The following is a 131,232-nucleotide window of genomic DNA, read 5'->3' as shown; positions in this document are numbered from 1 at the left end:
TGAAGAGCTGTGTTGAAATGTTTTTTTCTTTTTTGTTTTATTCCTTCCCTGAATTCCCGGCCTCTCTCACAGCTGAGGTGGGAGACGCAGGATTATGTCAACTTCATGTCATGGGAAAAGTGTGGAAGTTTGCTGACAGCCATGTTTGCTGCGGTCATGTATGCACGTTTGCACAAAGGTGTGTGAGTTAGGACATTGTTGCCAATGTTGTAGCCCAAGTGTTGCTGAATGTATATGTACAGTATGTCATCTACATGCTGATGTGTTGCTATGTGGTGTGGCACCAGCACATTCACTGTGTGCAAGCCTTTAGTTATCACTGAGGCCTACAGAGCATTAAATTAAATGAAAATGTACAGAATGTGTTCAGGTATGTTACTTACAGTACAGGCTTTATAATTGTGGATAAAAGAATAATTGGATAGTTATAGTGAAAGTTAGTAATGTTTGATGCACCTTTGGATTGTGAAGGTAACTTAAACTTTAGATTTTAAGAATGGCTTTCACACACCTGCTCACCACAAACACCCAAACTTAAAAAAGGGTTTAAAGTGTTCAGGTTGACTGGGAAACTGTGTTGGTCTCTTAGTTGCCAGATTATTATTATTATTATTATTATTATTATTATTATTAGGTCAAACAAGCTGAAACTAATGTCGATACTGATGGAACTGTCCTGCAATAAATCCTCCCGCCATGAAGGTTGTACTGTTCAGTTTTTGTTGAAAATGTTTTAGATGTTCAATTGTATTGTGAAAAGCGGTTTATAAACTTTGTCATTCCCCTCTTTGAAGGCAAATATCCATGCCTCTCCAATTATAATGAAATGCCTCTTTAAAAAAGGAAACGTGCATGAAGGGGATTTCCATGAAAATTCTATAATTACAAAAATGCTAAATAAAGCCTGCAGGCATTAGGTTATTGCTAAGCAAGTGCAAGCTCTTGCATGATTAGCACTATAAAATCTGCCCGGATACAGGTAACCTAGCGGAAAATGGTTAGGTTTCATAATCCTAAAAATAACCCTAAATCAGAAGAAAAGAAAAGATAGCAAAAATGTTTAAAAAGGGCCAAAAGACCAGAGTTTTTAGCTGAATTTTCTAAATGGAGGTCCCCATTAAGTTGATGAAGGACCAGAACGCCCTGAGAGTTTAGCGCTCCACCTCTCTTAAACTCAAAAGAAAGGCTGTTGTCACTCTCTGATTGACCGAGAGCTGAAATGCACCAAGCTGCTATTCTCAATTTTCAATTAGGAGCCGGTAACCTCAACAGGTGATCTGAATAAATCCAATCAACTCTGAAAGAGAAGGAGGGACTGCTGCAATGGGACTGGGCTGTAATGTTTTCAGGCATAAAATACGGTTCTCTCCTCGTCTTCAATCACATTCACTGTGAACCCAAGAGCAAGACCGTCATATTCACTCCATCATGACTGGATTCACCCACTGGTGTGTGTCTATATGTGAATAAGTGCAACATTTTCAGGTTTCACATGTATGTAGGCTACAGCGTCCACATGGATACAGGTGTTTTTGTAAACTGCATTTTTGTTATCCTTTGTTCTAAAAAAAAAGATCCCACACAAGCACTGTTTTTAAAAACAAAGATTCAGTTTTCTCTTAGTTTTGTAGTTTCTGAATAACTTCACCCTGACCAGAGTTTAATAAAAGTTCAGTTTTCAGTGACCTAAATCGCTGTTTGGGTGTGGACTGCAGGCCAAAAAGCTAAATTTACGAGGCCTAATGCGGCAGCTGAGTTCTAGATTAAAAGCCTTTGCAGAACTGTGTATTGGCCCTCTCTTTCTCTTACATGCTCACACATTGTAATATAATGTATTGCTCTGCACATCTGCAGAGTATTCAGGGTCTGTCAATTTCTGGAAGCAAGTATGAGGTTGCAGTGCTGTAACACTTTTTTATCACGTGCATAAGCGATGCACAAGTCTTTCTGGTCTCTGAGGAGAGAACACAATGCTGGAATTTCAGGCATGCTGATATCGACTTCCTGTGTTCTCAGTCAATCGCTAGGTACAACTTCCTGTCCGATGAGGCAGAGGAGCAGTTTGACACGCACCGACTGAGTCATGATGCCCGCGAAGTCGATCACCCGCTCATCCGCTCCTCTGTTTGGCCTTGAGCGTGGTTGTGGAAGGCGAATTGATGTGTTTTCCCAGCATTCCAGGCTTTTTTCAGATGCTCAGCCCCAAAAAACAGTCACATTCCTCACAGTCTCCGTCAGTCCGCTATTGTTCCCTGGAAGGAGAGGGTGAGTGAACAAGTGAAGGATTCATATTGATCTGAATCAGTGAAAAGAAAAGAAAAGAAAGGACAACGGTGTGTGTTTATGGAAAGACGGGGTAGTTGTGTGGTCATCTGTGTACAGCATGTCCCTGTCCTTTGTCGTACATAAAAACAGGAAAATAAAAGCTGGAAGGTGTAGGGAGTGCGTGGCTCTGCACGGATGCTTGTGTAACCTCCTGTTCAAAGGCCTCCTGTTTCCTACTGAACATCAGGGAATCCAGGTCATAGCAAAACACAGACAGTTATGTCTTTAAAGGAAGTCAGTCAGGTCACTGTACTGTTGTTGTTGTTGTTGAAATACATTTACCACTTGTTTCTGCTCTAAAAGTCTGAAATCATCAACCTTAGCATTCTTATAATCCTATAAACTCACATGCTCTGTAACACAAGTAGAGGTTTAAAGGAATTGTGATTAATGACCTTTTCACTATTTACTCGGCCTAAACAGCCCTTTTTTTATGATGAAAAGAGGCAGTGGTTTATGGAAATAACAGCGATGCTTTCTTATTGATGTTTGAAAATGCGCAGTTTGACATTTAAAAAAATTTAGTGAGTCCACCGCCCTCCGATCAACAAGAAAGGAGAAAAGAAGAAGAATAGAACCTAAACAGGCTTTTAGTTAAATAACAATTGAAGCTGCTCCTGTTCTGAATGGATGCACACTCCCAGAGGCCCGCCACATGTTTCAATGCCTGATTTCACACACACAAACTCATTTCTACCACTTAGGAGGACCTTGTATTCATTAATTCTCTCGAGACTTACTCTGACCTTAACCATACCCACTTCCCCTTCACACAAAACCTTATTCTAACCTTAACCAAACTTTAAACTAACTATTTGGGGACAGTGGGCTGAGTCCCCACAATACATATGTCCCCACGACGTCAGTTAAACCACCAACGATGCTCCACCAATGAATCCCAACACAGATAACATTATGCAACCGGCTTTGACTGGGACAAACTAATGATAATGGTCGGGTCATGGTTTGTAAGCAGGTTGGTCTTCCTTAAATAGTTTGTACGGTCCTGGTCTTGATGGGTCATTATATTGTTCCAGTGGTTGTTTGCTGGTTCGGTAAAAGTGTTGTTTAGGCCCAACAAGCCATATCGTCCTTTAAGGTCAATCAGTGAGCTATGAACCATCTTGTGTCTTTAGTCACGGTCTCTGGTCCCTCAGAGACCCTCCCACACTGTCATGGTGGTTGACCCCTGTGTGTGTTTGTCACAGCCAACAAGCCTCCACGCACTTCTCTCTCCCACTCTTGTTTGAAGTCCATGGGGGAGGTGGGGAGCTGCTGGGACACCTGCGGAAACACAGGCATCCCACCTCCATGCTGAATTTGGAGATAGTCTGCTGTTTAGAAGTAGTACGTCTGTGTGAGATTGACAGTGGGTCAACGGGAAGCAACTCATGAATACCAGAATACACACTGGATTCGCGCACAGAGCGTTAAGGGGGAGACTGATGGTCGCCACCTTCTGCAAAATTGTCATTTGGTAGACACATCAAACCCAGTGACAAATGCACATAATATCAAGTGAGACGTGGTTATTTGAGTACTAAATGAGTGAAGACCATAATTACATACATACATTACATACATTACATAAGTAAATCCCCTTTACTCTAAAGATGGTTTAAATATGAGGACATTTATTGGGAAAGCCATTCCTCGTATAATTTCATTTAGACAGCGGAACAGATGACTTCTTGACTGAACAGACAAACTGTGCAGCTGGCTGCTGAGTTCGGGAGTTTTTGCAGCCAAGAGTCAAGTGAATGGTAAATGTGAAAAACCAACCACAAAGAGAACGTGTGCCAGAGTTCACCTACAGTACATTAACCCCCACCCTTTCTTTTCTCCTCTCTCCTTTGTGAGATTGAACAAACCTCATCGCACGTCACTGGGACTCACGCTCAATACAAGGCAGTGCTGAACTCTGAATTTAAGGAGCCAATAATGACTCTGGGGGCTTCAGATTCACTGTGTAGACACAACAGGCTGACGAAATAAATCAGCCTGGGTTTACGAGGTGGTAGGAAAGTCAGAGAGTTCATGGTGTCATAAAAAGGTTGTATTCTTCCTTCAAGAGTTTGGAGTTTTTTCTGCTTTGGTTCAGACTAAAGTACCAAAGTAATTGGATAGAGTGCCATGAAATTTGAATCGGACGTCCATGCTGTTTAGAGGGAGAATCCAACTGCAGTTGGTGATCCCCTTACTTTAGCTCTAGCACCACGATGAGCTTGTCATTTTCGGACTTTAAATAAAAGCCTTGACAACTATTAGATGGGTTTCCATTAATGTGCCACAAAAGGATGAATTTCAATGACTTTGGTGATACCTTCACTTCCTCTCGTACAATTATCAGGTCAACATTTGAATTCGTCCAAATCTGGCAACAAGTTTGGCAAAACTAATAACATTCCCATCAGCCTCAGCTGTACATGGTGTTTGTGTCGTAATAATGAGCAAATGTTAGCATGCTAACGTGCAAAACTTAGATGCAAAGCATGGTAAAAATCATACCTGCTTAGCATTAGCATATTAGCATGTTGACGTTAGCATTTATCTTGAAGCGTCTCTGTGCATAAGTACAACCTCGCAGAGCAGCTAGCATGACTATGCACTATTAAAATAACTTAATAAGCTTTGTTGTAATTTGTCTGTTGCTCATCACGTGTTGATATTCGTGACCCAGTGAGAGTTTCTCTAAATATGTATATATATTTCATAGCAAAACTTTGGTATTCGGAAGCTAATTCATGGATATAGAAGAGAGTCAACGGGTGAAAAAAGAATAAAAACACAAAACAAAGTAGATTTAAGCACATTAGCTTCTTATACCCATATGAAAATAGCATTAATTATTGCAAACATTTTGTTTTTTGCCATAATAAAACAGAAAAAAACAGTAACAGTTGTAAGTTGGCATAAAGCACGTGCGGGTCATGTTTTCAATAACTTAAGGTGTTTGGCCGATTACGGATTATTGGACACAAATAGCATCACCAGCATGTTTCCACATGTTGTTACTAATGGAAATATAAAGGACACAAAAACAATATCTAGATTTGCAATGTTTATCTTTTCTGTCCTCTTAAGTGACTCTTGGTTTTCTTGTTTTGACCCTTCTCATTTCCTGTAGTTGAAATGTCAAAAACAATGTGTTGTGGATTAATAAAACAAATGCAGTGGGGGCACGTGAAGGAAAATGTGGAGGGAGGGGTTTCTTTTCCCTCCTCCCAGAGTTTAAAAGGAATATGATTATTTCAGTGGAAGAGAGACATGTCTTTATCAAAGAGAGACAAACATATTAATGCTTCTCCATGAGCGTTGAGATGCAGTGTCGGTGTGGGCCCCAGCCCTTACACACACACACACACACAAACACACACAACACCACACTCTTAGTCATACAGAACAAACACTTTTTTGACATAGAAGTTAAACACTGCATGATCCTGGGAGGACACAGAAGTGTTTGATCTCTTTCTGTTTGAGCCACCCAGCCATAACAAACCACATCTTGTTTGTAGTATGTTGTATAAAAAAAAGTTAATCCAAAGAAAATGGCAGAGATAAATAAATAAGAAACATAGCGCGACGTCAGGTCACAGGTGTAATGCTATCACCTCGTATTTAGATAGCACCTTATTCTTCACATCTGTGATGAGATTTTGAAATGCAACAATTTTTGATTTTGCTCTCTTGTCACATCTGTGTAATTCCAGTGTTTGCAATGAGTTAAATATAATTAAATACGGTTAATGAGAGACCATCGCTGTTTTACGGAGCTAATGAATGATATCAGGCCATGGTACGGTAAATCTACACATCTTTATCTTCCCGACACTGAGCCCCTCAGTGTGTGGAGATACTGCTCAATTTAGTAAACATCACTTTTTGTTGCAGATGATTGTTTCTAAGATTATCTGATTAAAATAAAACAGAATCTTCAATGACACAAAATAGTAATGTTCATTTGTACGTCCATTTTTCCACCAAATGCCCTTCGTCGTCCGTCTGGTTCGAAGGCGTCTTTCAGCAACAGACTTTGTCATTTGAACCCCATATAGACTCGGTTCTGTCAAGATTTAAGTGCAGTTTTTCTTTGTTGATATCAAAACAAGGTTTCAAGAAGAGTTTTGAAATTGCACTATTGTCCACAGTTCTACAGCGATGCAGTTTCAGTCCCCCACAGGTTCAGTGGTTGAACACAATTTGTCCGTCTTCATACCAGCAACTGTCGCTGTAGAGGCAAAGCAAGTTTTCTTGACAAGGTCCACTTTTTATGTATATTCCATTTTCTTCTTACCCTCGTCTTACTCCACACGGGTGTAGTTACAGGTTCACCAGACGGTCATTAGTAGTGTTACGGAGGAGATCTCACAGGACGAGCAGGTTACTGACAAGTGAGTAAGTACTTATATGAAGGGAGTCACTCTGCTTCACCTCTGGATCCACGAGAAGCACCAAGTTCACTTGGTGTCCTGAAGGGGGGAAACATAGGAAGATGTACTTTAAACTGCATAATCAGAAAATAAAAATATTACATTCAGTCATTTTGATCTAAATGATTTATAAATGATTTTTTTTATTATTTAAATATTGAGTAAACTCACTTGGCTTTATTTTAGCTCTACATTAGCATAGCTCTCATAGCGGCCTTGCTGATTCGTTTGCGATTCTTCCTCATCCTTTTCCTTGGACGGGCTGGGGGTCTGGGGCCTGGTGGAGCGGATGGCCGCCGTGTGGTAGTCGTAGATGTCGTCGCTGTTAAAATAGGATTTACATGTTATAAATATGACTTTTTCCTCTTGTGACTGTGTTATTGTGAACATACTTGGGTTAAAAATGTACAATAGAACAACTGAGAAAACAACCAAGAAAACAACTCATAACTTGTTACTAAATGCTAGTATTTTCATTTGCGTTCTTTTTATTAACACAAAGTATTGAATAATGTCTCGTACCTGGATTCTGTGTTGTAGTTTGCAGATGATGACGATGTTTATGCGGGTGATGTTGGCTATCCGTTTCCTTTCCTCTCTGCCTTTCCTCCTCTTCTTGCTTCATCTGATGCTGCCTCAGTATCTCCTTCTCTTGGTCCAGCCTCTTGTGGAGAAGTAGAAGCTCTTTTCTCTCCTGCTCCACTTTTTCTTCCTCAGTCTGTAATATCCTCACCTCCTGAGGAGTGTCATTGTCTCTCTGTCTCACCGGTTCTCGAGGCTCTGGGTTTGGCTCTTTGGTCGCTCGTAACCTGCTCCCAACTCTCTCACTGGGCGCCTCGGTTGGACCGAACTCGGCTTCGGGATTCTGATTCCCAGAGTGAGAAGATCCACTCGTGTGGCTCTTTGAAAGTTTGGATGTGTTGTCTTGCCATAATGGACTGTGTGTTTGCGTGCCTTCTTCCCTGCTGCCGTTTCCCTCGTTAACTGTCCCTTCAGTGCGGGGAGGCAGCAACCCCTCCCCGCCTTCTACCAACTCGTTCTTTACCTCCACGCCAACATTATCCACTGAGGAAACAGTCTTGTTGCCATCGGAGATCCTTCCATTTTTCCTCTCCACATCCTCCAGATTATCCGTTTGGTCTTTAGTCTCAAGGAGCCTGGTGGCATTATGCGCCCAATGTGGAGCAAAAAGAACAGCCTCTCCAGGTGTGTCTTTCCCAGCCAGGCTGTACCCGTCTCCAGGCTGAGTGAAGGTGTCTCCTCGGGGGCTCCAGTGCTCCAGGAGGTCCTTCAGGTTGGCCCTCTGGTTCTGCTTCAGATCGTCCCACTGATGGAGTTCATCCTTGGAGTGCACCTTGGCCTTTTTACAACAAAATTAAACAATATACAATTCAGCAAAATCTCAATGTAGTTCATTAATCCTACACATTCAACATACCAGTCAAGTGAGTAGATAGAAAATATAAATGATGTGTTCTCGACATTTTAATGATTTTTCAATATATTCATTAGCCAACGGTAAAATGTAAATCAAATCTATACTTTTAAACTCCCTTGGGTTTATTACTACATTAAACAAGAATAAAGCCTTGCAAACCATGTACACTCAGCTCTTCTGGTAGGTGTTGGACATAGAAGGTTATCCACAAAGATTGTTGTGAAGCAGGTGCAAGAAGTGCAGAGGTATCAAAACAGTTTGCACATGCTTAGAATAGTTGGGTTTTAACTAAGGTTAGAGTTTGGTCTATATATACACCTTTACATATACACAAATATTACTTCTAAAGCATTCGACCAGCAGCAGATTGGCATGCAAAATAGCATTCATAATGTACCTGTCCGTGTCCTTGGCTGAGTGTGTGGTTTCGGTGCTGGTGGTTGTGTTGTCTGCGTGATGATTTTTTCTTAGGCGCAGGAGGCCGTGGCGCCGGCTGACATCGGCACTCCACATGATCGACAACCGACACCACAGCTTTAGCGTAAATGGGTCTTTTGTTGATGTACTCGATCTTCATGACCTGGAGAGGTTGGTAATAGTGGATAATTCAGTACAACACAAATATAGCTCAGCCTTACATGTGTGTGTTTAGACTTTTGTGTATATGTATTTCATATCTTTGTTTCTGTGCGTTTATGGTTGTCTACCTGCAAGTATCTGGTGTGTGTGACGACAGGGACGCACTGCAGGCTCTTGGTGTTGCAGCACCCGGAGCAGCGCTGCACCTCGACGCAGGGCGGCCATAGCATGAAGTTAGCGTTGCTGCGGTCCAACATCGCCCGGGTGATCTCAACCACCTCTGTACGAACTTTGCAAAGGGCCTGCTGAGCCGGCTGGGCATCTGCGGGACGAGATATGACTGAGTGTGAGCATGGAGGGATTAAGAAACAATGGGCTTCGGAGCACAGACACAAAGTAATTTCGCATCTGTTTTCAGCATTTTGCTTCTCTTTATGGTAATTCTGCATCTCTTTGTGGCCGTGTTCTGTCTCTGTCTGTATGTGGTCACTAATGTGTCTCTTCATAGTTGTTTTGCTGGTCTTTTGGTCATCTTGCATCTCTTTGTAGTCGCTCTGTGTGTCTTTGTGGTCATTTGGCGTCTCTTTCTGTGACATTTTGCAGGCAAAACTCAGGGGGCCCCTGACCCCTTGGCCCCTGGGCCTCTGCCCCGTAGGCCTGTTCAGTAATCCATTCATGAGTGTGAGTATGACTGTTTGAACTTGTGTTTGCAGTATTATCCAGCATTGTTAAAATTATAATTTGAATCTATTTGACTAGACAACTAAGCATGGACTTTAGCAAACCCCCTGCCTTCATGTAGGTGTTTGTTTAACCGATAAGTAAAAGATCTAAATGCACAAGGGACTCCTCATGATTTGCTACAGAAATCTAAACCCTCCCAAGTTGCTAGGAGTTGAGCTCGAGGCAAATATGAGCGGCCTAATTACTTACAATCCCTTTGTGCTGACTCATCTGTAGTGACTCACCTTAGCTTGCTTGCATGTGTATTTATAAGATGACTTATTTCTAGCATGTGAAAATTAAACTCATGCTTTTAAAATGAGCATATTTCTTCTAATCAGACTTTATGCAAATATTGCATTTTACTGGTCTGTGATGCAGATACATGAGGGGATTTCATGCCACAATGGTTCACTGTTCAATGACACTGTTCTGTCACATACAAGGCCACTTAAAATAGATATTTGGCATAGTTTAAGGCAATGATTAATGTGGGGCCATTAGTATCTCCTCATGCTCAAGGGAATCCAACAAAGTCACCCAGACTGTTGTAGATTGGCGTCCAGTAATTCAGACATCTGCTTTATCACGATAGCAAAAAAAAAAGGTTAATGGGAGGAATTTTACCGTGTCACTAAAGCCATACTTGTCACATTAATCAACTCACAGGAAGGCAGGCAGGACACACTAATGAGGATGGAGTACTTTTACATTCATGAGGAAAATCAGGAATCCTCCACATCAGCACGTCAACCTTCTATTAACCCATCAGTACGTATACGAAGACACACAGATGTATCCTCGCAAAGTGTCCGTGTACCGTGGGAGTGATCATCGTGAGATCCAAAAGAAGAGTAATAGCAGCGCTGTCTCCGTCTTTTATGGCGTAAAATAAATTGACACCTTGATCACAACAAGAAATGACACTGCGGGGGAAAAGCAAGGAAGGAAACAGCGGGGGTCAGCTCACCGAGGCTCCGTGGTAGTCTCTGACCTCCATTGACCGCAGAGGTACTGTCCTCCTCGTCTGAGATAAAAACAATAAACAAACACAGCATTTGACTTATGTAAACACGGCAAGTGATTTATGAATGGTCTGTTTTCGGCATGTGGTGTATGTTTTATTCTAAGGCCCTCTAGCGCCCTCTGCATGTTCTGAGATAAAACAGTCTGTGCATGTGGACAAGGGAGGGAGAGACAAAGAGAGAGAGAGAGAGAAAGAGAGAGAGAGAGAGAGAGAGAGAGAGAGAGAGAGAGACTTGGACCGAAGTCATTGTTGCCATTGTTGTTATAATTCTTACTGTTTATTTTCATGTATTCTCTCTGCTCCTTGTTATAATTCCATTTGTTTGTCTGAGTTAGTTTAATCACTTCATGTTTAATTATCACAATTAGGGTAGAAATGTAGCCACTTATTATTGTATCTTGTTAGTTTTTACTACATTGCATGTATTATTTGGTGAACTCTTGATTCATTTTTTTCCCGGCATTAAAATATCATCTCAAACTATAAATTGCAACGTCTGCATTTATGAGAAAACTATGTGACAGAAGTCAGTATATTGATTTTGTTATCTGTGCATCATTCATCGTTATTGCATTTTGCTCTTTATTTTGAAAGGATACTCATAAGCACAAAGGCTGCACAACGCTCTCATACACTTATACAGAAACATATAATCTTCAGTAATAACACATAATGATAACTCAAAATGCACTGCATGTGTTTCTCATGAAATTGTTGCCTACGTATCTGATACTTTCTGCCTTAGTCTTTAACATGCTAAACAATGTTGCCAAAATTGTATTTGTATAATACATAAAATTCAGATGTTCTGTTATGGATAAACCGTGGCATCGGTCTGCCAAACTGTACAGTTGAGTTTAGGCAGAAGGTTCAAAATGGTTTAGAAAAGATGAAGTGAGGTCATGTATTTTAAATAGTTCTAATAAGATGTGAACACATCGTAACCGTGTTAGGATCCATAACAACAGCCCCAATACCGAGTCTGGTTCCAGTGTATTGTCGACAGTAATATCAGAATGCGCTGGTCTTTACCTACGGAGTCAGTGAGCAGCAGCAGCTGGAGGTCCTCTATGGACGAGATGGGGCTGTTTCTAACCAGCTCCACCAGGGCTGCAGGCAGAGGCTCCCGCTGAAACACACAAGAATATACAAATTCATAAAGAGAGGCCATAGATACAAGATGCATGGCTCTGGACTGCTTCAGAACTTTTCTTTTCCAGAAGTGCACGTGACTTTAAGAATAGCGACTTTCCCACCCTGTATTCATCCTGCAATAGACATTACAGAGTTTTCCAAACAATTCCTCTGAGGAAATGGAGCAACACTGCAGCACGTCGGCAACATCCACCTCACAAGTGTTTCAGTGTGTGTGTGTGTGTGTGTGTGTGTGTGTGTGTGTGTGTGCTCGGCTGAGGCACAATAGCTCTCAAATTGACAGGTCTTTGAATACAAAGACTAATATAGATTTAGTTTGTAGCGCTCTCTGGGGCCGTGACGTGTGTTTACGTCAGTGAATTCTGACTGAGAGAAACAAAAAACATGTTTTATTTTATGTGAGTACACTTCAAATTGTATTGGTCCAAAATGACCAATTGTGCCTTTAAACAGCGTCCACGCAGACTTGCTATTTTTATGGAAAATGTGCAGCGGTATGGCTCTTTTATGTGTTTTTAATAGTTGTTGGAAGACAATAGGGAGTTATAGCATGGAGGCTTTTAAACAATATCAGGAAGTTCTTTATTTCTGGTTTAGTTTTTCTTTCTCTCTTTAACAAAAGGATAAGATAACACGAGCCTCGTACTTAAGCATCACGCGTTTGATTACATATTTCCATACCACCACAGCAGAAACCAAGCAACAGCTCCACATTGTGATTCTACGGACTGACTGTGGGTTTAACCCCCCCGGTCATTACTGGGCAAGAGAGCTGAAGGGTGAGGGGGTATTAACCAAAGCAGACACACAATGGTCACTAAGAGCAGGGTGAATGACTATTGGCGTTGTGTCTTCTCATCTGCTAACATTTAGGGGTCAAAGGAGCCAGGAAGGAGTCAGGAAGTGGGGGAAGGAGTGATATGGAGAGGAGGAGAGCAGGGAGGTGCATCTGAAGAAGGGATAATAGATGAATAAAACACGGGTTAACGCGGACAAGGATCAGACGTGGATCGGGACACTTCCTCAGGTTTAAATGCTGTGGATGTGCTTCCTTTGCCACCCCACGGTGAGATGACAGTGATGATGATGATGATGATGATGATGATGATGATGAGCAAATGTGGTGAAAACAATGTTTGACGTTATAATGCAAGTCCAGTCGGGTAAACTGTGTGTGCACCGCCATTCAGGGTCTGGAGGATATAATGAATCCCTATGGGAAGCCGGTCTGAGCCAAAGGAAGCAGCCATCCAATGCGTGGACGTATATTCTCATCCTGTCCGTACTTTACGCCATTGACTCTCCCCATTGTTGGCTTTTCAGAGTCGAGTCACCCAGCGGGGGAAATGCCTGCTGTATTACACCTCCACGTCTGCTGCAGAGCTGCCGATGCCCCCAAGGAGTCGTAATGATGATGATTTCTTCCCTAGCCAAACGGCTAATTGTGTGTGATGTTAATTATAGGATGTGTGCTTTTGTTCACAGCGGTGCCGGCTGTCATGACGATTTGTGTCTAAGCAGGAAATACTAAATAAACACTTTGTCTCCAATAAACAAAACAGATGGAAACTGATTTTTAAAAAGCCAAAATTTAAACTAAGGATGGGGCAATGTGCAATAAAGAAAAAACACTGAAATTGAATTTAACTATCGGGATAATTGTGAATATCCTCAAGAGGTACTTGAAAAAGCTTTCTAGCTCTCTAGAACATTAGAGAAGTAACAATTCAGACATTATCATGTAAGAAACAACATATTGACAGTGTTTTAAATGAAGGACGGCCTATTTAAGACATTAAAGATGTTTGTTTTTCACAAAAAATCATGTACTATTTGTGATGCAATAAAATATGTATTTCTTAGATCACAGGGTTATGTCATGCCATTATGTTTAGTGCTTTGAAGAGCTTGAAGCATATTTTGATGATAATCTGGATTTTTTGATTTGGCCAGGATAACCATCATTGTCACATTCTAAACGTCATCACAGAACCAAGATGGTCGAACCATAACGTTCCTCTTTCATCATCCGGTTGTCTTGGGTACTCTTTGCCATCTTATGGTTCATAAAACTCATTTCTGACGTAACCCAGCAGGTCTCCCGGACACATTGAGCAATGCCAGGTACCGGCGGAGCGGGGAGGAGAGGGAGCGTCTAATCGTACATAATTAGGGGGTCGGGTTGGCTGCTGGCACACGTGCGAAGTTTCGCATAGTCGTCACAAAAACGGCGCCTGCACGTGCACAATACTGGAATGCGTTTGTGACTTTAATTAATTCCTTTGTCATCATTTAAAAGGCGCCTGATGCAATTAAAGATAATGATGATGTTGTGTTAGAAGAGTGAATGTCTGGAGGCCTCACTGGTGGTCCACAGTATGCACTTCATATATCGGAAAATGTTTTAATTATCACTCACTCTCAAGACCAAATGTCTCTTCATTCCCTTACGATAATGCTCTTTTTTTTATATAAGGGATGTGATTGAACCTTGCATACAGACTCCATCATTTCACAGCTGCCATGCCATAACTTTAAAATTAGACATGGGGAATTCCTGGCTGTATACCTCAAAGCCTTTTGTAACGTTCTCCCTCTAAAACACTTGTCCTGTCACATGTGAGTTCTCTTTTACATGTGGTGCCTTCAGAGGCCCTAAATGAAAGGACGGGTTGATGACAGGAATTTTAAGTCCGACATCATAGTTGTGTTTCACCCTAAATCTGCCTGTATGTGAAGCAGTCACGGTGATGGTAGATTACATGCAAACGTAGAGGTTTAGTGAATGAAAAAGAGGAATGAAAGCACATAAGACACCAGTTCACATTCTGCAGAAAAAAACCTGCTTGCTTTTCCCTTCTTTTATATCATTTTTCAATAAAAGCTAACTGTTTCCAACATGTGCAGAAGTTACTCAGTCATGGGTGAAATATCCAATACCAAACCCCTCCTTCTGTCTGGATGAAAAAAGGCAAACTCCGTTGGACCCTCTTGTTTGACTTGTTTCAATGTCCACTTCCCATGACTGACTGGTTAACTGTGTGTGTTTTGACCCCATTTAGTTTCACAAGTGGCTGACACTGGGGCTTCACCGTCCAGATGAATCTCCCGGGTTTGCAAACACAGATGGATTCTGAGCGGAGGCAGAAAAACAGATACATTCACAACCTTTTTCTAAACCTATTCATTGAGGCAAAAGAGGCAAAGATGTTTTTTTTATTGACATAATGTCACTTAAGCCTCACTTGACCTCGACAGGACCCTCAGTTAAAGTTTGTCTTCCTGTTTGACCTCAGCAGACGGTCAGCCCATCTATCCTGCGGCCTGATGTCACTCGCTATAATTTAGAGGCTGAAAGCGTGATGGGTTCTGCATTCGTTTCAATGCTCATATTAACGTAATGTGTTTTTAGACGCCAGTGATATACAAATATCTCACACCACAACATATCATTTTGTCGTATTCCACTGTGGGTGTCAAAGTCAGAGGAACAAAAACTAAATCTGTGTGTCACTGCAGCTGCGTTCTCTCTTGGTTGTCTAACCAACATCTGGCCTCCGTGTCAGTGCGATGCTGCTCACTTGACTAATTGATGGGACTCAACATCTGGAACAGCATCCATGAATGCACCCCTTCACCACGTGGGGCATCCAGCTGTAAGAGAGCCCACCGTGGCTAACGAGGCCCGTCGCCCACAGGAGGAGGACGACCTCTGCGTGTGCGCGTTGCCTTAAAGCCTCCATTCATAAGGGCAATTAATGGGAGGAATAAGAGTTATGTGTACCAAAAAGAAGCAATGAGGGAAAGATGGGTTTTATTATAAGACCAGACTGAAGCAGGTGCACTAACTCCAAAGTTATATATATTTATTTATTTAAAAAAAAAGAAACTCCTGGTTTTGACTGTCATGTTGGACTGTGTGTCTGACGGACTATATGTACTCTTATTTAGCTCCAAAGGAGAATAAAATAGCCAACAATATACATATATGTGATAAAAGAGCAAGCATATATGACAGCATTTGACTTAATTATTATATATTTCTTATGACATAGTTGCTACACTCTAACATAAATTAGGGCTTTTAACAGCAGGCCATGTATGTTTTTATTTGCCTGCTATATCCTGTCACTGCTCGTGCAACAGTCTCCAATAAAACTCCCGTGGTGCTTCACGTTATTGTACTAGTTGGTGCGGTATAACAGAAGGACTTGGCCGCTTCTAGCATCTCTCAAACGGCGCAAACTGCGGACTCACCTCGGCCACGCCGACCCGCAGACACGCCGCCAGCAGCGCGAGCAGCAGCTGCACCCACGAGCTCATCTTGCTGCCCAGCCTCGAGCCTCCTCGACGGACCGGGCATTTATGGAAGCGCGAGAGTCCCTCTCTCCTCAGCACTGCGTGCGCGAGGCGGGGACCAGCGGCTCGCCCTAAGGAACTGCGCGCGCGTCCAGGCGGTCCGTCCACACTGTGAGTTTCTCCAGTCGAGGTATACCGGGGACGAGGGAGACGAAAGCGCTCGTGATCGGTCAGCGGCACGCGACTTTACGTCCCCGTAAAAGAAAGAAGAAGAAGAAGAAGAAGAAGAAGTAGACAAAAAAAGTGTCTCTCTCCACTGTGCTGGATGATGAACCTCCAAGTTTCAATGCAGGCGCTTTGTCTTCAACGGGATGCCCATGTCTTCTCTGTTTAGTCCACCTTGCGTTTTACGGACAAAAGCGCAATAGTTCACATTACATTACCAAAAGACATGCAAGGACATTTCCAAGTCACACAACTTCCCGAGACAAAAACTCTATCCAGGACTCTCAGAAAGTGTGTAAAGTTTCAATTATTCCAAGGATGTCCAGCTTTATTTAAAATATATCCAATTGACTTCTCTCGTCAAATGTCTCTTTAACCGTGACGCGTCAAACAAAAAAAAAGAAGCGTCCTGAAACAACGTCGCAGGTCAGCTCTGTAGTTGGCGGTCCTCTTCTTCCAAGGAGTCTTATCACTGAGCAAAGCCCCGTGTGGCTCGGTGCCCCTCAGCCCTGGACCTGGCTGATTACGCAGCGCTGCTGGTGGTGGTGGTGGAGCACGCGCCTCTCTACCGCCCCCTGCCGGAGGGACGAGGGATCACCTGCGCACAAAGCAGCGACATCAGTCCTCACGCCGCACAGCAGCGCCTCTAAGACATATCATGTGCAGACCAAGCCTTGTGGTCTGTTGAACTGAATTGTGTTTCTGCCAAATGATCTGGTTTAACATGTTAGTATTATTATTAACTCTGAGGGTGTACACATATCAACCTATAGTGCCAGTGCAGTGGTCCTAAAGTACTACTTCCGTGGTCTCTCTGCTTTTACGTGCATTTACGTAGTTTGATATATATAATATTTCCACGTGTTGTTACTTTATCTACTCCACTATAGCCTTTACATTTCAGTCTAGCCAACAATAACTTGACAAACTACAGTCGTAAAATGCTATTACATGTTCCTATGTATTAATAATGCAATATTGTGTGATAATTTAAGACGCAGTCATTTGTCGCCAACTACTTTATTTATACTAAGTACATTTATATACTTTCACCGCAGAAAGACTTTGAGTGGCAGCACTTGAACTTTGAAAGGAGTACATTCCCATTGTGCTATTATTACTAAAGCTGAAGTAAAGGATCTGAATACTTCCTCCACCATGGTTTATGAGTGCTCAAATCCCATGTTATCATTTTATTCCAGCGTTTTTAACAGATAGCACGTTGATAAATGATTTAAAAAAAATCCACAATGGGTAACTTTAAATAACTGTCTCAAAATAATCGTCCATGTCTAATCTCATTCATGGACACTGAGACTTTGCCATGTTGACCCTTTATGTGACTTCACTTCAAAGATAAAGATGCATGAGCCACTTTTGTAATTCATAAATGAGTGTATAGAAAAGATGCTTTAGGCAGAGTCGACACTTATGAATAACCCATCACCCTAAATTCAGCCTATTGCATAGCGGACCTTTATGCAGCTACTATTGCGGGAGAGGTCACGGGGATAGTTGCCATGCCGACTGACTCCTCTTGTTACCTCAGCATCACGCCTAGCTGGGCTATCGGGAGGCAAAAAGGTGTTTCTAAATATCACGGGGGTTTATTCTCAGAGTCCTGACCTTTGACGGTCACCCATGTTTAGGGAACATTTTTGGACAATGCCCGCCGGTGACTCTGCACGTTTAGACTCAGCCGACCCAGCCCCAAAAATACTTTATCAGCCTGCCAACCTTGTGGACCTGTAACACGTGACGAGGGGGGGAAAGAGCAAGACGCTTTTTTTAATCACTAGACACAAACATTTGAAAAGGTGAAGCGCGGTTGAGAACACAACTGTAAGTTCGGACATTGTTTCTGCTTTTAAAAGCTTTTAAAGCGGATTCTCAGACACACTGTGCTGCAGCTATGAATAAAGTCCTCACGAGTCTTTTCTTCCAGTTCAATCACGGCCCGGTGAATAATAGGATGCCATTGTTTTTCTAGCAAGAGTCGATGGAGGAAACAGCATGAGCTATGGAGCTAAATTTACACTCTGTTTCATATTCGTACGTTTGGCCAAGGCCACCGCCAGTATGGGTAACAATTGTTATTTAGAATACGGGTCCAATGCAGCTCTGAGGTGGTGATGTAAAGTGAAACGGTCAAATTGTACGACAAATCTTATTTTTGTTTGTACAGTCCAAAGTTCAAAAGATATTTACAATTTTTGAAAATGAAAATACTCTTTTACTAATGTACTTTTGTTCATGGTGAGTGAAATATGGACTTAATATAATAACGTATACCAGGGGCTGAGTTTAACTCGTGAGAAAGACAGCTAATTAAGGGGTTTTGGTGGTTTTGGTGATGTTCTTCCTCTTACCGACACCGCCAGAGTTTTACGACCCTGTGCACCTCAAAACGCATTTTATAGTGAGCCACCACATGAGTGTGGGGTGTGTTGGGTTTCTGAGAAGAAACGAGGAGGAGGAAGAGGAGGAGGAGGAGCAGGTTCTTGACTAGAGGTAGGGATTTTCCCACCGGGACCTTCATTCGTCCCACACCATGGAGGACTCGCTCTCACAGACACACACACGCACACACCTGTGGCTGTAACATCTCAGCACAATCCCAAACAGATAAGGCCATCCATCATCTTCTACAGAGGCAACGACTTCACAAGAAACACTGTACATGCACCCGTACTTTAAGCTCAGTAGGGCGTGTGTGTGTGTGTGTGTGTGTGTGTGTGTGTGTGTGTATGTGTGTGCACATCTTAGGAAAGTAACATGCATTCTTGCAAATACACTCTTGCATGTGCACACACATACACACAGAAATGTCACATGAAAAGCATTCACACATATTAAAGCACTGTTGTGTGGAACAGATCACACACACCCTCAAATATTGGCTCACACACACACACACACACAAACACACGCTCAGTGTCCCGAGCTGGCGACCGACTTCAGGAGGACAGAGGGCTCTCTGTGCTTAACAATCGAGTGAGAAATGACAGTACTCGCTCAAATATTTAAGAGCTTTTCAGAAGATCCGGAGAGGGTCACAGCACCCTGCGCTAATCTCCTGTCGAACAATGATGCCATTTGATTTCATGCCTTCTTTCCGTCGTTGGCTCAGAAGCTCCAGCGGTTAATTTGACGCAGTAATCGCATAGTTGGGTCTTCTCCCACCCCCACTTCTCCAGATGAAAAAAAAAACATGAATGTACTGTATTTGTGTTGCACAAAAGCGCCATGGGTTTGAAGCACGTGTGTCCGCAGAGGTGCACCGCCGTCACGTGCATCAGAGTGCCGATGGGAGACAATTGACCCTCGATTAGTCGCGGGGATAGACTCTCTCCGGCGCGTGCGACTCAGAGATAATAGAGGATCATGTCCACCAAATGGGCTAATGGGAAGTCATTAGTTGGCCCCTCGAGCCTCCAGTACGACCGCTCACCCCGGCTCTCAGGTTTCCCAATGCCAGGAAGCAGGAATGTGACCGAATCAGATCAAAAGACAAAACAGCGGTAGATTCAGGTGCAGAGAGCCGTGTTTGGTTTATTCACGTTTTAGCAACAGCATATTCACACAAAATAACATCATCTGTGAATAGTCACATCCGAATAATAATCCGTCTGAGATGTGGGACTTTTTTTGATGATGATTGACCTCTGATCAGTTTAAAGCAGTTAAAGCAGCTGAAGGCCTCCGTGTGTCAGCAGGGATCTGTCACCAGCTTCTAACGAATGGGTCTGAATGAGGGAGACTGACAGGGAGGAATTGTTGGAATGCACTCTGAGACAAGGACGGAGAGAGGGGACGGCATGCAGAAAAGACAGACAGACAGACACACTGAGATATGCAAACTGGCAGAATAGATTGGAAACCAGGAAAGACAAAAAAGCTGCTCTATCTGAGAATCAGTCAGTTTGTGAGTCTGCACGAGAGCTAACAGCAGTCCATCAGGCTGCATCCTTTACAGGCTGTGCTCTTCATGCATCGACCCCACATAACTGCACCATCGTGTTCTCAGTGGATCAAACGAGATACCTAAACTTCAGGAACTCATTTATACACATGTATGTGTAGCACTGACTGAGTCAAAATGGCATTTGTCAGAACATGTATTTCTGGCTGGGTTGATCAAAGAAAAAAAGGCTTTGGGGAGATTTTTTCCACACACACACACACACACACTATATCTATATATATGATGGATTTCCCCAATGGCAGGGTTATGGGCAAAGCTTTCTTCAAGCTTTGCCAAATTTGGGAATATGTCAACATCTCTCTTCTAAATGAGGTTTTATTTCTGTTGGATAAACACAGTGCTGATGCTAACAGATAACAGTGAGGATGGACCACGCCACGCCGCGCAGCATAAACACCTCCATGAGGAATGCCTGGTTTTGTTCAGCTCCAAGAGGCTGTATACAGCAGCATTCCTCTGCCAGCCTCCCCTCCCTGTCCTGGTTCACAGGGGACTTCCCTGCTCTCCACTGTACTGGAACGACTCTAATGAATTCCATGTAGACCTATATGATAATAATATCTTTGTCACTAATATGGCCATGTTCAGGGTCCTGATGTCTGATCCGTTATTCTCAAACGTTCTGTGCATGTGCCAACGTGTCGACCATAAGACACATGTATTAGCACTCAGACCACGTATTGGCTAGTCCGTCTATTCCAGGCCACATGGCGGTAACAAGCAAAAGGTGTTTTAAATATTTAACGATTGAATGGATTAGCATCACATGTCATACAGGCATTCGTGGTCTCATCAGCATTCATTGTAAAAACGTGGGCAATCCCACAACTTGTCATCGAGCTCATCAGCTCCAAAAAACTTTAACAATGTGGTTTTGAGTCCTAATTGGTAAAACGTAAACATACAAATTTGCTCAACAAAGATGGTGACCATGTTAAACAGAATGCCTGCTAAAACGCAGCTGGGCTGGTTCAACCATGAGAGCAACAGGGCAGTAGTCCGGGGGCCTCAACACCTCCCAAGGGCCCAGCACACAAGCAAGATAAAGCTAAGAAAAGCTGGGAGCGCCAAACCAAAATAGAAAGAGGGTTGAGGACATTAAGGATATTGTGCATCAGTTTGTATATTAAAAGTAAAAAACAGAAAGAGGCCAGTGGTAGTGAATCAAGCATAACTTTAGAAGAAAATGTCACTTAAACATACTCCTACAATCTGTCTCTCATTACTTAAAAGTTGTTCATGTTGCCGGACTTATGCCGATGTGTTTTCATATATAATGTGATGTGTGAATATGCTTGCACACCATGAGAAGCAACAGAGGTCTGGTACACCAGAAGAAAATGAAAAAAGGGGGGAAAATATATATATATGTATATATCTCCTTTTTCCCCTTTTTTCATTTTCTTCTGGTGTACCAGACCTCAGTTGCTTCTCAAAGTACCTGACATGCCTTGACCATTACAAACTGAGTGTGTACTTGTATCTTGATGGTACTATTCAGTTGTTTTCTTTAGGGAAAAAAAAAAAAAAGGTGTATTCTATAATATTTAGGCTTCACAGCACGGACAGCCTTGAGCACAAAGGGAGTAGAGAGGTGAAGGTGTGAGGGAGTGAAGGGGGCCGGCGTGTCAGACAGACAAAACAACACGGCGGCCCGGGATTCATCCCATAACAAAAATAGAGCGGGAAACAAAACCACGGATGGAGGAGGGGGAGATGGGATTACAGGTGTATTTGTAACGGTCGATCTAAAAATGCCTCCGTGGACTTTGTCTCTCTCCGTTTCTTCTGCTGAGTTGCTGAGCCTCCTCCCAGTTGTTCCTGTTTACAAGGTTGCTTCCTGATGACGCTGTGCTGAGTGTGTCATGGTCCGTCATCTGGTATTCCTCTCAGAGAGCAGCACTGTGTGTGTGTGTGTGTGTGTGTGTGTGTGTGTGTGTTTACTTGATTGATTGATCCATGGCCTTATTGATCCTGAGCTTTGGACATATAGATTGCAGATAGATTCCACTCTTTCCTTCCTCCGATTAAGGATTCCTAACATCAATCCCTTGCTGACATGATCCCTTTTCTAAACCTGCGGGCCTCGGCTGAGCTGTTTGTAGCTTACACATCCTGGAACAGAGGACATGACATTGTTCTCCGACTCTACCAAATGACAAATTTGAAATTGTTGATCTAGCTGTCATAACCTGACCCCCGGGGGCCAAAACAAAAATGGGAAGTGGACGTGGAAATGCCAGCAAATTTTTAAAGTTTCTATTTTGATAAAGGAAATAGACCAAAAAAGGACATTTAGTTGAAGTGCACTCGTTGCAAGAGAAGTGCTTTGGCATGTGTTGAATCCGTGTGACGTGTGGGTGTGGAGGTTTTGTTTAAAAAGACACCTTTAATGGAGTAAAGTAACGACTAGACTAGAGCAGAATAATTAGTAAAGTAATGCAATCACTCTTTCTGGTAAACTAAATTAAACGTAATTAAAATTGGTATTGCACCATATAAAAACAGAAGAATGGTATTCGAGTAATTGATTTATCGCCTCCACTTGTTTTGCTTGGTTCATTTTTTTTATTATTTATCGACAGATGTTTGTTTGTTGAGTTTGCCTTAATTTGATCAGTAGACATCATTGTATCATTACACAGTAGACACAGCTATTCTCTTTTTAGGACACATAGAAAGTTGGTTTTAACCTGCAGTTTTACAGTCTACAAAAACCTACTCATTAGTATCTATTAATCAATAATTATGCATCTGTGTCAAGTCTCTTTAATGCAAAGTAAAGACTCTAAAGATCCACTGAAAAAAAGAGATCAGGAGGCGGCAGGTAATTAATGAGACACACCCACGCTTGACACATTTGTAATTTTCTAGCACATCTCTTTGTTGCGTTGCCATGCAGCTGCTTCACCGAAAGTTGAACATCCTTACAGCGCCATAAATTACACAGGTGTCAATTCCTCCGCAGAGATTCTTGGAAGGCTTGTACACGGTGAGTGCGTGCACACACCTGCATTCACAGCCACATGCATCATGTGCAGCACGAACATGCATGCACACACACACACACCTCGTCACCACTGCTGTCCACACACACTACAATAGACGCAATCTCTGCACTCCGGCCTTCTACAGTAGCTCACACATACGCTTTAATACTTTGGCTGAGCCGAGGAGCCTGTAATCAAAGCCAACAATCAGACAGGTCTGGGCGCGCTGAATACCCAACTGCATCCGAAAATGCCTTAAATATCTCTGTTGTACCTGCTTATTACATTATGAAGGTAATTACTTATCCAATGGATTTGGCGGTGTCGAAGGGAGAAGCAAGATAGCCACTTTCTATCTGGGTGAGTGGAGGTAGAACAGCGGGTATTCTGGGTAATCCCAGATAAAGAGAGTAGGGACGATATAATCTCACATGAGCATACATTTATGTATGAAAACGTGTCTGATTCCACGACTTTAAAACTAAAGCTGGGGATATTTTCACACGAATGCAGTGATGTGGAGATTTTAGTGAGATAGAATTGGTCTAATGAGAAATGTGCTGCTGGAGGTATCCGACATATGGAGCCACGAAGACGGGTTGAGAGCAGGTAGGCACATAGCAGGGAGGGGGGCGCTTTTGAATAAAAGGACATAATGGTTTAACAGGGGAGGAGAGGAAATGAGAGGAGTGGTGCTAAATGAGAGGGTGAGAGCGAGGCGTTAGTTGTTAAAGAGCTGGGGAGAGTGGAAACGGGGAAATCCAGGCTTTACCTCCCAGAAGTCAGTGGCTGGGAGCTGCAGCCGTCTCTCCAATGGCAATGAGGGTCGTCGAGTACACAAGCGCTTGGCGTCGACTGCAGCAGCGATCTCCGTCCCCTCCTACTCCAGATACAATGAAAATTGTGTCTGGAAACAATGCCATCTGCAGAGACAGAGTGGGAAGAAACTTTGGAGTGGCCCAGTTCAGCTGCATGGCAGCCAGGGAACTGTGTCAAGGATGTGATGTCTGGACAACAGAGCAGAGCCTCTGTGCGCCTCGTTTCTCAGGAAGGGAGCTCTCTGCTGTGCGTCTGTGTTACTTTGTGCCAGTCCGTCTGATTTGTTGTTGTTTTGTTTAATAAAGTGAACAAAAATCATTTGTATCATTGTTTTTATCTTGTTTAGTATTGCTTGTGTCCTGCAACAAACCTGCATTCTCAAAAGGAGGAGCAGAAAGGAGTCAGCATGCTTCTCCCTCAAGTTCCCAAGTGTTCATTCCTGAACCAGCGACTTCCATCCCTGTTTGACTGCAACATATGAATGTCTTCCAGGAGAGAACATGTGAGCCAGTACCCCCATATTTTCAACCATTATTGCTTCTCGCCCATCTCTGAGTTTTAAACTCTTTTGCCTCTAAACGTGGCGTGAGAACCCGTTCTTTTTCAGCATACCTTCATCTTAAAGACACACACACACACACACACGCTGAGGTCCTCCACTTTCTGAAACAGTGGCTGTAGACAGCTGGTTGTGGGATGACTGAATTGAGTCCACTTCATGTTCAGGTAATGTTAGCTAGTTAGCTGTCTGTCTTGCCTGTACGGTACAGTACACTATATTCAGTACTTTGACTTCCTATGTGCTATATACATTAGAGCAAAAGTGCACCATTCGCATATTTGCTTTCTGGTCGAGAGTTGCCGTCAAAGATTGATACCAGTCTCATGTTCGTCCGTTAAATATAAGGCTACAGCCAGCAGCCAGTTAGCTTAGCATTAAGCAGTGGTTCTCAAACTCTTCATCACCAGGAAGAAAATCACCTCTTTAATAATAAACAAGTCTTTTATAATGAAACATGTATAATTGGGGTTTCAATAAACACTCATTCAGAAAAAAACACAAAAGCAAAGAAGTCTCAACAGGGCCCTTAAGATCAGACTTCCTGGCTGCGTCTTCTAAAGTGAGGTCTGCATTAAGTCGCGTAAGGACCAGCACACCCTGAGGGTTTAGTTCTCCCCCTCTCTTAAACCCTAAAAAAAATGGCTGTCCTCACACTCTGATTGGCCAAGAGCTGAAATGCACCAAGCTGCTCTCAATTGTTACCTAGGAGCCGGTGACCTCAACAGGTGATCTGAATAACCCTCCAATCAACTCAGGGGAGTTGTGACGGTCGTCTAAAATGAATTATGAAAGGAGACCGAGTACCAAAAAAGTATAGACTGTTACAATGTGACTGGGCTGCATTGTTTCTAAGTGTCTTCTTTATTTGTTAGGTCTCATAATGCCAGTTATTTCCAGACATAAAACACATACTGTTGTTTCATTGTACTACTGCACTAGTCCCTCACAAACCAACTTCTTCTCCAGCAGCTCAATCTCAATGATGCTTCACCGACGTAATAAACCGGAACTCTCTCTTCCTGGACTCCACATGGCTTCAACGGCAGCTTCTCTCTCTCTCTCTCTCTCTCTCTCTTTCTGTTTAATTCCCCTCCTCATCCTGCCTCTCCTCTCCCTCTTCTTCCTCTTCCCTTCTCTGGGTTTGTTTGTTCTCCCTCAGCTCCCAGGTGTCTTCCTGCACGGCTCCAGGTTCCGCTGAGCAGAGGCTCCTCTTCCGCTCTGACTCAGGTACCGATGGCTTCCCCTTTACTGCGAAATACAACACACCGATCAATGTACACACACACGGGACACACCCGGTGCCATGAAGACAAAGACATAAATCACACACACATGCTGTAGTGGGCAACACACACACACACACACACTTATTCCAGCTCCCTCCCTCTTTCTCCCTCATCCAACAATAACACAACAAACCTTGCTTCCTGTGCGTGGGGAACAATAGTGGGATAGCTTTGATAGTTTGTGGTAGATACTCCCTTATCGGCCCCAACATCAGCGGATCAGCCATAGATCCTGTCAGCATCCGACTTTTATCGTTTCACCAGCGTCCGGATGTCAGGATGTATGGACGACGTGCCGCTGTATTAACAGACAGCACCTACAAAATGGCTCGCTGGTGCAAGTGTTTTTCTCCTGTGTGCTTCAGGTGACTTCAAGAGTGCATTATTATGAATAGGCCCATACTGGCCAGTTATATTTGTGCAACAGATTGTTGTAGTTCTATAGTTTTTACTTCCTATCGTTTACGGTTCACTTCCTCCTTAACAGCAGATTATTTGTGTGACATCATCGTCTGATTTCAAAGCATTATGTTTGTTAAAAGAGGTACTGGCTACACTTTACAAATGATCTTTTGTAATGTAATTGAAGATGTACTAATACTTATTTTTGATATTAACAGTTGATCAAATTACTATGAGGCGATAGGGTTGGCATAGTGATGGACAAACAAAGAGAATTGGCATCCAACTGATTCCCACAGCATTAGGAAGCATTTTAGCACTTTTCAGATATTTATGAGGCGGGGGGGTTTAGTTTCATATCTTTCCAGCAGCAGACAGCTGTTTTAGCAAAGAGCGACTAATTGGTGAACACAGGGGAGCGCTTAGCACCTAAAGAGCAACTTATATCCATCAGGAGTTGGTTGAGACCAAAACAGAGCAAAAGGGATGCTAATAATTAGACAACTGTTAAAAGTACTATCAACTACTTTTGTGCCGGTGTTGTGTTTACAGCTTCACAGTTTCTCCTAATATCTGTTGTGAAAATAAAATAGTGTTACCGTTTTCTTTAAAGGACATAACTCATATAGTTCTGTATTACATGCATTTAATCGCTGAGTTAATAAATGCACTACACTGGCCCATAATTTTTCCACGGACACTAATAACACACACACGCACACACACACACACACACACACACACACACACACACACACACACACACACACACACACACACACACACACTCGCACCATACAGGGCTTTGAGTTTCAGTATTTAGGTAAAATCAATAAAGGAAAGCATACATACTCTGCAACTATCTCTCTCACACACACACACACACACACACACACACACACACACACACACACACACACAGTCCTTCCTTCATTTCTTTCCTCTGTTGTCTCACTCTCTCCATATGTATCAATACTGCCATTGATTCAATAAGCCACGGGCGTTACTGGGGTCAGAGCTGTGTTGGGATATCAGTTGCCCCGGGCAACATCTCCATCGGCCCGCCCCCACATCCCACATGAAGCCCGCGTCCCTTTTGTCCGTGCGCTGCACTGTATACCCAATGATGCACCGTGTGTTTGTGTATGTGTGCGTATCACTATGGAGCTCCGGCCGACAGCAGCTGTGGACGGCTGTTTCAGTGTGTGTGTGTGTGTGTGTGTGTGTGTGTGTGTGTGTGTGTGTGTGTGTGTGTGTGTGTGTGTGTGTGTGAGAGTGAGTGAGAGAATGACTGCGTGGGAGAAAGGAGGCAATGAGTCACAGCACACATACCAGCAGGACACAACAGCTCCCCCTGTTGCCAGGGCAGGGGAAGCCCCGAAGGTGTGGGTGTATTGTCCGGGAGAACAGAGCTGACCGTGACATCATAGGACGTCCCGCTCCCACACCAGTCGGTGGAGAAGTTCTGGGAGGAGGAAGAGGAGGAGGAGGAGGGAAACAGGTGGAGGCGGTGGTTCTTACTTTTTTTTTCTTTCTTAACGTGAGGGACAGACTGGTGAGAGCAGAAGCTGTCACTCATTCCTGAGTTGTACTAATACTTTGATAACTGCAGCTTTCATCAGCTTTTAACTTTTATGAATGAGCCTCACTGTTGAGAGTCTGGTTTGGGTTTTTTCAGGAGGTTTTAGCGAAAGCATTGATGGAGAAGTGATGTCGAAGGAAGAAAATGATTATTATATTACCGTTGGATCTTGGTGCTTTTCTCTGCACTTATGTTCGAATTGACATATCTGTGAGATCATATCCATTCATCAAATGAGGATAGAATGTGTATGCATTAATAAAACAATTTGTTGAATTTGTCGTTGTTTTTTTTGCTGGAGTTTTGTTGACAAGTGTGAATGTTGACAAAACAAATATACCTACATCATTAGTACTACTAAAGTAGCACAAACACATATACAACAAAATATATTTAATTAAAAAGGCACATGCCATGCTGCCACATTTGGATTCAAATATTGAATCCAAAGTTAATCAGCAACCCTGTGTGTGTGTGTGTGTGTGTGTGTGTGTGTGTGTGTGTGTGTGTGTGTGTGTGTGTGTGTGTGTGTGTGTGTGTGTGTGAGAGAGGGGGGGTCCAGCAAGTGTGAAACAGCATGTATCACTCTTCAAGCCTCTGTACTTTGTTGTACGCCGACCCAGTTTACTAAAACACAAGCACACAAACACACACACACACACACACACACACACACACACACACACACACACACACACACATTTAAACACAAGGACAGGGCCCTCTCACGAGCATCAACTCATACGCTCACATGCGCGTGTGCGCACACGCAGCAGGGAGAGGAAACTGCAGCACAATGATAAGGTCTGGGAACACAATGGGCCCAGCAGTGCACAGACAGAAGCCAGGACCAGTTTAGCTCCGAAAGGTCAACAAGCCTCTCCAAGCTTTCATTCAGTTCCCCCAGTTATTATTGTTCCAACATTATAATGATTACTCTGATGGCCTTTATTTTGCAAATGTGGGAGCCATCCGGAAATACCAATGAAATATGAAAATGCTGGCCGGACCATGCGAGGAGAAAAAAAGGTTACATACGTTGAAGGGTGAACTTCTTTGACGTGAAGTTTCCCATGGCCCGGCCCGGCCCGGCCTTGGATTGCACTTCAGGTTCATGTGAGATCTCCAGCCAATGAAAAACATCTGCTTTTATCCACACAACAATAACTGCTGTCCCGGCAGTGAAGGGACTATTGGCTGAATGTGTTAAAGCTTCTGTTGTCAGTTACTCTGGCTGATGAGACCTCTGCTCGGGCTTTGAAATCCTCATCGACCAATAAGAATGATCAAGGTGTCACTCTGTTGGTCTATAGACGTCCACACAGTGTGGGGAAGAGGTTTAATCGGCCAGACTAACTTAAAATACCTGATAAATTGTGAACACGTGTTAAATATACTTCAACGATGCACTTTGAGACTTTGTGCACCTTCAAACAGTGAAAATAACTTAATTGTGTGTTTTTCGTCCACTACACGTATAAGATAATAATGTATTCATCAACAAATATCCCCAATTTTGTCATCACCTTTCTTATTTTCCTTCAACCTAAAAACTGTACAATTATGTCTCCATATTGGCAGTAAATGTTTAAAAAATAAAAACATGCTTCCTGTATGTGCGGTGAAATCTGCTCATTTCTGCTCCATTAGACAAAAAACAGAATCATAGTTGTCTCATAATTTATTCAACAAAAAAGTCAATAAGTGACAGCCTAGTTGTGATGTCACAAAGTCTTTAACTAAGATTTAAGGTGAGCACAGACCAACTTTACACCTTTAGAGGTGTACACGGCCTTCTAGTGACGCTGAAAACATTCAAGCAAAGCCACAAAGCCCCTCCTGGAGTGGAGGACGACTCAAAGCTTCATCCGGTGACATCTTGGGTGCCGCGCGGCGTGGATAGTGACGTCTTTGTCGCCGTGCAGCGCACAGAGGGAGCCTGTGACGAGCCTTTCTGCTGGAACTGCTGATGCTGCATCAAGACATCAATGCAGCCCACGAGTGGCGCCGAACTCTGAGCAAACGTCTGACTGATCCTCAAAGCAATGAAGGAGCAGAGCAGGTCACAGCCCACTCCAAAATGTCATGGCCATTACATAATCCCTGCCTGCATGTACTTTCTGTCGGGGGCGCAGCAGCTATACCCCTCTGCCCGCTCTGAAGTCCTCCAACAAGACAAAAAGGTCAGGACGTTAGAGAGGACGTTATGGCCCGCCCATAGCACCATGCAGAAGGTTAGCATGCAGAGGGGGGATTTGGACAATTAGAGAGTGACCTTGACACCCTCCTCTCTGACCTTGATGCTGACTTATTGATCATGTCACAGTTATTGTGGGTAAGTGACCCATGACGCGGCGCATTCAAGTCTGGCTTTGTTAAGCCGGTGTGGTGAGACATCTGAAGGCCTCAGAGGCTCAGATCAGTCACACAACGTGACGGATCTATCAGTTTAGTCCGATTATATCAGCCGCCATTAATGGTAAAGCTCACAAATCATGGATTCTGTAGTTTACTTTTTTATGTCACCAGTCAAATACCATGGAATGCGATGAAAAAAATGTAAAAAAAGTATTTTGTTTCTAATTTATTTTCCATGCCAATAAACCTGACCTCTGCCCAATCCTTTTTTTTTCTCTGGAAAATGTTTACCAACGCTACAAAGAAACGCAAACCTCTGGGGTAAAACAAAGCTTCAGATATTGCTGCCAACATCTAAAAGCAGCACGATCACAAACAGAAAGCCCGGGTGATGGCACACATTTCTACTGAGCCAGTAGTTTCTCACCATTTAAAAAAAAATGTCTGAAGCCCAAATATAGTTCTGCAGCAGAGGGTTGCATGTGAATATCCTCTCCAAGCTGGATGGCAATCTGTAATTGAAGGCGGTTGTTTTTGTTGCCATGAGAGTGATACTTTCTACCGTATGAAGATCTATTTTTCCACGCGTTCAAAAGCAGTAATCTCAGCAAAGACACAGACGATCGGAGCCTCGTAAGTGCTAATGACTGTTTGCTGATGTTTCAGGCAAACAGCAGCCTGCGGCTTTTTTCAGGTGAGACAAAAAAATCTTTCCCGTTTCTCGTGCGTGTCAACACAGAAAGTGTTAAGGCCGAAAGAACCATCTGAATAGTAATGGGAATGTACCATATTATACTGGTTCTGCACGTTTCAGCTCATTGGTTCACATTACTTTTCCAAAGCAAACCATGCGTTTCACATTGATTTTCTACCCTCTCGAAAATGCAAGGTTGCCCAGAAGCTAAAAATCTATCAGAACAAATCTATGCTGTGCCTTGAACAAATGCCAGAACATTACAACAGGGTACAGTAAAGGTAACCTCAGAAATCTACCTCACAGTTTTCACTTTAATCTTGTCAGGAGGTCTGACAGGCTTCAGCAGGTGTTCGCTTCGGTGTCGTTTCCACACAGCTGTAGGCTAACTATCATCAACAAATATACCCTTCAGAAGACGTTTCTATTATATTATATCTTCCTGCACATCGCAACCTGTCATTCTTGCACCTCATTTCCATATGAATAATCAAATGAGCCGGGACTTCCAGTCGCTGGAAGGCGGATTTCGTTACCTCTGGACAGAGTCCAGGCAGGCCGTTTCCTGTTTCCGTGCTAAGCTAAGCTAACGGGCTGCTGGTTGTAACGTCATATTTATCGTAAGGATAGGAGAGTTGTACTGATCTTCTCATCTACCTTTCTGTAAGAGAGTGAATCAGCTTATTTCCTAAAATGTTTATTTGATGTTTGTGTATTGCTGGGTGTCTCTTGATACAGATCATTGTGAACATGCACGGCCTTCTGGGCCTGAATGTTGATCTCAAAAAACAAAACACTACATGTATGAGGAAACATTGGCGGGAGAAAGACTGGGCACCGTGCGTGTGTGTGTGCGTGTGCATGTGCATGTGTGCATGTGAATAAATGTCCAGTGGCTCTACATCAGTGCACATGTAAGTGGGAGGGGAGCCATACGCTTCATTGTCCATGTGCTTCTCGCTCGCTCGTTGAAAGCTCATTCCCCCCGCCCCGCCCCTCCTGCCCTCCACCATCTCCCCTCCCCAACACCGCCCCCCTCCCTCTTCCCCTGGCTCGCTGTCTTGTGCGATCAACAATAGTCTATTCTGTGCTGTCCCGTGCGAGTGGAGACACACCCAAAGCCAAGGCCACGGTGCGAGGGGAGATTGTTGGGTGGAGGCCAACCGAGCGGGACACTGGCTCAATTCTCGTCTGGGAGCGTGGATCCTGCCTCGAAAGAGGGAAGAGGTGGTCTGTTTGGTAAATTTAGTGGTCGTTTACTGCAGTGACGGGTCCACTGCAGCGTGCTACCACGGGTACAGGGAAAGATTGGGGAGTAACTGAATACATTTGAAAAAAAAAATATATATATATATATATATATATATTATGGCTTCTTATATATATATATATATATATATATATATATATATATATATATATATATATATATATATATATATATATATATATATATATATATATCCATGTGTCGTGTCAGATGTAAGACCTGAACACCACCATGTGTTCAGAGCAGATGAAAAAATGTTGGGCAAGCGAGCAGAGCAGTCTCAACAGTTAGCTCAAAGTAATGGATGCATTGTTAAACTAGATCAAGTAATAGATAAACAGATCAATTAATGGATAGACAGATCAATTAATGGATAGACAGATCAAGTTGGTCGCTAAATAAAACGGGATAATGATGACAGCTGAAGGGATGGAGAAATGGTTGAAATTAGCAAAATTAGCTGGAAAGAAAAAATAATTAAAGTAGACAGCTGAGAATAATAATTAGAAACTGTCAAAATAGATTCAGCAATGGATAAACAGTTAATTAGCTCAAAGTAGTGGATACCAGTAGAAAAGGCTAAAGGGAGTGGACAACAGGTTGGAATGGCAACGGGTAAATTGCAAAAAAAATTGCTGAATTAGCTAGTTAGCTTAAAAAAAATTAAAGTAATGGATACAAATTTGAAATGTCCAGCATCCCCACTCAGATGGTAGTAGTGGCCTTCAAGTTCTATGAAAAATTATTGTGACAATATCCACTTTTCTACATTTAGCCGTGTTAAGTAACATCCAGCAGCATGCCATCCATTCAGTTTAGTCTTCTATGTCTGGTTGTCGGACCCCAAAAGTCCCCACCTCTTCACATACCCCAGGATCCAACACACACACACACACACACACACACACACGCACACAATACGGGCCCTGATCTCGGCCGGGCCACATGTTGGAGGTCGTTCTATCGACCCGTTCTTCTCCGTCGTGACAATCCGCTCCTAAGTGCCACAGCTGGAGCCCCCCACACACTCTGCTGCCTCCTCTGATAAGACCAGACTCTCTTCATTGTCTGATAACATAAATATGACACACCAACACACCATCTGAGGGTCCCTGTCTGCACCAGCCAGCCTAATTATATAATTATCCCTTGTCTGATTGTGCCTGTGCAGCTGAGACGAGGGAGGGCCTTTGTGTGGCGCTGGAGGAATGCGGTGCGCTTGGCATTTTTCAGCGAAAGGGCAGCTTTCTGGATGCCGCTGCCAGAGGAGAGTAGAGGAGGGTGAGATCACGGCTGCTGGTGCCCACTCTTCTTTATTCTCTCTCTCTTCTGACTCTATCACTATGTCGATCTTTCTCTTTGCCTCTCTATATCAGCCTCTACATCTAGCTCGCTCACTTCTGGACAATCCCATATCTCTTCTGTACCTGCCCCTCCGTCCTCTTCATCTCATAACACTTAGCTCCTCTCCAAACCTTCCCGCTTGGCAGATCTGTCTTGCGGGTGAAGTGGCCGGTTTTTTCGAGAGGGAATGCCCAGGATTTGGCCGACAGACTGAGGCCCGAGCGGCGATGTTCGATAGCGAATATGGAGGCGACCGCTCCGCCGCATCGATAGGAAGGCCTTTGCTATTGTTCCTGGTGCAGAGCTGTTGAGAGGATAAGAGGGACGAGAGCGCGAGCAGGTGTTGGGAGAGATTACAGAATAGGCCGAGAAAGCGTGCGCCTCTTTTCTTGAATCCAAGTCAAAAGCAACAAGGCGGGCGTCACATAAACCGTGTTCTCTCACACAACAATAGAGGATCCAGACCTTTTTCTGACATTTACATCAAGGGCCTCCCAGTCATTGCACATCGCAACAGGTGATTTTATGAGTCGTATGACTTTGTCAGACGCCTTTTATACCCACTAATGAAAACAGCAGGCCTGAGAGTATTTTGGCGCCAACGCTTTCCCTCTGAATTCCTCTGCACGATCGGCTGGATAATTCAAGAACATATGGTCATTTCAGATTGCATAACATAGATTGCAAATATCAGAAGTGAGCTTCAACGGGCTCAAACGCTTGTATTCAAGGCGGGACAAACCAAGACCTCTCAGCTTTTCGTCCCGGGCGCACGTCTGCATTTTGAAGTGAATGCGGGCGACCTGAAGTTCACGTTGCCGATCGGCTGCAGTAAACTAGTTCATCAGAGACCCTGAGAAATGCTTTGTTTCACCACACACGTAAGGAGCAAACCTGCATGCCGTCTGCAGCAGAAACACTGGTAACCAACAACACTTGAGAAATTCCCATAGAATTCCGAGCTGTCCGTCTGATCCCTGTGCCCGCTCGCCAAAGCCCCCCTCTGGTGATCACACAGCGCGGAGTATGTGAAAGAATGCTGTCGGGACGCAGCAGGACACTGGAGGCCCAGTATTCCCAGCACAGGCTTCCCTACATGCCCCCAGTGATTTCTATTTTCTAATGACATCAATAAAAAGATACAAATAAAAGTGAAGACATTTGAGCACGAAGTACGAGCGGAGGCCGTGCCAACGAGACAATATGTGTAAAATAAACAGAGAAGTTGGATGAGAGACATAGTTTGAGTGCCGGAGCCAAGAGGAGGACCTGTCCCACTATCTGCACGGCTGAGAGCGCCATTGTTTTGCCCATCTCAAATAGCCCTGACCAATTGTGCTGAATGTCTAACCTCTGTCTAAACTAGAGGCATCTTCCAAAAGACATGCTGGCACGGCGCCAGAGCTCTATTTTCCCATCAAGATTAATGATCACCAGCCAGCATCGCTCCACAGCGCCCCTGCTGGCCGGTGCGGTTACTGTGAAGGCAACTTCAATGATTTGAAAAAAATGTTTTATTATGGACTAACATGCATTTTGATTAGTATTGCAGAGCTATGATGAGAATCTTTTGCAAAGCCCTTCAAAATAAAAGCTTAAATGTGTAAAATAATGAGTTACAGTTCTCATTATGTCATAAGGAAAACATTTTTTGTCTCAAGCAAAACCTTTCCTGCATAACTCCATCCTCCGTTTCTATTCCCCGTCCTCTATTGTGTTACATCCAGCTGGCAGGTGGAGAGCGAGGGGGGAAAAGACCAGACTCTTCCTGGTATTCTCTGTCTATGAAATAATAAGAGACATTGTTACAGAGTATGAAATACAGAGCTGAGAAAGGGAAGATGAGGTAATTAGGGAATAAATATTAGAGATAACGATATATATGTATGAGTGAATGATCTGTGGATAAATGTATGAGATATAAATTACCTTAAAAGGGGGATTATTAAATAGACATCAAAGCACTGTGCAGATTGAATGACAGTTGAATGGTGCCACCATGTGTTAGTGTACCTTTATTGCAGTTTAACTTCTGTAGACTGAGTCAAACAATTAATCATCAGATTTTCATTTTAAAGAAATAGAAAGATAATGTTGTCAAACACTTGAGAGACAGCATGAGATAAAAAGATTCAAATAACACTTTTATTAAAAGATTCAAATATACAGCTATCAAACCTGATATAATCGACTCTTTCAAAAATAGCAAATATAAAAATATATTACACAGTGTAGTGTTTCAGATACAGAACAAGTCATGCAACATGAAAGTCAAGATGTGAACTGCAGGTAGGATTGTTGTTTTTGAGCCACAGGCACTGGCGTTGTTCAGCTAAGTGCATTTGTGACATAAGGATTGATCTCTACTGAGGCGGCGCTGCGGTCGTTCCCGGGAGCTGCTTTCTGCACAGTGAGGTGGTGGCCGTCGATGTGTCTGAACTCGGCTACAAAAAGGCCAAATAGGCAGAAGAACAACATGACCAAGGCCCATTCACACACGGCAGCCCCAGAGGGAGAGCCTGTGTTGGCGAGAACGATCACTGGAGGGAACGAGCGGTCAAGGAGTGGAGCAGCAAATAAACACAAATCAAATGGTTGGTAAAAAATTTGATTTTGCCTCAGTGTGTGTGTGTGTGTGTGTGTGTGTGTATTTGAATTATCAGCCCTTTCCTCTTGTGCCTCTCTGTCTGCAGTTTCCTGTCTTGGTTTGTGGTCGCAAACGATTTTAATAGTAAATTGTGGCAATAACGTATTACACCCTAACCCACTATAGTCTAGAGCAGTGATTCCCAATGAGGGGTCTAAGGTGATGGATAAACGTTTATACAGTTAAATTATGAACAATAGCAACAGTTGAAATAGTTATAGTGTCATAAGTTGTGGATAAATGATCTAAATAGTTAACATGTGGCTGGTTAATAGTTGGCTAAAAGTTGTGGATAATTGTTGAAATAAATAACTAATCATTAAGGATAAATTGTTGAAATGTAAGATAATTAGTTATGTGAAATACCATCCCAAAAAAACCCACTATTGTCTAATAGCTGTGCATTACAACTGTGGTTGCAACAATAAGCACCCTTTTTATAATCATTGTATTCCTAATAATTTCTCACAAGGACAATTTAGCTTGTGTCTTATATTCACTGGAATATGTTTTTCCCTGAGTGCATACGTCTGGAAGGATACTGGCGATGACCAGGACGGTACAGAGGATGCAGCAGGTGGCCCGGACCGGGCCGACCCAGCATCGGTCCTGAGACGGCTGAGCTCTGTAGGTTAGAAACAGCTGCACCCAGAAGTAGGCCAGGCCCAGGAAGAAAGCCAGGAACGCTCCCAAGAGGTGAATATCCTGTAAAACGGATTGCTAGACAGAGAGGGAAGAGATTAGTGAGCACTGAATGGTTCTTAAGGGGGAGAGACAGGGAAATAAAAGTCCTATATGATTCTATGCATTGCCTTTTGAACGTTTGTACCTGGAAGTTGCCAACGATGGAGATTCCCGCGGAGGAGATGAATCCCAAAACGATGCTGGCTACATTGGCCTTCCCGTGGTTACCACAGTCTCTTACCTGCTGGAAGCGGATCACCACAATCCACAGGGCTGAGAGACGAGGGCAGAAGACCGAGAAGGCACTTCAGAAGAATTGATTAAAAGGAACACAGAAAAATGGAGTCAACTTAAAATAGAACTCCCCCTGGCCCTCAGTGGTGATGATAAGACAATTAAGGCTTCCCTACTACAGCCCTGATCCATGGGAAATCAATTTGAGAGACGGGATCATATGATGGACAGCACCAATGATGTTAGAATATATCCTGTCATTACCTAAAACAGAGCAGATGCTGCAGATCTGGGAGAAGAGGCAGCTCTGAGGGGGGTACGTGCCACACTCACTACACCGGGCGGATGAGAACACAATAATTATTCATCATGAAGTTATTCACAACCGGATTTGGCTCGGCTGCATCGCTTTCACTGCTGAAATGATTCCTCGTGCTCTCTCAGAGGAATCAAACCCACCTGATGAACGGGACTCCTGCTGTGAGGTTGACTGATCCATTCGACACAGCGACAGCAAACCTGACGAGAAGAAAACCACCACTGGTTTAGTTTATAGTAATTATTTGATAATGTTTTTAAAGTGTAACGTATTGCTAGGTCCCTCCTTAATACACATTTGTTACACTCGTACGTCCTCTTTTCTACCAACTAGTAGGGAAGTACGAACATTTTACAACTTTAAATTTGCAGGCAGTAATCTGAAGCATTACCATATGGATTACATAATATAAATACATAGTCGTTTTGCTCCCTTGTCTTTTCCCAGCGCTCTTGGTCCCAGAAGGTGCAGATGTTCACATGTAGATGTGTGGTGCCTTTTATTGCAGCTTGACGTAGAGGATTTCAATCACTATATTAAGAAAGCAGTATTTTTATGAAAGACTCTCTTAAGTAAACGGCCTTGTAATGGTTCTGACCCACGGAGTCTTAATGTGCTTTAGCCAAGTCGTAAATGCTCTTTGTTGTGGACAAATCCCCATTATGTTACACTCTGGACAGAAGTGATCTCAATAAAGATCACTTCCAAGACTCTATAAAACAGCAGCATTAACATGTCAACAAGAGGAGCAAGCTGAATACTCACACAGTCCAAATGCCCACAGTGCCAAAGAGCGCCAGGCAGACGGGGAGCAAAGCCCACAGCCACATGTCGGGACGGCTGCTGCTGGGGGGGAACCTTCAGCACCACCTCTCACACACAACTAAGTGGTCATAGGTTAGGCGCACACACACACGGTGGGAGTTTTGGATACTGCTGCACTTTGTCCTTTTGTCACACAGTTCAGTCAACTTTGTGTTTCACCATCAATATGATCGCAATGTTTCCGTTTACTGCTGGAGGATGGGTGTACATTGAGCATGGGGAAAGAAAAAAAAATATATATATATTTCAATAAATTGAGATTCTTAATAACAAAGCAAAAAGCAGCTCACTTTATTCTCCGCTCTGAGTTATCGCTACGGTAACCGCCGCTCTGTAAGGGTTGTGCTGGACTTTGAGCCAGGTTTTCTTTTTTGATTTACAACCTCTTGTACGAGTTCCCTCCCATTCTAACAGAGCGTTTCCTCTCCTCCACGTTTGACCTTTTCCTTTCGTTAGTCTGAAAACTCATCAGTCTCATTAGACATTCAGGCTCTGGTGCTGAGGAATGATCATTAAGAAATAAAGTAGAGGATTAATAATTAACTTCAGTTTTTAAATAGCTTTTTCTTTTCTTTTTTTTGTAATGAAACCGCAGGTTGCAAAAGCCCTTGCAGTACATATAACCTTGTGGTTTCTGTCAGTAAAGATAATAGGGACATTACTCTATTTATGACCCCATTATCATTAATCACTGTCTGTTTAAGTTGTATTTCAAAAGTGTATAATTTTGAATAGGTCACATCTTATTCAACTATTTGAATGCAGCAGGCAGAAATGAAAACACTACGATCGAGACCATTCATTCAGTGATTGTTCTTTATTGAGGGGAAGCGATCAGCATGGTCACACACCATGATGAGGTCTCCTTTTCTGGCTTGTGTGAGTCATTGTATCAGTGCGTGTGTGTTTATGTGTATGAAGGCGCGTCAGAGCTCAAGCTCGATCTTGACATCCATCTTAGCCCTGTAAGGCTCCAGCAGGGGGCGTACTTCTTCAGACAGGAACCTGGTCACCTGGACGAGAGGACATAATACACCTCATTAGTATACAGGTACTCCTGTGATGCCAGAGGAGCGGTCAGGATGGCAGCTGGAATGAAGACGAGGGGCGGCTCACGTCGTACCTGCTGGGGAGCGCGGCCGATGAAGGTCTTGGGGTCCAGGATGGCGTCCAACTGCCCCAGGACGGGGGCGAAGTAGGAGTCTCGCTGGACTCTGGCCAGCAGGTCGTTATCTCCACCCTCCTGTTTGACCACGGCTGCCGCCTCCTGGGAGAGAACACGGATCTTCTCGTGGCAGTCCTGAAGGATGGAGACAGATGTTATTTTAAGCGCTGAAGTTGATTCAAAACTTACTTGTAGCAACAACAAAAAAACGAAACAAATACCTGTCTGTTTCCTCCGGCCTTCACCATGGCCATAATGATGTTCTCTGTGGCCATGAAAGGCAACTCGTGGCGGATGTGTCTCTCAATGACTTTGGGGTAGACCACCAGTCCTTCTGTGATGTTCTGCAGGGTGCTGAGGATGATGTCAGCGGTCAGGAAGGACTCGGGCAGGGAGATCCTCCTGCACACGAGCGAGGGGGTGAAATGAGTAAATATGTGGAGGAAGCAAGAGAGCGAAGCCTCTGCATGATCCAGGAGCTAATCCGAGCCCAGACAGCTGATTCAGTAACACTGCTGGTTGCATATTGAGTAAATCTCACACATGCAACGCTTAATTGTGTCGACCTGTTGGCGCTGTCGTCCAGCGTCCTCTCCAGCCACTGGACCGAGGCGGTCTGCAGCGGGTCGGCCAGCAGCGCCACCAGATGTCGGGCCAGGCTGCAGCAACGCTCGGCGCGCATGGGGTTCCTCTTGTAGGGCATGGCGCTGGAGCCTGGAGGAAGGAGACAATGTTCATGCTGACTGACACCTGCACTACAGGACAATGCGTCAGAAGGTGATCCGTGTAAGAAGTAGTGAGCGACTGTACCGATCTGCTCTTTCTCGAAAGGCTCCTCGAGCTCCTTCAGGTTGGCGAGCAGGCGGATGTCTGTACAGATCTGCAGCCGACAGACGGAGAGAGGATGAGTTCAAACTATTTTAAATAGGTAAGATAATATTGGTCAGATACGGATTCAAATCTGGATCAGCTGTTGGTGACAAAGGGTCAATCTGGTATCAGACACCATTCATTTAATAGAAGAACAATTCAAGTCAAGCCTGATGTTGCCTTACACATCAAAAGATTGATCCCAATCACTTCCACACAGCTTTTTGATTAAACACTGGGATCATATCTCTGTATCGGCCGATACCCAAAGCCCAGGTATCGGTATCGGGACTGAAAAAGTCATCTAGGTGCGTCCCTTGTGTCCAATTTATACTTTAAAAGTCAGGTAAAAAGAGCACGTCTATCGGAGTGCATGTACAGTTCCATCTAGCAACACTAGATGGCGACGTTTCTCCACGTGTCTCCGCCTCCTGCAGCTCACCTTGTGAACAGTGGCTCCCAGACTGGCCAGGCTGGACAGACAGTCTACGTCCACCTTGCGGCTGTAAGTCTGTCCCGTCACCAGATAGGCCCTGTGGAGCAACACGTCAGGGCTTATGACGCATAACAGCAAGCGTATTGTGGCCGTGGCATTTAACACTTTACGCAACAACTCTATATCATCTCCATGTCTGCTTGTCTCCAGTCATAATAAATAAATAAATGACTCTTATTTTACTGCACACACTTACTTTTTGAAGCCAGCCATCTCTGTCACCATTCTGTCAAGATCTTCAACCTGATGAAGGAAAATATTACATCATAATAAAAATGTGTCTGAATTATAAAATCGCCATCGGCGTCCACGTGCCATTGAGTGACGATGAGTACCTTGTCATGGTCCCCCTGAAAGAGCTGCAGGAAGCTGGCCTGGGTGCCAGTGGTCCCCTTGACTCCCCGGAAACGCAGGTCGTCGTGCGCTCGCTGCAGGTTCCGCATGTCCATGGCCAAGTCCTGCAGCCAGAGACACGCTCGCTTTCCCACCGTGGTCAACTGGGCAGGCCTGCAGGAGGAGGAAGAGGAGGAAGGGGAGGAAGGGAATATGTAAACGCTGCATGCTCTTGGTTCAGAGAAATCAAGCCACGGGAACACTGCAAACGGGAAGCATCTGAAGAGACGACCAACCGCAGCGAGGTGCAGCTGTGTTCGGACTCACTGGTAGTGTGTGAAGCCAAGCGTGGGGAGGTCAGCGTATTGCTCTGCAAAGTTTGCCAGTCTGTCAATGACTCTGGCCAGCTGTGTAAAAGAACAAAGGGTTTTAGTACAGAGTTGTTGCATAACACACCGATGTTACTCGGGCCCACACAACCCCTCGCATGAGAAGCTTATTTGTGCGTTCCATGTAACAAAAACACTGCAATGGAATAACTACTGCGGTGATTACTTCTACACCGTTGACTCGTTACTGAACAGCTGAGGCTTGCAAAGAAAAAAAAATCATGTAACAATTACATGCACAATTGAATGGTGTTTGTTTTCTGGCAAACAGCTGAGCCTCACCTTTGGCAAGAGAATGTCAAATCCATCACGCAGCATAATCAGATCCTGAGGAGGAAACACAGAACCATTTAAGAACTACGCGCTTAATCCCAATGCAGTGCTATGTTTTCTAGATGGGAAGTGTTTTTTTCTTCTTCCAAGGGCATGCTTGTTGAAGTTGTGTCATCATTAAAAAAATATGTAGGGGAGAAACTATGAGACCTTTTGTCACGCAATCAACAGAAAAGTAGTTCATCGTAATTACAGTGTTGTCTCCCACGTAGCAGGAGGTGGCACCGAGGTGGATGATGGGCGCAGCAGAGGGACAGCAGTGTGCGAAGGTGTGGACATGAGCCATGACGTCGTGCCGGAGCTTACGCTCCTCCTCGGCCGCCATGGCGAAGTCAATGTCCTTTTCGTGGCTCTCCATCTCCAGAATCTGAGCGTCCGTGATGGAAAGACCCAAAGCCTGAGGAGGAGAATGATAGAGGCAGGGTTAAAAAAGAAGAAAAAGGGAGCACTTTGCTGCTGGTAGTGTAGAGTAAATCCATTTAGAGAATGGATCATATGAACCCTAACAGGAGACAGACTTTCTGATTAGGTTTTTCCTCATGAGATCCTGATTAGATTTTGTTTTTTTTCTATTGGGAATGAGCAGTCATGTGATGGGAGTACAGAATGGGTTCATTAAAAAATTAAGCACAACCCCTGAAAGTACATCTTTCCCTCTGTTACAACTTCAAACCCTGCCAGGTCAAAGGTCAGACTGTTTCCAAGCAAATAGGACCCAACATAAGAAATGACAAAAACACTACAAAGGCTGCGGCGGGTTGGCGTATTAACACGCAGCCTCTCAGGGAGGCGGTCTCCTGTTACTGTGACATTCACTGAAAGCTATTTTCACTCACGAGCCACACAGAGGCAGCCACAGGCCTCGCCAACTGTAGCAAAGCTAAACGCCCTGAAGAGAGTCTCAAAAGCACTGGAAATGTAGAAAAGATGGACTCTGATCAGTCCTGATTAGTGTGTGGTCATGTGAGGTGGTGCATGTGAGCGAGGGTCTGTCACCAGTTCATTAGCCCCCTCACCCCATCTGCCCTTCTTGATTTGATAAACGCAGAATTCACACTGAGGAATTATAAGCTTGGCAGAATTAGTGTTTAAGTATTTGTGATGCCCACATAATAATGTTAATGTGTGTTTTAGGTAAATTTACCTTTTTTTTAATAAACCTTGAACATCTTCTAAACATGAGCCGAGGGACCTTAAAGGGATTATCTGGCTGTTTGGGTCGGGAGTTAAATGTCAAGATGTTTCGGAGGATATATAATAAGTGCAACCAAGCATTGTTCAAACCCACGTTCAGAGTATTGGATTTGACTAAACAAATATACTGATTCAGAGTTCAGGCTTGATACTGTCCGACAGCGAGGGCTTTCTGTCTTTGGTTATCAAAGTGAAGAACACAGGCTCGGTGTTTGGTGTCTAAATACCGGACAAACAGTCCATGGTAGTATTGAGTATCCTAGAATACCAATGTATGTCTGCAGCTGTACCTGACCTTTCTGCTGTAATTACGAACATCCATTTTCATTCATTAAAATGTGATGAAACAATATTTACACATGGTGTCTGTAAATTAAACCTGACCACAATTGAAATACTTAAATTATGATGAATGATCTTTTGTTATTCTGCTTATTGTATGATACATGGGGTTCACACAACTCAGCTCAGGACCTGACAACCACGCAGGAAGCTCCTTAAAGGAGGTTCCCCTTAAAACTATATTTAGGGCAGGGAACTTGATAGGGCTCTCTGGAGGTCGCAGACTTAAGTTCATAAGACTCCTAAACGCATTAACAAAGAGTGCATTTACACCCAAACACTCGCAGGGACACAGGTAGCGGCTGCTACTGCGCAGCTACAACGCGTCAAACCTTCTCAGCCTTGGCCAGGTAGATCCACAGCTTTCTCCAGGTCGTGAACTTCTTCCTGTCACTGAAGTTGTAGGCCATTTCCTTGCTGGCGTACCTCGACACCAGCGGGGAGCGGTACTTCATGGACTCGTCAGCTGCCTCCATGTTTGTAAGACGAGGTGGTGTCCGTTAAAACACAAACGTCTGCCCTGTAACCGCAACCACACCGACACCAACACGCACAGTAGCCTCTCGAGTAGCAGCGCCGACTTCGGCAGCGTCACATGGGAGAGGAGAGCGTTTTTTTTTTTTTTTTTACGACACTACAAGTCGACGTACGGCGTGAGGTCTGCACGACCTTTGTCACGCGGACGGACGCTCGCTCGCTCGACTTTGCTCTTCAATTGTTTTGGTCGAAACAGCTGCGACGCAACAGAGTAAAACAACAAGTAACGTCACGTCAGCAGACGTTACAAATAAATGTGTCAATGTGTTTATCATTTTCCTAAAAATACATACAACAATTATGTTTTTATTTTTTATTTTAACCGGCTTTTCTATATGATTTGGCTCGGGTCCGTGAATGTATCTGGCCATGTCGCGTGCATAATGAAGCTGTGAGCTCATTAATTTATATTTTCCAGAACACGCTTCAGATATCACTCGAATTCAATGCAATTAGATAACAGTTTTACAGTCATGTGCTTTTTATGGAAGCTTGGATGTATTATGTAAGCGGAGGTTGCATGTCTTATATCTCTGCTTTCTGACGGATATGATCTCGAACGTAAGAGACAAAATCCCACGGTGAAAAACATAATTTTGCATAATGGAAGCTGTGATTTTGTGAAACAAGAGTCTGAAGTTCTGAAGCGAGACTTTATTGACGTGTTAAACACAGTCAGCTGTCAATGCCGAGGTGTTTATCAGTGGCCCTCTTCCCCCAGCCAGGAGAGGAGAGGACAGATTCAGCCGGCTGTTTGAACTGAACAGATGGCTGTCAACTGCATGTACTGACCATCCAGTACATTTTATCATTTTTTTGTACCTTTTCTGGGAGCACATACATCTTTTTAAGGCAGATGGAATTTGCCTGAACTAGTCAGGGGTAAAACTGTTTACCTCTAACCAAGTTTTCTTCCTGCATCACCCGTCTGTTCCCACTAACAAGGACAGGAGTCTAAACAAGAGATAACCTCACAGCATCGCCTTGGAGACCTCATGGGAAGGATGCCTCAGGAGAGCCAAGAGGAGGAGTCTCCATCCTCATCATCAGTGATTGATACCCCCCACCGAGAGTTTTTACTCTCCTCACCAGCACCTACTCCATCCAGGTCCCCCTCCTCTCTATTCGACGGTCTCTGTCAGGAAAAAACATTTGTAATCAATGATTTCATTTTGAACAGAGCAGCTGTTCTTATTGAATCAACACCTCCCAACTTCAGTTTCATGAGTGAAACAAGAGCGCATAAGAAAGGAGGTGGAGTTGCTATTTTATTTAATGAGTCTCTTCAATGCAAGCAGCATGTATTTTGGTCATTTTACTTCCTTTGAAGATGCGGCTCTGAATTCCACTCAAGTTGTTTTCCTCAATATTTACAGACCACCTAAATACTGTGCAACTTTCTATGATGAATTTACTGAACTGCTGTCTATAATCTGTATTGATTTTGATTGTGTTGTCATTGTTGGTGATTTTAATATCCATGTTGATAATCCCCAGGACGGAGCTCGGTGGTGTCCTTGATAACTATGATCTGACTCAGCATGTAACAGGTCCCACCCACAACAAGGGGAACACTCTGATCATTTCTGTGTTTTCTTTGAGAGTGCAATCTCCCTACACACAAATGTCTTTTCAAGGTTGTGAGAAAGTGTTACATCACTGAAAACACCAGTTAACTATTTCTTCAGAATACATGCAATCAATTTGCCTCCTTTTTTGCTGACAAAATTCAGAAAATTAGACAAGTAGTCGGTGGCTCCACACCAACCACAGGATATGTGTTGTCCCCATCTTTAAATAACATCCATTCAAATATCATGACACAATTTCATTCAACCAAAGAAGCCTAGAAGGCATTATACAACATCTGAACACATCCTCCTGCTGCTTGGATATTCTACCAACACACTTTTTCAAAAATATTTCACACTGCATGACCACTGATCTTTTACAAATTGTAAACACATCCCTTCTCTCAGGTGTCTTCCCACAAGCCCTAAACACTGCAGTTATTAAACCACTCCTAAAGAAGGCTAGTTTAGACCCCGAAATAATGAAAAACTATAGACCAATATCAAACCTCCCATTTCTCAGTTAAATAATGGTAAAAGTGGTTTTTCAACAGCTGAACAACTTCTTGGTCGAAAATAACTGTTTTGATGTCTTCCAGTCCGGCTTTCGTCAGTCTTAGTATTACTGGATCTCAGTGCTGCATTCGACACGGTTGATCATGACATACTACTAGACAGACTGAAAGTCTGGGTAGGATTCTCTGGCGCAGCACTTAACTGGTTTGAATCCTACTTGAAGGACCGACAATACTTTGTGTCGGTAGCTAATTACACATCAGAGCTGACTAGGATGACATGTGGTGTTCCCCAAGGTTCAATACTGGGGCCTCTTCTGTTCAACATCTACATGCTTCCACTGGCTCAGATTAGGAAAAACAACAAAGTGTGTTATCATAATTATGCAGATGACACACAAATCTACATAACTATATCACCAGAGGACTATAGTCCCATACAAGGGCTGGCTAAATGCATTGAAGAAATTAACAACTGGAGGTGCCATACTTTTCTTCAATTAAATCAAGATAAAACAGAAGTAATTGTTTTTGGTCCCAAGGACGAACAATTGAAAGTCAGCGCTCAGCTTCAATCACTAATGTTAAAAACTACAAACCAAGCCAAAAATCTAGGTGTAGTTATGGATTCAGACCTCAACCTGAAAAGCCATATCAAGACAATTGCAAAATCAGCCAACACTACTGCATTTTATTTCTTTAACTGCATTTAACCTTTATTCATTTTTTGCTTTTTTTTGCTTTTTTTAGTTTTTTCTTACATGTTTTAAAATAAATGTTCTTAATTAAATCTGATTCAAATCTTGTTTTCTTCTGCATTATGTTTTGATGATTTTAGTGGTTTTATGTGAAGCACTTTGAATCGCATTGTTGTTGAAATGTGTTCTACAAATAAACTTGCCTTGGCTTATACATCTATATTTAAATGTATTCATGCAGCATACATCCCCCTTGCCTTTCTATGTCTGCAGGCATCATATAAATAGTTGTGTTTGTGCATGATGCAGCAGCTGGGGAATACATCCAGCTGTAAACAGAGAACAGAGTGCTCTCTCTCTCTCTCTCTCTCTCTCTCTTTATTCCACTCTCTACCCCTCCCCTCTCTCTCTTTTTCTCTGTCTATCCATCTTGCTATCTGTCCTCCTGACTGCAGTCTGCATACAGTGCCACGCTGGTGCTGCTGCTGCTGCTGCTGCGTGATACAAGCAAGTGGGAGGAACAGCTTCCTCTGTTTTTGCCTGAGAACAAAAATGACGAGACATCTTTCTGGAGCTGCTGCTGCAGGGGAGGATTTGGCTTCCAGTCTCCTGCATTGCACAATCCGTCCCCTCTGCTCGGGCAGATAAATAAGACAAGAGACGGAGCCGGGAGAGAAGCTACAGAGGGAAGGACGGTAAAGAGCCATAGTGGAGTGTGGGGGTGTGGAGGGATAATAGATTTAAAAAAAAAAAAAAAGAGGGGGAGAGGTTGAATGGCAGCGGATGTATGAGAAGAGAAAGGGAGGCAGGGGGTAGACACGGGGAACAGAGGGTAGAGTGAGCTACACTGCAGTAGAATGAGGGTGAGAGTGAAAGGGAGAGCAAAGAAGCATTCGAGCTGCCAGCCTTCCGCACGCCACTCAGGACCCGCCACTTTCTGAAGAGGCAAGAAGAGGAATCCACCGTGGAGGCGAGAAGGAGAAGGAGGAGGGGGGCTGAGGAAGAGGAAGCCAGAGGTTCTACACACAAGATGGCTGCTGTGTCCTCTGCCTCTGACACTGGTAAGTGGGCTTTCATCCTTTGCTGCACACCTCGCTGCAGGTCCTCCCCCTCCCCACCCCCATTCATTCAGCCACAGCATCCGGGGTAAAAACCGTCTGAGCCGTTTCACGTTCGGAAACAAAACATACTCGGAAACTGTTGCTTGTGTCAACTTCCTGTGTTTAGCAGCCTCACATGGAAAGTGTCAGCAGTGGTGAATAAATAAACCTCCCTCTCCTCCTATGTTCTCCCCTCTCGTCAGACAGAGCAGGCCTCCTTCCTGTTGCCATCCTCCGAATGTTCATGTTCTTCTGTGGTGTCGTTTATCGAAGCATTTATCCTCTTTATTCAACTTTCCCTGAATCCCGTTCACTCCACACGCCATTCTCTCTGGAAGGAGTCCAAGGTTCCTCGGCTCCGACCCAATTTCTTTCCAAAGGCTAAGGACAGAGGAAAGCAGAGAGGAGGAATGCTGGGAGGGAGGTTAGGGTGGACGAGGACAAGAATGAAAGAGAAGGAATAAGATAACAAAGAGCTCAGATAAGAGGGGCACAGAGGAAATGAAAGGAGCGAGGACAGAAATGAGTGCAGTAGTAGGAGAGGGATAAGGCTACATGTTGGTGTGGAAACAATGCAGACGCTTCATCATCTCCAAAAAGCACTTTGTGGCTGAACCGTACTTTAGAGATACAACAAGAGATTGAAACAAAATAAAGAATACAGGTCATTAGGAAATACAAATGAACAACCCCCTTCTCGGGAGGAACCTCCAATCTAATCCTTCTGTGTTTCAACAGGGGACCCCAGGGGCCGACACCCCCCAGAGCGCAGACTGCTGATCCTGGGGGGCCCACAGTCTGGTAAGACCTCCACCGCCAACAGCATCCTGGGGGATGAGGTCTTCGACATCGGGACAGAGACCACTCACAGCAACGTTGGCCAGACGGAGATCTACGGCCGAAGGGTCACCGTGGTGGACACCCCGCCATGGGCCATCCCCGGTGACCCGGAGGACACCCCCGAAGCGGACGACAACACCGACAACACCGACAACGCCGGCGCGGAGTCGGACAACCCGACGCGGCCCCCGCCGAGCCTGGACAGCGAGGGCCCGTGCATGGGGGCCATCCTCTGCCCTCCCGGACCCCACGCCATCCTGCTGGTGGTGTCGATCGCCCAGCCTTTCACCGACACGGAGCGGAGGGCCGCGGAGGAGCAGCTGGGGGCCCTGGGTGGAGGGACCTGGAGGTACTCCATGGTGGTCTTCACCGGGGTGGACAAGCTGCCCAAAGGGGTCTTCATTGAGGAGCACATAGAGAACACCGGAGAGGCCCTGCAGTGGCTAGTGGAGAGATGTGGAAGCAGGTACAGTGTTTCTCTTTGCTTCTCTTCTCTCTGTGAGTTCACAAACAATCGATTTCTGTCTGTGTCAAGTCTTTGTTAGTGCAAGCAAAACAATCACAAATGATTACAGTATCTTGTGGTTAAAGAGGCAGCTTAAAGGGAAACAGTATGCACAGTAAACTACTACTGCATTTGTGAAAAGGGTTGTAGAAAGCCTTCTGCGGCTCCACAGGTTAATCTAATCTGGGGGTGTGGAGCAACATTAGCCGCTACAAGCACAACATACCCAAATCTCCCACTGAACAGTCAAGTTGCATTGTGGGTATTGTAGGTAAAGTACTCTTTTCAAGGACTGACTTCTGCTTCTGTACACATCAGATTTTTTTTAATCCATCAAATTGATTAAATGGGCACTCCAGTGATTTGTTATTGAAATTTTCAGGGATTCAAAAAGAACAATGCGGCAGAGGCCGAGATATCCTTATTAACCCCGATGACATCACTATGACATCGCTAGTGTTATTTTTTATTATGCAACTGTTTTCACAAGCTGAAGTAGGACTCCTTCAGTGCCCCTTTAAAAAATGTGTTTTTCCGTCCACCTGCAGGTACCACGCCTTCGATAACACTCGGAAAGACACAGAGGACAACACACAGGTACCCGAGCTGATGGAAAAGGTGGAGGAAATGATCACTGACAATCAAGGTTTGTTTTTCACATCACGCAACAGTAATATGAAGTACTATTTTTGCATTATTAATGAATGCACTGATTAAAAAACCATGGATTACTTTTTGTTGCTCTCCCGCAGGCTGGTACTTTGAGGTGAACGAGTTGATTTTACTGGAGGAAGAGCAGGCCAGGAGAGCTCTGGAGGAGGAGAGGATGAGGATGGAGGAGCACGCTCGACAGAGGGAGCAGATGATCGGAGGACCTCCCAGAGGTACAGGGGGGGTCTGTGTGTCAGTGTGTATTAGTGTGTGGAAGTGAGAGTGGGTCATAAGGTACAGGAGAGAGATGAGTGTCGTAATGCTTCTCCAGACAACACAAAACTTCATGATTGATGTTCTATGAAAAAGCTTACTCATTCTAGTCAATCGTCTTTGACCAAAACGATGATTCATCAACTAAATAGATCTTAGTCATCTAAGACCTAAACGATGATTCATCAACTAAAGAGATCTTAGTCGACTAAGACCTAAACAATGATTCATCAACGAAAGAGATCTTAGTCATCTAAGACCTAAACAATGATTCATCAACTAAAGAGATCTTAGTCGTCTAAGACCTAAACATTGATTGTTCAACTAAAGAGGTTTTTAGTTGAGACCCAAAGGATGACTAATCAACTAAGACCGGCCATCCATATTCCAAATGTTTTTTCATTCTCTCCCACTGTTTCTCTCACCATCTTCCTCTCCACATCTCACTCTGTCTGGGTTTAGAGTTGAGACTGCTCTTGTTAGGCTGGAAGGGGGTTGGAAAGAGCTCGGTGGGGAACACCATTCTGGGCCGCCGGTACTTTGAGTCGGGCCAGGAGACGGAGCTGTGCCTCCGGAGGCAGGCGCTCGTGTCCGGCCGGCGGATCACGATCGTCGACACCCCGGGCTGGGATTGGTTCTCGGTGAGGCGAACCCCGAAGCGCATCCGCCAAGAGTCCCAGCGTGGCGCCGCCCTCCTTCGACCTGGACCCCACACCCTGCTGCTGGTCCTCCCCGTCGTCTCGTCCCTCACCGCCAGGAAGAGGCGGACGCTCCTGGCTCACATAGAGACTCTGTTTGGCGACAGTGCGTGCCTCCACACCATGGTGCTGTTCAGCTGTGGTGATTGGCTGGGCCGCACGCCCATCGAGGAGCACATTCTCAGAGGCGGGAGGGAGCTGCAAAGACTACTGGAATTCTGCGGGAACTATTACCACGTCCTGGACAGTAAGATCCCTGGCAAGGACAGGAGCGTGTCAGTCCTGCTGGATAAGATGGAGGAGATGATCAGAGAGAACGGGGACAAGGCCTTCCTGCCCATACAGACCGAGTGGTGTAAGTCACGCAAGCTTGTTTGCATTACATTCATAATCACGTACATGTCATATTATACATCTGTCTAACATACCTGTGTTGCGTTTGACAGTGAGCGAGGAGAGCTCTTACTCCTCTGACAACACCGAGCCTGAGGACGACTGTCGGGGATGCCAGCTACAGTGACACGATCACACTTGGAGGAAAGTGGTCCTGTTTTCTGTTCCTGTTCTTTGTCTTCAACAGGCCCAAACACCACCTCACGTAACTCAAACCTCATCTAGATACCCCCGCTCCGACTCCAAAGAGCTTCTAGGGAAAACAAATGACTTGGATCGTGGGGGGAATCCCGTCACGAGTCGCTCTGTTAGAACCGAACCGACCACTGAGCAAAAGCTCGACCCGGACTGGACTGAAAGCGCAAACTCTCCTCCAAACCCCGAGAGGAGGAGAAAAATTCTGCTTCCGCTTCAAGGGGGCCGGAGCTCGATCCCCTGTCCATGAGCATGTACACAGATATCAACTGCTGCTAAAGAGACCCTGTTTCAACACTGCAGAGTAAAGCATTGCTCGTCATTGTAACTATGTCTTGCACTGATACAAGTTGAGAGCATAAAATCGAAGCCAAAAGAAGCCAATGTTATCGTGACCGGTCCGATTTGTTAGTTCGTCACTCTTGGTCGTTGGAGGACCAAGAGTGATGACTCGTGTCGTGCACTCGGACTTCACAACGCAGTCATCCCCCTTCTGCATCAAGTGCCATTTCTGTCATCCGCTTGGAATTAGTTTGAATCAAAAAGGGATTCAAAGGAAATGGTTTGAGTGAAAGCGACCGAGTAGCAAACCGAAACATAAACAGTGCGGCAAACAATAATCATCTGTGCGCACAAATGTCAAAGAAACAACAACAGAAAAAGAGAGAGGAGTTTGTTTGTGCACCTCAGTCTCGTAAAAGTACACATTGAGACACAGGTGATAGCTAAAATCTCGGCATTAACATGTGATTAGTTTCTGCTCAGGGAGTCAGGGTTGAATCACTTCCTCCAGGGCAAAATCTGGTACATTTACAGAAACGCTGATTAATGCTGATTGCTAAACTGCAGACGTAAGTCACATATTAATTCAGAGTGGAGCTGTCCCGTGAGTAGTTGCTCTAGTTTGCTGGAAGTAGAAGAAAGAAGCCTGTGTTTGCACTTTTTCGGCTGTAATTGGTTCCTTTGGATCTGGCGTGCTGAACAAAAAAAAATATTGAATCCATCCACAGAAGTAAATCCAGTCGTTCTGAGCCCACTTCTGTGCGGCGGTCATTCATGCGCACGAGGAGCTCGGGACAGTTGCAGAAAATTGGCTGTATTGAAACTGTGTGCGGCCTCAGATCCCCGTGGAGCCGCTCGGGCCGACTCTGGTCCGCGGTCACGCATCCCGGTGCATTTATTGACAAGGTAGATTCAGCTACGTGCCTCAGCCTCAGCATCAGAGCGTGAGAGTGGGAGTGCTGTGCAGCCCTGCGGCAGGGCAGTATCCTATAGGCTACATCAAGCTTACGCATGCTACTGAAACAACATAACCTCATGAACCATTCGAGCTCACATAGGGCTTTTACTACCTTTTTCTACATCAGTGAGACATCTGTTCCTGGCATTAATAGCGATGTTTTGAAGAAGAAAAAATAATATATATATATATATATATATATATATATATATATATATATATATATATATATATATATATATATATATATATTCAGCTCTCAGAGGCATGTTAAGATGATGCATGCAGATTGAGATTGAGTGCCTATGGAGTTGAAGGCAACCTCACTTCGTATTCCTCTGACTCTTGCTTGAGCAAGTCCATGTGGATTTCTGGTATGACATCACACTTTTACGATGGCAAAAAAAAGAAAAGAAAAAAATGGACAAAAGACAAATTCACACCTTGAAAGGTACAAATAAAAAGCATATATAATATGTGACCGATACCACTGCCATGCTGTAAAACCTTATTTTCTACAAATGATGTAGCCTATAAAAGAAACCCTGACACTGCTTCCCTACACTTTACTGACTCAGTGCTCCATCTAGTGATGTAGGCTACCGCAGCACTTTATGTGTCAAGCATGACTTTACAGTTTGATATGAGAATGTTAAAACATTCATTTGGAGTCTTAGAGTCCCACCCCAGCTGTGAATATATTGTATAAGCCGTGTATATTTACAGTGTAAAACATGTCACGTCGTATGCTTTTAGCGAAGCGTTTTGCACTGTGCAACTTCTCCCACTTTTCTGTGGCCTAAGTGATGTTGCCTCCCGTGTGGTCTTTCCTCAGTGGTGATTGCGTCATCGGTACTTTGCTCATCCTCAGACAACAATAAAAGATATGGATATATTATCGTGTATTCGTGGTGTTCATCTTATTATTTTAATACTGTTTTTTTTCCCTTTTCTTTTAAACTACACTCAAGTAGTGGCTGTGTGATATCGCCACTAGGTTTCACTGTAGCAAGCAGATCATACCCACAAAGTAGAATAATGAGAATATTTACACTGATATGTGATATAGTGCATCTTGAGTATTATCTTTTTATGCAATAGCAGACAAAAAAAACTTCTTAAACGTAGTCTCAGGCAGTACAAAGTAACTCACACCAGTAAAATAACCTTTTAATGTTATTTGAAGGTTCCTTTGCCAAATAAACGTTATACAGTAGGTACACTGTGCTGTGCCTCATACTGTCTTAACCAACTCAAACTGGGCTTTTGAGAATATGCTATATTAATATATGAATCTTTATTCTGCCATGTTGTATCTTAATATAGCCCTCTGGTTTACTATCACTCTTAAAATGAGGGCATTTGCAGAGGTGGGATCTACACAGGAACTGTTTGTCCTATTGGAAGTAGCTCTGCACCATCTTGACTTTGGCGTGCCTCCAGATAAAGATCGTCCCTAAGCTATCTGGACGAAAGCCTGGACCAATTACAGCGCGCTCAGCCAGGGACAGTTGTAGGCTCAACGCACGCATTTCTGTTAGTAATATTATTCAAGCTGTGCCGAGGTCAGCACTCTCTTTATCCTTCTCTCACATGGTCTGCTATTCACCCACAGACTCCTATCACAAATACATAAAGTATCTTATACACACTGTACTCTTCAGCAAGTGTCTTAATTCCGTGATGAGCAGACAGACCAAAATCACGAGAAGTCAGTTTTAAGACAGATTTTAAAAACAAAACCAAAGATTAAGCCCTTTTTACCTTCACATGACTGCGAGTTGATTGGATACGTGTGTGTAGCACACTGCCGGTCAGGCGGCTCCATTATCCTCTCCCCAGTTTGTTTGTGTGAAAGAGGCGCCAGTCAGACGGACATCCACAGGCTCATTGTAAAGTATTATGAGGCCGGGAACAAAGCCTCTTTGTGAGGGACAGTTACATTCCGACCTGACGGAAAACCCTCAAAACCGGGCATGGACTTATGCTTTACTGATGTAAACATGCAATATGATCAGTAGGGTCCATATGCCTCATGAACTATCATTTATGAAGCTGAATGACTATGTGCCCAGTAACCTCTTTAACAGTCCGATGATGCTCATGTGTCAAGTGATGCTAATAATATACATTACTGATGCCCCAGAAGGACTCACACTAAATGACTCATTCCATTTTAAGACTCTTTATTAAGAGATTCATAATACAGATGGTCCAGTTATACTAGAATACATCATTCTTAAAATACATCCTACTGGCAGGTTACTGAGGTCCAGAGATGGGAAACATTTACATACATTGGAAAAAAATACAAGTTTATATACTGAATGGAAAATACTTGTTTCCATATAACCACTCTAAACATGACAAACATATTCTATATTTAATACCAGTGTTTAAAATATAAAAAAGGAGGTATTCTGAAAAACATCAGTTTCACTGGATTGTGGATCCAAGACTTGCTGTGTGGACAGAACACATACTTTACTGATACTTGTTTGCGTTAAATAAATACAATCTGCTGAGCCTACTTTCTTTTGCTTACACACAAGTCCGACCACTAGGGGTCAGCACCGAGACCTTTGCTGGTCCTGGCCTGACACACCTCTGCCATCAGCTCTTTCAGGTACTCGATCTCCCTGGCCAAGGAGTCAGCCTTCTCATTTAGCTCCAGGTTCTTCCTCTCCAGCAGACCATGCTCGTCAAGAAGTGTATCCTGCTCGACTTTCTTCTTCTGCCTGTAACGCGTGGCAGCCGTCTTGTTCTGCGCCATCTTCTTCAGTTTCTTGGCCTTCGGCGCCTTCAAAGTAGACCTCGCTTCTCCATCTGGATCCCGGGGGGACTCCACATTGACAGTGGTGGTACTGGGAGATGGTGGAGTAGCTTTGCATGTGGGCTCGGGGTACGGTCTGCTTCTGGAGGACTGTGGCGGGGGGGAATGAACGACATGTGACGTGGTGGTTACAGTGGTGGTGGTGACCCCGATTTCATCTTTGGGAGCCAGCACAAAGACGATTCTGGTAGGTGAGAGGGACAGTACAAGCCTCGGGACTTGGGAGACGACAGAAGCTACCAATGGCTTCATCTCACTCTCCGTGACGTCCACTTCACTGCCCAGGTCCAGGGTGTAGGTTGGGGAGGAGGGAGAATCAACCAAGGGGGAAGCGGGGCCTGGAGAAGCGGGCTCAGATTTGATTTCCAGCTCCTGTTGCGGCTCAGGGACACACAGGGGAAAGCCGTTACCATCCTCTACCTCAATGTAGGATTCAGGCTCATCCACTGTTATGACAGAAGGATCTGAGCAGACCATGGGAGTGGGAGGTATACTTAGAAGAGAAGCAGAGGGGAAAATCGAGAGAGCAGGAGTTAAGAGAGAGGGCATTGGGAGGGAGTCGAGCTCCATGGGGCAACCCAGGGAGGCTATGAGGTCTTCTGGACAGCTGGGGCACTCCTCAGTGGGACTGCAGGAGCCAATCAGAGAGTCCAGATCAAACTCAGATAGATCAACCCTCTCAGCCATCCAGTCCAGGTCACCAAACATATCCTCTGTGTAGGAAAATGAGGCAGTTATTAATGAGCCGTCTGTTTTCCTGTTACACTGGTTGTCTACACTAAAAACTGGTGCTCATGTTTCAAATGTGTTAATAGGGGTGCTTCAAAGATTGCTGTTAGATTAGTATTTTACACGGTCATTACCTTTGCTGTCATCTGAGACGGCCTGTCTCAGCTGAGCAGGGTGGCCCAGCCAGGGGAGGGAGAGCAGGTCAGACTCCATCCCAGCTTTGTCCCCCTGGAGGACGGCCGGCGGCGAGGGAGGCGGAGAGTAGAAGGGAGGAGGCGAGGAGGAAGAGGACAGTGATGAGGAGGTGAGGGGCGACGCAGGGGAAGCGTCGCCCGCCAATGAGGTTCCTCCTCCTTTCTGTTGTTCTTCTTGGTCAGGGCGTGCAGTTAGGAAGCTCATGGCGTCAGCCATGGGAGAGGAAGGTCCCCAAAGAAGGGCCTCCATGTCTTCCAGGCCAAACTGTGAGTTTGTCATTATCGTGGTCATAGTGGCTGTTGTTGGTCACAAACAGCGTGTGCGAAGAGGATAGGACAGTTTCAAACTCGTTTATGCTGTTAAATGCAGCAGCAGTGAGGGTTTCCAGGAAGGACCTGAGGATAGGGAAGAAATTAGAAAGTTGTGGTGAAACTCTAAACATTAATAAAGCCTATAAATATATTGATGGTGTAGCCTTTAATTAGCAATTCATACATAATAACTTGAGGATAAGTATAGTATAGCGCTACAACAATTAAATAATTGGGTTGCCACAATTAAATAAATTGGCCACATCTTGATAATAGTTTGAGCCAGTCAGTCAAGATTCCAGCTAAATTAACATGTGCTGGTTTCTTCCCTCCTCTTTGACATTAAACTGAATACATTCAAGTAGTAGACAAAACACGTTTGAGGGGGTAATTCTGACGTTTTATTGACCACACAACTAATCAATTTATTCAGAAAACAATGGACAGATTGATCCATAATGACGAGTTACTCGGCAGTAATATAATGTCAGTGTGAAAATAGTGATTCCGATCTGAAAAAAGGCAGAGCACATTTTTTGGCGCAACACTGCCCCCATCACTGCAGTGCACCTGCCAGACGTCACGTGTCTCCACCCAGCTCCAAGACTTGTGACTCTGACGTGAGTCTGCGTTCAGACCGGGTCACAGCCCACGTGACGCAGCCGTCCTCCCTCAGGAGTAACAAACACGCGTTCTGTTCTGCGCCGACACGAAGCCGCCATTTTGACACAAAGGAGGAAACGAACCATTTTCTGGCTGCCACGCAGGCACTCGTGATACCAACACTGACGGTTTATACAGACGTAGAAACGTGGTCTTTAACAACGAGATTGTCTTCAATGGTCTCGGCACATTGACTCGAATACAAAATGTCATATTTCGTATTAGCGGCAACGTTTTACGTCTAACCCTGAATTATAAGACAACCACACGTCATTATATCAAACTAGACGACGTTTCAGAATGAGTCATAATAATAATAATAATAATAATAATAATAATATGTAAAAGTTAAACTAAAATGTAATACGATACAGCTCCGTGCTGTCGGCTGAGGCGCGCGCGCCACGGTAGGCCGCGCGCTGTCATCGACAGCTGTTATCAGCAAAATATGATAAAAGAAATAATACTTACGACATGTTTCTGATTTGGAAGTGACTGAGTGCACTGGCTGGATGCACTGTTTTGTTGGCGGCTGGGTCGCGGCGCACTTTTACACTGCCATGTTGGCCAATAGTGCGATGTTCGTCAATGATGTTACTTCGTTTGTTGTTTCTCGGAAAAGAAGATGGCGCATGTTGTGGCACGGTCTTGATATAGTACAAGCAAGGACCGGAGGTATCCTTCCGCACTGCCCACAATATCACTCCGCCATTGTTTGTGTTCCGCATTCAGGTCACGCTCTACTGTCGTTATAGAAAGTAATCCCTGGCACGAGCACTTATTTGAATGAAGAGATATTTCCATTAATCCATTTATCACAGGCATGAACGTTAGTAGAACTAAAATCTTGATCTTTCTTTAAATAGTAGATATTGTAAGTAGTCACACATTACTCCAAATATAAAAATATATATCATAATATAAAATGTTTATTCAAATAAAAGTAGTAAATAAGGCATCTATTCTCCAGTCTCTTTCTCTCGCTCACACACACAAAGCAACAAAAAGTTATTTGTTCTCTTCTTTTCAACCAAACATTTCCCACATATGATTCAGGTGATTCAGTTCTTCCTGCAGATCTTTCGCCAGCAGGCGAACTCGACCCGAAAACTTGCTTTTAGTCGACTTCTTCAGCTTCTGGTCATCCTTCTCCTTAAAATACAGATCCATTTCCTTCACAAAAGCCAGAAGCAGTCTCTCTGACGACATCCCACGTGTGTGCGCAAGAGAAGTCCCCTTGTTCTTGTTTATGTTATTCTGAAACACAAACTGTGACAGGTGAGCCGTCTTCACTGAATCCAGCTGGGCTCCGGCCCTCTGTAACCTGGCAATGTCGTGCCTTTGAAGTTCATTCATCCCATCGAGGATAAAGCCCAGGGAGTGTTCCAGATCGACAACGTTTGCCTTGTAATCGTATACAAGTTTCTCAACTGTCATTCTATTCACAAGCTTCTTGCTGATGTTGGCAGTGTGGGCGCCCATGCCCCCAGCGGACGCCACCATACCAGCACCGATCACTGTTGCAATCAGCGAGGCGCCCAAGGTCACCGGAGCAAAGGCGATACCAAGGACTGCAGTCATCCCTCCGACAGCACCTGTGGTGCCCCCAGCAATGTGCATGTTTTTGCCCTTCTTCTTCATCTTGTCCAGGTTGTCGGAGATGGAGGTCAACTCCGTGATGAAGTTTCGCAGGCTTTCATTGCGTTTCATCATGAGGAGGTTGTAGAGACGCAGGGCCTTTCTCACGTGCATCGCCCTCTCGCTGAACATTCTGCAAAGGTGACGACAAAAACAGGTTCTTTATCGAGCTCATTCAGTTGAGTTAGTTCAGCCAATTAATGAAATTCAGGTTTCCGTTCAACAGAAAACTGTAGCTACCGGTATTTTTTTTTTTTCCTACAAGAAAAATTGTCACAGATCTAACGGCACCAAAATTACACAGTTTGTGCGCATGAATGAATTATTTATATGATAGTTTCTGTGAGGTTACCTGATTTCCTCCTCTATGCTGAGGCCATACACCATTAAAGCCATGCAATCCGATTCTGTTGGAGGGACAGCACAGAGATGGATTAGCTGAAGGACACTTTGACCCTCTTTGTTATTTGGGATGCTCCCTTTTTGCATGGTGACTGATTTATTTATTTATTGCACATTTATTTTCAAATCAGTGAGTACAAATTATTGGCAGTCAATTTTTATGCTTCTTTAGACTTCAAGAAAAATACACAATATCTATCGAGAAAACAAAATGCCGCACTTACTTGATACTTTTTTCAACCATCTCAACATCCCATTGATGTCCTGAGGAAAACAGGACATCAGAAATCCGTCTCATCCGTTTATTTTTATCCATTTACTTTTATTCTTATTTTTTATAATTTTTTTTTATTTTCATTGCTTTATTTTGTTCTGTTGTTTAGACAATGTACTCTTCTGTGAAGATTTGTAATATGCAACACCGATTGTTTATCATAAATGTATGATTATAATTGTTATACTTCGTATGGCCTCTAGTGGGGAGTTTTCGTCGTAGAGAGACAAAACATTTAATTCATGCAACTTCCTCAAACTTAGTACAAAACTGATAAAAAGCTGTACCTCTGCATCCCCACTGGTCTGTGGCTGAGGAGAGTAGTACTCCGTCTGGTAGCGAACTGTCGGCTTCCCGAGCGACTGCGAGTGTTACACAGACACACATTAATGGATCGGAATTGAATTAGAGCATACCATTGTCTGTGCCGTGATGGACATCTCACCATCTTATCTACGTCCTCTGGCAGGACGTCCAGGTAGGGACGTACTGCTGTAGGGATACTGTACACTGAATCCAACAGTTCCTCTGGTGAAGGAGGGGGAGGCGGGGTGAAGGATGGTGGTGGAGGCCTGGTCTGTAATAAAGAAAGAAAATAACGTTGTTCATCAACTCTACTGCACAAAGATACAAAACACAGCGTTTCACTAGAGTATACCATTGATACATAAATGGTTTTGTGTCTTCTCCACACTTACAAGAACAAGATTTTTCACGTGGTTTGACTGGGAAAGAGGCAGATTTCTCTTGACTTCTCAAGATTAGATGTACATTTTGGATCGTGAATGAAATAATGGAGGGAGTTAAGTAAGTAATATTCCACCTAACATGTTAAATGTGTATTGTTAACTGGTGTGCACCTCCCGCCAGGACAAATTCCTTGTATGTGGATAATCACAGTATTTGATTTAAAGGTCTTGGAGACTTTTCAACCAATCGTCTCAGCTTATAGGTAAAATCACTTGTTTTTGACTCAACTTGGTGCACCAAAGGTGGATGTCACTTTCTATTAGCACACCTAATGAAATCTGCATTTCAGGCTGACCGACTGAACAGTGTAAAATGCAACAAAACATGGTGAAGCCCTTTGTGAGAGTCATATGTTCTATGACAGCATAACATAAGCACAATTGTCTCAAGCCTTTTGTGTCTGTTTTTTGGCCCCTGCACTGGCTCTCATACCTGTGTAGGCGAGGTTCCAGACAAAGAGGCAGAGCCGCAGAGGGAGGACTGCCCGGGTCGAGGCGGGACAGCAGGTCTCTCTGTGCCGTCTGCGGCCTGAAAACCAGAGTCGGTCACACGCTGGTTACACAATGCAGTTGAACAGGACCAAAGCGTTGCACACATTCCAACACGGTTGCTGAGTTTTCATACTGTTGATTGTAGATTGTGAATATTTATATTTACTCACTACCCCAAATCACAGAAAACACTGAGTCCATAATGCATAACCTTTAGCCTGCAATTTACCATTTTACTACTAGACCCGCAGAGGTTCATCTCTTCTTTAGAGAGAGCTGGTGAGACCGGAGATTGGGGCACCGAGCTGAAGTAGGAACAACTGGATAGCTCACTCTCCTCAGTGGAGCTCTATCCAAGATATTAACAAGACAGAAAAAACCCACAATTGAACACAGCAGGTGATAAATACCACATCATATCACATATATGTATAGCTTATATGAGGCGAATGTCAATCCCATTCAGATGTGTCTCAAAAGAAGTTGTGATAAAGTGAAACACGTCAGCCCTTACCTCAGATTTGAGCCTCATGGTAGGGCTTCTACTGTAAGAAATGGAGGAAGGAGGGGGGTGTTCGGGCCGCGGCGGTAGAGGAGCCTGTGTTGTCTCAGGAGGACTCTAGCAGAGAAATTAAGAAGGAGCACGTAAAGCTGCATCTCTAGTTGCACTTGTATCACTTGAGCAAAGATTGGTGATATTTCTCGTAATAACACACACGCAGAAGTCTTTTAAGGAATACAAAGAAGCTTGTTATTTAGTTTCAAATGTGCCCTCACAGTTGCAAGAGAAGTTGAAGTCGTGTAGAGATTGCCTGCGTCGATTGTGGGTTTCCCGGAGATCATAGTTTTGGCTAGTGGTGGTCTGGGAGGCCGAGGCTTCTTATCGTTTGACGAAGGTTTTGCGAGTTTGGCGCTCTGATGACAGAGAGGAATGAAAACAAGTAATACGTGCTAATTAATATGCACTATCATGACTTAATCTTTGTGACAATATCCCCACTCACCACCACATTGGCTGTACTGAGAGTTGTGTCTGCATCGTAAACAGTGTTGTTGTTGGCGTTACACTGGGACTTTGGTTTTAATTTCGACCTGGGAAGAGGCACAGGCTTCTTTTCAACCTCTGGCGGGCCTTCATCTGTGACAGCCGGCTGAAGAAAAGAAAAAAAAACATCAGGGAAGCATCATTTCTAGTAGTGCATGAGAACATAGCTGAATGACCGCAATAGAGAGCTCAAAGGGAAATCATCAAGTATACGCCAAGAAGTTCAAGCTTAAGGATTTCATTTTTTCTCATGAAAAGGACAAACCAAGCACCATACATCGAGTAATGCATTCAGAGGAACCGCTTAGAACAGGAAGTGGTGTTTACCACTGGTTCCTCCGGGTCTTTGTCAAAGGAGCTGCTGATAGCGGACTGCATTGGGCCCTTTGTCCTGGGGGGTTCGGGCAGCTATATGGGGTTTAATAGTGGTAGAAATTAATTGTCTGATAGTACAACTGTACAATAGAAAAGGCTGCCAGACATTCAATCATTGGTTTAAGATTGCTATGCTGTGATGTCCTTCTCTTTGTACATGATTACTTTTAAAAGAAAATACACTGTATATTTGCTCTTCAGCGACTCAAACCCCTCAACACATTTAGGTGATTGATTACGACATATATCCCTCATTTAATTTATGGTTATTGAATTCTGTAACAATGAAGAATTAGATTCTGACGCTGGCGCTCTCTCCGAGACACAGAACAGACCTAAAGGCTTCTTTAATGTCAGTTGATGTTGTTATTTAGTGCTACGTATTCCCTCATTTTTGAAGATTTCTTGTTTAGGATTTCAGACACATAAAATAAAAGCATAATATATATATACATGGAATTACACCTTTTAAGGAAGTAATCATATTTACGGTGACTTATTGTAAATACTTTTTTTTCTGATAGACTTTTGGCAGACAAGTTAAGGAGTACTGTGTAATTATTTGATGAGATCCAAGCTCTGTCTACAAACAACAGAAAGAAATATGTTTGCAATGCATTGTAAAAAGAAAACCCGCTGAGTTGAAATCTGGATTGTCAACACGGTAACTCCACCATTGTAATTGTTGCTTCTCATTGTTGACCCATACACATTTCAATAGACACAAATTCTATTTGAAATATGTGGGCTTTTCTGACTAAAAGTGTCTTATTAGTACGACTGTTGGACAGTTGTTTGAGCAGCAGGACTGCAGCGCTGCTGTAATCATGTATTTATAAATTCATACCATTCAGTCATTTAATGTCACTGGATTACAATTTGCCGTTTATTATTGTAACAATCTATTGTATCAATAGAAACATAATTAATGTGTCATTAATGTTGCAGCTGGTAAATATGCAGCTCATTTCAACTACTTAATCCTTAAAAATACATCAGAATTGATAAGTGGATTTATATTATAAAAATACATTATACCTCAAAGTTGTACTTAGTTACATTCCACCACTGCATGCATCTCACATGCGAGGCATTACTTATTTAGATGTTTCTGAATCTCCCTACTGAATGAATCCTCCTAAGATAGAGTCTGTATCCTTTTGTCACAACCCTTTTATAAAAGATATATTTGACGATTCATACACAACAGAAAGAGCTGATTCTTACCATCATGTTTATCAGTTACCGGGCCTCTTTACTTCACTGTTGCGTTTGACCTCTAGCTACGGATCCCCGAAGAAATGGCCAAACGATGGCTCTGTGCCTGTACATGCCTTTACTCTCTTCAAGTTGTCTCTGTCATCCCGTCTAAAGCTGTGATTTTCCTGCAGTGTCACAGCAGAGAAAAGAGAAAAGAATGTGTGGGTGGACCCTCTTTTTTTGCAAAAACGTCTCTACGGACACAAACTCGTCAGATGTGAGGATATGCTTAGACTTACAGCCACTTATATATTACCACTACATGCCATGCTACTACCACCGCCACTGCAACACCACCCGTAACTCAAAGATGACCCTGAAATTGAATGGTTTACCTTCTGGGGAACCTGCTTTTCTGAACAACTCAAAGTCTGGTTGATGATGATAGACGGTGTCTGTTGATTAGTTGTGCGTATGCCAGTCTTAATGTCAAAGTGTTTCTGTTTTCTCTGTTGGGAATTTTCAAACTTGTTCAACAGGCAAAGGGAGTGTCTGTTTTGTGATCTGCTCTGCGAATGCTTGCAGGTTTTGTCATGAGCCTCCGTCAGACAGGGCAGCGTGTTGAGTGGTGCCGTGGATGACTCATCTTGAATCGGTATTTGCTGTTGTTTGGATCATCATTGCATGTTACAGAGTGACATATTTAGTTTGATCTTAAATAAAGACATTTTAAACGGCACCGTGGGAATTTTTCTTTTTTGCAGAGGGTTAGATGAGGAGATTGATACCACTCTCGTGGCTGCACGGTACATGTGCAGCCAGCGGAGGGTTAGCTTAGCTTAGCATAAAGAAGGGGAATAAAGCCCCTTTCACATATGCACTGCAACTGAACTTATGTTTACATTACCCAGAGGAGGAGCTGTAAAAGTAGACAACCCCCTGCAAAACTAGGAATTGACATTTTTAAACTGTTTTTGTACGGGTTATACAAAGAAGATATAACATGTTCATTTGTGAGCTTTACATGTGCTAATGGCGCAGCTCTGCTGTTTCCTGCTGTTTCCAGTCTTCATGCTGTGCTAAGCTAGCCAGCTGCAAGCACGAGAATCAGTTATCAATCTTCTCATGTGACTCTCAGCAAGTGCACTTTCCAAAATGTTCCTTTAAGGCAGTGTTTTTCAACCTTTTTTGAGCCGTGGCACATTTTCTACAATAAAAAAATCCTGCGGCACACCAACAACCCAAAAAGTTACAAAATGTCACATTGTAGCATAATACAGCATATATGGTAGGTAATTATTATTAATGTCCCATTGTAACATAATACAGCATATTGTAGGTAATTATTGCACTACCTACTGGCATGGAAGAGTATTCAGTGTTTCAAGTAAACCAGATCAACAAAGTTATGCAAAAAAAAACTAATATTTAGTTACTACTAAATAGCGTATTGTGGAAAACAATAAGCTATTTTTTTTGCAAAACAGAATGAGTGCAGATGTGTGAGCATCACGTTGTATCAGTATTAGTGGCTGCAATGAGGTAATTTCCTCTACAACTCTTTTATAAACGAGGTTGTAGATTTGATATGGACACTCTCAATTCATGCTCCATGTTGAGAGACACAACAGCAGAAAGCCGACTTCACGGAGATCTCATAAAGATCGGCTTGTGGCGAAATGACAAGAATCGGCGACTCGCGCATGCGCAAGCGTAACCTATTAACGGCGGACGGTGAACATTTAAAATCAGCATTTCCTCTTGCGCCCCACTTGTAATAAATACCTCCCCAGTTTGATAAATACTGACTTAAAGGAAATATGGTGTTCATTTATTTCAATGACAACCACAAAGTGTGCAGGCTTTGTTACTGCTATGTGTTTTTCGGGCTTTTGAAGGATATTTCCAGAGCCTCTCGATATGCAAAGTCAGAAACGTCATTTATGGAGCTCCAGGCTGTTGGATGTTTGTCTTGACCTGCAAACACATGAACTGTTGGGCTTTAAAAGTGAGAGCTCATAGCTTAAAATAGTGAAAGCTGCAGCAGCAAATCCCATTATGAAAAGCACGCTCGCTGCTCTCTCTCGCTCTCTGTGTGCAGCGCATGCACGACACAGAGCAGAGAAGAGTTGTAGACGCGACCCAGAAATGATTTGAAGGAGTACAACTCTCCCTGGAAGTTTAGTCTGTTATTCTATTTAAAACCTTTTGTTGTTGTTGCAGTGTTACCTTTATTGTGTTAGCTTAAAGTAGACCATCAATAAGGAGGAAAGAGAGGATTATGACATGCAGCAATGATCCACTGCCAGACTTGAACCATGCAGGGACAATTATATCATGGTAAGCATCTTCAAGACAAAGGCAGCCAGGCCTTAAACTGTAATGTCGTTAGTTTAACCTCAGTTTAAGTTTGGAGACAACTTATTTTAAAAGAATACTACAATTGGGAAACTTGCAAGAGACATATATGGAAAATATTTACTAGAATTGAAGCAGCACAGATGGACATAAATTGACTTTAGCCCATAGGGCTCAAACTCCAAAAACAGTGTTTTTCAAACTGTGGACATGGAGATTGTCTAACAAGATGATATGCTATTAGGTTGCATTTTGGGAAGTGTAGGATCTGTTAGTTTTTTGTATGCTTTTCCCATGTTAGACACTACAAGTGTAAACCACAATTGTATAATCCGTTTCTCCCAAGGCCCACGTGCAATGGAATTGCAACCTAAACCACTGCAGTGCCTCTTTCATTATTTAATTAAATTAGCAGCGGTGGTCATTCATTAGGCTTCCCAAACCCAAGAAATCCTTCACCAGAAGAACAGGGGCCAACAGCATACTTACTTCCTTACTTGTCCGTATAGGATTTAGTCTGTGGGGTGAGAGGTTATCGATTCTGTGGAAAGGTGTTCAGTGAACTGTTAAAATAACCTTTTCTGTTACATTTCCTCAGCTGCAGTTTCAAACACAATGTGCCAGTATGTGCCCTATCAGTCTTTTCACCGTCAACTCGTGACCCCTCGAGCCCCAGCAGGCCCGTTTGTAATACCGCATGATGGCCATCTTCTTCCGCCAATAGGAGCGCCTCGCTGATTATTTTCCTCCAATCACTGCGCCACATAACGGAGGTGGGCGGGGCCTAGTAAACGCGGACGTTGCCAGAGGCTGCAGCGCGTTCACCGAGCGGCCCGCCTCAGCGGTCTGAGTTTGTGCGCTCGATAGTTTGAGAAACGTTACAAAAAGTTCGCAATATTCCTCCGAGGACAGAGATGACACGGCTGAAGATATTAAGTATCATCGGGGCGCTGCTGATAGCACACAGCGCCGCCATATTCAGGTAAATACTTCTTAATCAGCAACAATTAACTTGTTAAGTGCAGCTAATATTAACGTTACATTACAGCCTGTACATTTCCATAGCGACAGACAGGTGGTCCTTGTTGAATGCGAGTGAATGTGTCCGCGCGCGCGATAACTTCCTTGTTTTGCCCAATGTGTTTCCAGTTAGCGTTATGTTCCGAATATTTCTGCGACAATGAGCTCCAGGTGTAATTACGTAAAAACGACGTCGGCTCCCCAAATTTAAATAGTTACAAACTTCGCATGAAAGTAAACGCGCGCGCGCTCTAGCAGGAAGCAGTCTTTTGAGCCGCGCGTGATGCCACTTAATTCAATAACTAGATACGTTATTTTGCTGCAGAGTGCCGCTTTACAGGACCAGAAGCCTGCGCCGCCTGATGAGCGACAACGGGATGTCCGTGGAGGAGCTGCGGGCTTTAGCGAGGAGCTCCGGGGCGCTGGACAGCTCCCCGTCCGCCGAAGTGCCCGTGGAGAGGCTGACCAACTTTATGGATGTATGCATAACACTTCACAGTTAAAGCCCGAAAGAAAAGCCACCTTCTCCCGCTGATGTCAGCAGGAACTCCCCGAGGTTGATAGTGAGGAGGGGGAATGATGACGTAGAGTTGGACATCTAGCTGTCATAGATTGTTGTGTTGCCTCTGAAAATAACAGAGTGGACAACACAGATCAAATACTTTTATATTGTAGTCACACCTGTGCACTTAATCTGTCTTCTGATGCTGATGTAGTGGTGCATGTTCTCACTGCAGATCTGTGTCCACCCAGGCCCAGTACTACGGGAGGATCAGCATCGGCACCCCTCCACAGGACTTCACGGTGCTGTTTGACACCGGCTCCTCCAACCTCTGGGTGCCCTCCATCCACTGCTCCTTCTTTGACGTGGCCTGCTGTGAGTGATTCGTCTATATGCGTATCGGTTGGCCACTTCCTTGGAGCCGCTTTTCCGTATTTACCAAGCGGTAGTGACTAAAATGTCCCACTTATTCTTTTTATTCCTTTTTAGAATTTGCTTTTTACATCTGAAGTTTGCATGCAACAATGTAGCTGTACGTTTCCATGACCTTTTAACGGTTATCCTCAGGAATGTACAACTAACTTAACTCTACCCCTATAAATGTGGTCTCGGTACAATACAGTGTACAACATTATAAAGTACAGTCTATTACTAGCTCACAAACATCACACAAGGAGTTCCCCTGGGAAAAAAAAAGGATGTAAAACCAAACCTTGACCTTTTGAACGAAATGTCTTTTAACAATATGAAAGAAAAGACTTGCGTGACAATTTTTAATTTTAATTTTTAATTTACCATCAGCTCTGTTCAGGGGTATAGAGAAACTTTTGAAGGGGGGGCACAGATTCAACGAAGGGGACACATCAAGGAAGTGAGTCAAAATTGTTGAGACTCTACTAATTATAATGAACTGCATAGTTTATAGCTAAATTGATTATTCGGTGTAATAAATGGATGTCAAATAAACAACTTTATACACTCTAATATTGGTAAATCGCTGTAACCCCAAATACAAGTAAAAGGCCCCCACCCCTCCTCCCAAGACCCCTAAAGAGACTCAAAACTCTTTTAGTAGTTGTATGTGTCTTTGTAGTAGTTTTGCATCTCCTTTTGGTTCCTCTTTCTGATACTAACAAGCAAACTACCTGGCACCGTTTCACTGGGGGAGGCCGGTGTCGCCCCTCTGGCTCTCCTTTCGAACTGTTAACGGCGTACTATCACTAACTTTATGTTTAGTGAATCCATAAACGCTATAACATATTATTTTGATCGGTTGTCCTCTCTCATTAGGGCTCCATCGTCGCTACAACTCGAAGAAGTCGAGCACATTCGTGAAGAACGGCACGGCATTCTCCATCCGGTACGGCCGAGGCAGCTTGTCTGGCTACATCAGCGGAGACACTGTCTCCGTGAGTTAGAAAGACACATGAGCTCGTTTAACTGCATTCCTCCATTTTGGTGGTCACGCCATTCCTATCATTTCATTAAAAGACACTTTTTTTTTCTTCTTCTTCTTCTCTATTCACATTGGCCGTGCAGGTTGCAGGACTGCCGGTTGCTGGCCAGCAGTTTGGGGAAGCGGTGAAGCAGCCTGGCATCACGTTTGCAGTGGCCCGGTTCGACGGGGTCCTGGGCATGGCCTACCCCTCCATATCAGTAGCGAACGTCACCCCGGTGTTTGACACGGCCATGGCTGCCAAGCTGCTGCCCCAGAACATCTTCTCTTTCTACATAAGCAGGTTGGTGTCTTGACTTGAAGCAGCATGGAAGAACCGACATGAATTATATTCATAATAATATTATTCTAATCAGTCTGCCTTCTGTTTTTGGTTGAACTGTTGGTCAGAGGGACTGTTGAGTTATGTTTGTGTTATGGGACTGTTGGGAGAGTTATGTCTGTCCACCGTCTCTTAAGAGACCCGACAGCAGCAGTAGGAGGAGAGCTGATGCTGGGTGGGACCGACCCTCAGTACTACACCGGAGACCTGCACTATGTCAATGTGACACGAAAGGCCTACTGGCAGATCAAGATGAGCGGGTGAGAAAGAACCCTGTGTGGCTATTATTATTATTATTATTATTATTATTATTATTAGAGGGAACTGGAATAAAGAAGTCGAGGTCAGCTCACTTCCTGTTCTGTGCTGGTCATTGACGCAGTTCTCATTTTGGTATACCTTGTAACTGAAATGGTTTTCTAACTGGGAGCCTCCTTACATAAAGCATGACAAGTGTAAATGACTGAGGCCTCTTACCAAACCATGCCAGGGCACATATCATACATTCCTTAATGTTTTAATACTTTTCTCCCGCAGTCATGAAGCAGGGGCATGCATGAGTGTGTTCATTTATCAATAAAACTAAATTGCATCTTTTCGGGTGGCGTCAAATCCTAATCTAGTTCAAACGAGTCCTAAAAGCTGCACGTCAGCATATTTCTTCGCAGGTGTCGTACATAACTGAAACCTCTTGTCTCCTCTGCCCCGCCCTGCAGAGTTGATGTTGGCAGCCAGCTGACTCTCTGCAAAGCCGGTTGCCAGGCTATTGTCGACACGGGAACATCCTTAATTGTAGGGCCCGTGGAGGAAGTCAGGGCGCTGCACAAAGCCATCGGCGCGCTGCCCCTGCTGATGGGAGAGGTAGAGCTGAGACGCATGTGATAACAAAGATATTTGCCGGAGCACGTGGTGCCCTGAAGGTGCACTCTGCTATCCCAGATGTAACTTTTAAAACCTTCACCGGAGCACTCGCTCACTTTGGGTCTGTCCCTTTTGGTCTCCTCTCCCTCTGCTCTAGTACTGGATCGACTGCAAGAAGATCCCATCCCTCCCCGCCATCTCCTTCCACATTGGAGGGAAGATGTTCAACCTGACTGGAGAGGATTATATCATGAAGGTAGAGTCACACATAGATGGCATTTTACTTTTTTTTTTCTTTCTTCAGGGTTAATAAACACACACATGAGGGTCTTATAATGATAATATATCCAGAATATAATACAATCCAATTCCAACGTCAGGCAATAAATAGTGCCTTCCCTTTTGTATGGGATAAGTCTGAATATTTAATATTTATATTCTTGTCAACAAATCCCATGAGCGTACCAAAGCCAACAATATATTCATTGATCCTTTATTTTACAACAAGCAAAAGCCTGGCGCTTATTCTTCTGTGCCCTTGACCACCTCTGTTAGTGTATTATAAAACACATCGATGAGTCACAGCATGGCACGGTGTTCCTTACGTGGTGAACATGTGCGTTGGAGTTCATTGCGAGTCAATTCAACAGACGCCGTCCTGGCCGTGTTGATGCTAGCGCACAAATCTGGAGCTAAAATGAGTGTTTTAAGGCATGGGCTTGATGTATTGGTCTGCATTTGATTATATCGACAGGTTTTTAATATTAAATCTCCTCGGTGTATTGAGATAATTGGACAAAACCTCACATTAGATCATTGTACAAGTGTACCTATGTAACTGGAGTTTGTCTTGACTAGGTTGGCATCTAAATCCTAACGAGAATTCTCGTTTGTCCATATGAATATTGAAAAAAGAAATCTTCCGACTACATACTGAAGACATCCCTTAGTGTTAGTTCCACATGGCCAGTGTGGAGAGGAGCAACACCTCTCAATGCACATGTGAACATGAGAGTATTGTATTCAGACTTGGGTTAAATGTGGCCCAATGTTTTTTTAAAGTATTTTTGCAAACCTGAAACCCAACTTGCTTTTTTTCTCCTTTCTGAAAATGACTCCCTCTCCTATTTGATGCAGGAGTCTCAGAAGGGCGTATCAATCTGCCTGTCGGGCTTCATGGCCATGGATATCCCGCCTCCGGCCGGGCCCCTGTGGATCCTGGGAGATGTATTCATCGGGAAGTACTACACCGTGTTTGACAGGACCGCCGACCGCGTGGGGTTCGCCCCGTCCAAGTAGTGAACTGAGCGCCGTGTGAAATGTCGCACCTCTCACTTCTAGCGGTATTTGCTTTTTCCGAGGTCGCAACCAAGCAAAGCTAAATTTCATCATAGATGTCGCGTTATTTTCATTTGCAGCAAGAAAAAGCATTGAGTGGCTGTTGTGTGTCACCGCAGGACCTGGCTTACCACGTAAATATCTTACAGCTGCTGGGAATAATGCTCCATTATTATCCATCTGCACACATTTAGCGAGAAGGCTGGATGTTTTGTCCCACTGAACACTGACTGCTTAGCTCCGTTTCTTGCACTCTGTCTGTGAAGCTGCTTTACAATATGGCAGGATTTAATCAGACCGATTCATTTTGACGCATTTGTGCCGTTTACTTTTTGTAATGTAGATGCTTTAGGAACAAATGCAACTAAAGCTTTGGGGTGGAATTTAGTTTAATTCCCAACATTCCCAGTTGTCTAACGATGGATGCTATAACTGTACACTGACGTTATCTCAGCTGTGTGAATTGTATACCAAATCTGACTGAATAAAACTTGAAGTGTTTTGTCAAATTTTAAATTGTTTCGTCTACTCATTCAGTCTTTCACACTCAATCTGTAGAAGAAAAACAAGCACAGATAAACCTACAGAATGTAACTTTTAACATTTAATGAAGTATACAAAGTGCTGCAAGGTTCAACTCCAGAGCTGAATTAAAAAAAAAGCTGGGGGGAAATACATAGCATGCAACAAATAATATGGCTAGTCTGAACTCCACAAGGTAGAGGTAGTGATCTACTTTGGGTTTTTGTTTTACAATAATAGTACAAATGTGGCACAGTCGATCTCCATTCAGCCACAGCAGTGATTTGTAGCATAAACAAAGACCTACTGTGGCTTCACTTTAAATCATTACATCCAGAACAAAGCACTTAATGAATCATAGGAAGTGAAGCTTTACACGTAGAATTGATGCAAATAAATAGTCGGCTCTTATTTTTGGTTACAAATGTACAATTAATACAAAAATAGTCAACAGTTTCTCCGTTATTATCTGGATGATTATTGTTTACTGAATGCACGATGGGACTATAAACGACCCAGAACCCTCCGTATCGTAACTGGGGACCGGGTGGGGACACACTTGCTCCATATCACTGCATTTCATTTTTCATTCTAAGGCTAAAAGTGAGAACAAAAAGCAACCATGTGGTTATAGCTTGGACATGTTTCAGGGCATTCATTTTAACAGACAAACTGACCCAGCGTCAGAAACCTCGGCCATCAAAGCTGCTTTGATGTAGCCGAGGATCTGAGAGTCGATCCCTCTCAATCAGATCATGATCGCTGAGAGGGTTAGCACCTGTAATCTACTAATTATACACTTCGACCTGCTGGTCGTGATCTTCACCACAGCTCATTCTGTTGGTGCCAAACACTTCCTGTCCAGGGTCACAACTGAGCAGTAGCATGTCCCGTGTGTCATGGCCTCGCTTACTGCTCTGATCCAGGTCTGGCTACCTACTCCAGACAGACTGGGCACCTATACATTAAATCATTAAAATGTGAACGGCGACACAGATATAACACTACCGGGTACCGAGCTCCGTCCTCTCACTGCAAAAGTGAGGATGCGAACTAAAATTTAAATTAAAGCAAAAACTGACAGAAGCACTTTTAGAATGTCCTACGGAGATATTTTTGACCAACGTACTAACATTCGACAGTGCAATACAACCTGTGATGGAGGTCGTAAAAGTTATTTTTCTTAAATTAGATAAAGCATATTAGTCCCGTGCACCAACATGTGAGACTGAAGAAACCTTCTTTTCATAAACAAAGAGCAGCTCTGTATTAGACTGACAGTCACACAAAAACCTTTTCTGTTCTCGACAAAAGTGAGCGAGAGTACGATGCCGCTGTGATGCTCAAATTTCCTGACTACCGACCCATCAGACGTTTGACATTTCCATAAATGGTGGTACGTTCCAAACTTTTCATCCGATTCATAGTTGAATGATGCGAAATGGTACAAATAGACAACATATAGCTCATCGTATATTCACTGGTTTGAGTTCTAGATTAGGTAGATAACACATGCAAGCCGCACACGATCCAATCAAAGGTCCCTGGAAACATGGAAAGCACACATTTTGAACACAGCCACTGTATTAATGAAGTTATTCAAACACCTTGATTTCAAACCGAACTCCATCAGACCACGAGCAGTGTTAGAAATTATGTGTGGCAACAAAAAGGAGCATGAAAAGACGGTGTACTTCTCTCTTTGGGCTTCAATTTATTAGCTTTTTGGGTTGGCAAAAAAAAAAAAAAAAAAAACACACAATCAACGTCACACTCTAACCCTCGACACAGTGGCTTCGACCCATCTCAAAACGGCGTAAACGACATTTAACTGCATTGGACACGTCTGTCCTTCTGACCCTCTCCAACGCGTACATTTTGATATGGACCAACCAATGCAGCGTGCCATACCTCCATCCCAATTTATTAGAACCCGACCGCATGTCTACTCTTAACTTCATTAACACAACGGCTTTAGTGAGAGCCATGAACTCCAATGGGCCTTCACTTTCAAAAAGATTAAAATAGTATTTGCATGATCACCCCCCCAAGGCTCACACGGATCTCAAGACTAAGTAACTGCTACGCTGTGTCACACTTTCTCACTGATGGCATTTAAGACTGAAGAGACCAAGGATGAGCCCATGCTGTTGCTGTTTTTTTTCTCCCCAGGAACCTTATTATGGCTCGAGGCCACCACTGCCCACAAACCAGTGGTTGACATGTCGAGGCCGCGTTGCTGTGTCGTGACGTTCTTGTACGAGGCCGTCAGGGATGAGCCGGCTGGGCCACAGCAGTTCTCAGCAGCTCCTCGGGTTCCGAGAGGGCGCTGTAGAGCGTATAGCCCAGCTCGTCCACTTCCGGTTCAGTCAGCTCACAGAACAAGTTAACTTTAGGGCTGAGGGCACACGGCAGCCTCCCTGCCTCTAGATGTCCCACTAGTGCTCGCTGTAGCTGCAGGAACCGGTCGGCCAGTGCCTCGTGGGTCCAGTCGCCTTCTTTTTCGCAAAGCAACAAGATGGAGTTGGTGAGCTGGCTGGCGTTGAGTCGGTTTAGGGCAGGGTTGAGCTTGCACACGGCCTTCGCCAGCTTCAGGCAGGTGCATCGGCAGCCTCCGTCCTCCTGGTCCAGGGCCCTGAGTCGTGCCGTCTCAGCCACGCGGAAGCTCTGCCGCCACAGGTTTTCGTGCCGCTCTGCGGCAAGCCGGTGTGGTTTAGCGATCAGCGAGGTTCCGTCCTCCATCACAAGCAGTGGTAGGAAGTCCACGTACAGTTTCCGGTCCGTCTCGTACTGCACCTCCAGGGTCAGTGTTTCTGAGGGAACCACAGGACGAATGATGTAGTCGAGGACACTCCCGATAGCTGGCCAGTTGATAGAGCCAGCCACGAGCTTGTCAAAGACCTCGAGGACTGATTTAGGGGAGAGGTAGCCTCCGACCATGCAGCGGTCCCAGTAGCTGCTGTTTCGTGGGAAATACTCCAAATTCTCCCTGCGGATGAGCCAGAAACCTGGAACGTTCATGATGGTGTCCTCCCCGGGGATGGACGACCACAGGTTCTTCTCCAAGATAAGAGGCACCATGAGCTGGGCGTGGTCCGCTGTCACCACCTAAAAGATAGAAAAAGGGGATAAAACAGAGAAAAGCACGGCAGGCTGAAGACCATCACAAACCAAATACTTTCTCAAATTGACGCAACAATCAAATTGACGCAACAATCAAATTGACGCAACAATCAAATTGACGCTGATGGACGCAAGACGAAAAGTAAAATTCCAGCTTGGAATTCAAATTAAGACTTCTTTGTTTAAAAGTAGGTACAATGTAATCAACCTCTTACCTGCAGGTCATCATACAGACTGCCACTCAGGTACATCTCTCGGAGAGGCATGTCAGGCAGTTTGGCATGAAGGAACACTCTGAGTTCGGCACAGATGTCCAACGCTGCCCTCCTTGCCACAGCCTGCTCCGCAGAAGGGATGTTTACATTATTTTGGTAGAACTCCCACAGATGTTCCTGCAGGGACAGACGCATTCGGGCCCGCTGCAGGTCTGACTGAGAAGCGCCACTGCCTCCCACTGCAGCTCGACCCACGGCCCTACGCAAACAGTCTGAGGAGAATAGAATTGAAAGTAAAAAAAGAGGTCGAGGGGAAAGACACGAGAGGCATGGGTTCAAATTATGAATCTACGAATACTACATTTTACTTCTACAGTATCTGAGAAAGTATAACATTAAACTACATCTGATCAAACTAACATAAAACAGCTGGCTGACTAACAACTGCACTACAGGGAGCCAACACCCACTGTAAAGGAAGAGCAAAAATCCTCCAGATAGGCTGTCTGTCAACAAATAAAATGACAGCTGGCTGAAAGCCTAAACCACAAAATAAGCAGATCAATACTGCATATTACAACATGGAAAGAAAGAAAAGTTCTGTACCTGGTTCAAAAGCATGTGAGGAAGTAGGCAGAGTCTGTAGAGACCTGCTAACTGTGGACTTCATGTCGTGGTTCAGTACCCGTGGGGACGAACCCATCCAAGCGGGCTCCTCCCAGCTTCTCTTTCCTGTCGGCTCAATATTGGTGGGGCTGGTGGGAGCACTTATGGCGCGGTCGTACATCTGCACAACAGAGAGTTATGAGCACGCCGTTCACGTTAGTATGGATGCTGACGTGAGAGCATTGTATGTCCTTCAGACACGCCAGTGGAAGAAACAATAAAAAGTTGGGTACAAATCGCCTCTAACTTACTCTTTTGACAGCAAGCGTTGCAATGCCGAGCACAGCTGCTCCTCCCACTCCCAGCACAAGCTTGGCATTGGAAAGCATGAAGTCAATGGCTGTGCCAATCCCATTGTCATCTTTTTTCCCTTTACGGTCTCCATTCACCCCCGCCATCCTACCACTGAAAGCAGAGGAGACAAAGACGGAGAGTGAGAAGGAATGGCTTTTTACTCATGACCTGTGATCTTTGTCCTATCCTACAAAACAAATGTCTAAATATTAACAATGTCACTGCTCCCATAAAGAGTATTTTCTTATTTGGAAACCCACCTGGGCGATGCACCTCCAGATGACCTTAAACCCACCTGCCGATGACCCCCCACCCTTTCCCCACTACATAAGCCCACCCAATCGGCTGTTGAGGAAGAACTGGCCCCTCCTCAGTGCGTCCTCCTTGTCTTCGGATATCGTCAGGCCTTGGGAGCGGCGAAACTCGCGAGCCACGGCACGCCGGTAGTAATTGCGGTCAGTGTGCTGAAGTTGACGCCCTGCGCGGAGCAGCGCCCGGTACAGCTCCAGCACGGCACTGCGAGACCAGCCGCCCATTAGAGACTACACCCTGGCTCCTGGGGAGAGGGGAGAGGGGAGCAGAAGTTATGGATGGAGGAAAGCAACGTTTCAATAGGATGATGCAGCAACCTTATCTACAAGGTTACAAAAGGTCATATGGGCCACAACTTCTGGTCATCTTGCTGAAAACATGATCATCAAAGGGTGTCCCTGGTAGGACGTGAACGTGAAGTCACAGAAGTGTTAAAGAGAGAACAAGAGTTTGCTGCTGGAGAGATTCATTAATCTGGACTGTTTACGCATTGCACTTTTTGAAAGACTCGGGTTAACTTTCACTCTGTTCTTTATATTAGTATTTAAAGAGACAAAAAGCAAAACATTATCCCAAAGTTAATTCATGACTAATGCAGCAAATATGTTGTTCACTCCGTCTCTGCCTTGGAGGAAGTAGATAATATATGAATATACATTCAGGAGCAAGCCCCCTCTTAACCAAAGGGTCAACACCACCTGTGTCTAGCTGGTCTGTTGGACACAGGGTCGGCTGTGACGCTGGGTCGCGTAAGCAAACATCCAAATGTGATCGCGTAGCTTCACACCGTGGATCTCTGTCTCACGTATTACCCACGACTGTTACGCGACCATGCGCTCTGCCCACCGTGACACGGCGGCGTGTGTAATCTCCCGAGGTTACTGTGTCTTCAGAAAATGGCTGTCTGGACGGAGAGTCACACATTTGGCTCACTCTTGATTCGCATGCTAGCTTAACAGGCTAACTAGCCGTCAGGCTAGGAAGCCGCTGACCTTACCGTCAGCCCGCCTGAGACACGAGACAGGCTCACGTGACACGTGCGGACGATGAAGAGGGACGCAGTAACACGAAGCACACGAAGCATTACACACTCACGTTTCAGAAATGAGAGCTAAGATGATGTCTTCAGCTTCAGACAGAGGTAGAGCTCATCTCAAGCCGGGGGTCAGATTCGACAGTGACAACCGGAAACACTAGTCTACTATTCATGTACTACATCCGGGTTGTTTTAATGCGTTACTATACATTTTAGAAGGTTATATAATTAATGTAGTATTACTATATTCTTGATTAATTAATTAGATTGTTTGCTAAATCTGATAGATTTTACATAAAGCATTCAATAATTAGGAATAAAAAAAAAAATCATGGCTGTGTGTCGCCATGTATCGTTGACTTTTTATGACATAATAATTACTTCTGATTGATGCTACGATCAATTTATAGAAAGTGAGACTGAGATATAGACAGAGTGTTCAGAAAACAAAAAATACTTGTTATCATGGTTCACCGGAAATATCTACAAATGTTCTTTTTTTTGTTTGCTCCTTTGTCTTTCTATTTTTTTGTTTTGTTCTGTTTGTCTCTGCCCTATGTAAAGTGTCTTTGAGTAAAGCGCTATATAGAATTAAAGTATTATTATTATATCATAATGGAAAGCAAATTAATTACAACAGATTAACGCTCTATAACAGATAAGGAGCTACACGACTGAGCATCTTGCACAGTTTTTCTAACCACACAAATGTTGCCAGATGGTGTGACTGTTCAGATGTCATATTAGGTGGTTTCTACTATGCCAACGATGTAAATGGTTTACAGTACAAAATGTGTTTATATAAAAGTAAATATGACCCTTAAGGATGGAGATGTTTAATACACCTAAATATTTCATGGTAGCGTACTGCATTTCAGTGAATAGTCATCATAGCAATCAAACTCATTTGCCGGGTTAGCCCTTATAGTGTTCATTTTATATCAGACGGCCACATGCAAATCACATGCCAGAGAGGTTCTAACCTGTAGTGCACATACTGTTGGACTTGCTATGTTGACTTTTTTTTCAAAAACATTGATACATGATGGAATAGTGGGAACCAACCAACCTTATGCAAAAGATTAATTTCAGGTTCAATGGAAGCCTTTGCAACGAGACCTTGAAGAGGCATGATGTGTTTTGGAAGAGCGGCATCTTCAGAGCTTCTTCATGAGGTTAAAGGACCAATGCTGTTGAGCCATTTTCTGTACTTCACTGATCATGTTTTGAGGAAATATCAATATTAATTTTATTGTTAGCATTTCTCATCCTTCAATATTGTGTTGCTTTTTCAAAATATTGTGTCACTTTTGACCAGAAACCAGCTTTACTGGTTATTTGTGTTAATATTGGTGTGTGAGCAAAATTGTGTGTGCAAAAATGTAGAAGAGGCTTACATTTCTATGCAAACATCGTACAGTTTATAAAGCAAAAATCCAAATGGTCATCTTTTAAGTTGCATCAAAAGCTATTTCGGATCTGAACATACTGTAACATCACTGTCGTGACACTGGTGACCCAAATTTGCAGATTAATGCAGAGTTCTACCAGTTTCAGTTTATTGTTCAAGCATGCAACAGTGACGCACTTATACGTTGTTGTAGAATAATATTGACCAATTAGAGCTGTAGTCATTTTACTTAACATTAGACTGAAATGCAGTGTTTCACTGCTTTTTCTGATTGAAAATTGCAATTGTTTCATCTCTGACCAGACCAGCATCACTTAGTTTGGGTGTAGTCAGATGTGTCCTTGGATTAGTATAGGAATAACTTGTTGTCTTTGAAATCTGGTGTCAAGAAACAATTATAAATGTCTTTAGAAATGTCACACTATGCTGTCATTCATTATCATCAAATTAAAGTGGTATATTTACTCTCACACACACATCTTTTAGCTTTGTGATATTTCTCCCTGTGCACATCTATGGCTGTCTGAGACCACCATGGTTAGAGAACAGGTCCTATTGACAGTGTCAGTAACACATACAGATGGTGGCTGACAGCTGCAAAAGTCATCATTAAAAAGAGGAATGAAACATGATCCATATGACTTTCACATAAATCCTTTATATACCAAGACTGTTATAAATCAATACGAATAATTGGATTGCATTAATGATAGTACCCCATTTAAGGACTGAAACAAAACATGTCTTTTATTTTATCGGTATATAGTAAAAAAAAAGTATTGTCCATACACTTTGTTGTACTTAAACTTTTTGTGCATTATCCATTTTCAGTTGTATCAATACAAAAGCTTTATCACTATGAAATGAAACCAACTCTTCAATGTTAACATTTAAGAAACAAGTGCTTATTTACTTACTATAACCTCAAATTCAACTCCTCTGATACATCCATTTTTAGAAACATTTTACGTTGAAGGATTCAAAGTTTAGATAGGATGAAGGACTGTGGGAAGTTTTCCTAAGGAATGGACAACACAAGAAAAATCACTGGTGATGATTATAAGACACTCAAAGCTGGATCAAAGTGTATCACATCCTAGGGCCTGTAGACTTTTACTTTGCCAGAGTACTTTTGGTCAGGGCATGTACTTCATTCCTTTCATCCTAGGAATGATATGTAGATCTCTGACGTCATCATGCTGAAGCAGCCAACACAAGTAGCGCTCCGTCCCCATGCCCCATCCACTGGTGTGAAGTGGTTTCACTTGCCGCATGTCAATGTACCATTTGTAGGACTGCTCTGGCACTGCATGGTGCCCGAGGGCCTCCTTTACCATGTCAGGGGTGGCATGACGTTCACCGAGACCCAAAGTCTCACCGAGCCCCAGGAGAAGGTCGGCGGCTTTGGCTTTGCACCGCCCATTGCCCTCCACATAGGCCTGGTAGAAGGGCACCCCTAGATGGTCCATCTCAGTCAGCCAAACAGCACCACCATATTTCTCTATCAAGACCCGCTCTCCTCTGCGTGTCAGCTTTCTGCCAAACTGTGGCTGGCCATCTTGTACCCACTCCAAGCAGTCAGCAGAGGGCATCATGGGAATTGCCTGATCTAAAGGGACTCTCGGGAGAGGAGTTTTTCCATCCAGCTTACTCAGCATGGCTTTGACATGTGTAAGGGTCCCGGCAGTGTTGAGGATCATGTCAGAGTGTTTCTTCAACATGGACTTGGTGAGATGAGCCAAGTATCCTTCTGCTATAGCAATGGCTTTGTCCATGTCACCCAACAGTTCACACTCCACATGGTAGAACTGGTTCAAGTGAGAGGCATCAGGATCTTCCCCTCGAAAGCTGGGAGATATGTAATACGTCCCCGGGAGGTTCTCCTGGAAGCGAAGGAAGTATTCAAGTACAAATTGCATTGAGTCAGCCAGGTAGGTGTCCTGGCCCATCAGGTCAACAGAAACTGGTTCTGAGTCCGATCCCAAGCCCATTGGCGAGGAGATGCAGTCTGTGGTGAGAGGGGTTAGAGCGTAGGAGTACTGGCAGGAAGAGTGGAAATATTCCACTGTGCTGTGGAAAAGAGTGTTTTGAATCTGGAACAGGTTGCGATACCACTGGCTCTTGATGGCAAGTGTGGGGTGAGACTGAGGGTCTTGCCATGAGTGAGAAGGCCTGCAGTGGGTGATTTTTGAGTGGATACCATTGAGGGCCTCAGGGTCAGCAGCTGGGCCATCCAGTGATGACACATATCCAGGGTAGCTTTGGAAGAACTCTGCTTGCAGATCAGCAGGCTTTGTGGCATCTGGTGAGGGTAACAGAGGAATTAACTTGGCATGAGCATAATCAATCTCAAGGCCCTCAAAGATCAGTGCAACTCCTCGAGCTCTCATCCTGCCTTCCAGTAGTCTGGCAACTTTATAAGTGGCCAAGATCAGTGCTTTGTAGTCAGCTTCTTCTAGTTTGAAGATGTCACTGGACAGATGTTTGCGTGGCACCACAACGGTTAGTCCAGGAGTGTTTGGGTACGGTGTCAGGAAGGCAACATGCTCACTGTCCTCCCACACTCTCCACTGTTGCTGCTCTCCACGTACAATACGACAGAACAGGCCATCATTGGAAGGGTCTCCATGGAAGTCAAAGCAAGAAGGTGCATTTGGTGTTGGCAGTCCACTTCTAATCTTTGCCTGAAGCTGGGCCAGTGCCTCATCATCCCAGCGGGGGCCACTTTTTGAAGTGCAGTAGCCAGGATCATGAGTGTGGAATTCCTCTTCATTTGCAAGATGGTGCTGCCAGTTTGGCTCTAGCCCATGAAGAGGAAGCAGTCGGATTTGTGCTGGCTGATCAGGGGTTGGATTGAAAACTAAGGCACAGCGCTGCACTTCCAATCTCTCACAAAGCAAGCTTGACACAACTCTTGCTCCTTGTAGCAAAGCCACACAATCAGGTGTTGCCAACTGGAAGATGCTTCTTGCCCCACTAAGAGTTTTTCTAGTCAGAATGGTTGACCCAGGAATCCAGGGTTTGGGATCCAGGTAGGCAACCAGCTCATCTGTTTCCCAGATCACATGAGATAAGCTCTTTAGGGGCCTGAGGACCTCTACACGAGAAATGCCTTCTCTCATTGAGGCCACCAACATCACTCCAGAATGAATTTCAATGATGGCATCACCTTTACTGTCCACAGCAATGATCCCAGCACATATCCCATCTAGATGTTCAGCAATCACTTCTCTACATGCCTGTCTGAGGCTATATTCAGTGTGATGGTAGAGACTGGCTATTTTCTGTGCAACTGTGTGCCTCAGAAATACATCTCCATCTCCAGAGCAGGCAATAGCCAACTTGTCATCAGCATATACTCCTGCCCCAACTACTGCTGTATCCCCAACTCGTCCTTTCAGCTTTCCGACCGTGCCACCTGTGGAAGATGCAGCAGCCAACCCACTCCAGCGATCCAAGGCCACAGCTCCAACTGTCTGAGGGTGATTGTTTTGTGAGGCATTTCCAGCCATTTGCTTTTCAGTTAACTGTCTGTGACGCATATCAGTGTAGAAATACTCGGCCCCAACAGGCTTCTCTTTCTCCTTCAACCCTTGCAGAAACTCTTCAGCCCCATCTCCCACAATGAGTGAATGTGAGCATTTCTCCATGACACATCTGGCTGCTTTTATGGGGTTCTTCACACATTGCAAACAAGCAACAGATCCCGACCTCATTGCATTGCCATCCACAATGGTTGCTTCCATTTCAATGTTTCCATCTTTGTTGAATACTGAGCCTTTACCTGCATTGAACAAGAAGCAGTCTTCAAGAGCTTCTACTGACTTCTGAACTGCGTCCAGACTCCTTCCACCTTGTTGAAGCACTTTAGATCCAAGGGTTAAAGCTGTCTGAAGCGCAAACTCAACAACCCCAATCACGTCGGTGCTCAGCATCCTCGCTTCTCCAGCACCAGCATGGATCACCAGAGTGTAGTCTGTGCTCATGTCAGAGGTGGAGTCATCACAGGTTTTGCCCTGGTCTTGGCCCTCTGGGCAGTGGTTTGACTCTCCATTCATATTCTCAGTTGGAGTCACTGGATGCTCCATGGCTCCCATTTGATATGCAATGGCGCATCTAACCGCTAGAAGCATCACTAACTTCAGATTTATTTTCAGGCTTTCTTGAAGCTTCTCCAATGCCAAAGCAAAACTCCCTTTTCCATTAAGCACAATGCGAACCTTGTCTCTTTGCCCAAGGTAGGTTACAGCCAGCTGATCTTGGGCATAAACATTCCCTACTGCACACTCTACACCCTCCATCAGATCTGTACCTGTGAGGTACACAGATGGACATCCAAAGGGGTCCAGGTACTTCTTCAGTGGGTTGTCAGATGGCAATGATCGACGCAAGGCAGCTAGGTGGGGACCAACTCCTTTACCACTTTTGGTGCTTTTGATGAGGCTCTTATGCTCCAGAAATGCAACATGGAACAATTTTAAGAGTGCAGGTGTGTATTGGATTGTGTTATCTGAGCCAATGCAAGATGCCAATGCACCAACTAACTTGTGGGAATGCTTGGTGATGGAGTACGTGGGATCACAACGGCCATGGTTGTAGTGACGCATATGGGTAGGTGTGACAAGCATGAGATTGGCAGCACAGTCTCCAAATGTCTCTCTCAGGGAAAGCTGCAAAGAGAAGTTGATCCAAGCATCATAGAGGCCTCTCTGCCCTCTGAGAGTAGAAAAGACATCAGGATAGGCAGACACATCAAAAGTGAGAACTGGGTGTGTTGCTTTTAAGTCAGGACTCATCTTGGGTGTATTTACTCCTTGCAAGGGGAATGGGAGGGAAGTTGGAATAACATAGTTTATATTGTTCACCATGACAGACCCAGTCACATTTTCTTTGTCCTTATGGACAAGGTTTAAGTCAGCAGTCTCAGACAGATTATACACATGCTCAGTTACAAGCCCTGCCACCATCCCGTCCACAGCACTGTGCTCAAACACCATCCCAGCTGTGCCGTCATTGAATACCACCAGGTTCACCACCTGTCAAAAATATAGAAATAAAGATTGATTGACTGCTTTAGTCTATTGAAAACCATTGAGCACTATAACCTCTCACCACATTTTGTTCTATCGTTGAATTCATATATTTATTTACTTCAACATTTTTGTATCAAAGCATTTTACTAGCTTAGCTTGTTAATGTTAACTTTTGTGAATGAATATCCAAGTGGCAGATATGCTGACCTGTATACACTTTTGATGAGCTGCAAAGAAAAAAAATCCGGTTGTAAATTGAATGAACTGAGCATTTCTCAGAAAGTGTGAGAGAAGTACTTTGAATAAAGTTGTAATAGATGGCAGTGTATAAGTGAACCCTGGTATAAATCATGTGATAATGTTTGTATACTGCCTAATTTGATCACATAACTAAAAAAGTAGCTGCAAGGGAAAAAAATGTAAATACACATTGAACAAAAATTTGACAAACAAGACCATATTTCATCTTTTCAGTAAAGGCAATGAAAACATTTATTTCTGCTATGAAATACAATTCCCAAGTACTGCCACTGTGGGGCTTTTTTATAAAATGCAAAGTTCAATAGTATAAGAGAGTGTGAAAGATATGACAAATTAAATCTGAGCCTGGTCAAAAATTGTTATCAAGATACAATCAATACCTTATCATAGTATCTCAGACATGGGCGGTTGTCTCCTCCTCCTCCCAGCCTCACTGCATTGAGGATATCAGCCAGCTCAGAGGGTGCATTACAGTCTTCCAGACAGAGCGTCAGCACGGCGCTCTCCATCAGCCCCAGTGATGCCGCTGCATCCCCTCCTTGCTCCAGGATCTCTTCCCTGGTTTCTGCCCAGACTTTGCGCTGCAGTGCCGAGAGGCTGCAAATGATGGAGGGATCATTCCGTTTTCCTGCACTGGGTTGCGCCATCACCTGAACAAGCTGGTCATAGATGTCAATGAACTGTCGAGCAGAAACCGGCCCACCACTGGCGGAACGCACCAGTATGTCAACAGGGAACACTCCCCCAACACAGGTGACGATGGCGTGGAGGCTATCTGGGAAGACCTGGAGATAACAATACTTCAGATTAGAAATAGAGCAGACCTGGCCTATTTATAATGAATAGCCTTTTCATTTTGTTTAAATCTTCCCAGTTAGCTCACCAGTAATCTTACCTTAATCTCATCTTGACTGCTTCCAGGAATCCGGCTGGCTGCGAATACCTCAGACTGCTGTGTGCGCTCCATGGGCACATTGCCCTCCAGTAACATGGGCTCACTGTACAGCTTTGCAGCCGCCCAAAGGAGAGCGGCTGCCCTCCCCAGCTGCGTACATTCCTTTGCTTTTGAAGGCAGAAGAACCACAGGGAGGGCAGTGGAGGTGGGCAGGGGTTCAACACAAGACAGCAGACCTCTTTTGAACTGCTCAGTCACCCAATTCTCTTGGCCTGAAGCAACAGTTGACCATTTTTCCTGGACCACTTGAAGGAGCTCCCTCTGCTGTTCCAGCGTAACTTTGAACTCTGGGTAAAGGTCAGGACCTAAAGTGAGCTGCAGCACACGGCTCAGTTCTTCCAAGGTGACATCCAACTCTGGAACAGGGTAGTTGAGAAGGGTCATCCTGTTGATATGGTGGAGGCTTAATAGAGAAGGAGAAAAATAGAGAAATAATTAATGGCGCATGTTAATTGTATAACATATAGTGCTGCAGGGATGATGTATTTTTGGAGGCCAGGAATTTAGCAAGAAACCCCGCGAAGTCCGTGAGGGTTTAGGGCTGTGCCATTGTCACATCGTCGAGTGCTTGAAGGCTCTCTGGCAGACATTTTGAGCCCTTTATGAACCCTTTCCATAAGTCAGCATTAGATGCCGACTTTGCTCAAAGGAATTATCTACTAATTACATAATAATGTGGCGTTAAGCACGCAGTTCCCAATGGAAGAATGGAGACGTAAAAAGGTAAACAAAGAGGCACGTGGGCGTTTAGCCCGATAACATACCTTGACACTACAACATTACGGATTAAAGATGGAACATGAAAACACATGAAATCAGAGGGTTTCAAAATTATATTTATAATATTTATTTACATTCATCAAACATTTCGTTTTGACAAAACAAGTAAATAGATCATTTAAAATGACTACTCCTCTCGTGAGGAAGACTTTAGAATCAATGAATAAAAAGTATTAAAAAAAATACACAATTGTACACAATATTTTTTTATGTAGTCAGGTGATATGTTGCAGCAAAGTGCTGTTCCATTCATATTTACACCAGTTCAAGCCCTCACAGACTGTCACACTCAACCACTTAGCAGCTGACGTCAGTGAGTCCCTGAGGGTTCAGGGTTTGAGGGTTTAGGGTGGAGATTGGGATTGGGCCAATCATTCGGCCTGGTGGGCGGTCCACTGGGGACTGGAGTCCTAAAGACTTTGGTGACGCCCTGATATTTCCTCTAGCGCCACTGTGAGGTTGACTTCAGGATACTGCCATGGAATGGTTAAGTGAAGGCACTCCACTTTTAATATTTAAAATTAGCATAAATGATCCTTTCAAAAATAGTTTTGTAATGAATATTCAATAAAATATAAGTGTAAGTTCATAAACTGAATTTTATATATTCTATATTAAATCAGACACTGATGGCACAGCACTATGTATTACATCTTTTTTCCAACCCAAAATGTTTTGTGCTGATTAGGGGGTACTTGGCTGAAAAAATTCCACAGTGGGTACATCACTGAAAAAGGTTGAGAACCACTGGCTTAGAGCACCACTGTGCCTACAGAGCCGCTAGCATGGCTGTAGTGAAGCTAGATTCAGGTTTACTGATATACAGTAGACACACACACACACACACACACACACACACACACACACACACACACACACACACAGGCACGTGTGTTGTCATTTCCCTTTTCATTTCCTTCACATGATGTCCAACCTTTTCCACATTAGTGGAACCTGTAATTAAATAATCAGATTTTTGGTAAGGGCCAGCTGAGTCTAACAGAGGTCTCTTTGTGTGTTAATGTTGTAAACAGGAACTGTATCTATCCAGATTTTACTTCTGTGAGAGACAATACCCCCTGGACGCAGTAGCTATAAGGACCCAAGCATCTGCTCTCTCGTGAAAGCACTTACTCCCTTTTCGACAGCATTTTGGGTTGCTGGTGGTCAAGGGAATGCATCCCTTGACAAAGTATGACTGTTAGAAAATTAGATTTCTCCTGATTTGACTCATCAGTTCATGTCCTCACACAATGCTGGCTGTCTGTGTTCTCTCTGAGGGTGGATTCAGGTTCTGCAAGGTCACAGGTCTCGTGATTCCAATAGCTCATTTACTGAATACAAGTACGACCAGTACTGCTACTCCCATGTATTTCATAATATATTTGTTCAATGTAACACTAATGAACATTTGACATATATTTCATAAATTATCAGATTTTATGGACATAAAAATGGGGTTCATTCATTCTTTCAAACTAGGCAAAATGAACAAAGCACAGAAAATGTATTTAGAAATGTGAAACTTTTCTCTTCATTTCCAATTCTCTTTTTTTAAAGGGCCAGTTCACCTAAGTTTCATGAGCTGATTTCTTAATTTAACATCAGATAGTTTCTATTTTATCTGCAATAATAACTGTTACGGACGTTTCTGTCATTGTACAATCTAGGTACAGTAAATGGAATTTATTTTCTGCTGCTCAAAGCACTAAAATAAAAATAAAGAGCCTCTACAACAACATGTCTTTCCTGAAACAACAACCCAATCACTCGGGATAAGCCAAAAAAACAGTCAACTGTCAACAGTTTACATTTAAGAAATGAAAATTCTACCAAGGAAATAGTCCCAATGAAAACCGTTTCCTCTCATCTGCGTAGATTATCAAGTCATAGTTTCTGGAAAGACATTGTACTCGCATTGTACAAAATGTCAATATGCTATATTAATACATCAGGTCTCATTCTGGTCTCCTTTGTATCTCAATCTTAAAGAAACAGGTTATTTGTGTTGTGACTTTCTGTGTTTGAGGACTTATTCATTCTTCCACTTTAAAACGATTCTAAAGACAAGAATTACCCCCAAAAGATATACAAGTGACAGATGATTACTTGTGTTTTTGTTCTTTAATTTAGTAACATATCCCAAGAAGGTATTTCTTTAGTTTAAAAAAAAAACTTTGTACACCTTCTGTGCAAAAGCAAGACTGATACACATACTTCACGCGTGAGTATATCATTATCTATTTTTTATACATTATTTACATGTTTTTTGAAGTGTGAGTGAAAATCAGCTTACCTAAATTTCTCCAAGGTCTGGCCAGCTGGTAGGGTGGAGAAACAGTCAGGGGGGAACTTGGTTGCACTACAAAAACAAGGGGTTGTCTCTAATATAGAAGCAGTGACTCCAATTAGTGACTCCTCTCTCTCTCTATCTCTCTCTCTCTCTCTCCATCTCACACTCTCACACACACACACACACACACACACACACACACACACACACACACACACACACACACACACACCTACACAAGCTAACTATAACACAGCACCATTATCATATTTAAGGCAACATGATTGGTCATGATCGTCTGCGCTCGTGAACGGACGAATGATACGTCACTTTAAATGTTAAATGCAAGGAATTGTGGGTCGGCATTATCTACTTTCCTTTCGCAAAGGCAGGTACAGTGGTTCCTATGCTAAAGGAGCTAAGTTAAGAAGTATTGAAGCTCCTTTCCTTTGCGTTTGGACAATTCATGGCGGCCCCTTAGGTACTTCCGGGTCATTTCACCCATTTAGGAAGGTTCCTAACCAAAATGGATTATTCGACCGCAGCCTTTATGACCACATGAACACATGACGTGTTTGTGTTTCTCCTGCTTGTCTAAAGGTCTCCAGAGGTCCTGCTGGGGGCTCCCTTTGACGAGGTGATCGACGTGTGGTCTCTTGGCTGCGTCGCTGCAGAGATGTTAACGGGCATCCCACTGTTCCCTAGCACCGACGAGCATGATGTGGTCAGTATTACACTTAAAACCCACACGGCACTGTCAACTTCAGCCATACTGTCTTTGTATTTATGGAAGTCGCACATTGTTTCAGCAATTTTCGAGTGAAACCATAAAAAATGTACCTTGGAGTATAACTCAACATTGTGTTGTGCCCACAGGTCAGACACATTTCACACACAGTGGGGAAACCACCAGACCATCTTCTCGGTGCCGGAATGCGTACAGCACAGTATTTCAGTACATCATGCACACACACATCTCGCCCACACACACATCATCTACCTGTGAATATATGCCCTGCTGTTCATTTAAAAACTAAATCCAAGTACCACGCTCTCACATCGAAGGTTATATGTTTACATGTGTGACATATTGAATATTTTCAGTAGTAAGTATGTAGCCTCTGACCATATAAATGAGTATAACATCACAGAAAGTTGACTAAAATTGAAGCTAAAAGAAAAGCAAATGAGCAAAAGTGCTGCTGCTTACAGGGGAAAAAATAATGAAAACCTGACGAGCAGAAACTGAAAGAAACATGCAGTCAAAAAAATGCATTGCCACAAAAGTGAGGAAAAATGTTTTCTTATCAGGTATATATTGTAAAGGAAAAAAATAGCTGGAGGCAGGAGGGAGGTGGTCATGTGTTGAAGCTGTCCCTCAGAGGTATACAGCCACAAGTTTAATATAATCTAAATCAGTGGCGGGTGGTGGATTTGGCATTTACGCCTACGCTGTCTGTTTAGTTTAACAGCTGATCACATTATTATTATTAGTATTGCCGTGCTGCAGGCTGAAGTATGCAGGCAGCAGAGAAGGCGTAGCAGGCCCTTACGGCCCGCCACTGGTCTAAATACATAAATTCATAAAAGGCAGACACTTTTGCTTCTTCCTATTGTTTTCATTGAAGCAATATTGCATTTTGTGAATATGCATCACATAAGAGACCATCAAGAAAAAGATAAAGATGAGACATATCTTGAAAATGTCCTATTTCTTTGCTGACATCATTGAAGGCCTTTGCTGAAAGTACATTAATTTGACTAGCTAGTCAAATACAATGGAGGCGAGCAATTTAATGGAGAAAACCATATGATTAGAATATATTTAACAGTATTCTAATGCCAGTTGTAGACACGGTGTGTAACGGTTACTAGTACAGGAACTATGATGAGATAGGCAAACGATACCAGAGCTCCGAAGCTTGTGTCGGTAATGAACCGCCTTGTGTTGGCGCAAAGTGTCGGAGCTTGTATCAAATGACAACTGTCACGTGACCGGTGACGTTCGAAGCTGGTGCTTCACGAAGCGTTTCATTAGTTTGATACGTTTGACAGCTTGAACGTGTTGGCGCCTAACTGCTACATATGATGCCTCAGTGTCAATCAACAATGTGGGTTAAAAATTCAATGTTGCACAAAACACTGCCACTTTCCCCATGCCCATAAGGAATTTCCACTGCCACTTCTATGAAATCCTACATCACTAATATAAGCTATAAAGGACAAATACTATTTATAAATCTGTTGGCATAAAAAAATATACAAAAACGTGATGTATTTTAAATGGCTCTTTATAGTTTAGTGGGTTACACACATGCAAATTAACCTTTTCTGTTCTGTGTGGAGGGGATCGAATCCCATAATAAACACGTCGTTTCATATGATTGACCTGCATTTAGTTTTATTGCAATGTAAAAAACGACAGAAGCAACATCGTTAATGGTTGTATGTAACATCAAATCCGTGAATGAACACGCAGCTTTAATTGACTTGTACTGCAGAAATGTGAGATTGAAACATTGAGGTGTTGTAGTGCTTCGGTCACACTGTTAACCGGCTGCTTTAATTCCAGTCTGCCACCAGATGTGGCTGTTCTTCAAAATGAAGCCCCAAAGCTTTGAATCCTTTTCGGTACAAATAGAAGGAAAGCCTCAACGAAGGCTTCATCCGCCCATCCCTAGCGCAGGTTCGACACCGAGAGAGGAGCGATCATAATCAGGCACAATGCTGGCGCAGTCAGCTGTAACACACAAGCAAATCTGCCCGGGAAGATGTGGAAGTGGATGGGTTTAAATAGTGAGGTACTGATGAGGGCATGTGCTGCAGGTGAGATGGGCGTGGAGCACCAGGTGAGGGGAATGAGAGCTGATGCAGAGTGGGAGGAGCTGCAATGACAGGAGAGTTATAAGACAGGCAGGTGGGGGTGAAAACAGGCACTGATGTAGTGAACTGCATCATACAGTGGAAAGTGCTTGCTGAGACTACACAGGGTGTGGTAGAAGAGCAGGGGGCCGACTAACGGGTAAGAACAACTAAAGATCACATGATTGAGGTCAATTAAAGGTTTTTGTCTCAGTTTGACTTTTCTTCATTAAGTGTGTGTAATGCTGAAATGTGATATTGCACGACAAAGGAACAACAGCCTGAAGGAGGAAAAAAGATACACTGAGCTTGATAGGTGAATGACGGGTCAAATATTGTTTGAGTGACATTATTTAAAGGTGTGACTTCACTGCCTGAGGAAAAGAATTGGGGAAATGCAGGGACTTCCCTTGAGTCGGTGATTGACGTGTGTGTGTGTGTGTGTTGCCATCAAGTCTTGGATATGTAGCCTATAAAGGCTTGGGAATATATTAGAGACACAAGGCAGTCATTTTGAATTTGTTAAAGCAGCTTTTCATTTCAGTGTACAACAAAAACTAAACGGTAATTTGGAATATCTCTTCCAAAGAATGCAAACACAAAGTAAATACCATAGCATAATTATACAATGTCTGACTAGACATTCAGTTTGGTTAATTAATTATAGTTATTATAATCTATCTGCCCTTTCTCTCTCCAACTTTGTAAGACTCATAGCAGAGAGTTCTCTTTTTTAAAGAAAAGACATGCAATATCTAACTTGATGGCCGTTCCTAGCATTTCATTCACAAGACTCCTGTATTCCCAGGTGGTGTCGCAGCTTTTGGAGATTCGTCTTCTGATCATACGACACAAAGTAAGTAATTAAGTGCAAAATGTATCGTTTAAGTCCAGCTTTGCTTATTTGAACCAGACAATTACTCGACCAACAGCAACCAGGCAGCGCTTGTGACTGGCTCTACATTGTTCTTGTGCTGCTGGCATAATGTTTTAATACTTGCAATCAGACTAAATTGATTTTGTAATGCTAATGTGCAACTCATTCAAAACAAACCACGATTTACTGAGTCAGGAATCAAGTGCGGATCTCCACTAACTCATTTACTGACCACTTGCCCCGCCTACCTGCTAAACTAGCCCTGTTGTGATAAAAGCATCTCAGAGTTGTTAAATGCTGTACATAGTCAAACCTCCCATCTTTATTTGGTAAAGTCTATTGCGTAGCACTTTCAGTACATTCAAACCCAGGTAATACAAGTGGATACCTCTCACTTGCAGGATGACTCTTCTCAACTACCCTGTTCCAGAGTTGGATGTCACCTTGGAAGAACTGAGCCGTGTGCTGCAGCTCACTTTAGGTCCTGACCTTTACCCAGAGTTCAAAGCTACGCTGGGGCAGCAGAGGGAGCTCCTTCAAGAGGCCCAAGAAAAATTGTCAACTGTTGCTTCAGGCCAAGAGAATTGGGTGACTGAGCAGTTCAAAAGAGGTCTGCTGTCTTGCGCTGAACCCCTGCCCACCTCCACGGCCCTCCCTGTGGTTCTTCTGCCTTCAAAAGCAAAGGAATGTACCCAGCTGGGGAGGGCAGCCGCTCTCCTTTGGGCGGCTGCAAAGCTGTACAGTGAGCCCAAGTTACTGGAGGGCAATGTGCCCATGGAGCGCACACAGCAGTCTGAGGTATTCGCTGCCAGCCGGATTCCTGGAAGCGGTCAAGATGAGATTAAGGTAAGATTACTGGTGAGCTAACTGGGAAGATATAAACACAATGAAAAGGTTATCAATTATATATAAATAGGCCAGGTCTGCTCTCTTTCTAATCTGAAGCCTTGTTATCTCCAGGTCTACCCAGATAGCCTCCACGCCATCGTCACCTGTGTTGGGGGAGTGTTCCCTGTTGACATACTGGTGCGTTCCGGCAGTGGTGGGCCGGTTTCTGCTCGACAGTTCATTGACATCTATGACCAGCTGGTTCAGGTGATGGCGCAACCCAGTGCAGGAAAACGGAATGATCCCTCCATCATTTGCAGCCTCTCGGCTCTGCAGCGCAAAGTCTGGGCAGCCACCAGGGAAGAGATCCTGGAGCAAGGAGGGGATGCAGCGGCATCACTGGGGCTGATGGAGAGCGCCGTGCTGACGCTCTGTCTGGAAGACTGTAACGCACCCTCTGAGCTGGCTGATATCCTTAATGCAGTGAGGCTGGGGGGAGGAGGAGACCGCCCATGTCTGAGATACTATGATAAGGTATTTGATAGATCTTAAAACTGTGTACACCATTACCTTTTAATTTCCGCTTTTAATGTTGTATGTAGAGCTCTCATTTGTCTTCACAGATAGCAATACCGTGCAAACTTAGAAAAATTAACTAAATTTACCAGCAATAGCTAATATAATTTCACTTAAACATGTTATTTCAGAACAGATAAAACAATGAAAGAAACCTCAAAAGAAAGTCATCACACCAGCCAATTAAGACTCAAAGCAGGATGTAAACTATCTGAGACCGTACAATATTCCATATGTGTAAAATCTCAAGTGAAGACAAAGGAAAATCCATTTAGTGATCGCTAAAGATCATTGAGCACTATCAAATGAAACTCTTTTTTTCGAACAGATGGTGAACCTGGTGGTGTTCAAGGACGGCACAGCTGGGATGGTGTTTGAGCACAGTGTTGTGGACGGGATGGTTGCAGGGCTTGTAACTGGGTATCTGTACAATCTGTCTGAGACTGCTGACTTGAACATGGTCTGGACTGACACAAATATGAATGGGTCCATCACTGTAAACAATGTAAATTCTGTTGGTCCAACTTCCCTAACATTCCCATTGGAAGTATATAGCCCCAAGTTAAGCATTTCTTTGCAAGCAACTCCTTCAGTTATCACATTTGACGTGTCTGCCTATCCGGATATCTTTTCTACTCTCAGAGGGCAGAGAGGCCTCTATGATGCTTGGATCAACTTTTCTTTGCAACTTTCCCTGAGACAGACTTTTGGAGACTGTGCTGCCAATCTCATGCTTGTCACACCTACCCATGTCCGTCACTACAACCATGGCCGTTGTGATCCCACGTACCCCATAACCAAGCATTCCCACAAGTTAGTAGGTGAATTGGCATCTTGCATTGGCTCAGATAACACAATCCAATACACGGATGAACTTGTGCGATTGTTCAATGTTGCCTTTTTGGTGCATAAGAGCCTCATCAAAAGCACCAAAAGTGGTAAAGGAGTTGGTCCACATGTAGCAGTCCTGCGTCGATCGTTACCATCTGACAACCCGCTGAAGAAGTACCTGGACCCCTTTGGATGTCCATCTGTGTACCTCACAGGTACAGATCTGATGGAGGGTGTAGAGTGTGCAGTAGGGAATGTTTATGCCCAAGATCAGCTGGCTGTAACCTACCTTGGGAGAAGAGACAATGTTCGCATTGTGCTTAATGGAAAAGGGAGTTTTGCTTTGGCATTGGAGAAGCTTCAAGAGAGCCTGAAGATAAACCTGAAGTTAGTGATGCTTCTAGCGGTTAGATGCGCCATTGCATATCAAATGGGAGCCATGGAGCATCCAGTGACTCCAACTGAGAATATGAATGGAGAGTCAAACCACTGGCCAGAGAGCCAAGACAAGGGCAAAACCTGTGATGACTCCACCTCTGGCATGAGCACAGACTACACTCTGGTGATCCATGGTGGTGCTGGAGAGATGATGATGCTGAGCACCGACGTGATTGGGGTTGTTGAGTTTGCTCTTCAGACAGCATTAACTCTTGGCTCTAAAGTGCTTCAACAAGGTGGAAGGAGTCTGGATGCAGTTCAGAAGTCAGTAGAAGCTCTTGAAGACTGCTTCTTGTTCAATGCAGGTAAAGGCTCAGTATTCAACAAAGATGGAAACATTGAAATGGAAGCAACCATTGTGGATGGCGATGCAATGAGGTCGGGATCTGTTGCTTGTGTGCAATGTGTGAAGAACCCCATAAAAGCAGCCAGATGTGTCATGGAGAAATGCTCACATTCACTCATTGTGGGAGATGGGGCTGAAGAGTTTCTGCAAGGGTTGGAGGAGAAAGAGAAGCCTGTTGGGGCCGAGTATTTCTACACTGATATGCGTCACAGACAGTTAATTGCAAAGCAAATGGCTGGAAATGCCTCACAAAACAATCACCCCCAGACAGTTGGAGCTGTGGCCTTGGATCGCTGGAGTGGGTTGGCTGCGGCATCTTCCACAGGTGGGTTGGTCGGAAAGCTGAAAGGACGAGTTGGGGACACAGCAGTAGTTGGGGCAGGAGTATATGCTGATGACAAGTTGGCTATTGCCTGCTCTGGAGATGGAGATGTATTTCTGAGGCACACAGTTGCACAGAAAATAGCCAGTCTCTACCACCACACTAGATATAGCCTCAGACAGGCATGTAGAGAAGTAATGGCTGAACATCTAGATGGGATCTGTGCTGGGATCATTGCTGTGGACAGTAAAGGTGATGCCATCATTGAAATTCCTTCTGGAGTGATGTTTGTGGCCTCAATGAGAGAAGGCATTTCTCGTGTAGAGGTCCTCAGGCCCCTCAAGAGCTTCTCTCATGTGATCTGGGAAACAGACGAGCTGGTTGCCTACCTGGATCCCAAGCCCTGGATTCCTGGGTCAACTATTCTGACGAGAAAAACTCTTAGTGGGGCAAGAAGCATCTTCCAGTTGGCAACACCTGATTTTGCGGCTCTGCTACAAGGAGCAAGGGTTGTGTCAAGCTTGCTATGTGAGAGATTGGAAGTGCAGCGCTGTGCCTTAGTTTTCAATCCAACCCCTGATCAGCCAGCACAAATCCGACTGCTTCCTCTTCATGGGCTAGAGCCAAACTGGCAGCCACTTCTTGCAAATGAAGAGGAATTCCACACCCATGATCCTGGCTACTGCACCTCAAAAAGTGGCCCCCGCTGGGATGATGAGGCATTGGCCCAGCTTCAAGCAAAGATTAGAAGTGGACTGCCAACACCAAATGCACCTTCTTGCTTTGACTTCCATGGAGACCCTTCCAATGATGGCCTGTTCTGTCGTATTGTACGTGGAGAGCAGCAACAGTGGAGAGTGTGGGAGGACAGTGAGCATGTTGCCTTCCTGACACCGTACCCAAACACTCCTGGACTAACCGTTGTGGTGCCACGCAAACATCTGTCCAGTGACATCTTCAAACTAGAAGAAGCTGACTACAAAGCACTGATCTTGGCCACTTATAAAGTTGCCAGACTACTGAAAGATGGGATGAGAGCTTGGGGAGTTGCACTGATCTTTGAGGGCCTTGAGATCGATTATGCTCATGCCAAGCTAATTCCTCTGTTACCCTCACCAGATGCCACAAAACCTGCTGATCTGCAAGCAGAGTTCTTCCAAAGCTACCCTGGATTTGTGTCATCACTGGATGGCCCAGCTGCTGACCCTGATGCCCTCAAATGTATCCACTCAAAAATCACCCACTGCAGGCCTTCTCACTCATGGCAAGACCCTCAGTCTCACCCCACACTTGCCATCAAGAGCCAGTGGTATCGCAACCTGTTCCAGATTCAAAACACTCTTTTCCACAGCACAGTGGAATATTTCCACTCTTCCTGCCAGTACTCCTACGCTCTAACCCCTCTCACCACAGACTGCATCTCCTCACCAATGGGCTTGGGATCTGACTCGGAACCAGTTTCTGTTAACCTGATGGGCCAAGACACCTACCTGGCTGACTCAATGCAATTTGTACTTGAATACTTCCTTCGCTTCCAGGAGAACCTCCCGGGGACGTACTACATATCTTCCAGCTTTAGAGGGGAAGATCCTGATGCCTCTCACTTGAACCAGTTCTACCATGTGGAGTGTGAACTGTTGGGTGACATGGACAAAGCCATTGCTATAGCAGAAGGATACTTGGCTCATCTCACCAAGTCCATGTTGAAGAAACACTCTGACATGATCCTCAACACTGCAGGGACCCTTACACATGTCAAAGCCATGCTGAGTAAGCTGGATGGAAAAACTCCTCTCCCGAGAGTCACTTTGGATCAGGCAATTCCCATGATGCCCTCTGCTGACTGCTTGGAGTGGGTACAAGATGGCCAGCCGCAGTTTGGCAGAAAGCTGACCCGCGGAGGGGAGCGGGTCTTGATAGAGAAATATGGTGGCGCTGTTTGGCTGACTGAGATGGACCATCTAGGGGTGCCCTTCTACCAGGCCTATGTGGAGGGCACTGGGCGACGCAAAGCCAAAGCCGGCGACCTTCTCCTGGGGCTCGGTGAGACTTTGGGTCTCGGTGAACGTCATGCTACCCCTGACATGGTAAAGGAGGCCCTCGGGCACCATGCAGTGCCAGAGCAGTCCTACAAATGGTACATTGACATGCGGCAAGTGAAACAACTTCACACCAGTGGATGGGGCATGGGGACTGAGCGCTACTTGTGTTGGCTGCTTCAGCATGATGACGTCAGAGATCTACATGTCATTCCTAGGATGAAAGGAATAAAGTACATGCCCTGACCAAGTACTCCACAGGTGAACAGGCCCTAGGATGTGACGTATAATACAAGTTTAGTTTGTGAAGTTCAGAGCAGAACAAATGTTCTTTAATCACAAAAGAAATATTTAACCAACAATTAATGGCAAATAGGTATTTTCTGATCCATCTTCAGATATATCCCTTTGGTCATTCTTGTGGATAAAGTGTAGTTGCTGTTTAAATACACCTCGTCTTACGCTTGAATCAGATTAATGCATATTTAAAATTGTAGCTTCTGTGCAAGCGGTTGTTAAATATTGATTCTTGTTCATGGATGGATATTGTATTTACTTGTCATGGTCGACCTGTAATGAAATCGGCAAATAAAAATTCAATTAATCCCATTTTTGTCACTGTCTTAAATTTCTCTTTTTAATCCGTATTAGACAGCCCATTCATAAAACTGAACCTTCTAACGCTTTAATTGTTTAAAGGTCACAAGCATGGTTCTGGCGTTTGCAGACCTTATTTACGCATAATTTTTAATCTAAATTTCAGCCATATCACACTTCCATTCCTCTTGTGTTGCGAGGGTGCAGTCTGAGCTTCTGTTTAAATCTCTTAACAGACATAAACTATTAATAATACAGTATATTGTCTTAAACAGACTTGTAGACCCTCGTTTAGTCCACTTCAATTTGTTAAAGAAATGTCAACTCTGAAAAGTTCAAGGTGTGTGGAATTACTCAATCGCATGTCATATCAGACACTGTTCTCTTTGCTTTACAACATTCTAATGTTCACTGTGACATTAAATCAGTAAGTGGGTCAAGTCTCTTTTCATATTACAAAGTCAAAATGTAAGTTTTAATTTCAATTGGCCTTTTTCACAGCAGATATTTTCACTTGTCACAGTATTGTAGTCCACAGCTCTGAAGTAAATCATGACGGCATAACAGTGAGCCAGCAGTACCTGAGGGCATCATCACATGTAAGGTTAGGCTTCAGACTTTCCTCTTACCTTTGAGGCTGGCTCAGGTTTACCCCGGTCCATCCCCTAGAGATGCTGCTGTCAGCCTTGGTTGCAGTCAAATCGTCCTTTCTGCTTAGGAATGTTCCTTACGGAGTGAAACGAGCCGGAAGTATCCAAGTGGCCGCCATGATGAGAGCTGTTCAAATTGATGAGGAGCTTCAGTGCTTCCTTATTAACTCCTTTAGCATAGGAAACACTGGACCTTCATTTACGAAAGGAGTAGATAATTCCGCCCCCTGTAATTCCTTGCGGCGGCAACATTTAAAGTGACGCACCATCCGCCCCTTCACGAGAACAAACGATGACCGAGAAACACAGATCATGTAAGTAACCATTGCCATAACTTGGAAATGCTTCAATGTTAACTTTCAATAATCTGTTTAAGCCAGCTAGAAAAATACGAATGTTGCTGTAAACTGATCAAACTAATTTGATGTGCTCTCTTTGGCGTTGTACTGCAGCCTCAGCCCATTCTTTGAGTTCAACACTAAGAACACGGCCGAAGTATCTAAGGTGAGCTTTTTTGTCGTCCATCTTCGGAACGTTGTAGTTTTACCGCAGCCGACCCACATCAGTATTATATTACTGGTATGTCTGTTGGGGAGGTGCACTTCTGATCTAAAAGCAGGAAGTAGACCAGAAACGGCATCAAAAAGTTATGACTTTTTTTTTTTTTTTGAGTACCTTTTTGGGGTGTGGGGGGCACAGGAAGTAAGTGTGGCTTGTCAAAATAATGTGGGGGTATAAAATATATTGACTTCTCTGAGGACCCTCTCTTCTTCATCAACCCTTGCTACGGAGATATTGTGTGGGGACATGTCTTCATTATTTGGTGCGTAGATTATTTTTATGTGCTGTGTACAAGGGATTGTAGTTAAAATGTGTTATTGATAAGCCAAACCCCATTCTGTAAGAACGCAGTCTATTTAAATGTATGTATAGTTGTCAGAACGACCATCCATATTCAATGCTTTACTCTGCAAAAGCCGCGGCATTTACTGTGAAGGGGCCTGGTCAACCACGTGACTGTCTGACACCAGGTACTGACTGTAATTGAATAGTGTATAGAGATTGTTTTTAATCATAGCGGTACAGTTACATTTATAGGGATGTACACGTGTGTGTCCGCCGGCTCACCTGTGGATGAGCCCTGCAAAGCGCTGCAGACCAGCGCCGGTAAACAGCTGTTAAAACCCTCCTGAAGTGTTCTCATTCAAGTAGTAATAGCACCCGAAGCAACACATCGTTCTTTCATGCTTTTCTTTTCAACATGGAAAGTATTGCAGAGAACCGCTTATACGGTCTGAGACGGATGTTGTGACCGCTGATTTCGTTTAGTACCAATATATTTATCATTACTCATGTACTTACTTTAACATGGTGTGTTTTTAGGGTATTGAGCGCATTTCATCAAAACGGCAACCCGGACGTTAAATCGTCTATAAAGAGCCGCAGGTATGCAGCAAAAATTAGATGGAATCTATTACTATTGTGTTAAATATAATCAGAGGTTTTTATTTTAAAACGGCGCCTCTCACACGAGTGTGAACGGGTCGTCTAGCCTGAGAGCGAGCCAAGGTGTGAACGCGCACACCCCGGTCGCCCATACGGTGCCACAGCCCCCCTACTCCTCCTTGCCCTGCGCCATTGAGGATTCATTCAGCGCAACGCCTCGAACAAGCCGCTATAAACAGAGCCATCAAACCGATCAGAGATTGTGTATTTGAAGAGGCATGAATCACAGAAACGACTGTAGACACAACACACATCCATCGGATAAACATGCCAATGAGTGTGAATTACTAGGTGCTGTGGCAGGGATACCTTGTACACACATACATTGGGTAACAATTAACTTATTATTTATTTTGCAGGTCAGGGTGTTCATATGAAGGTGCTACACGCCATAGAAGCAGCAGCTTAGGGGATCGAAATCAGTGACTCGCACCCCATCTGCAGAGTCAGAGCACTGGTGCAACAGGTTGTACCAGTACACGTCGTAAAAGGTACGTATTGAAAGATTATATTATTAATGTTTTATTTATTTATTTTACGTTATTTTTTTGTGTCTTAGGAGACCTAGAGCACCTGTGGTGTCACAAGCCAACCCTGATGAATACATATGGATGCACAGAACGAGATCAACAGCACCATACTAGTACAACAGCATAGGCTGATAATTTGTCATAGAGTATTAGTCAGGTGTTTCTTTCTGTTTTTACACATTAACCGGGACTGATCTAATATGGCTCCCCCAAGCAAAGTTTCAAGACTCGGTACAGAGCATGAATTTAGCAGTAGGGTTCCTGATCACAGTATTGATAGTGATGATGACCGGGGTTTCAGACCACTGCTACAGACGCTGCGCAATCAAGTGCTAATGGAACAGGACATGGTCTTCAGGGCGAATGAGAGGGCGGCTGCTGCAGCTCTGATGCATGCTCAGGTAATTGATACTCCTGACGTGTCTATGGTTACAGATGATGTTTCTATGGAAGCTAATTTTACTTATGCTCCTGTGTTGGCTAATGATGATACGTCTGATCTTGTGGCTGCTCATGTGCTGGCTACTCATAACGTCCATGTGGTTGCTAATATATCTAATGCTGATACACCTGATGTTCTGGTGGTGGTGGTTAATGTTGCTGATGTGATGACTACTACTGATGTTCCTACTAATGTTGCTATGGATGCTAATCCTCATGTTAATGTTGCTACGCCCCATGATGATGAATCTGCGATGAGAGTCGCTCAACAGGAAGAGAGTCATCACACTGAGCCGTCAGAAGGGTTACTGGACTATATGGTTGAGAAAAGAAAATTAATCTGAAGCTAAGGACGACCCTTCAGTTCTTCTCTTCCTGAAGTCTCGGCCTCAGAAGGTGGAGGTGTTTGTGGACTATGAGGGTCTGGTCTCCTTCTATGACGTAGAAGCTGCAGCTCTTATCTACTCCTTTACTGGCTGCTGCTTCAAGAAACTCTTCCCATTCTTCTGTCCTGAAGATAATCTAGATAATAGTCATTAAGACATGTTATTAAATGTGTCCCGTTACATATAAACACATTCGTGGGACGCGTCCATCTCTTAAACGCTGCATCTTGACACATTATGTGGAGAATATCCATTTAAACCATTGATAAATCCAGACATTTATTTCCACTTCCAGAAGAAAGCGTCTTCTTTAATAGCACAACAACACATACTGTATTCTGTAAACACTATACATGTAATAGGCCTCACTCTTAAATGAAGCTTTATGACAAAACTATCAATGTTTTCTGTGGTTGCACATCAGATATAATTAATTTAGCGGATTTACTCAAAGTCAGACTTCAGCTTCATGTGTCTGGTGTCTTTAAAGTTAATAATTAGAATAGATGCAAATGTTTTTTTGGTGTGAAGTGGTTTGAATAACTATTAGGCAATTTGTTTTGTGAATATTGGTGAGATGACTTATGAACCAAAGAAACATGTAAACATGATTGTAAATAAAAAAGAAAGTTGTTGAACACAAGGCTTCTTCTGTCCTGAAGATAATCTAGATCAGGGGTCACCAACCTTTTTGAAACCAAGAGCTACTTCTTGGGTACTGATTAATGCGAAGGGCTACCAGTTTGATACACACTTTAATAAATAGCCAATTTGCTCAATTTACCTTTAACTCTGTTATTAATAATGAATCTTTGTGGAAAATCTTTGTGATAATCTCAACGATTTCTCACAATAAATATATATAGAAACAGATAAATATCAATATGCAACACTGTATTTTTATATTTTCTCTAAGTGCACATTTTTCAAATTGAACATTTTCAAATGATCACTTTTAAGACAGTCTTGTGAAATCACAATATCCCATTTTAACTAGCTAGCCACTAACATTTTTTAACAAATCATGAGTTACTTTGCACCATGTTTGTACAAATAATAACTCATGTAAAATACAAAAGTCAACTCTCAAATTTTTAAATAAATCATGTCACACTTTGAACTTGACACCAAATCTGTTATCTGTTTCTTTGTCAGTTAGTGGGAAGCCTGGCATTGCATACTGTCAACTAGTGTGTTGTACTCTGGTGTGTAACTTGACACTGCAACTCTGAGTGAGTCTTGCAGATGTGCATCAGTGAGGCGTGTTCTGTGTTTGTTCTTGATGAAGTTCATGTCAGAAAAGGCTGATTCACAAAGATAAGTTGAACCAAACAGGCTTGCAACCTTCATAGCTGCTGCGCATACACCACTGTACTTTTCTGTGTCAACAAGGCACCAAAAGTTTGGTGCAGCCTGGTGGGCTTTGGGGTGGAGGTCATTTTGCAATGTTACAATTTCAATCTCCACCTGTTCAGCATCCAGGCTGAATGTTGCACTTAACTGCTCAGCAATGCATGATATGTCCACGTTCATGAAAGGATTAGAAATGAACGACACACATGGCTCAAGCTGATCCAGGTCACAAAACCTGTTCTCAAACTCTTGCCCAACTCTGTTTATGACCTGAGAGTACTTTTCTGCAACTTTGTCAAAAGCCTTAGATGCAGAAGCATTGTTTTTAAATAATGTTTACATTTTTTAATTATCAGCCAATCATTTCCAATACATTATTCCCTGAAAAAGGCAAAAGTTATGATAAATTAATATAGCGAGATAGCAAATGTATGTTTTAAAATGGTTTGACCCAAACACTCATAATGATATTAAATAGAGAAAAATGCATGCAACTCTTGGCACTGGGGGAAAAAGTGTCAAATGTTGCACACAATTATCTTCACAAGCTTTTAACTGCATCCCACCATCTTAAACAGCAGTTTGTTCAGTTACGGGGAAGATGTGAGGTCACGATGACAGATTGTATAGAAGAATGTCTTATTTGGTGTTTTGCATGAAAGACAAGATGGCGACAACCCAAATGCAAAACTCGAGGCTTCATAGAGTCTATGATAAGTTCATAAGCCCAAGAAACAACTGGAGGAAGCTGAGCGCCAAAAGCCTGCAAAACCGAAGCAGAGTCACCAAGCTAAATTAGAGCTTCTTCGCCTTAAAGCAATAGAGAGGGAAGAAGAATGGGCCTCTGCAGACCTGAACTGGCATTGTCGCGTCCTTCTTGAAGAGACGCAGAAAAGTCATCAGGAGGAAGTAAAGCTACTTCTCGCCATAGCGAGTGAAACAGAATGGGCAACTAGCTCGACTCAAATCCAAACACTCATTGAGACGCTGCGGGGTAATGAGTCTGAAATAGAGCAGCTGAAAGGCAAAGCCAAAGTGAGTGAATCAGAATGGGCAACTCAAGCACACAGCCTGAGGACTCAGGTCAAAACGCTGGAAGAGACACTGTGGGGTTATCAGTCCGAAATAGAGCAGCTGAAAATCAAAGGCAAAGCGAGTGAATCAGAATTGACAACTAGCTCGACTCAAATCCAAACACTCACTGAGATGCTGGGGAATAACCAGTCTGAAATAGAGCAGCTGAAAGGCAAAGGCAAAGCGAGTGAATCAGAATTGGAAACTCAACTCCAAACGCTCGCTGAGACGCTGCGGGGTAATGAGTCTGAAATAGAGCAGCTGAAAGGCAAAGCCAAAGCGAGTGAATCAGAATTGGCAACTCAAGAACACATCCTGAGGACTCAGGTTGAAACGCTGAAAGAGACACTGTGGGGTAATCAGTCTGAAATAGAGCAGCTGAAAGTCGAAGCCAAAGCGAGTGAATCAGAATGGGCAACTCAAGCAGAAAGCCTGAGGACTCAGTTCAGAGCTCTGGTAGAGCCACTGAGGAGTAAGGAGTCTGAAATCCATAATCCATAATCCATAATCGAAGAGAACAAGGACCTCGCAGACGTCTGCCTTGCGCAGAAGAAGAAAAGCCGAGGTCTCTTTGGAAAGAAGATCGTGGATAGAACGACAGAGATGGTGAAAAAAAATAAGGAGAAGGAAGAGAAAAAGAAGGAAAAGGTGAAGACGGGGTTTTTCGGCCGACTTGGCAGAAAGTCAACGCGTGATGGTGGTGGACAGGCGGAAGAGGTTACAGCTGATGTAGATCAGCAGTGACCTCTTTCTCCCCCTCCCTCCCTCCCTCCCATCCCCTTTCCCCAAAGACAGTCAGCAGTGATTTAATTGATCACTACAGCCTCACAGAGACATCTCCACCTTTGTCTCTGTGTGAAGTTTGGAACCTGCCGTAACAGCGACAGGCCCAATGGGAGGTGATGTTTTCTAGATCTCTGCAGTGAACACCTTTTAGATGGAGCTGAAAACACCTGTGTATCCCTTATCTTTATTGAATGCACTCAATTTAGATATGTGGAGTTGACACGAGTGCGAACAGTTTCCGCCAGTTACCTGCAACCGACGTACCTGAAGTAAACCCACGTGTTTTTTGATTATGTGGGAGGAAACCTGAGTACCAGGAGTAAACCCACGTGAACACAGGGAGAATGTTGAAACTCCACACAGAGAGAAGGGTGGAGGTGTCTCTGTGAGGCTGCAGTGTTAAATCACTGCAGCCACTGTGCTGGCCTTGATTGGTTCCAGCTGTTTGCAGCACACCTGCCTGAATAGACTGACCTGGGTAATTGGACCGTGCCATGCTACCTCAGCCAGAGGGGTGTCTTCAACAGCCAGGCTATTCTGCACCACTAGAGAGAGAGGTCTTCTCTCCCCTTTCAATTGACATGGACTCACCGACTGCTATATACCATGCTTGGGCTATGGCTCGGGAGTGTCTCCTGCTTCCTGGGAGACCTCATTATATCTGTCTTGAATTCTAGTTTGTTGTTATGTATCACTTTGTTAAGCTTTTGTTCCCCATCTTAACCTGTACTTATCATTGGGGCAACAAAATCTTAACCAACTGACAAATAACAACAAACTAGAATTCAAAACATACATAATGAGTGTCTCCTGCTTCCTGGGAGACCTCATTATGTCTGTCTTGAATTCCAGTTTGTTGTTATTTATCACTTTGCTAAGCTTTTGTTCCCCATCTTAACCTGTACATATCATTGGGGAAACAAAATCTTAACAAAGTGACAAATAACAACAAACTAGAATACAAGACAGACATAATGAGGTCTCCGTGATAGCAAGAGACACTCCCGAGCCATTGCCCACTGCATGGTATATAGCAGTCGGTGAGTCCATGTTAATTGAATGGGGAGAGGAGACCGCTCTCCCTAGTGGCGCAGAACAGCCTGGCTGCTGAGGACACCCCTCTGGTTGAGGTAGTATGGCACGGTTCAATTACCCAGGCCAGTCTATTCAGGCAGGTGTGGGGCAGACAGCTGGAACCAATCAAGGACAGCACAGTGGCTGCAGTGATTTAACACTGCAGCCTCACAGAGACACCTCCACCCTTGTCTCTGAGTGGAGTTTGCATATTCTCCCTGTGTTCGCGTGGATTTACTCCTGGTACTCAGGTTTCCTCCCACATAATCAAAAAACACTAATTGGACACTAATATTCCAATTAGTCCTATTGATGATGGGTCTACTACAGGCTCTCTCCTTGAATGAATAATAAAAAAAATTAAAAGTAAATCTATGTTTCCTTCTCTCTTATTAAATATATAGAGTATTAATACAATTGTATGACATGACCTCCAAAAATGTACATACTAATTTCCAATTAGTCCTATTCATGATGGGTGTACTCCTGGTGACCAGGTTTCCCCTCAAATGAATGAATAAAAAATCAAATCAAATCAAATCTATGTTCCCTTCTCTCTTATTAAATATATAGAGTATTAATACAATTGTATGACATGATGGTGACTTCAAAGAAGAAGTACTGGAATCTGTTTAAGTTGTGATTTTCATAAAATGATCAACGTAATAAAATAAGTATTTTAGGTTAACGACAGGAGCTCGTTCTGTAATCAATGATATTCGACAGTAAGAAACATAGGACCTTCATTACTGACGCGTTTATGGATATCTTTTATATTCACATTATTTACCGGTTTTATAATTGAATCATTAACAGAGTTGTAAACTAATTGAACATGTTTTTTTTCTGAATGTGAACCACTGGATACATGAAGCTAATAATAATTAGTATTAATATGATAGAGACCTGTCAATCACAGTAATCCCCGCCCCTAAAGCATACTCTGCATTATGGTCTGTTCGACTCTAAATGGACCATAATTTACTAAATGAACTTCATGCTGTATTGAAGAAGACTTAAAACTAGAGATTGAGACATTGGACAATCTCAATGTCCCCTAAACCCTCAAACCCTGAACCCTCAGGGACTTATTGACGTCAGCTGCTAAGTGGTTGAGTGTGAGAGTCTGTGAGGGCTTGATGGTGTAAATATGAATGGGACAGCACTTTGCTGCAACACATCACGTGACTACATAACCAAATATTGTGTACAATTGTGTATTTATTTTATACTTTTTATTCACTGATTTGAACGTCTTCTTCACGAGATGAGAAGTCATTTTAAATGATCTGTTTACTCGTGTTGTCAAAACGAAATGTTTGATGAATGTAAATAAATATTATAAATATAATTTCTGCTTGCATTCCTCTGATTAAATGTATTTTATCGGGCTAAACGCCCACGTGTCTCTTTGTTTACCTTTTTTTTTTACGTCTCCATTCTTCCTTTTGGAACTACGTGTTTAACATAACATTGCTATGAACTGTGGGTAATTCCCTTATGCAAAGTCGGCATCTATAATAATGATTAATTGCGTTATTTCTACCACGCTTGGAAGCAACATTTCAGTCTATCTTAATGTGTTGCATTTTTATTTCAAAGTAGTTGACTGAATGCGTTCAAATGAATCCCATGCAGCGAGAGCCTTTCACCGAGACAGAGTACAGCTTTATTAAAGTCAAACTTCAGGCATGTCTGAACTCTTCAAACTCAACTTTAGAATGAAAAGGGACAGAATCAATATGCTCAAAGAAAAAGACAGTCATGTACAAAAAGAGTGTCGTCTCAACAGTCACACACATTTAGAAGCAGAACTGTACGGGCAAAAAAAGAAGAAGTATGCCACTGTTTACAAGTTCTTCAACAATATGCAGTATGCAGAAACACAGGAACAAGTAATCAACGTGGTATTTTGTGTTCATCCACATTTTAATCAAAGCAACACCAAGAGAGATAGATATGACCCCAGTTAGAGTTGCTGTAAGTAAAATACAGTCATCCAGGGATGTTTTTGTGTATCGACATGCCTGGAAAGTGATTCCTTGCCCTTTCTCGCCAAGTGAGTGAAGAGAAGTCTATGTGTTAAACATGCAGCTACAGACAGAATGTGGTTAGCCTAGCTTAGCATAAAGGGAGAAACAGCAGCCTGGTTCCATCTCAGGTCTGAAAACACAGCTGAAGCTCACTTATCAACACGTTGTGTATGGTTTGTTTCATCTGGACACAAACAGAAATGTAAAAAGTTCACTTGGTGGTTTCAGCCTGAACTCACCACAGTTCTGATCCGATCCATTTGTACCATCACATCACAACTGGGTCTTTTTGGGGTAAAATCAGATTTGCATTCAGCAAAGAACGACCATCTTTGTACAAGAAAATAATTATTTCTACACAACAGGAACACCCGACAATATGATGTACAATACTAAACTTAAAAGCAGAGATTCAGTTACAAGCTACTAAAGTCCTCAGACTGTTTAAAGCTGTTAGAGTAAGTTACTGTAATATATTTCACGTCTCCACCACTAATGTCATTCAATACATGCAAATAAAGCAGTTTTTATCTTTTTGAAATCTCAAGACTTCTTTTTCCGTTCCAAAAATGACCACACAAATCAACTGAATGTTGAATCCAAACGGAGCAGATTTACTTTTAGAAAACTGCAAACATTTCCTTCACAATGCAAATTAAAAACATATGAAACAAATAAACTATTTACATTATTTACACAATTGGATTTTTTAAACTGTAAAAATACACAAACCAAATTGTCCATTTATTTGCACACGTCCATCAGGAAGTCACTGCATGGTGCCACAGCTGGTAGCAGTTCTTTTTGGAGTTGGAGCAGAGAGGAACATTACACTTCCTGTAGATCACGGATGTCTTCACCCTGGGCATTCCAGCATCAAGGCACCTCTTGCAATGCTTCCTGACCTGTGTTTCCTCGCTGCCGATATACACGGGCATGCAGGTGGTGGAGGGTGGGGCAAACTCCAGCATCTCCTTGGCCAACTGCTCCCTAAAGGCCTTGTGGGTGAAGGGCTTGGTCTGGGTGGGGTCCTGCCTCAACGTGAACAGTTGTGCAAGAGATAACTGTTCACGGCGGCGATGTCCACAAAGTGTGCGCCAAACAGCATCCCGTCGTGCGCGTATTTATGTATACGATATCAAACAGCAGGCCTAGGTAAAAAATACACGGCCTGCCACTGAATTGTGATACTTAATATCTGCCTTTACGTTGTATGTGCTCGGCCAAATATATTATGCTTTCTTATAATTTACCATTCTTCATCCATGTAATATTGCTCAGCAGACTACAGTGCAGGTTGATTTTTCTTTAAATAAAATGAGTTAATTCACATTCAATTAAGACTTTTCAGAGAACACATTTGTGTTTTGAATATCCAAGAAAGCGTGCAAACAAGTAGTAAGTTCATGGATATTGGATTGTGTAAAATATACTGATAGTGTGCTCCTAGACCTGTAAATCAGCTTGAAGATTTTTAACAAACTAAAAGTTTGACACTGAACTCAATCTCACAGGTTTTTAGTTCCAAAAAACATCTTTTAGTCAAAGAGCCATCTTTAGATATTCACAACCCTTTCAACAGCAGAACAATAACAGGAATTGAATTACCTTCTTGGGTGCTTTTAGGTAAACCGATATCAAATGAATGGTCTCCTCTGTTTGTCCATCAGCCCAACCTGTTTAACTTGAATATTCTACCCCACAGACTCACGCACAGAGTTGTAGTTCCCCTATTTGACTAAATAAACTGAGCTGCTGATCGCCAACCTGAAGACTGCACCAAGGAACCATGTGCTAAATAAAGTTAGCCAGAGGAAGCATTTGGGTTGACGATCAACTGACTAAATCATAGTTTGAAACCAGTTTTAATGTATTTTTCCATTTATCAAGTCCTTAGAATGATTCCTTTTTCATCCAAAAACATTGAAGAAAACAGTAGGTCCAGTATTTCCACGTACTAAAGAGGCAAGTCTTCATTTATTTATAGTGGGCTAATGCATGTGATTTCTGCAATTGTATGCAATATAAAAAAGTAAGCCCTCGACAAATTACTGTCTGTTCAGTATGTTCTGCTGCATGTGAGGGAGTTGGGCACATACAGTTACAGTATAACGCCATGCTTCAGCTCTCTTCCTCATTGCCGACTGACGGCACACAGCTCATGAGGTGAAGGGCTGAGGGTGAAATCCACAACTGGAGTCAGATCCAGTTCCTCCTCTTTAACTCCAGGTGGAGGAGTGAAATGAAAGTGCTGGAGGAGGGAGGTGAAGAAGATGAACAGCTCCATTCTGGCCAGAATCTCCCCTAGACACGCCCTGCGACCTGCAAGAACGAAAAGATTTGCAAAAAGTTAAACTGGATCATACTGTAAAAAAATTCTGTAATCCCTAAAAAACAAAATCCTGACAAAGTTGCTGTACCTGCAGAAAAGGGCATGAAACCCTCTCTCCTGATAAATTGACCCTCCCTATCCAGGAAGTGGGAGGGATTAAAAGAGTTTGGGCTCTCCCATTCGCTCTCATCATGAAGGACAGAAGTAAGAAGAGGAAACACAGTCGTCCCCTGGAGGCGAAAGGAGAGAGCAAGGTGTGTAAAGTCTCAGAATGAAAGCACTTTTTTAGCAGTTGATTAACATTATATTATGTTATAATGTTATTATTATTGTTTTTCCGCAATCTATCGAGTGATTTTATTGTTTCATCTATTGTACTGTTTTATCAGTGTTTACATTTGACCTTAGTTTGTCTTCTTTCGTTGGACTTTCTTTTATATTGCTTTTGTGGGCTTTGTCTGTCAAATCACTTTTGTAAAAAGGTTCTATATAAATAAAGTTGTTATTTTCAATAAAAAAATATTAGACCTCTTTGATGAAGAATCCCTGGAAGGTGACGTCTCGGCTGGTTTTGTGAGGAATGGCCATGGGGACAATGTTGGCCAGTCTCTGTATCTCATGGATTACAGCATCAGTGTATGGCATGTTCTTCCGGTCCTCTACCTGGATCTCACGGCTTCCTACCACCCTGCTCAGCTCCTCCTGGACCTGGTCTGGACTCACATAATAACACATTAATATCCTCTGACTGCATTTGATCAAGACTAGTCCACAGCCATGCAACCTCTGAAGCTGAGGCCTACTCTGAGTTAGTCCTCTTCTTTTGAACTTGTCTATGTCAAGTAGGCTATTTAAGGGCATCTACAGGTGGAAAAATAAATGCACACCAAGAGTCTCATCCCTCTCTTTACCTTGTATATGTGGATTTTTAGCCATAAGCAGCAAAGCCCATCTCAGTGTAGTCGCTGTAGTATCGGTACCAGCTGAAAACAGGCTGGTCACTGTGAATATCAAGTTCTTCTCATTGTAGTGAGTGTCCTTAACACACAACTCCAAATAGAAAGAACACCACATATCATTAAATATGCATAACATTAGCTCTTTCTGATGGATGAAAACTGCTAAAACGTCGCCTTACTTCCTCCTTCTGCTTCCGGATCAGAAAACAGTCGACAAGCCCCCTGCAGAGGTGAGTGTCCAGTGTAGCTTTCAGATGCATCATTAATTCTTTCACATCTCCAATAGCCATCGCAACATTTTTTAATAACAGCTGTCGTTCTTGTACCCATCTGACCAGCCTGGGAAACATGTTGTAAAGCTGTGCCGTGACAGTGAAAACAGCAAAGATCAGTGAAGACAATGGACACCAAACAACTACCCAAGTAGAATTCATAGAATAATACAATTCATGGTTTGTTTAACACATTAGACAGCGAGATGTTTTCTATGTGCCCCACTACGTACAGCATATGTAATCCTAAACTGTATATTAAGCATTTAGACACACTTTTGATCAGTTATTTGACAAGTTAAATAATCAGAGAAATACCTCCATCTTACGTCCATTTTTAGTTTGACAACACTTTCTTGTATTGTTTGGACGCTTAAAGTTGGTCCCAATGCACACTATGTAAAGATATAGTTGATGTTTACCCAAGCCTTAATAAAAAAATGTAAAGTACGAGGCTAAATCTTGTGAAAAAGTCTGCAGACAACACTCAGCCTTCTGTTGGACCATAGAGATGTATATGAATCTACCGCTATAAAATGCGGCTGCTCCATTCTACACAACCTTTCCCAGCTTCGTCAGCTGCCATTGCTTGTGGGCAATCCCGCAAAATCCAAAGCAAATATGAAGCTAAAAATATTTGTCAAAAAAAAAAAATGAAGCTCACCTGGATTGGTGCAGAGCCCACAATGCGTATGCTTTCCTTGGCTCTTCTCATCATGTTTTTAAATCGGGGGTCGTTGTATTCAAACCTGCTGCCGTACACAATAGCGGAGATGATATTGGATGTTGCATGATTTACCGGGCATGCTGCATTAAATGGTTTCCCTGGGAAATGGCAGTGATGAATAAGGAAATTATGAAGACGCAAGAGCAAAAGGAAAAGTGCCATCTTATACCGTTAAAGCAAACCTCACCATGACTAACACTGGCCACAAAAAAAGTAAAATATGGGGCTTGATTTGAGCACAGCGTACAACAAGCGGTGTCCTGGTATGCAAAACAACAAACCCTGTGGAGGAAGTGTCACTCAGCATTGAGATGTGACTTTTGTTATGTGGTGTAGAACGACTTGTCCCACTTGTATGTTTTAACACCATACCTTTGTAACTTTCAAACACTTTGATCAGATGGTGGCATTCCTCCAGGATTTTATGCTCTGAGAGTCTTTTGCCCATTCCAAAGTCTCTGAGGGTGCTGAGGGCGAAGCGTCGCATCTCTTTCCACGATTCTCCATTTGCAAACACAATTCCTATCAAGCATGACATGCACGTTGCATTTAATCTCTACTAGTCATGTGGATATCATGAGAAACAACACTCATTAGTGATCAAACACAATGTGTTTTGTTCTGTGCTAAAAAAAATTTAAAAAAAACTGTATATTAAAGAGTATGTAAAGGTATATCATACCATGACCTTGATTCATATCATAAAAGATAGGGGAGATGTCCCTGCCTCCAAACTCTTCTGCATAGCTGACACAGCCTCTTTGACTGCCTTGTAGCCAGCCAGGACGACCACTGTATTGGTTCCAAAGTTCACCGTAAACACCGACCCATGCTTCTTTGAAAGCTGTAAAAAGAAAAAAGAAGAAAAACAGATGTATATACATACACACACTTTGGATTTTTTGGATTATTTAATTTTCTTAAATGTAATATGTTGTAATATCTACCATTTTATTTGATTGTATATATTGAGTATTTTTCATACTTTATATTCTCATGTTCACTCTGTAACTTTGCTTGGTGCTGCTACAAACACACTTCCCCCTGGGGATGAATAAATATCTATCTATCTATATTCCTATGCAAGCCCATTTCATAATTTCGACTTTCTATCTCATGATTTCGATTTTCTATCTCATAAATTTCGACTTTCTTTCTCATATGCAACAGCTGATCACATTATTATTATTAGTATTGCCGTGCTGCAGGCTGAAGTATGCAGGCAGCAGAGAAGGCGTAGCAGGTCCTTACGGCCCGCCACTGGTCTAAATACATAAATTCATAAAAGGCAGACACTTTTGCTTCTTCCTATTGTTTTCATTGAAGCAATATTGCATTTTGTGAATATGCATCACATAAGAGACCATCAAGAAAAAGATAAAGATGAGACTTATCTTGAAAATGCCCTATTTCTTTGCTGACATCATTGAAGGCCTTTGCTGACAGTACATTCATTTGACTAGCTAGTCAAATACAATGGAGGCGAGCAATTATATGGAGAAAACCATATGATTAGAATATATTTAACAGTATTCTAATGCCAGTTGTAGACACGGTGTGTAACTGTTACTAGTACAGGAACTAGAGATAGGCAAACGATACCAGAGCTCCGAAGCTTGTGTCGGTAATGAACCGCCTTGTGTTGGCGCAAAGTGTCGGAGCTTGTATCAAATGACAACTGTCACGTGACCGGTGACGTTCGAAGCTGGTGCTTCACGAAGCGTTTCATTAGTTTGATACGTTTGACAGCTTGAACGTGTTGGCGCCTAACTGCTACATATGATGCCTCAGTGTCAATCAACAATGTGGGTTAAAAATTCAATGTTGCACAAAACACTGCCACTTTCCCCATGCCCATAAGGAATTTCCACTGCCACTTCTATGAAATCCTACATCACTAATATAAGCTATAAAGGACAAATACTATTTATAAATCTGTTGGCATAAAAAAATATACAAAAACGTGATGTATTTTAAATGGCTCTTTATAGTTTAGTGGGTTACACACATGCAAATTAACCTTTTCTGTTCTGTGTGGAGGGGATCGAATCCCATAATAAACACGTCGTTTCATATGATTGACCTGCATTTAGTTTTATTGCAATGTAAAAAACAACAGAAGCAACATCGTTAATGGTTGTATGTAACATCAAATCCGTGAATGAACACGCAGCTTTAATTGACTTGTACTGCAGAAATGTGAGATTGAAACATTGAGGTGTTGTAGTGCTTCGGTCACACTGTTAACCGGCTGCTTTATTTCCAGTCTGCCACCAGATGTGGCTGTTCTTCAAAATGAAGCCCCAAAGCTTTGAATCCTTTTCGGTACAAATAGAAGGAAAGCCTCAACGAAGGCTTCATCCGCCCATCCCTAGCGCAGGTTCGACACCGAGAGAGGCGCGATCATAATCAGGCACAATGCTGGCGTGGTCAGCTGTAACACACAAGCAAATCTGCCCGGGAAGATGTGGAAGTGGATGGGTTTAAATAGTGAGGTACTGATGAGGGCATGTGCTGCAGGTGAGATGGGCGTGGAGCACCAGGTGAGGGGAATGAGAGCTGATGCAGAGTGGGAGGAGCTGCAATGACAGGAGAGTTATAAGACAGGCAGGTGGGGGTGAAAACAGGCACTGATGTAGTGAACTGCATCATACAGTGGAAAGTGCTTGCTGAGACTACACAGGGTGTGGTAGAAGAGCAGGGGGCCGACTAACGGGTAAGAACAACTAAACATCACATGATTGAGGTCAATTAAAGGTTTTTGTCTCAGTTTGACTTTTCTTCATTAAGTGTGTGTAATGCTGAAATGTGATATTGCACGACAAAGGAACAACAGCCTGAAGGCGGAAAAAAGATACACTGAGCTTGATAGGTGAATGACGGGTCAAATATTGTTTGAGTGACATTATTTAAAGGTGTGACTTCACTGCCTGAGGAAAAGAATTGGGGAAATGCAGGGACTTCCCTTGAGTCGGTGATTGACGTGTGTGTGTGTGTGTGTTGCCATCAAGTCTTGGATATATAGCCTATAAAGGCTTGGGAATATATTAGAGCCACAAGGCAGTCATTTTGAATTTGTTAAAGCAGCTTTTCATTTCAGTGTACAACAAAAACTAAACGGTAATTTGGAATATCTCTTCCAAAGAATGCAAACACAAAGTAAATACCATAGCATAATTATACTATGTCTGACTAGACATTCAGTTTGGTTAATTAATTCTAGTTATTATAATCTATCTGCCCTTTCTCTCTCCAACTTTGTAAGACTCATAGCAGAGAGTTCTCTTTTTTAAAGAAAAAAGACATGCAATATCTAACTTGATGGCCGTTCCTAGCATTTCATTCACAAGACTCCTGTATTCCCAGGTGGTGTCGCAGCTTTTGGAGATTCGTCTTCTGATCATCCGACACAAAGTAAGTAATTGAGTGCAAAATGTATCGTTTAAGTCCAGCTTTGCTTATTTGAACCAGACAATTACTCGAGCAACCAGGCAGCGCTTGTGACTGGCTCTACATTGTTCTTGTGCTGCTGGCATAATGTTTTAATACTTGCAATCAGACTAAATTGATTTTGTAACGCTAATGTGCAACTCATTCAAAACAAACCACGATTTACTGAGTCAGGAATCAAGTGCGGATCTCCACTAACTCATTTACTGACCACTTGCCCCGCCTACCTGCTAAACTAGCCCTGTTGGGATAAAAGCATCTCAGAGTTGTTAAATGCTGTACATAGTCAAACCTCACATCTTTATTTGGTAAAGTCTATTGCTTAGCACTTTCAGTACATTCAAACCCAGGTAATACAAGTGGATACCTCTCTCTCACTCGCAGGATGACTCTTCTCAACTACCCTGTTCCAGAGTTGGATGTCACCTTGGAAGAACTGAGCCGTGTGCTGCAGCTCACTTTAGGTCCTGACCTTTACCCAGAGTTCAAAGCTACGCTGGGGCAGCAGAGGGAGCTCCTTCAAGAGGCCCAAGAAAAATTGTCAACTGTTGCTTCAGGCCAAGAGAATTGGGTGACTGAGCAGTTCAAAAGAGGTCTGCTGTCTTGCGCTGAACCCCTGCCCACCTCCACGGCCCTCCCTGTGGTTCTTCTGCCTTCAAAAGCAAAGGAATGTACCCAGCTCGGGAGGGCAGCCGCTCTCCTTTGGGCGGCTGCAAAGCTGTACAGTGAGCCCATGTTACTGGAGGGCAATGTGCCCATGGAGCGCACACAGCAGTCTGAGGTATTCGCTGCCAGCCGGATTCCTGGAAGCGGTCAAGATGAGATTAAGGTAAGATTACTGGTGAGCTAACTGGGACGATATAAACACAATGAAAAGGTTATCAATTATATATAAATAGGCCAGGTCTGCTCTCTTTCTAATCTGAAGCCTTGTTATCTCCAGGTCTACCCAGATAGCCTCCACGCCATCGTCACCTGTGTTGGGGGAGTGTTCCCTGTTGACATACTGGTGCGTTCCGGCAGTGGTGGGCCGGTTTCTGCTCGACAGTTCATTGACATCTATGACCAGCTGGTTCAGGTGATGGCGCAACCCAGTGCAGGAAAACGGAATGATCCCTCCATCATTTGCAGCCTCTCGGCTCTGCAGCGCAAAGTCTGGGCAGCCACCAGGGAAGAGATCCTGGAGCAAGGAGGGGATGCAGCGGCATCACTGGGGCTGATGGAGAGCGCCGTGCTGACGCTCTGTTTGGAAGACTGTAACGCACCCTCTGAGCTGGCTGATATCCTCAATGCAGTGAGGCTGGGGGGAGGAGGAGACCGCCCATGTCTGAGATACTATGATAAGGTATTTGATAGATCTTAAAACTGTGTACACCATTACCTTTAATTTCCGCTTTTAATGTTGTATGTAGAGCTCTCATTTGTCTTCACAGATAGCAATACCGTGCAAACTTAGAAAAATCAACTAAATTTACCAGCAATAGCTAATATAATTTCACTTAAACATATGTTATTTCAGAACAGATAAAACAATGAAAGAAACCTCAAAAGAAAGTCATCACACCAGCCAATTAAGACTCAAAGCAGGATGTAAACGATCTGAGACCGTACAATATTCCATATGTGTAAAATCTCAAGTGAAGACAAAGGAAAATCCATTTAGTGATCGCTAAAGATCATTGAGCACTATCAAATGAAACTCTTTTTTTCGAACAGATGGTGAACCTGGTGGTGTTCAAGGACGGCACAGCTGGGATGGTGTTTGAGCACAGTGTTGTGGACGGGATGGTTGCAGGGCTTGTAACTGGGTATCTGTACAATCTGTCTGAGACTGCTGACTTGAACATGGTCTGGACTGACACAAATATGAATGGGTCCATCACTGTAAACAATGTAAATTCTGTTGGTCCAACTTCCCTAACATTCCCATTGGCAGTATATAGCCCCAAGTTAAGCATTTCTTTGCAAGCAACTCCTTCAGTTATCACATTTGACGTGTCTGCCTATCCGGATATCTTTTCTACTCTCAGAGGGCAGAGAGGCCTCTATGATGCTTGGATCAACTTTTCTTTGCAGCTTTCCCTGAGACAGACTTTTGGAGACTGTGCTGCCAATCTCATGCTTGTCACACCTACCCATGTCCGTCACTACAACCATGGCCGTTGTGATCCCACGTACTCCATAACCAAGCATTCCCACAAGTTAGTAGGTGAATTGGCATCTTGCATTGGCTCAGATAACACAATCCAATACACGGATGAACTTGTGCGATTGTTCAATGTTGCCTTTTTGGTGCATAAGAGCCTCATCAAAAGCACCAAAAGTGGTAAAGGAGTTGGTCCACATGTAGCAGTCCTGCGTCGATCGTTACCATCTGACAACCCGCTGAAGAAGTACCTGGACCCCTTTGGATGTCCATCTGTGTACCTCACAGGTACAGATCTGATGGAGGGTGTAGAGTGTGCAGTAGGGAATGTTTATGCCCAAGATCAGCTGGCTGTAACCTACCTTGGGAAAAGAGACAAGGTTTGCATTGTGCTTAATGGAAAAGGGAGTTTTGCTTTGGCATTGGAGAAGCTTCAAGAGAGCCTGAAAATAAACTTGAAGTTAGTGATGCTTCTAGCGGTTAGATGCGCCATTGCATATCAAATGGGAGCCATGGAGCATCCAGTGACTCCAACTGAGAATATGAATGGAGAGTCAAACCACTGGCCAGAGAGCCAAGACAAGGGCAAAACCTGTGATGACTCCACCTCTGGCATGAGCACAGACTACACTCTGGTGATCCATGGTGGTGCTGGAGAGATGATGATGCTGAGCACCGACGTGATTGGGGTTGTTGAGTTTGCTCTTCAGACAGCATTAACTCTTGGCTCTAAAGTGCTTCAACAAGGTGGAAGGAGTCTGGATGCAGTTCAAAAGTCAGTAGAAGCTCTTGAAGACTGCTTCTTGTTCAATGCAGGTAAAGGCTCAGTATTCAACAAAGATGGAAACATTGAAATGGAAGCAACCATTGTAGATGGCAATCCAATGAGGTCGGGATCTGTTGCTTGTGTGCAATGTGTGAAGAACCCCATAAAAGCAGCTAGATGTGTCATGGAGAAATGCTCACATTCACTCATTGTGGGAGATGGGGCTGAAGAGTTTCTGCAAGGGTTGGAGAAGGAGAAGCCTGTTGGGGCCGAGTATTTCTACACTGATATACGTCACAGACAGTTAATTGCAAAGCAAATGGCTGGAAATGCCTCACAAAACAATCACCCCCAGACAGTTGGAGCTGTGGCCTTGGATCGCTGGAGTGGGTTGGCTGCGGCATCTTCCACAGGTGGGTTGGTCGGAAAGCTGAAAGGACGAGTTGGGGACACAGCAGTAGTTGGGGCAGGAGTATATGCTGATGACAAGTTGGCTATTGCCTGCTCTGGAGATGGCGACGTATTTCTGAGGCACACAGTTGCACAGAAAATAGCCAGTCTCTACCACGACACTGGATATAGTCTCAGACAGGCATGTATAGAAGTAATGGCTGAACATCTAGATGGGATCTGTGCTGGGATCATTGCTGTGGACAGTAAAGGTGATGCCATCATTGAAATTCCTTCTGGAGTGATGTTTGTGGCCTCAATGAGAGAAGGCATTTCTCGTGTCGAGGTCCTCAGGCCCCTCAAGAGCTTCTCTCATGTGATCTGGGAAACGGACGAGCTGGTTGCCTACCTGGATCCCAAGCCCTGGATTCCTGGGTCAACTATTCTGACGAGAAAAACTCTTAGTGGGGCAAGAAGCATCTTCCAGTTGGCAACACCTGATTTTGCGGCTCTGCTACAAGGAGCAAGGGTTGTGTCAAGCTTGCTATGTGAGAGATTGGAAGTGCAGCGCTGTGCCTTAGTTTTCAATCCAACCCCTGATCAGCCAGCACAAATCCGACTGCTTCCTCTTCATGGGCTAGAGCCAAACTGGCAGCCACTTCTTGCAAATGAAGAGGCATTCCACACTCATGATCCTGGCTACTGCACTTCAAAAAGTGGCCCCCGCTGGGATGATGAGGCACTGGCCCAGCTTCAAGCAAAGATTAGAAGTGGACTGCCAACACCAAATGCACCTTCTTGCTTTGACTTCCATGGAGACCCTTCCAATGATGGCCTGTTCTGTCGTATTGTACGTGGAGAGCAGCAACAGTGGAGAGTGTGGGAGGACAGTGAGCATGTTGCCTTCCTGACACCGTACCCAAACACTCCTGGACTAACCGTTGTGGTGCCACGCAAACATCTGTCCAGTGACATCTTCAAACTAGAAGACGCTGACTACAAAGCACTGATCTTGGCCACTTATAAAGTTGCCAGACTACTGAAAGATGGGATGAGAGCTTGGGGAGTTGCACTGATCTTTGAGGGCCTTGAGATTGATTATGCTCATGCCAAGCTAATTCCTCTGTTACCCTCACCAGATGCCACAAAGCCTGCTGATCTGCAAGCAGAGTTCTTCCAAAGCTACCCTGGATTTGTGTCATCACTGGATGGCCCAGCTGCTGACCCTGAGGCCCTCAAAGGTATCCACTCAAAAATCACCCACTGCAGGCCTTCTCACTCATGGCAAGACCCTCAGTCTCACCCCACACTTGCCATCAAGAGCCAGTGGTATCGCAACCTGTTCCAGATTCAAAACACTCTTTTCCACAGCACAGTGGAATATTTCCACTCTTCCTGCCAGTACTCCTACGCTCTAACCCCTCTCACCACAGACTGCATCTCCTCACCAATGGGCTTGGGATCTGACTCGGAACCAGTTTCTGTTAACCTGATGGGCCAAGACACCTACCTGGCTGACTCAATGCAATTTGTACTTGAATACTTCCTTCGCTTCCAGGAGAACCTCCCGGGGACGTACTACATATCTTCCAGCTTTAGAGGGGAAGATCCTGATGCCTCTCACTTGAACCAGTTCTACCATGTGGAGTGTGAACTGTTGGGTGACATGGACAAAGCCATTGCTATAGCAGAAGGATACTTGGCTCATCTCACCAAGTCCATGTTGAAGAAACACTCTGCCATGATCCTCAACACTGCAGGGACCCTTACACATGTCAAAGCCATGCTGAGTAAACTGGATGGAAAAACTCCTCTCCCGAGAGTCACTTTGGATCAGGCAATTCCCATGATGCCCTCTGCTGACTGCTTGGAGTGGGTACAAGATGGCCAGCCGCAGTTTGGCAGAAAGCTGACCCGCAGAGGGGAGCGGGTCTTGATAGAGAAATATGGTGGCGCTGTTTGGCTGACTGAGATGGACCATCTAGGGGTGCCCTTCTACCAGGCCTATGTGGAGGGCACTGGGCGACGCAAAGCCAAAGCCGCCGACCTTCTCCTGGGGCTCGGTGAGACTTTGGGTCTCGGTGAACGTCATGCTACCCCTGACATGGTAAAGGAGGCCCTCGGGCACCATGCAGTGCCAGAGCAGTCCTACAAATGGTACATTGACATGCGGCAAGTGAAACCACTTCACACCAGTGGATGGGGCATGGGGACTGAGCGCTACTTGTGTTGGCTGCTTCAGCATGATGACGTCAGAGATCTACATGTCATTCCTAGGATGAAAGGAATAAAGTACATGCCCTGACCAAGTACTCCACAGGTGAACAGGCCCTAGGATGTGACGTATAATACAAGTTTAGTTTGTGAAGTTCAGAGCAGAACAAATGTTCTTTAATCACAAAAGAAATATTTAACCAACAATTAATGGCAAATAGGTATTTTCTGATCCATCTTCAGATATATTCCTTTGGTCATTCTTGTGGATAAAGTGTAGTTGCTGTTTAAATACACCTTGTCTTACGCTTGAATCAGATTAATGCATATTTAAAATTGTAACTTCTGTGCAAGCGGTTGTTAAATTGATTCTTGTTCATGGATGGATATTGTATTTACTTGTCATGGTCGACCTGTAATGAAATCGGCAAATAAAAATTCAATTAATCCCATTTTTGTCACTGTCTTAAATTTCTCTTTTTAATCCGTATTAGACAGCCCATTCATAAAACTGAACCTACTAACGCTTTAATTGTTTAAAGGTCACAAGCATGGTTCTGGCGTTTGCAGACCTTATTTACGCGTAATTTTTAATCTAAATTTCAGCCATATCACACTTCCATTCCTCTTATGTTGTGAGGGTGCAGTCTGAGCTTCTGTTTAAATCTCTTAACATAAACTATTAATACAATATATTGTCTTATTAAACAGACGTGTAGACCCTCGTTTAGTCCACTTCAATTTGTTAAAGAAATGTCAACTCTGAAAAGTTCAAGGTGTGTGGCATTACTCAATCGCATGTCATATCAGACACTGTTCTCTTTGCTTTACAACATTCTAATGTTCACTGAAGAAATGCCAAATACGTCCATTGTGACATTAAATCAGTAAGTGGGTCAAGTCTCTTTTCATATTACAAAGTCAAAATGTAAGTTTTAATTTCAATTGGCCTTTTTCACAGCAGATATTTTCACTTGTCACAGTATTGTAGTCCACAGGTATGAACCTTAACAGCTCTGAAGTAAATCATGACGGCATAACAGTGAGCCAGCAGTACCTGAGGCCATCATCACATGTAAGGTTAGGCTTCAGACTTTCCTCTTACCGTTTACAGTTGAGGCTGGCTCAGGTTTACCCCGGTCCATCCCCTAGATATGCTGCTGTCAGCCTTGGTTGCAGTCAAATCGTCCTTTCTGCTTAGGAATGTTCCTTACGGAGTGAAACGAGCCGGAAGTATCCAAGTGGCCGCCATGATGAGAGCTGTTCAAATTGATAAGGAGCTTCAATGCTTCCTTATTAACTCCTTTAGCATAGGAAACACTGGACCTTCATTTACAAAAGGAGTAGATAATTCCGCCCCCTGTAATTCCTTGCGGCGGCAACATTTAAAGTGACGCACCATCCGCCCCTTCACGAGAACAAACGATCATGACCAAGAAACACAGATCATGTAAGTAACCATTGCCATAACTTGGAAATGCTTCAATGTTAACTTTCAATAATCTGTTTAAGCAAGCTAGAAAAATACGAATGTTGCTGTAAACTGATCAAACTAATTTGATGTGCTCTCTTTGGCGTTGTACTGCAGCCTCAGCCCATTCTTTGAGTTCAACACTAAGAACACGGCCGAAGTATCTAAGGTGAGCTTTTTTGTCGTCCATCTTCGGAACGTTGTAGTTTTACCGCAGCCGACCCACATCAGTATTATATTACTGGTATGTCTGTTGGGGAGGTGCACTTCTGATCTAAAAGCAGGAAGTAGACCAGAAACGGCATCAAAAAGTTATGACTTTTTTTTTTTTTTTTTTGAGTACCTTTTTAGGGTGTGGGGGGCACAGGAAGTAGGTGTGGCTTGTCAAAATAAAACCGGAAGTAGTATATATTCAAAATAAAATATGCGTTTATGTTTTCAGCTTTATTTTTTGGGATGCTACATTTTTGGGGTGTGGGGGGCACAGGAAGTAGGTGTGGCTTGTCAAAATAATGTGGGGGTATGAAATATATTGACTTCTCTTAGGACCCTCTCTTCTTCAGCGACCCTTGCTACGGAGATATTGTGTGGGGACATGTCTTCATTATTTGGTGCGTAGATTATTTATTTTCATGTGCTGTGTACAAGGGATTGTAGTTAAAATGTGTTATTGATAAGCCAAACCCCATTCTGTAAGAACGCAATCTATTTAAATGTATGTATAGTTGTCAGAATGACCATCCATATTCAATGCTTTACTCTGCAAAAGCCTCGGCATTTAAAACTGGCGGCGGCGTCTGTGAAGGGGCCTGGTCAACCACGTGACTGTCTGACACCAGGTACTGACTGTATTTGAATAGTGTATAGAGATTGTTTTTAATCATAGCGGTACAGTTACATTTATAGGGATGTACACGTGTGTGTCCGCCGGCTCACCTGTGGATGAGCCCTGCAAAGCGCTGCAGACCAGCGCCGGTAAACAGCTGTTAAAACCCTCCTGAAGTTTTCTCATTCAAGTAGTAATAGCACCCGAAGCAACACATCGTTCTTTCATGCTTTTCTTTTCAACATGGAAAGTATTGCAGAGAACCGCTTATACGGTCTGAGACGGCTGTTGTGACCGCTGATTTCGTTTAGTACCAATATATTTATCATTACTCATGTACGTACTTTTTTAACATGGTGTGTTTTTAGGGTATTGAGCGTGTTTCATCAAAACGGCAACCCGGACGTTAAATCGTCTATAAAGAGCCGCAGGTATGCAGCAAAAATTAGATGGCGTCTATTACTATTGTGTTAAATATTATCAGAGGTTTTTATTTTAAAACGGCGCCTCTCACACGAGTGTGAACGGGTCGTCTAGCCTGAGAGCGAGCCAAGGTGTGAACGCGCATACCCCGGTCGCCCATACGGCGCCACAGCCCCCCTACTCCTCCTTGCCCTGCGCCATTGAGGATTCATTCAGCGCAACGCCTCGAACCAGCCGCTATAAACAGAGCCATCAAACCGATCAGAGATTGTGTATTTGAAGAGGCATGAATCACAGAAACGACTGTAGACACAACACACATCCATAGGATAAACATGCCAATGAGTGTGAATTACTAGGTGCTGTGGCAGGGATACCTTGTACACACATACATTGGGTAACAATTAACTTATTATTTATTTTGCAGGTCAGGGTGTTCATATGAAGGTGCTACACGCCATAGAAGCAGCAGTTTAGGGGATCGAAATCAGTGACTCGCACCCCATCTGCAGAGTCAGAGCACTGGTGCAACAGAGGTTGTACCAGTACACGTCGTAAAAGGTACGTATTGAAAGATTATGTTAATGTTTTATTTATTCATTTTACGTTATTTTTTTGTGTCTTAGGGGATCTAGAGCACCTGTGGTGTCACAAGCCAACCCTGATGAATACATATGGATGCACAGAACGAGTACAACAGCATAGGCTGATAATTTGTCATAGAGTATTAGTCAGGTGTTTCTTTCTGTTTTTACATATTAACCGGGACTGATCTAATATGGCTCCCCCAAGCAAAGTTTCAAGACTCGGTACAGAGCATGAATTTAGCAGTAGGGTTCCTGATCACAGTATTGATAGTGATGATGACCGGGGTTTCAGACCACTGCTACAGACGCTGCGCAATCAAGTGCTAATGGCACAGGACATGGTCTTCAGGGCGAATGAGAGGGCGGCTGCTGCAGCTCTGATGCATGCTCAGGTAATTGATACTCCTGACGTGTCTATGGTTACAGATGATGTTCTATGGAAGCTAATGTTACTTATGCTCCTGTGTTGGCTAATGATGATACGTCTGATCTTGTGGCTGCTCATGTGCTGGCTACTCATAACGTCCATGTGGTTGCTAATATATCTAATGCTGATACACTTGATGTTCTGGTGGTGGTGGTTAATGTTGCTGATGTGATGACTACTACTGATGTTCCTACTAATGTTGCCATGGATGCTAATCCTCATGTTAATGTTGCTACGCCCCATGATGATGAATCTGCGATGAGAGTCGCTCAACAGGAAGAGAGTCATCACACTGAGCCGTCAGAAGGGTTACTGGACTATATGGTTGAGAAAAGAAAATTAATCTGAAGCTAAGGACGGCCCTTCAGTTCTTCTCTTCCTGAAGTCTCGGCCTCAGAAGGTGGAGGTGTTTGTGGACTATGAGGGTCTGGTCTCCTTCTATGACGTAGAAGCTGCAGCTCTTATCTACTCCTTTACTGGCTGCTGCTTCAAGAAGAAACTCTTCCCATTCTTCTGTCCTGAAGATAATCTAGATAATAGTCATTAAGACATGTTATTAAATGTATCCCGTTACATATAAACACATTCGTGGGACGCGTCCATCTCTTAAATGCTGCATCTTGACACATTATGTGGAGAATATCCATTTAAACCATTGATAAATCCAGACATTTATTTCAACTTCCAGAAGAAAGCGTCTTCTTTAATAGCACAACAACACATACTGTATTCTGTAAACACTATACATGTAATAGGCCTCACTCTTAAATGAAGCTTTATGACAAAACTATCAATGTTTTCTGTGGTTGCACATCAGATATAATTAATTTAGCGGATTTACTCAAAGTCAGACTTCAGCTTCATGTATCTGGTGTCTTTAAAGTTAATAATTAGAATAGATGCAAATGTTTTTTTGGTGTGAAAAGTGGTTTGAATAACTATTAGGCAATTTGTTTTGTGAATATTGGTGAGATGACTTATGAACCAAAGAAACATGTAAACATGATTGTAAATAAAAAAGAAAGTTGTTGAACACAAGGCCTGAGTAAGAACTGACTTGAGCATCGAACACTGAACAGAGAAGCCTGGTTTACACAAGTTAAGATACGGGCAATCAATATTATGTTTATTTTTCTAACTTTTTGGGGGTAATTTGAGACACATCCACCATTTATTTTCAATGGATGTGGAGTTTACGGCCAATTAAAATAAGATAATCATTTTTTGACTATAGACTGTATTGTACATAACACCTGTTATCAGTCCCAACATTGCAATATCAAACCCATTTTGTTTACGCAAACTGTCAAAGTATTTCTCCAAATGTGAGACACTGTTTAAATGGTGTCCCTAGTGGTAGCTAGTATGTATTACAATGAGTTTACAGGTTAAAGGTCAAGCCAAAGGATTAACACTGAATGTATACAATTATATTAAAGAAGTAACGCTGAATGTGTTATGCTCGTATATTAATGAATAATGCTGAATGTAGTCGGTGAGTTTAGCAGATATGTACGTATAAGAAACAATATAATTATTCCCCTCTTATCACTTGTGTAATACACAAAAATAATGATACGCAAAGAACACAGTGAGTGTTTTAAATTTAGTTTTTTTTTTATTGATCAATGGGAGGTTTGACTGACGCACAACATCTCTAATCACACAACCATGTTCCCGGTTTGTCGCACACACCTACACGCATATCAAAAAAGAATGGTAATTTTGGTATCCGTTTAGAAACTCAGGTAGGAAGTAGTTTGTTGCCATGGCGAGGATTGGGGGCTCCCGTTGGGACACCGGGGAACGGCCCACTGGACCCAGCGACGTCAATGTGGGAGTACGGCAAAGGGCCGTTAGAATCCACGCCATGCTGCGTAAGAAATAAAGAAACAAAAGTAATACAAGTTAATCACTGCAGTCCACATTGTATTGTTCACACTTATAGATCAATAACAGCTCAGTCTGACGATATGCGAGCGCCTTGTCGAGCCCCGCGGCCATGATGAGGAACGCTGCAAGGGCCTGATGTCCTCGAGGTGTCATGGAGGACGGCAGGTTGTTGCTCTGCAGAATGTCCTCGTACTCAGACTTTCCCTTGTGGAAGTCGTAGTCCTCTCGTCTGATGCTGGATACGCATGAGAGCGGACGAAGACCAAGAGTTAGTTGTTGGTGTAAGAAATAAAGCCTCAAATCACCATGAAGCAGTCATGCTGGAACTTATTGACTGTCAAAATGGCGTCATCTGCTTGGCAGCCCGAGGTATTGCAGTTACAAAGACTATGCAAGATGTGTAGAGACACGGGTGGAAAATAATGTTTACATTTTTTAATTATCAGCCAATCATTTCCAATACATTATTCCCTGAAAAAGGCAAAAGTTATGATAAATTAATATAGCGAGATAGCAAATGTATGTTTTAAAATGGTTTGACCCAAACACTCATAATGATATTAAATAGAGAAAAATGCATGCAACTCTTGGCACTGGGGGAAAAAGTGTCAAATGTTGCACACAATTATCTTCACAAGCTTTTAACTGCATCCCACCATCTTAAACAGCAGTTTGTTCAGTTACGGGGAAGATGTGAGGTCATGATGACAGATTGTATAGAAGAATGTCTTATTTGGTGTTTTGCATGAAAGACAAGATGGCGACAACCCAAATGCAAAACTCGAGGCTTCATAGAGTCTATGATCAGTTCATCCTTGAGTCCAGGGGGACATTTGTGCCAAATTTGAAGAATCCCCCCTCGAGGCTTTCTGGAGATGCTGTGTTCACGAGAATAGACCGGATGCCTCCGGCCATGACAGTCGTGGAGGCATAACAATGACCTTTCACCGTTAAATTGATCTCTATAGTTTTCTCACCTTTCTGCCACTGAGCAGCGTTCCCGTTGCGATGGGCCGGTCCGTTGTCCATGATGATCTACGCAGAAAATGTACAAGTGAACTTGGTACAAACAATGAGTTCTACAGCGGAGAATTCTTTGTTATTTAAAAGTTTTAAACATCACCATCTCCCAGTAAGTTGCAGTACTTACAGAGTTTTTTTTCTTCTTTTATTAAACATTTATTTAATAATTACAATTTCATAAATTGACAGTAGCAAACAGCAAAATACATTCGTTAATCCAACAAGTCCTTAAAATGGCGCCGTGCCAGCGGCTGCCTGTCACAGTAGCTGCCTGTATGTTTTTTATTTTATTTTGAGCTAAGGAGAGTCCAGCACAACCTGAAGGTGAAGCTCAGGGAGGGCAAGGACTCCTACAGGAGGAATCTGGAGGCCAAACTCCAGAAGAACAGCATTAGGGAGGTGTGGACCGGAATGAAGCAGATTACTGGCGTCAAGGTGGGAGGGAGACAGTCAGGGGGCTCCCTGGAGAGGGCCAACGAGCTAAACTGTTTCTTCAATAGGTTTAGTTCACAGCCCTCATCCGTCTCCTCCACTCACCACACCTCCACACCTCCCCTTCTTCCCCCCCCCCCCCCCCTGCTGAGCTGCACAAACACTGAGCCCTCAACATCCAATGGCTATTCCACTGAACCCTCAACAACAACAATGGGCTCTTCCACCCTCCCCCCTCTCTGTGATGACTGACCAGGTGAGAAGACAGCTGGAGAAACTCCACCAAGGCAAAGCTGAGGGACCTGATGGCATCAGCCCCAGGGTCGTAAAGACCTGCGCCACCCAGCTGTCTGGTGTCCTGCAGCTCTACAACCTGAGCCTGAGGCAGGAGGAGGTCCCGGTGCTGTGGAAGACGTCGTGCCTGGTCCCTGTCCCAAAGAAGTCGATTCCATTCATCCCCACGACTACCGACCGGTTGCCCTCACCTCCCATGTGATGAAGGTGCTGGAGAGGCTGGTCTTGGCCCACCTCCGACCGCAGGTGAAATCGTCGCTGAACCCTCTGCAATTTTCCTGAGGAAGCTTCGATCCTTCAATGTGTGCAGCAAGATGCTGGAGATGTTCTAGCAGTCGGTTGTGGCCAGCGCTCTGTACTTCTCCATAGTCTGCTGGGGAAGCAACATTGGAGCCGGTGACACCAACAGACTTAACAAGCTAGTTTAGAAGGCCGGCTCCATCATCGGCTGCAAGCAGCAGTTTCTGGAACAGGTGGTGGAGAGGAGGACTCTTTCTGAGTGTGCGTTGCCGTCTCTTCCTCTGGCTCCCTCACGCCCCCAGCCTCCTCACGTCAGATGGGCTTGTTTGTTGTTCTTTTAGTAGAACAAACCTGGGAATGTTACGAAAAGACTTAGAAGGGAAGGATAAAGATTTAAAAAGCCAGAAGGTCAAAGTCAAAGACTTAGACTAAATAGAGAAACATAAGAAATGTTTAATGTTGTGGGAAAAATAAGTTGAATGTATGGATAGAAGGCAAGCGGCTAAGGAATTGACGTGTTTTAAAAACCTCAATATCTGAGGAAAAAGATCCAAAATGCTTTAAAACCACATCACCCATTTGCTCTTCCTGTCATGTATCCGAGTCTTACAGGTGCTGGGGACCCTCCCGTCCGCACATGTATCGTCCTCCACAACAACCACCGCCATCGGCTCGTCCGCAAGACCAACATCACCATAACACCTGTCTACACCAAAGACACGCCGAGGAAGCAGCGCAAGCAATGGCAGCAGAGGATCTAAGAGCTAATCAGCTCTCTGATGTGGCGAGAGCCAGGCGTTTCCCATCATGCACTGGGCCACGCAGTCGTTGGAAAGCAACTGCGGCGGCTGACTCTGAAATCAACGGCGACTTGATCTCGTGAGAGTATCGTTGACCACGTGTGCATGACGTCAGAGCAAGTCGGGAGCAAGTCGGACACAAATCTAAAATGACCACACAAATCAACTGAATGTTGAATCCAAACGGAGCAGATTTACTTTTAGAAAACTGCAAACATTTCCTTCACAATGCAAATTAAAAACATATAAAACAAATAAACTATTTACATTATTTACACAATTGGATTTTTTAAACTGTAAAAATACACAAACCAAATTGTCCATTTATTTGCACACGTCCATCAGGAAGTCACTGTGCATGGTGCCACAGCTGGTAGCAGTTCTTTTTGGAGTTGGAGCAGAGAGGAACATTGCACTTCCTGTAGATCACGGATGTCTTCACCCTGGGCATTCCAGCATCAAGGCACCTCTTGCAATGCTTCCTAACCTGTGTTTCCTCGCTGTCGATATACACGGGCATGCAGGTTGTGGAGGGTGGGGCAAACTCCAGCATCTCCTTGGCCAACTGCTCCCTAAAGGCCTTGTGGGTGAAGGGCTTGGTCTGGGTGGGGTCCTGCCTCAACTTGAACAGTTGTGCAAGAGATAACTGTTCACGGCGGCGATGTCCACAAAGTGTGCGCCAAACAGCATCCCGTCGTGCGCGTATTTATGTATACGATATCAGACAGCAGGCCTAGGTAAAAAATACACGGCCTGCCACTGAATTGTGATACTTAATATCTGCCTTTACGTTGTATGTGCTCGGCCAAATATATTATGCTTTCTTATAATTTACCATTCTTTATCCATGTAATATTGCTCAGCAGACTACAGTGCAGGTTGATTTTTCTTTAAATAAAATGAGTTAATTCACATTCAATTAAGACTTTTCAGAGAACACATTTGTGTTTTGAATATCCAAGAAAGCGTGCAAACAAGTAGTAAGTTCATGGATATTGGATGGTGTAAAATATACTGATAGTGTGCTCCTAGACCTGTAAATCAGCTAGAAGATTTTTAACAAACTAAAAGTTTGACACTGAACTCAATCTCACAGGTTTTTAGTTCCAAAAAACATCTTTTAGTCAAAGAGCCATCTTTAGATATTCACAACCCTTTCAACAGCAGAACAATAACAGGAATTAAATTACCTTCTTGGGTGCTTTTAGGTAAACCGATATCAAATGAATGGTCTCTGCTGTTTGTCCATCAGCCCAACCTGTTTAACTTGAATATTCTACCCCACAGACTCACGCACAGAGTTGTAGTTCCCCTATTTGACTAAATAAACTGAGCTGCTGATCGCCAACCTGAAGACTGCACCAAGGAACCATGTGCTAAATAAAGTTAGCCAGAGGAAGCATTTGGGTTGACGATCAACTGACTAAATCATAGTTTGAAACCAGTTTTAATGTATTTTTCCATTTATCAAGTCCTTAGAATGATTCCTTTTTCATCCAAAAACATTGAAGAAAACAGTAGGTCCAGTATTTCCACGTACTAAAGAGGCAAGTCTTCATTTATTTATAGTGGGCTAATGCATGTGATTTCTGCAATTGTATGCAATATAAAAAAGTAAGCCCTCGACAAATTACTGTCTGTTCAGTATGTTCTGCTGCATGTGAGGGAGTTGGGCACATACAGTTACAGTATAACGCCGTGCTTCAGCTCTCTTCCTCATTGCCGACTGACGGCACACAGCTCATGAGGTGAAGGGCTGAGGGTGAAATCCACAACTGGAGTCAGATCCAGTTCCTTCTCTTTA

General features: G+C 43.6%; 9 protein-coding genes across 9 annotated transcripts in view; 2 read left to right on the top strand and 7 right to left on the bottom strand.

Annotated features, from left to right (window-relative positions):
- Window positions 1-16,707: 16,707 nt before the first annotated feature.
- Window positions 16,708-38,210, bottom strand: tmem150b (transmembrane protein 150B; the record flags this gene model as incomplete). Its single annotated transcript, XM_079233568.1, has 8 exons — window positions 16,708-16,802; window positions 27,581-27,713; window positions 35,864-36,036; window positions 36,686-36,863; window positions 36,973-37,100; window positions 37,326-37,393; window positions 37,521-37,580; window positions 38,146-38,210. The coding sequence occupies 8 exons, from the start codon at window positions 38,208-38,210 to the stop codon at window positions 16,708-16,710; spliced, it is 900 nt and encodes a 299-aa protein (XP_079089694.1).
- An 805-nt stretch (window positions 38,211-39,015) lies between these two features.
- On the bottom strand, window positions 39,016-43,917 carry adsl (adenylosuccinate lyase). Its single transcript, XM_079233450.1, has 12 exons — window positions 43,660-43,917; window positions 41,985-42,188; window positions 41,741-41,785; window positions 41,397-41,476; window positions 41,072-41,243; window positions 40,933-40,979; window positions 40,683-40,773; window positions 40,181-40,250; window positions 39,937-40,084; window positions 39,592-39,772; window positions 39,329-39,505; window positions 39,016-39,218 (listed from the first exon to the last, which is right to left on the bottom strand). The coding sequence occupies exons 1-12, from the start codon at window positions 43,801-43,803 to the stop codon at window positions 39,132-39,134; spliced, it is 1,446 nt and encodes a 481-aa protein (XP_079089576.1). The 5' UTR covers window positions 43,804-43,917; the 3' UTR covers window positions 39,016-39,131.
- A 3,697-nt stretch (window positions 43,918-47,614) lies between these two features.
- LOC306749457 (GTPase IMAP family member 8) lies at window positions 47,615-51,235 on the top strand (the record flags this gene model as incomplete). Its single annotated transcript, XM_079232752.1, has 6 exons — window positions 47,615-47,709; window positions 48,487-49,054; window positions 49,642-49,739; window positions 49,846-49,977; window positions 50,480-51,070; window positions 51,162-51,235. Exons 1-6 carry the CDS (start codon window positions 47,679-47,681, stop codon window positions 51,233-51,235), a joined length of 1,494 nt encoding a protein of 497 aa, XP_079088878.1. The 5' UTR covers window positions 47,615-47,678.
- A 3,483-nt stretch (window positions 51,236-54,718) lies between these two features.
- atf4b (activating transcription factor 4b) lies at window positions 54,719-57,881 on the bottom strand. Its single transcript, XM_079232675.1, has 3 exons — window positions 57,746-57,881; window positions 56,240-56,695; window positions 54,719-56,089 (listed from the first exon to the last, which is right to left on the bottom strand). Exons 2-3 carry the CDS (start codon window positions 56,589-56,591, stop codon window positions 55,104-55,106), a joined length of 1,338 nt encoding a protein of 445 aa, XP_079088801.1. The 5' UTR covers window positions 56,592-56,695; window positions 57,746-57,881; the 3' UTR covers window positions 54,719-55,103.
- Window positions 57,882-58,019: 138 nt separating this feature from the next.
- LOC306750172 (uncharacterized protein) lies at window positions 58,020-62,252 on the bottom strand (the record flags this gene model as incomplete). The annotated part of the gene is made up of 11 exons (XM_079233567.1): window positions 58,020-59,045; window positions 59,265-59,319; window positions 59,539-59,578; window positions 59,876-59,950; window positions 60,034-60,165; window positions 60,771-60,866; window positions 61,059-61,178; window positions 61,344-61,448; window positions 61,607-61,744; window positions 61,834-61,980; window positions 62,202-62,252. The coding sequence occupies 11 exons, from the start codon at window positions 62,250-62,252 to the stop codon at window positions 58,301-58,303; spliced, it is 1,704 nt and encodes a 567-aa protein (XP_079089693.1). The 3' UTR covers window positions 58,020-58,300.
- A 4,469-nt stretch (window positions 62,253-66,721) lies between these two features.
- On the top strand, window positions 66,722-71,771 carry napsa (napsin A aspartic peptidase; the record flags this gene model as incomplete). The annotated part of the gene is made up of 9 exons (XM_079232767.1): window positions 66,722-66,789; window positions 67,153-67,306; window positions 67,581-67,704; window positions 68,620-68,738; window positions 68,869-69,068; window positions 69,245-69,367; window positions 69,824-69,968; window positions 70,126-70,224; window positions 71,106-71,771. 9 exons carry the CDS (start codon window positions 66,722-66,724, stop codon window positions 71,265-71,267), a joined length of 1,194 nt encoding a protein of 397 aa, XP_079088893.1. The 3' UTR covers window positions 71,268-71,771.
- A 1,826-nt stretch (window positions 71,772-73,597) lies between these two features.
- Window positions 73,598-76,233, bottom strand: mief1 (mitochondrial elongation factor 1). Its single transcript, XM_079233138.1, has 4 exons — window positions 76,084-76,233; window positions 75,773-75,953; window positions 75,167-75,438; window positions 73,598-74,936 (listed from the first exon to the last, which is right to left on the bottom strand). Exons 1-4 carry the CDS (start codon window positions 76,228-76,230, stop codon window positions 74,097-74,099), a joined length of 1,440 nt encoding a protein of 479 aa, XP_079089264.1. The 5' UTR covers window positions 76,231-76,233; the 3' UTR covers window positions 73,598-74,096.
- A 33,657-nt stretch (window positions 76,234-109,890) lies between these two features.
- LOC306750170 (cytochrome P450 2K1-like) lies at window positions 109,891-113,898 on the bottom strand (the record flags this gene model as incomplete). Its single annotated transcript, XM_079233565.1, is given in 10 exon segments — window positions 109,891-110,078; window positions 110,177-110,318; window positions 110,617-110,801; window positions 111,000-111,138; window positions 111,227-111,406; window positions 111,984-112,144; window positions 112,419-112,568; window positions 112,729-112,800; window positions 112,803-112,890; window positions 113,890-113,898. Coding segments are annotated over 10 exon segments (1,314 nt in total).
- A 12,592-nt stretch (window positions 113,899-126,490) lies between these two features.
- LOC306750169 (cytochrome P450 2K1-like) overlaps window positions 126,491-131,232 on the bottom strand; it is a gene marked incomplete at both ends in the record, with an annotated part of 7,771 nt that continues 3,029 nt past the window's right edge. The window contains 5 exon segments of the mRNA XM_079233564.1: window positions 126,491-126,619; window positions 126,730-126,874; window positions 127,538-127,674; window positions 129,916-130,045; window positions 131,152-131,232. The exon segment at window positions 131,152-131,232 is cut by the window's right edge and continues 100 nt beyond it. Coding sequence (XP_079089690.1) covers window positions 126,491-126,619; window positions 126,730-126,874; window positions 127,538-127,674; window positions 129,916-130,045; window positions 131,152-131,232 — 622 coding nt within the window.

This window comes from Taurulus bubalis, assembly GCF_910589615.1.
Source record: "Taurulus bubalis genome assembly, chromosome: 17".
In the NCBI taxonomy this organism is placed as follows: domain Eukaryota; kingdom Metazoa; phylum Chordata; class Actinopteri; order Perciformes; family Cottidae; genus Taurulus; species Taurulus bubalis.
Note: the sequence above shows the minus strand (reverse complement) of the source record. Positions and strands in the feature narration are given on the sequence as shown.

Coding starts and splice junctions, on each gene's coding strand:
- atf4b (XM_079232675.1), bottom strand. CDS start 56,591: ATGACCACGATAATGACAAACTCACAGTTTGGCCTGGAAGACATGGAG. Junction 56,090..56,239: donor CGTCTCAGATGACAGCAAAG/GTAATGACCGTG, acceptor TTTCCTACACAG/AGGATATGTTTGGTGACCTG.
- adsl (XM_079233450.1), bottom strand. CDS start 43,803: ATGGAGGCAGCTGACGAGTCCATGAAGTACCGCTCCCCGCTGGTGTCG. Junction 40,251..40,682: donor TGGGAGCCACTGTTCACAAG/GTGAGCTGCAGG, acceptor TGTCGGCTGCAG/ATCTGTACAGACATCCGCCT. Junction 40,085..40,180: donor TTTCGAGAAAGAGCAGATCG/GTACAGTCGCTC, acceptor TCCTTCCTCCAG/GCTCCAGCGCCATGCCCTAC.
- mief1 (XM_079233138.1), bottom strand. CDS start 76,230: ATGGCGGGGGTGAATGGAGACCGTAAAGGGAAAAAAGATGACAATGGG. Junction 75,954..76,083: donor CAACGCTTGCTGTCAAAAGA/GTAAGTTAGAGG, acceptor TCTGTTGTGCAG/ATGTACGACCGCGCCATAAG. Junction 74,937..75,166: donor GTCTGTATGATGACCTGCAG/GTAAGAGGTTGA, acceptor TCTATCTTTTAG/GTGGTGACAGCGGACCACGC.